The following is a 121,896-nucleotide window of genomic DNA, read 5'->3' as shown; positions in this document are numbered from 1 at the left end:
TTTTAATCATGTATAAGACAGTTTAGAAAGATGATACAAAGCCTACATAGAAAAAAAGATTTAGTAAAGAAAACATAATAGCAGCATAGGTTTAACTGGTCTCAAGCAATGCTATAGAACTCAAGCCAAGAAATAGCTTTGATATGGAGTACAGAACATGGACTAATAATCTTTAATGACTAATTGAAGATAATATATTACCACATCCAGAAATTTATAGATTTAAATACCATAGTTTCCTTAATCCCACTTTTTCTAGTTTTGTTTATTTTTATTTTAGAGAGAGAGAGAGAATGAGGAGGGGAGAGGAGCAAGGGGGGGCGGAGAATCTTAAGCAGGCTCCATGCTTAGCTCAGAGCACCCATGTGGGGCTTGATCCAGCAACCCTGTAATCATAACCTGAGCTGAAATCAAGAGTCAAGAGTTGGACGCTCAAATGACTGAGCCACCCAGGTGCCCCTAGTTTGTTTTAACACAGGAAACTGGCAACAGTTAACTTCCCTCTCCTTAAACTACCACTAGCTGAAAAAGAAATAGTTCAAAGCACAAAAACATTGATGTTAATTCCTTCTGAAACTTCATAAAAACGTAGCAATTTACTCATAGCTTATTATCAAACATGGAAAAATATGGCCTAGATAGACATTTTCAATAGCCCATCATTCAATACACATTTACAGTCTATTTTGTGTCAAGCAGTGTGTTAGGAGGTGGGGCCTGGGGTTTACTGTAAGTGTGGAATTCTCAGTGTGTGCCTGTGGGTGAGTGAGGAGACAGATCACTAACCAGACATATACAGTGACACAGATGCTATGAGAAAGAGAAGACAGGGGGGATTATAGGAGCTCACAAGAAAGAAATATACCTGATGGCGGGGGGAGGTCAGAGGAGACTTTCTGGATAAGATGAGAATATGAAGACTCAGAGAAACAGAGCATCCCAAGTTCATCTGCAATGGAAGATTCAAATATAGGGTCGGTGAGAGATAAACTAAACTGGTAGGCAAGGGCCAAATCTTGAGGGCCTTTAGGTTAGACTAAGAAGTTTGAATTTTTTCAGAAGACAATGGGGACCCACCAGAAGATTTTCAATTATGGGGAGAGATTGGGGAGAATTATGAGTGTAGCGTCAGGTTTACAATTTAGGGAAACCAGTTAGGAAGCAGATAGACAATGGGCTGCAGATGTGGGGCTGAAGTCAGCAAAACTGGTAAGTGGCTATTAGGGTAACGTAACTAATGATAATCCAAAAACCAGTAGTCACACACCATGACGGTCTGTTAAGACAGTGGTAGAGGGGAAAAGGAAAGAAGTGAAGAAATATTTAGAAGTCAGAGTCACTAGGACGTAGAAACTGATAAAAGTGAGGTGTCAGTGAGACAGAGAGATTCCAAGATGCTTCCAGGCTCCTAGCATGCACTGTTAATTGGACAATAGTTCCCAAATAGCTCATCATGACTGAATGGGACAGAATTCTTGTATGTCATAACAGTATCTGATGTTTTGAAAATCAGAAATAAAAATAATCATTATGACTGACAGAAGACACACAATTGGTAGATGTTACTCTGCGATTCTAAAAAAGTAAATATTAAAAAAAAAGTAAATATTTTTAAGATAAAAATTTCCTACCACTGAGCACAACAGTGTGAAGTGGGCATCCTGGCTCCTAAGCGTCATTACAGCAGAAGACAGTGGGCACCTGTGACCTCCAGGGGAGTCTGGGATTCTCCGTACACAGAACAGCATCAAATTCCCTTCCAGGCAGACCTTTCCCCCCTGCAATCAATACTCTAAAATGGGATCCAATCAGATAGGACATTCCCCTTCCAAGGCCTTCAGAAGCACCAGGGGAACCTGATCATATACTAGAGATTAGAACTTTGTGAGGTCTTGACTGGGCTTCTGCATTGCTTACTCTTATCTAGACTCATTACACCCTGAGGATATAGAGGGAGTGTATTATTGCACTAAGAACTGATAACCAGACATACCAGTGATATCTTCAGTGGCTCTCCAAAGCTCTCAACACAAAATCCAAACAGCTTAGCGTGTATACAATGGTCCTCACCCTCAGGTGGAGCTTCTAACCAACTCACAGTTGTTCCCTTTAGCTGAGAACTGGTCTTTTTACCCACAAGGCCATCATAACCATGTTTAAATGGCATGGCCTGAACTTCTGGTAACAATTTGATAGACCAAAGGTGGATCCAAGATGTCAGGAATGTCTATTTTCTCAATTATCTCCCCTCACTCATTCACTGGCATATAGTGGTCTTTAGTAAATACAACCAGTGGAGATGCAAACTATCTGAATAACAGTAAAAAAAAATACACTCCAGAGTTTATGGTTTTATTGCTCTGTAAGACATTAACCAACTTTGTATTGTCTACTCTAGCATTCTTTTTTATAGTAATGATATAAACCAGCCTTTCAAATTCTTTCTTACCATCCTGTTAGTTCCCTAATTAATGAGTTAAGTAAGCCTCTCACCAATGCTCCCTCTATATTTTTAAAATTATACTTTGGCAAGGATAATTTCCCACATCCCGCTTTTCTGTTGAAATACAGGAGGCATAATCCAAATATGTTCACCACTAAAGGACTTTTTCAAAATACTAATATTTCGGAGAAGTGTTTCATCTTCTGGAGTCCAGAGAATCTCCCAGTATTTTTGCAATTTCCAACTAGTGTATTTTCACTGCCTAAGAGGGTCACTTAACTCAGTCCATGACAGGACCAATGCCTTTGAGAAACAGCTCAGCCTACCAACCATAACTTTGTACTGTCTGAAGTTTTAGGAGAAGTCCAAATTGTTCTACCTGGCCTTCAGTCTTGCTCCCAGCTGAACTACTACCCATATCTGCCTGATGAGGCACAAATACTAAAGGACCATCAGCGTGGAATAATAAAATTACTTGGGACTTCAACTCTGGGCTTTGAGTTGAAACATTCTAATCACTTCCAAGTCACAGGTCTTTGGGCATGCCACCTAATTACTCTTTCTTGACCTCAATTTCCACAACAGCAAAATGGGGAAACACCATTTTTCTTGTGTGATTACAGAAAGAATTACAACTACCCTGTCTCACTATATATAGGTAATCCAGGCCTACTTGGATGTTACACCTTGAGCACTATAAATAAAAATTTAAACAGTAAATTTGAAGAGCTAACTGGCTTTATGAAATGATTCATGAATCAGGCATGCTGTTGAGCTGTAGAAAAGGCAGAGAGGGAGCAGAAAGAAGGCAATGATTAGCAAACAATGCATCATTTTAGGCAAGGTCAACCTCCTAATAGGAACAGAAGTCAGCAGTAAATTTCCTACTGTTGATCAGGAAATTCCCTATTGACAGTTACAAAGTAGGAGGGGCAGTGTATGAAACTGCAATCAGGTTAATTTATTAAGTCTTAGTTTGCTGACTCTGGGCCCTTAACATAAGTGACTCCATTCTGGACCTGTGGTTTTCTTTTTAACCCCATTTAAAACAGTGAGTTTTGTTGTCCTCCTGTGACTGGAGGAGCTGACTGCCAAAGGTCCTTTCAATTCTTAAGAATTCTTTCCCAAAGCCGCACCCGGGTGGCACAGTCAGTTAATCGCCTCTTGATTTCGGCTCAGGTCATGATCTCATGATTAGTGGGTTCAAGCCCTGAATAGGGCTCTCTGCTGACAGTGTAGAGCCTGCTTGGGATTCTCATTCTCATTCTCTCTCTCTCTGCCCCTCCTTGCTTGTGTGCTCTCTCTCAAAATAAATAAACATTAAAAAAAAAAATCTTTCCCAAAGAAAATACTTTGTTAAACGCTTCGGCAAAACTAACAACTATCCAGTTACTGATGTGAAAAGATGGGTTTAAAATAGTCAGCAACTTCTGATGCCCAGGTGCTCTACCAGGTCTGTAAACCTTTCATCTTTTGCAGTAAATAAGGCGTGTTGTTTTTTTTTTTTTTAAAACACACCCTCATTATTTTCCTTCCTTAACGCACGGCCCATCCTAGGTAGCTGGGCGGTAGAGGGAAGCGACCACCCCTCCTCGGGCCCTCTAGTAGGTAGCCCAAACTTTGGCAGAGTTCCAGTGTACCCATTACACCTTCGCACCTCCTAACGCACCTCCTGGAGCTCGGACAGCCTGAGTCTCCCGCTCCATTTGTCGGCTTCCCGCCAGCCGTTGCCCCAGCGCCCCAACTCCCCTCTCCCTCCTCCGCCTCCGCCCGCCTCCCCGCATCTCCCCAAGACCCCGCAGAACCTTCGGGCGCTGTACCTCCCCCACTCACTTCCAGCCCCGCCCCGCCTCCCCGCGCGTTGGCCCCGCCCCACACGCCGTCTCGCCCGCTTTGACCTATCGGGTCCCCGCCTCTTCCCCGCCCCGGGCCCGCCCCCGCGCATCGTTCCCCCAGCGCGCGGGCCCCGCCCCCGTCCCTGATTGGTCCTAGCATTCCGTTCACGCCCGTACCCTCGGGGTAGCCATGGCTGGCGCATCTGGGAGAGTCGTCCGGCGCTGGTACCCTCATGTGCTGAGGAGGTAAGTGCTGAGCCAGGGCGTCCAGGGTCGCCCTTGCGACGCCGCCGTCCCGGGGGAGACGCCGCCGTCCCGGGGGAGTCGCCGCCTGTGGGAGGTGCCCTCTCTCTTAACTTGTCCTGAGAGCAACAGGGCTATGCTTTTATGGTTTTTCAGGAACACAGTGCCAGCAAGTATCCTGAAACGCGCGCCCTCTTCCTCAGCTGGGCGCGAAAGAGTCGGGGTGGAAGCCGCGGGGCCTAAGCTGCGACTCTGCTCAGCGCGCGCCTCGGGCCACACTCCCTGCAGGAGTGCGTAGCACTCAAATCTCCGACCTGTACGCCGCCACCCTGGCTGCTTCTGGGTTACAAACGTAGTTTGCTAAAATGAGGTCGAACATCTAAGCACGCTTGGCTTTTCTGCTGAACGCTGTAGAAACGCAAACCCTTATCAACTATTCTCTTCTTGGAGAACACTTGGAGAATAATGTTAAATGGCGGGGTACACAAACTATGTAAAAACTAAAAAAGGAGGGGGGTGCGCCCGCTATGCAGGCGGTAAAGCACGTGACTCTTGACCGCGGGTTGTGGATTTGAGCCCCATCTTGGGGGGAGAGTTTACTTAAAAAAAAATCTTAAATGGCACACAGAAAAAGGACGCTATGCGTAAAAAACCAGAAACGCCGGTAATGTGGTGGTTGCCTTAATGTGATAAGAGTTAACGATTTTCCTGATTCTGTATATTAAATGGTAGTGTTTTGTAATTTTTTTTAACTTTAGCTTAAAATAAATGTGTACTATATTTTGTGAACACTTGCACATTTATTTAGGCCTTCTAATGGACATTTTGTTTTCCTTTCATTTTGTTTGGAACTTGACGGGTGCCAGATTCACGTAGGATGCAGTTTTTTCCCCCATGTTGGAAAGAAACTAATTCAATTATTTAATATAAAAATTGTTGAAGACTTATTGAATTACTAATATTTAAGGGTTTGAACATAGTGTTCATTATACTCTTTGAAAGTTGTGTTATTGCAGAAGAAGTGATACTAGGTTTGGGCTCCATTAATAATTGTGTTTTAATCTTTGATCCCATTAACTTGAACTTTATATGCCACAGTCATCATTGTGAACACCCTTTTTGTTTGTTTGTTTTTTTGCTTGTTGCCTTAATACTGTGCACTGAAATTTTCTCCTCCCCTCTGCCTGCTAAAAACTTACCTGTTTGTGCTTGCTGTTTCTGCTCTGCTTCTAGCTGGCTCCTTAAACTTCCTGGGGTGAGTATTTAGTTACACCTGTTCAGCCCAGTTTCACAGACTAGCATCCACATCAGTTAGATTTCCCCTAGGTGGGTCCCTTACTTCACTAAGAAGTGGCTGGCTCTTTGGATGCCAGCAACAGCTCATTTGTCTTTTTGAACATTTCTTGTATTTTAGCTCATTCTCCCCTCCTTTCATCTGAGACACACATTTTACTGAATAGGAAGAATTGACCTTGTAGTAGTTTATACTTTGTTAATCAGTAAGGGCAGACAGGGTTTCTGGTGCACAGGGTGCAAAAGACCAGGTTCTGTTCACTTGACCTGTTCTGACTCAGTCTCCTGATTACTTTCATTTTGCATGCCTTTCATTTACTTCTTGCCAGTGGCAAAATTTTGTGGCAGTTCAGGTTCTAGCTCTTCTTAACAGTATTTAATTTGAATTGCTACAAATGCATTGCTGTATTGTAGCTTCCTTTTCGTTTACTTGAAGATGACTACAGTTAGTCTCTGTATTGATTTTTAGAAATTACTGTTAGGGAAGAAGAAATTTATTTTGCCCTTCAAGATCTTTCTAGCTGGACCAAGAATCAAATGGACATACGACAGATTCACAGAAAACCAAATTTAGTTTCATACATATGGGGAATACATGACATGAATTTCCAAAAATAGGCAGCATGAGGCTTGTATGACTTATATCTTGAAGCTTCCATTCTGAGCTAAGGAGAAGGGGTATGGGTTTGAGGATACAAAGGGGAAGAAGACCAGTAGCAGGAAGGTGAGAGAATGTTGGCAAAACAAAGGTGGTCCTGTTAGGTAAAGTTTGTTAGATAAAGAGGAATCTCTGTTAGTGGCTTTCTTCCTCCAACCGCTCTTCTTTCCAGTGTAAACTAAGGCAGTTGGTGGGGAGGCAGAGAGATTTTCCTACATCTGCTGGCTTTTGCTTGCTTTTTACTCAAAATATTGTTCATGCCAAAGTGGCCCATCTCAGGGCTGCCTGCCCTTGGCCCCTACACCACTAACCATTTGCAACCAACTTGTATAGGGCAGGTATAGGGAACATGTTTAAGGAGAAATATAGCATTTTGGTATGTAACAGTTGGGAACAATTAGAAATCAGTGTGCCTGTTTGTAGTTTCCTGCAGGTCCCAGCACTTCAGCTGCACGTGAGTAAAACAGCAATGAGAGCCAGTCAGAAGGACTTTGAAAGTGCACTGAGTCAGGTGAAACTCTTGAAGGATCCAGGAAATGAAGTGAAGCTAAAACTCTATGCGCTGTATAAGCAGGTAACTGCCTGAGGTCTCATATCATTTAGAGACGTTTTGAGCAGATGGCTCTCAAATAGATACGCTGTGTGTTTTACTAAAATCTGTTTCTCATGTTTTTGAGGTTGCTGCCTTGCCTCTCAAACCTGTATACATGAGAGTTTTTGTATATTACTGGTCTTTGCAGTACTGTTAAGGCAAAAAGTAACCCCTCAGGATCACTCCAGAGTAAGAGAGACTTAAAAAAGATGACAACCAAAGGTGTTGACCTCATCTGGCTGAGAAAATATCCACGGCGGGGGGTGGGGGGGGGGGGGTTTGAGACTACTGGGGAAATTTGAATATGGATAGAATATTGGGTGATACCTGGGAGTTATTACTAAGGGCATCATGGCTATATAATAAAATGTTGATGTGTTTTAGGAATGCACGCTAAGTATGTAGGAGTGAAGTAGTATGTGTTTGGGAATCACTAAAATGGGCAAAAAAAAAAAGGGAAAGAAAAGGATGGACAAAGCAAGTATGACCAAAAAATGCTAGTTATTGAGTTAGGTTGAGTATTGGGAATTCATTAGAATATTGTACTTTAGTGTATGTTTTATTTTTTTTAATGTTTATTTAGAGAGTGCGTGCATGTGCGCAGGGTGGGGGTGGGGGGCAGACAGAGGAAGACCAAGGATTTGAAGCAGGCTCCACACTGTTGAGTGCAGAGCCTGATGTATGGCTCAAACTCATGACCCTAAGATCATGACCTGAGCCGAAACCAAGAGTCCACTGCCTAACCGGCTGAGCCACCTAGGCGCCCCTGTTTGAAAATTTTTATAACAAAAATTTTAAACTTCAATTTTTAAGTTGTGATGTCTAAAGACTACCTTGAGAAGTCAGCTCATCTGAGCTCCTGGGTGTGATCTATTTTCCTCTTCCTGTGATTGGTATGAGCCTCCCTTACTTTCATATGGGTGTGTATAGTGAAGAATTTGACTTAGCTCAGAAAGAGGTGTAGCCTTTGCCCTTGATTTCTGGGAGGTAATCCCTCAGCCCTTGAGATACCATGCCTGGTACAGAGTATCTTTGCCTGCCTGGAGAGTCTAACAATGTGATTTAGAGTGGGGGCTTCTGGTTACTTAGTCAACCATACCCATGTGATGGAGCCCCAAATGAAAATTTTGAACACTGAGTCTTGAGTGAGCCTCCCTGGTGAGCAGTACTCCACGTGTGTAGTCAGACACGTGTTGTGGGAGAAGTGTTGCTATCCTAACTCCATGGTGGGTATGGGGAAGGAGGCTTGTGAAGTGTGTTGCCTCCAGCTTCTCAGGTATCCACCCCTTGCAGGGTGACTCTAGTCTCTCTGTCTTGGGAAAGTCTCAGACTCTTTTACTGCCTTTGTTTTTCGAAGCCTCTTCTTTCCTCTTTTGGCTAATTATGGAATTTAAAGTTTTTAAATGTGGCTAATTAAGTGGAAAGCAGTTGCTTGGGATATTTTATTCATCTTAAAACACTCCACCTGTTCTCAAGTAAAATTTAGTTGTTTTTATGCTTCCTACTTGCATGCCCTTCAGTTCAGCTTCCAAAGGGCGAGTGGCTCTGACAGCCCCCCATCCCTGCTACCCTAGGCACAACTCTAGTTAGCAAAAATCCACCACTGAATGAGTGGTATGTTTTTGTACCTCTGAGTGGGGTTTCAGAATATGCTGTAGGTTTGGCTAGTCACGTTTGAAGATAATTTGCTTGAATGTTTTGAGTGTGTGTGAAAAATGTGATCATCAGTATAAAACTAATGGACTACTGGAATTTTTAAAAAAGTACTTTCCCAGAACCCTTACCTTGCATTATTTTCACATGCAGGCATTTATAACCTATTTTAGGGGTTAATAGCTCATGGCATATTTTCTCTCTCCAGTATTTTTTCTGTTGTGTATTTTTAGTAATAGCGTCAAAGGGAGGGCAAGGAGAATATTCAGATGAATTTATATACCTTCCGAAAGTATTTGGGAGTGGAAGGCACATTCATGCTAGTTGTGCATTCTATGGATCTTAAATATTTAACACTCCAGTTTGCATGGACATTTGATAATTGCCTCTCTGCTTTTCACAGGCCACTGAAGGACCTTGTAATACACCCAAACCAGGGGTGTTCGACTTGATCAATAAGGCCAAATGGGATGCATGGAATGCCCTTGGCAGTCTGCCCAAGGTAAATTTACTTGCTACTTTGCAATTATTTTATTTGCTATACTCCTGAAGGAAGTTGGGTGCTTCTCATTATTAAGCCATTGCAGATGGAACCTGTGAGATCTTGATGTGTTCTGTTGAGTCAGAACCTCTATTCTTTCTTCATTGGAAGGTGCTGTTTCTTAGCATTATAAGTTTCTCAAAATGCTTACTCATTGACCATGGGCCAAAGTTATTTGTCATCTTCTCTTCAGGAAACTGCGAGGCAGAACTATGTGGATCTGGTGTCTGGTTTGAGTTCTTCTTCTGACTCCTCCAGCCAAGTGAAGCCTGAAGCAGACAGGAAACAACGAGGATATGAAACCCTGGTGGTAACCTCTGAAGACAGCATCACAAAGATCATGATGAACCGGCCAGCCAAAAAGAATGCAATTACAACTCAGGTAACGTGACCTGCCGTGAGAGTTTGTTCTGCTTTTCTGTTCTTCCCCTATTTCACTCAAAAGCTATAGTGTTTCAGCATCATTCCTATTTTTGTGATCTCTCGTTTGATTTGGTGTAGTAAGATGAGTAATGGTGGCTGCTACTTCACACAACCAAGTTGGGCATTCATTATTTAGAACTTGTTGGCTTCGGGTAGGTTCTGCATGTCCAAAAAGCACTGCAACTTTCCTAACGATGGAAGCACAAATAAATTAACATAAATGAAGTATATATTGATATAAGTGAATGTGCATAGAGATTCTCTCTAAGGTCAGGATAGACCATCCCCAGACTTTGTTCCTGTCACTTAGACTTGAGAGGGAGTACTATTCTAGTTGCATGGGGCTTTATTTTGTACAAGTAGAGGGAGAAAGGAAATAAGGCCTTCCTCTTAAATATAGCATAACCCAGCTCTGCTTAAAATGAGCTGCTTTATAAGAGCAACTTTGATCTTTGAATCTTTCATTGAACTAGAATGATAATAAAAATAACCATTTCCACCCCTTCCACTTGAAAAAATTATAGGGAATTAATTAGATGCTTTGTGCTGAACTACAATTAAAATTTGAGAGGACTATCTATAACCTTTATTGGGTTTATCATATGCTTTATAGCAGAAAGAGCACACTAACTTTAAAATAGTCTTAAATAAAAATTCAATGAGGTTGGGTATGTGCCATCCAATTAGTAAAACATTTGATTCTCAAAACTTTATTTCCCTTGCCCTTCACTCAATTCTGTATAATTCTGGTGATGATTATAGCGAATAGCAGGTACTCTTCACAGTGTCAGCACTTTCCACACAGAGGTTTCTTTAGTTCCCATACAGAGCCTACTGCTATTATTACCTAACAATAAAATAATTAGGTTAAGTAGTAATTTGCTCAAATAAGCTGGAAAACCTAAATTGAAAACCTAATAGATCCATCTCATAATCCCAGCTCTTGCCAGTTACCCCATCATGCTATGTCATCATAACTGTAATAATATTGGTATTACTTCTTCATTTCCTCCCTCAATGAATATGATTTCACTTTTACTCATAAATTTTGTAAAGTATCTTTTTTTTCAGTGTCTGCGTGTGCATAAATATCAGCCCTCTTCATCATTTTCTCCCACCCACAGTGATGTCCCATCTGAGGTAGAAATGGCACCAGTGCATTAAAAGCTATAACAACTACACATCTGAGGTTTTCAGAGATGTTGCTGATTTGAAATACTGTCCTGTTGTCTTTGGTTACCATTACAGTGTCCTGAAATCCCAGCCTTTAACACTCATTAACGCTTTTCAGACTGCCTGGGACACTTGGGCTCTTTTTTGAGGTCCTAGCTGAAAAACCGCTTCATGAAACTCTATGGCCACCTCCCCTCCCACCCATGCCAGATGCATCAGTGCTTCCTCTGAGCTTCCAGCTGCATTGTACCCTCCACCCATTGTAGAGCTTCCTGGACCCCTCCCTCCCTCCCCCCCCCCCCCCCACCAGCATTAATTCCAAAAGCTCAAGAAATGTGTCTTGCTTACTTTGGGAAAAAGTGGACAAATCCCCCAGTGTCCACCATAGCACATGGTACCATTATACACACGGAGTAGTTGTAAAAAGAATGAGAATCCTTTCAAGTGTATCCAACTGCCTTTTTGATTATGTAAATACAACCAACATAAACAGAAGGCACTTTGCAGAGAGCAGGCTTGCAGACTGACTTTTAGTCAATCCACCAGGTGGCAGTTATTATTTTCAAAGTTCTTTTCTTTTCCTCGTCTCCCCCTTTCACATAGATGTATAATGAAATCATGCTTGCACTTAAAGCTGCCAGCAAGGATGACTCTGCCATAACTGTTCTAACAGGTAAGACATTCTCTTGGATTCTTGGATTTCTTAATAATTAAATTTCTATTTGGTGGGGGGGGGGGGGGGGGGGGTGGATTTTCTACCAGATAGGAAACTGAGTAAATAGCTCTAAGGTCTTTTCCAGTACTGAGATACTCTAATTCTTTAATATATAAAAAACACAATAGGCACAAGATTGGTATCTTTATCATGTAAAAAGGAGATACAGACTGGTAAGAGAAGTACTAAGATCTCCTAGAGAAATTGGTGAATAGAATGAATAAACAGTTTATATGATAAAGACCAGGTATTAGATACCAAGGAAAAATGCAGCCTCATTAATAATCACAGATACAGATCAAAATGATGAGATACCATTTTGTACTTCCTTAATTAGCAAAATTTTTAGTTATACCCTACTTTGACAAGGTTATGGTAGAATAAATGACTTTAATGTCTTGCTGGCAGCAGTGAAAACGGCTGTAAAAAGTGTAAATAGCAAAGGGAAAGGGCATTTTGGCAATATATAAATTGTTTAGCATGGGAATCCCACTTTGTAGAAGTTTATTTTAAGGAAATTATCCAAGAAAAGGTTAAAGGCTTGAGGCAAGAAAGGTATTTTGCAGCATTTCTTGCAATTGCAAAAATGTTAAAACATTCTAAATATGTTGCCATAATAGAATAATAAAGCAAATTCTAGAATATCCACTGGACTGTTTATTGCATAAGCACTAACAATTATAATTGTAAAGACCAACAATATAGAAAATATTTAAGATACAATTAAAAAACTAACAATTTTTAAACAGTGAAAATTATATCAGTTCTATGATAATCACTGAAAAATATCAGGGATGCCCATGAACCTGGACTGATGAGAACATAGAAAATAGAAGTTGGATTTGGAAGGGACACCACGTGTGTGTAGGGGGCTAAGGCTCAGGACTCAGGTCAACTTACATTTAAATCCTGGCTTCATTCCTCACCTACCTGTGGGTGACCTTTGCTTCTGGAATGGAGAAGACAGTGTTTTACTGACCCCATTGAAGGGTCGTGATGGTGACATGAGATCATGCAGGTAAGGGCATTGCACACAGCAGGAATGTGGTAGATGGTAGCTGTTACTGTTTGTTGGCATTAGCAGAAACAGAAGTGATTCTGCTTTCTTTTATTTTTTGTTAAAGTTTGTAAAATAAATAATATAGAGATATCACACAGCTCTTTGTAAGAAAAGAGGTCAGGAGAGAGAAATCTCATAGCTGATTAGAGGGTCAGAGGAAGGGAAGAGCTGAAGATCGTCCTGGCAGTTCACACATCTACCTAGGTGATTTTGGAGAACGAAGGGAACAAAAACAGTCTAGAAGTGACATTGGTTTGATACAGGAGAAGGATGTTTTATGTATATTTTTTATAATAGTTTAACATAAGCACATGGTTTTTGTTTTGTTTTTAATCTAAAGAATATGAAAACGCAACATAACAAAACTAAATCTCAATTCTTGGAACCCCAGTCCTGCTCCCTAGAAAAATTTGATTTTTCTTCATGCCTTTTAGAAACTATGTATATACGTGTGTGTGTGTGTGTGTGTTTCTCTTCATGTTTTTAAAAACAACCAGAAACACAGTATACACACATACTCTATCCACCTACCTACCTTAACACATCCTGAAAAACTGTTTTGTTAGCAACCTACACATCTCAGTGTTTCCTTTCAGGGCCACAGAGTATTACATTTTTTGGATTCCATAACTTACTTCATTATTTTTCTGTTGATGAACATGTAGATTGTACTTAGTCTTTGGCTACTAAAGTGCTTCAGTGAATGTCTTTAGATGTATGATTTTCAGCTAACGTGCAATCATATCTACAGGCTCTATTCCAAATTGCTAATTTAATAATAATGATAGGTGATACACACACACACACACACACACACACACTTTCTGTTCTCTTTGCCAGGTGCTCTTCTAAACACTTGGATTCTTTCTAAAGCTTTTTTTTATTTTAACTTTTTCTAAGCTTTCTTGGAACAAACCCAGTGAAGTTAGGTCCTGTAATTATTCTTCTTTTATAGCTGGGAAAACTCAAAGGTTAAGTTTTGATAAATAGTGCTTTTGCTATAGTTATCTTTTATATATTCTTCACATTGGGTTTCTGTTTCCTCTTTGATCCAATCATTACATAATAATGATAGTTCCTTAAATTTCCAGAAAGTTTTTTCTTTTGTTTGTTTCATTGGTTGGTTCCCTCCTTTCTTACCCTAGGCTTCAGTGGCACAGCCTGCCCCAAGTTGCTGGCTCTGGTCTCCTTTGTAAGTTCATGCTCTGTGTGGTCATCAAATGGGAGAGTTCCTGAAGGTTTACCTATAGGCAGTCTTTTCTTGCTTCTAGCTCTCTCTGGACCCTGCATCCATGCCCACTCTCCAACAAAAATTTACATGCTGGTGATTCTCCCATTGGTATCTTTACTGAGGACGTTCTACGGGGTTCCCAACTGGTGTACCCACCTGGCACTTGTTCAGAGGTGTCACCTCCCACATCTCTCTGGAGCTCTTTTAGTGTTCCAAATCACAGTAGGTGGCTTCACATCTACCCTTTGTGTAGACCAGAATCCTAACATTCATTATTGATCTTGTCCCTGTCTTACCTCCTATGTCTAGTCCAATCCAATTTTACTTCATCAGTATTTCTGGACTTGTACTTTTTTTTTTTATGTCTCCTCTGACCTAGTCCAAGCTACCGTGGACTCTTGTCTGAACTGAAATCAACCCCATCTGATCTCTCTGATACCCTTTTGGCCACCTCTCTCCCATGCCTTGTCCAATTTTACCACATCCAGTAAAATTCTTTTTCCAAATAAAAATCTTATTCCTCCCCCATTTGAAACTTCTTCAGTGGCACCCAGATAAATCAGTGGAGAAAGACAAATCTTCTGAAAAATGGTGCCAGAGCAACTAGATATCCATATATGGAAGAGTAACTAGATCCATATGTGGAGAAATGAACTTCAACCCCATCTTACACCGTATACAAAAATTTTAAAGTTATTTAAGCATAAAACCCACAAACATAAAGCTTCTAGAAGAAAACTATCTTTGTAACCTTGGGGTAAGCAGAGATTTCTCAGAACACAAAAAGTATTAACCATTAAAGAAACTATTTACAACTTAGACTTCATCAAAATTTAAAATATCTGTTTATCAAAGTCAGTAGTAAGAAAATGAATATACAAGTACCACAAGCTGGAGGGGGAGCATATTTGCATATACAAAGTTATGTATACATAAATCTGATTAGTGATTAATATTCAGAATATATAAAGAACTCGTAGAAATTAACAACAGCCAGATTTATAAACTAGATAGAGGTGCTGGGGTGGCTAAGTCCATTAAGCGTCCAACACTTGATTTCCACTCAGATCATGATCTCACGGTTTGTGAGATCGAGCCCATTATCAGGCTGTGCACTGAGCGGGGAGTCTACTTAAGATTTCTCTGTCTCACTCTTTCTCTGCCCCTCCCCCACTCACACATGAGCTCTTGCTAAATAAATAAATAAACTTAAAAGAATAAAAGAATAAAAACTAGATAAAAGACATGAATACTTCATAAAAGAACATATACAGATTGTCAGTAAACACATGAAAAGGTGCTCAATATCATTAGCCATCAAACAAATGCAAATTAAAATCACAGATATTTCATGTGCTAGAATGGCTAAAATCCAAAGAACAGACAATATGAAAGACTGGTGATGATGTGGAGCAACTGGAACTCTTACACATCTAATATGAGAACTCTGCAGAAAACTGGCAACTTTTATGGAGTTAAAAACATACCAACTCAGTGGCACACCAATCTACTCCTAGACAATTACTCAAGATAAGTAAAGCATATATCCACAGAACAGTTTATAATCCAATTTACAGTAGTCCAAAACACATATCCATTCAGCAGATGAATAAACAAATTGTTGACTAGTCACACAATGGAGTACTACTCAGCATTGTAAAGGAATGAAGAACTGATACAAGAATACAGGTGAATCTTTAAGATGGTTCAGCAAAGAGAACACAGACACAAAATAGTACACATTATGTGATTCCATTTATGAAAGTTCTAAAATAGGCAGAAGCGTTCTGTGGTGATTGAAGTCAGAAAGTGATTGCATTGGGGCAGGGTGGGGTGGAATGAGATGGCTGGAAAGGAGCTTAATGGAACTTTCTAGGATGGTAGAAATGTTCTATATCTGTTTCAAATGGCGATCACAATTATTTACAGTTATCGAAAATCATTTAACCAAGCATTTAAAACTTAAAGCATTTAGCATTAAAAAAAAAGCATTGAAACACACAAGCATTTCTTGTGTGTAAATTATACTTTAAAACAAACACCTTCAATGGCTCTTAGAATAAAAGGCAGAACTTCTTAATGGTTCAGCAAAGCCCTGCATGGTCTTTCCTGCCTGCCCACATCCTACATACACCAACTCCCCCTCTGGATTTTACTGCTCTGGCACAGTGGTGCTTCTTTCAGCTCGTCATGTACACCAGGTTACCCCCTTCACAGAGCCTTTGTACATGGTGTTTGCTCTGCATGAATTCTGCCTTACCCCTCTTTTTCTAGCTAACCTTGCTCCTCCTTCAGATCTCAGTTCAGCTATTCCTTCTTTAGGAATGTCCTCCTGAAACGGGATTAGAACAAATTCTGTTACATACTCTCATGTCATCGTCAAGTACTTCTCTGTATCAGAATTAGGTTACCTACATTTGCTTATGTGTTTTGAAATCAATGTCCAGCTTATTCAACAGTCTGTAAATTAGGACAGGAGCCATAGCTGGTTCACCAGTGCATTTCCACTGCTTGCTAATAGAGCCTTACCTAGTAGATGCTCAGTAATTACGGAATGAATGGTGAATCTGCTGATTTTATTTACAGGAAATGGTGACTATTACTCTAGTGGGAATGATCTGTCTAATTTCACTGATATTCCCCCTGAGGGAATAGAGGAGAAAGCTAAAAGTAGTGCCATTTTACTGAGGTAAGAGTGACATTTGTTGATCCCAAAGGGCACATTCTTATTCATTAAAGTGGTATTTAGTCGAGCAGAAGATAAATACTTCTTTGTGTCAATGTAATAAACTACAGTTGTAAAAAAAAAAAAAAAATTCTCTCGTATTGAAGCAGAGAGATCTAGCAAATTCTCTTTTTGGCCAGAGGATTGCATGGTTTCTATGATTGCGGGTAATGAGATATGTGAAGTAGTCTCAGCCTAGAAGACAGGAAGGCTTCTCTCTTCCCAACTCACTTATCCCTCCTGGGTTTCTCATTCCCACTGAGCTATAAAATTGCAGCATATGCTCAGCCAGCCACCCTAATCTCTAAGTCTGTGGCTGACATACAGCCCTGACCTGGCTGCCCAGAATACATGGTTGAACCAAGGTCAAGCTTATGGGACTCATTTTATGAGCTTCCATCAAGTGCCATTCAGATGGATGTCCAGCCTGGCCAGAGAGTTTATTTCAGGCTCATGCTGTCTTTCCTATACTTCAGTAATGCTGCCTTGGAACATTTAAATGTGCTTTTGTATTTCCATTTCTGTAGGGATTTTGTAGACTGTTTTATAGATTTTCCTAAGCCTCTGATTGCAGCGGTAAATGGTCCAGCTGTGGGAATCTCCGTCACCATTCTTGGGCTATTTGATACTGTGTATGCATCCAGCAGGGTAAGTTAGCCCCCAGAAATTTACAAAGTCTTGAGGGAAAAATGAGGTCCTCTGAACTTTCCTTTATTGTTGCTAGTAGTAAGTAGATTACATGGTTTATGGTAGAATGGACTAAATTAAAATTTTTCCTAACGAATTACCCTAATGTAATTCGACTTGTTTTATTTGTCCTTCATTATTAACTTAGGTTTTCCTAAACACCAGTATTGTTGTGAACATTTGTCCCCACTCTTTCAGTGCTTTAGTCAGATTATGTAACAGTTACTCAACTTCTAATTTTCCAAATAATCTAAGATAGGAGTGGCATTTTTGCATGTTACACAAGTGGATCACTTAATACTTTTTTTTTCCAAATAAATTCTAGAGTTTAGAATTTTAGAATAGAATTTTTGAATAAGAAGGAACTTTCAAGCACTCTGCCCTCACTCCCTTTTTTGCAGGTAAGTAAACTGAAGCTCAGTGAAGTTACTTGCCAAAACAGTTCAGCCTGGTGTTTATCATTGAATTGTACTGATTTTACTTTCTGTTCTTACTACAGTAGTGGTGTATGTCATAGTAGAAAATAAAATTTTGAAAAATCTGGAAAAGCACAAAGAAAAGGGTTCAATTAAAAAGCACTCCTTGTCTTACCTCTCAGAGATAACCAGTCCCTGGGTGCTGGAACTCCAGGTCTTTCATTTTGAACAAAGATGTGATGACCATTTAGCTTAGAACTTTTACCCTAGAACTTGTACTGTAGAACTAATAATCCCTTGTACGGTTACCAGATTCTTATTTTTGCTTCCGCAGTAGTAGGATTTCCTGATCTACACCTCATGGGAAACATTTGGTTTTTATCACTGAAGAGATTTCTAGTTTTGTTTGGAGGTGTTTTCCCTACTGATAGACAAGACCATATTTTAAGATCCTAATCTCTTGGGTTCATTTTTTACCAGATTCAGTTTGATCGGATTGGGCATATTATATTGTCAGACCTAATTGTTACTAATAATTTTTCCATGAAAATAGTAAATGAGATTCTAGGTGCTAGGATGTCTAACCTTTACAGGTGGAAATTTCTGCCCAAAGGCAGAAATCAGTAGCCTTTGGTCACATTGTGTGTTAGAGGACTCATTAATCAGCCAGTCCAGAAGGGGGTGGGTTCAGGAATTCCTGACATGAACTTGGGGGTCTCCTCCTTCAGTACTCAGAGGGAAAATATATCATCCTCTTTGAATATTTTCCTGATTCTCAGAATTCAAAATGACTGTCCTATCCATCATCCTTTTATAGGTTTCTAGGACTTCCATCTTAAACGATACCAATTATAATTGAAATCAAAGAAAACACATGTATGTAATTAAAAATGCTAAAAGATTTGGCTCAAAGTAAAATATTTAAACAAATAGAGACCACTGCTAAGAGTTCACCCAACTGAATCAAACCAAGGTTCAATTTCAAATCAGAGAAAGACACAGAAGAAAGAACCTGTGGAGAGGAATTCGTTTTATAGGATTTATCATTATTGGCTTCATAAACAAATACCATACTAAACGTGGGTTAACATTTACTCATATAATCAAATGATTCTTTGTTATGGGCAGTAGTTAACATTGTCTGTTAGCTTCTTTGTCAACAAATAGTGCATTTCCCCATGAGGTAATAAAAAGGTAGAAATCCTAAAAATCCTATTTGAGTACACCACATACTGGGTGTTCTGTTGATGCACAGTGTACATACATAACACTCACAACAGCCCTGTGAGACAGGTACTCTTGTCTCCATTTTACAGATGGGGAAACTGTGGCACAAAGAGGTTAAGAAGCTCCCAGCATCAGCAAGCAGTCTGATGCCAGAGCCTGACCCTTAGTTACATCTACTGCTCTATTTATGAAAATGGGCTAAATGCTTACTTATAATAATGATTGTAAATAAGTTAAATGGTGCTTTATTGTTGGCTCCACACATACCTGTTCGTGTCCCCTTAGCTATGATTAGCCTTTTCTTTCAATTTCCTGCTTGTAATCCTTAGGCTGTGACTTTGCAGTATATCTTCTTGAATATGTTTTCTTTTGGAGGGAGGGGGATGATAGGTGACATTAGTATTTTATATTTTTATTTTGGTCTATGTGCTGCATACATTATATATTTATGTCCCCTAAAAATATACATTATGAAATAGCACCATATCTGATTAGGGGAAACGAAGTCTAAATGTTCTGTGTACATATTGTCAATTATAAATTAATTTCCTTTCATAAGGGCTTCTCATTCATCAAGAAATACACAAAAATATTTCTTAAATAAATTTAAAAAATTAAAGATGGCTCTGTAGTCTAAATAACCAGTATTAGTCATAGATTCTGATATTTAAAGCCAATTTAAAAACCTCTCTGAGGTAAAATCAAGACAGATGACAGACTGAGGAAACAATTTTTCAACTGACACAATAAAGGCTAATCTTCCTAACATTTTTTAAATACATTTATAAAATGATAGGTCAACAACTTAATGTAAAAATGGGCAACAGAGGAATACATAATCTGCAGAAAATAAAGTATAAATGCCTCTTTAAAAACATAGGAGAAAGACACTATTAAGAAAATTACTTGCAACCAGAATACATAAAGAACTACAATTTGATAATAAAAAGACAACCAATCTAACTTAAAAATCATGGGCAAAGTATTAGAATGATTACTTCATCAAAAAAGATATAAAATGAGCTAATAAGTACATGAAAAGATGCTCAACATCATTAGTCATTAGGTAAATGGAAATTAAAACCACAAGACACTACTACACCTACCAGGATGGTTCAAGATAAAACGACTGATAATAACAAGGTTTAGCGAGGATGTGGAGCAATTGGAACTCCACGTGCTGCTAGTGGGACTGTTAAATGGTACACCATGGTGGAAAATCTTTTGGCAGCTTCTCACAAAGTTTTAAACCACCATTTACCCTACAACCCGGCAATTCCACCCCTAGGTATTTACCCAAGAGAACTGAAAACACGTTCATGCAGAGACCTGCATAAAATTATCATTAACAGTCGTAATCATAATAGCCAAAATGCTGGAAATAACACCGATGGCTTCCGCTGGTAAATGGATACACGAATTACAACATCCATACAATGGAATTCTTCAGTAACGAGAAGGAACAAGCTACTAATACATACTACAGCATGGTGACTCTCAGAAATCTTAGGCTAAGGACCAAAGGCTACAGAACATGCAATTCCATTATATTACATTCTAGAGAAGGCAAACAGAGGGACAGAAAACAGATCGGTGGTTGTTTGGGGGTGACAAGAATGGAGGGCACAAAGGAACCCTTTGGGATGATGGAGATAGTCTACACCTTGACATGGTGGTGACTGCAGAACTGTATACATGTGTTAAAACTTACCAGCTACATACCTAGTAGTGAACTTTCTGTGTATATAATTCCAGCAAAATCCTAATTGTAAAGCAAGTTACTCAATTAAGTATTGTGAGGATGTAGACAATAGTGGTTTTTTTTTTTATCACATACAAAAAATAATTTTATTTTCTTTTTTCTCCAAATAGGCAACATTTCATACTCCTTTTAGTCACCTAGGCCAGAGTCCAGAAGGATGTTCTTCTTACACTTTTCCGAAGATAATGGGCCCAGCCAAGGTAACTTTTGGAAACCTTAAGAATAAATTGTAATAGTGACTTCCGTTCCAAAGGCAACTCTGTACTCTCTCTTTTTATAATATAGACAGGAGAAAAATGAAACATTTGCTGATAATGTTTGAACTCTAAAAGTTTCAAATATAGAGGAGCTGGGCTATGGGAAATGGTCTTTCTGGTATGAGGGAGAATCAGAAACCCTCCATAAGTCCCCAAACTAGGATCTATTCTTGCAGCTAGGTGCCTAGCTCATTCTCTGCTGCTGTGTGGTGTTAAAAGACCAGGGCTTTAAAAGCATTAAAAGACCAGGGCTGTGCCCAGCTCAGGACGCCACCTGGTTTCTGTACAAATGAGTGGCATCCTCTGGAAGCCCTAAGATGACACCTTTACTTGGAGAGTCACAGGAGATACTCTTCCACAACCACTTCCAGTCACAGCAGCCTCTTCGTGGGTGGTTTTAGTTGTGTGTTCAGGTTCCCTGAGTGGTTCAGTGGCTGCTCAGGTCTGTCACTGTGTCTCTGGAAACTTGGTTGCGCAGACTTAGTGTGCATGACTGCAAGGTGATCACAAGACTGGAGCATGGAGAGCAGGGGCTAGGGGATGGCTCGGCCCACACTCTTTGAGGTATGAAAGGGCTGGCGTTGGAGTTGAGCCTGTTTTCACTGACTGCTAGGTTTTTGTTGTAAATACATATTTTTTAAATCTCATTATTCTGTCACAGACCCTGAGTTACTCTACAGATTTTAACTTTGAAAAGCTGGGCAGAACCAACTCTAAGGCTTAGGGCATTTGACTATGAAAATACTATTTTTCCAGAAGAAAAATTGGAAATACAGAGAAGGATATCTGCTTAGGGATCTCAGTTTGATAGAAACAATCTTAGTCCTCACTTTCCTTTAGTCAGGTAGAGCTAAGTACTAGTCTCTGTGCAGGTAAAGAAACCTGTCAGAGCTAGACCACTGGGTAAAATCTCCAGGGAAAGGAAATTAGAGAGTTAGGGTATCTAAAGTTTGGTTGGCATTCACTGTGACCATGATTTTCCTTTTTTTTTTTTAATTCTTTTTTTCTTATATAGTTGTTTGTGGTATATTAAATAAAAAATTATAGCTGTGTGGGTTATCAAGTCAGCATCTGCTTCAAGTCATTTCTGCCCTGGGCTCCCTGCTCTTGCCTCTCCAACATAGATACATCCAGAAGCAAAAACACCTGCAAACCTTCTAGAGAGCCTAAGATGGCTTCAGCACATTTTGCAACAGCATTGCCTATTGAGGTCTTCAGTTTCTCCCTGAACAAGAAATCCTGGCAACCTCAAAAGACCACAAGGGAATCTCCCTATGTCTGCTGTTCTGAGGTTAACTGACCTTTGTTTTATTAAGTTAATGTCTCAATCCTACTTTTCATTTCAGGCAGCCGAGATGCTTATTTTTGGAAAGAAGTTAACCGCTGCAGAGGCATGCGCTCAAGGACTTGTTAGTGAAGTGTTTCCTGATAGCACTTTTCAGAAAGAAGTTTGGACCAGGCTGAAAGCATATTCAAAGTTGCCCCCAAATGTTTGTGTTCTTTTTTTTTCTTTTTTAATAGTAGAAACCATGGAAATAATGTATTTGCCTTAAGAGAATAAGGAATTTAAAAAACAAGACCTATCTTGGTTAGCTTTGAGCATATCTAAATTTGAGATTAAAAATAACAATAATAATGTTAGAAACACTGATTTTTATAAAACTTTTCAAATAGAAATTTCATTTCTCTGATATGTAGGAAGGCAGAGGGGCAGTTCTTTCTGGGGATGACTTTGAGGAGGATGATAGGCATTATTTGCTGAGCACTTTTATTCTTGAATCCAGGTGAGAAACCAGATAGGTTGACCTTGAGGAGATTCTTATCATGCAGCACTTTTGTGGGGGTGGGGGGTTGGTTTTTGTTTTTATTTTAAGTTTATTTATTTATTTTGAGAGGGAGCACAAGCAGGGGAGGGACAGAGAGAGGGAGAGTGAGAGAATCCCAAGAAAGCTCTGTGACGACAGCACAGAGCCAGACATGGGTCTCAAACCCACCAACCTATGAGATCATGACCAAGAGTTACACACTTAACCAAAGAGCCATCCAGGCACCCTGCACTTTCATTTTTATATGCAGCTAACTGGTGACTGATCGCTCTTATAGTCTTTCTGCCCAAAATGTGGTCCTGGAACCAAAAGCTTTAGTATCTATCTGGGGCTTTTTACAAATGTGGAATCCCAGGCCCTCTCCCACACCCATCAAAGTAATTTGTATGTGCATTATAGTTTGAGAAACACTGTCCTATGTTACACCTGTATCTGAACGTGTGACAGGATTAAGTGAACAATGGAGAAACAAAAATCAGAACTATGGGGTACCCTGTTACAATGCCTCTTAACCTTATTGTTGCTTTTGTGTTTTCAGGCCATGAGAATTTCAAAACAGGTCATCAGGAATAGGGAGAAAGAAAAGCTACATGCTATTAATGCCGAAGAAAGCAGAGTCCTCCAGGAAAGATGGCTGTCAGATGAATGCACAAATGCAGTCATGAACTTCTTAACCCGAAAAGCCAAACTGTGATGCCTATCACTGAAACATTAAACATTTCAAAGGAAGGGATGTGCTATCATTTGTGATTTCTAATACTTGAACTGAATAAACCGTGCTGAATTATCACTTAACGATTATCCTATTCACTAAAGCCCTGGTGAAAAACAAATGACATGTAAAACAAGAATCTACAGAGGTTTTTGGTCATAGCGAGTCTTACATCTTTTGACATGAAACGCTGTTGCCAGGAACACTGAAACATTGTGCCTGTGGTCCTGCTTTGAAAAGCATTCACAGCATTACAAGCTGAAGTCAGGTCTTCGAACACCACGATAGCACTTTGCCGTCCACAGAAGGTGACTGACTTAATTGGCCCAAACACTGACAGCCTCTGGACTACTGACTGGAGGTCTTCGGCGGGTTGCATGTTCTTTTTCAACCATCTAGCAAGGGAGCAAATGGAGCAGTAGTACTATTAGAAAATAAGTAAGAATCTTATTTCCATTTTTTCCCCCATAATTTAATAAAAAAGGCATGAAGGGAAAATTGGGGTATTTCATTGGAAATAAAAGCAGTGTTGGATCCGTAATTACATACTTAACTATTACATAGTCTTCATTCTTGTTTAACGTGTTAGGTTATAAAAGGCATACCTACAAGCTACCTTACCTGTCCTTGCAACTTTCTGCTTTGATTGGCACCATATCTATTAGTTGACAAGGATGAGGGTGTCATTCCAGTGGCTACAAAACCATCATGGAATATTTTGCTCTTCTAAATACCTCTTTCCTTTTCAGTCTTTCCTTCAAGCCTCAATATCCAGGTAGCCAGCCCACTGAACCTGTAACTTTTGAGGTCTTCATTTTTTTATTCCAGTATTATAATCCAAAATGTTCAGTCTTACTGAAAATATATGAATAGTAATAGCCATTGTTTTGAGCACTTACTGTTTGTTACAAGTGTTAGATGGCCCATAACCACATTTTATCCTCAAAAAGCAGTGCCACAAGTTGAAAATGATGTGGGTACTGTTGCTTCTACCATTTTACAAGTAGGGATGTAGAGTAAGGAGCTTTTCCAGAGTCAAACTCACAGGAAGTGTTGCAGAGAGTTACAGTTCCACTGTGTTACCATGAGCCTACTACTGCCTACCCTCCCACTAATTTCATCTAAAATCTCTGGGCAAAAGATGTGAAACAATTCCTTGCAGATGCTGAAATTGAAAGCAGATGGATTGTGTTAGGGCATCAAAATACAAAGAAGCAACTGCACAGGGATGAGTTTCTCTGATGGGAAATGAAACAGTTGCTGGGCCCTCCTGAGCATGGGACTTCCACCCAAAGGCAGGCCCCCATTAAACCTTGCAGTGGTGGCCAACAGTACACCTGGCCAAATCGGAGATAAAGGAAAACCTTTTTCTAATCAGAGAAAGGATTCCTTGGGAGGTAGAGAGTAAGCATGAGGACAACCCCCAAGCAGAGAGAGAGACCTGTTCCCCTAACTGAACACACACAAGTCTCAGGTTCATGAGTGGACAAAACACACAGAAGGCTTTGAAGACTGCACTGGGATTTTTTATCATTACCCACACAAGATCAAGATAGAGTGTATAGTCTCTAAGCAGGTTGATTACTTGCTAAAACAAAAACAGCAACATTCTCCAAACGATTGTAGCAGGACCCACAAAAACAACATTCTCCAGACAATGTCAACAGGACCCAGGATCCATGCAATGTGTAATATTTAGTGTCCACGGTACAACGCAAAATGATTTGACATGCAGAAGACCATGAAAATGCAAACAGGTGAAGAAAAAGCACATGTCAATCCTGAGATGACCTAGATGCCATTGTCCTACAAAGTTTTTAAACTAGTTTTTGTGACTGTTCTACAAGGTAAAGCACACTTGAAATGATGAAAACAATGTGGCTTCTCAGCCCAGGAACAAACTACCAAAGGAGATGCAAATACAAACTTTAGAACTGAAAATCTGAAATTTAAGAAAGATGATCTGAAGGGCTTCGCTAGCAGACTCGGTGACGAAGGAGTCAATAAACTTGGAAGGTGGATCTACAGAAATTAAGCAGTGCAAAACACAGAAGAAAATACTGGGAAAAGATGAATAAACAGTGACATCAGCAAGATGGCAAGCTAGGAAGATTTAGGCCTCATTTTCCCATAGAAACATCAAATAACTACAGAAACTGAACACCTAAACAAGTGAATGTCCAACACAAAATCACTTTGAATTTTAAAAGAAATTGTGTGGCATTTTTACTTGCCCTTGCCCCACCACTTCCCTGCATGGTGCAGTTGGAAGGAATTCACCTGATTCTTGGCTCCCTCCCTTGGGATGAAAGGAGCAGAGTGGAACTTGTTTGCAACATTCTGACCTATCTGTGGACTGTCTGAGGAACTGTTTGCTGTCTTGCTGGAGTCAAAGTTCAGAAGGGAAACACTGCCATAATTTGGATGTGAGACAAGAAACCACAAGAGGCAGTGGCAGTCAATGGAACACATGAAAAGTACAAGCTGACTGCAGATGAGAAAGATTACAAAATAGTGGAATACAATAGAATACTTAAGGCCCCAAGAAGAAGGTGGAGATTCTTCAGGACATTAAGACATTTAAAAGCTGAGGGAAATTTTTAAAACATACAGACCTGGACAGGAAGCATGCCCAGAAAAGACCTGAGAAGGCCCAGGCTGCTCTGAAGACTCATGGTCCCACTAATGAGAGAAGGTCTTACCTATCAGTGTACAAGGGGCCTGTTTTTGCAAATGCCCACTTTTCAACAAAAGGTCATAGGCATGCAAAGAAATAGAAAAACATGGAAGCAAAAATTTCAGAAACAAGCAAAAAGGCACCTAGTTATTAGACAAGGATTTTAAAACAAATGTCAGATACCTCAAAAGAGCTAAAGGCTAATATGGACAAAGAACAAAAGGACATCAGGAAAACAGCATGTGAAGATAAAAGTGTATTGACAAAGAGGTGGACTGTTTTTTTAAACTGAACAAATTCTGGGACTGAAAATTACAATAATTGGAAACATTCACTAGGGCAGTTCAGCAGCAGACTTGAACAAATAGAAGAAAAATCAGCAAACTTAAAAAGAGGTCATTTGAAGTGATCAAGCTTGAGGAGCAAAAACAAGAATGTTAAGTGAATTGAGCCTAAAAGACTTAGGGGACAGACTCTATCAGGCTGACTGCTATACACACAATGGGATCCCCAGGTGGAAGAGGAGGAGAGAGGGCAGAGTGATCATTTGAAAACAAGAATGACTAAATTTGAGGAAAGATGTAGATATATAAATCCAAGAAGCTCAGTGAACTAGAAGTAGGATAAACATAAAGACACCTACACTGAGCCACACTATAGAGACACTGGTCAAAGACAAGGAGTGAATCTTAAAAGCAGCAAGAGAAAAGCAACTCATTATAAATTTATTTTTAATGTTTTTTTTTTATTTTTGAGACAGAGACAGAGCATGAGCAGGGGAGGGACAGAGAGAGAGGGAGACACAGAATCCGAAGCAGGCTCCAGGCTCTGAGCTGTCAGCACAGAGCCCAACACAGGGCTCGAACTCACAAACCGTGGGATCATGACCTGAGCTGAAGTCAGATGCTCAACCTACTGAGCCACCCAGGCACCCTGAAAAGCAAATCATTTTAGAAAGTGATCACCAATAAGATAATGAGCAGATTTCTCAGCGGAAACCTTGCAGTCCAAAAGGCAGTAGGATACATTTAAAGCACTGAAAGGAAAAGAAAAAAAAATGTCAACTAATAACTCTACATTTGGCAAAACTGCCCTTCAAAAATGAGGGAGAAATTTAAGACCTTCCAATGCAAAACCTGGGCATTCATTACTTCTAGATCTGCCCTACAAGCAATACTAAACAGCATCCAAGTTGAAATGAAAGGGAGCTAGATAGTAATTCAAAGCCACGTAAAAATATAAAGTTCTCCAGTAAAGGTAAATATATGCACAAATATAAAAATAGTACTCTGATATTTGGGTTTGCAACTCCACTTTTTATTTCCATAGGATTTATTTGCTTTTTTATTCATTTGTTTTTATCTATTTTAGCATGAGCAGGGGAGAGAGGCAGAGAGAGAGAGACAGAATCTCAAGCATGCTCCACGCTCGGTGCAGAGCCTGATGTGGGGCTAGATCTCACAACCCTGGAATCATGACCTGAGCCAAAATCAAGAGTCAGATGCTTAACTGACTGAGCCACCCAGGAGCCCATATTTTCTATAGGATTTAAAAGACAAATGCATAAGATGTAATTATAAATCTATGTTCATGGGTATGCAATATGTAAAGATTTAGTTTGTGACATCAGTAACAGGGGCAGAGCTCTAAAGGAGTTTTCTTATGCAATTGAAGTTGAGTTGGTAACAATTTAAGATAGATTGTCACAACTTTAGGATGTTATATATAATCCCCATGGTAACCACAAAGAAAATATCCATAGAAGATACACAAAAAGAAATGAAAAGAGAATCAAAATGTGTTGGTACAAGAAATCAACCAAACACAAAAGAAAGCAGTTATGGAGAAAATGAGGGAAAATATATAAAACATACAGAAAACAACATGACAAAAGTAAGTGCTTCCCTATTAGTAATTACTTCAAATGCAAATGGGTTAAATGCTCCAAAAAACATGGACTGATAGAATAGGTAATAAAACCAGTCAGGATTCAATTCAATTATATACTGCCTACAAGAGTCTCACTTTAGATCTAGGGACATGCTTGGGTTAGAAATGAAAGGATGAAAAAAATACTCCATGCAAATAGTAAGCAAAAGAGAACAGGGATGGCTATATGCATTTAAAAAAAAAAAAAAGGAGACTAGAAAACTCTTACAATAGATAAAGACATAATGTAATGGTAAAAGGGCCAATGAGGCAAGAAGGTAGAACAATTATAAACATGTATTAACATTTTATAAACACACCAAATATTAGAGCTCCAATATATAATCTTATGATTCCATTATAAACCAATGGAATAGAATAGAAAACTCAGAATAAACTTTTGCATGACTTTATTTTTAATGATGAAATGATTTTTGACAAAGGTGCCAAGACCATTCAATAGGGAAAAGATGATCTTTTCAATAAATGCTGGGTGTTTTGTTTGGATAAAACAAAATGTAGCATATACATACAATGGAATATTATTCGGCCTTCAGAAGCAAGGAACTTCTGACACACAACATGATGAACTTTGAGGACATCATGCTCAGTGAAATAAGCCAGACACAAAAGGACAAATATTGTATGGTTTTACTGAGTTGAGGTATCTAGATTAGGCAAATCCATAGAGACAAAAGTAAAAATAGTGTTTGTCAGGAATTGGAGAGACGAGGAAATAGGAGTTAGTGTTTAATGGGTGCAGAGTTTCAGTCTAGGAAGATGAAAATGTTCTGGAAATATGGATGGTGTGATGGCTGCACAGCAGTGTAGAGGTGCTTAAAGCCACTGAACTGTACACTTTAAAAATGGGGGAAATAGAACATTTTACATACATTCTACCATGATAAAAATATTTTTAAAACAATATAATTCACCATATTAATAGAAAAGATAAATATGATCAAGTCAGTGGATATAGTGAAAGCATTTGACAAAATTCAATATCCATTATGACAAAAACTAAGCAAACCAACAACAGTAGTGAACTTCTTCCAACTGATAAAAGTAACCTGCAAAAACCAATAGCCAACAAAATACTGAATTATTTTTTCCTGACATTAAGAACAATGAAAAGATGCCTGCTTTTACCAGTCTTAGTTTTTAAGAAAAGCAAATAAATGTTTGTAGAAGAAAATATGAATAAATATGTCATTTCTTATGTTCTAACAATCTGGCTATATTTTTCAGAAACCAAACAAACTAGGATGTAAAGTAAAATATATTAGTTCACATCAAGACATTATGGCCTGAAATTGAGGTGTATAAACTGTTGTTATCTTTCTTTATAGGCCTCCAAAGTATGGTCAAATAATCTTAACTTGAGTAATCAGGAATCATCACTTAAAATAGCTTCTATCCTTAATCTGAACACAAGTTTAGTGCCTTGTATTGTTCAAGAAGAAAATACCATCATTCTAATTCTTTTATAACATTTCTTTGCCTTCATTGAAAATGGATTTTTAAATCCAATTGTCAAGTTATGCCACTGAGGACATTGGGGGGAAAAATGTAGACAAGGAAATTCTTTCCAAGTGGGAGCTTCCAGTACAGGTAAAATTCATGAGCTGGAAATCTCTCCCTGTCTGTTACCTTCAAAGCAGAGAGAACTCTGTCTTTATAGAAAATTATATATTCTCCTGTCAGCCTGGCAACAACATTTTTTGAATACCTACTAAGTGCTACATGTAGAAATCACTTATTAGGTATTGTATAGCAATACATGCAGCAATACTGAAGAAACAAATCTGGAAACATCCTCTGTCTGGCATTATCAGGGAAGGAAGTGTACCAACAAAGATAATTTTCCAAGGAAACCAAAGCTTATAACTTTAAGTGCCAGAATCCAACCAATTCTACATCCCCACTGTTACTACCGGTCTGAGACCTACCATCCCTCTCCGCTTCCCCCCTGGTACCCCTAGGGGCCAGGGAGGTTTCAGATGAGATTGTATTGCCCTTATTTCTAAGACCCTGAAACGGCTCCCATTTCTGTCAGCGTAAAACCTGCACACTATACAGATAACGCTAAGGTTCCACTATTTATACTATTGTATCCTAGGCCACTAGTCATGCTAGGGGTGGGCTGGTGCTTCCGGACTCATGCAGCATAAAAGCCCCATAGCTCTGTAGTCGAGTCCCTCACCCAAGAATGCCAGCCCAGCCCGGCTAGATGTCTGCCTACTAACGTGAAATGCAATGGCCCATGGGAGACCCACACACCTCCTATCTCCGTGAGTTCTCTCTCTCTCAGAATTTTGTCTCCATGAGTTTTGTCTCTGAGAAAATGGGGCTTATATGCTTTTATACATAGCAATGCTTGTTTTCATGCTCATCATACATCTCAAAGAGCACATTAAGACATTTTTTGGCTAAGGCATGAAGAGTTTGTGATCACACTAAAAGTAGATGCCTACCTGACAACTATGGTTGACATTGGAGGTTCCTCAAGGCTTTTATTCCACAATTGACATTTCTTCCACCCACGATTTGCATTGTTGATGCATTTTCTTCTCCACAGGGGCATGCTACTTGGATTGGGAGTCAGATTAATCTCTTTTGGAAACTGATGTCTTGCTAAGATCCTTTCTAAGCCAGAGAATTCAGAATTCCGACCTAGTAATAGAATTAACATTCATACGATTCAGTGTTCCTTTCCATCTTTGCATAGCGAGAGTAACATGGCATTAGTTTGAGAAAGAATATTTATACCATTTAATAATTGCTATTGAGCTCTGCCATTCCTTCACTGCAAAAGTATACTTGAGCGGCATTCAGACCTTAGTCTGGTCCTAGACATCTAATAGATGCACAACAAATAAATAAATGAATGAACAAACCAATGTGCTGGTACCACCACAAATATTGAAGTTTGTTTAAGTAATTTGTGTGTGATTCTCAAATTAATGGCAATTTACTGTTCCATTATTTCGATCTTCAGAGAGATTAACCATACCCTGTATTTACATCACATCCACCACTTCACGTTGCCCTTGTTTGGCCCCTAACCAAATCTCTCGTCTGCGGTGGGACAAAGAGCTTGTGCCAGAATATAATTCAGTATACTGCTTCCGTCATCAAAACAGTCCTGCTACCAAAAGAAAGGAAGAGAGGGAAGGAGAGAGGGAGGAGGCAAGGAGGGAGAGAAGAAGGGAGAGAGGGAGGGAAAGAAAGGAAGTCAGTAGAACTGCATGGTGGATTTGGTGACATACCACCATACATACACTGTAGTGTAAGCTTCCCTCTTTGCCAACTGGTAACAAGTTGAGAACCAAAACCAGTTTGCCAGCTACACTGTGAGTGGCTCTGCAATGCAGCTGGGTGTATTAGAAAATAAGAGTGCTGTGATCAACCTAATGCAAGAAGAGAAACTGAGCCCCAGTGATTCAGGGTGACCCTGCATAGAAATTAGTTCCCAACTCAGCCAGCCTCTGTTGTTTCTCGGACTGAATCACTGATGGTCCATCCCAGACAGGGTAATTGGCACAGACTCCAAAGAACCAAGAATTGACTCAAGAGGCCATCTCTTGGCAATCTAAATGATGTAATGATTAATAGATCAATCTTTAGAGGACTGCAAATCATTCCAAGTGAGTAAAAAACAGGAATCTGGGGCTCCTGCCCAGTGGTCTCGGGCCTGGCCCAGACAGCATTCACATACTGCTCCTAGAAGCAGTTTTAGCTCAGGATCCCATGGCGGGCGGGGGCAGGGATGCCGCACTCAGAAGCCCTTACGCTCTAATGATAGGAATAGCATGGTTTGCTTTGGTTATCAGAATTTGGAAGCTAATTTATTTGTTTATATTTTTTTACTGTTTATTTATGTTAAAGAGAGACAGAGAGTGAGCAGGGGAGGGGCAGAGAGAGAAGGAGACACAGAATCCAAAGCAGGCTCTAGACTCTGAGAGCTGTTAGCACAAAGCCTGATGCAGGGCTTGAACCCATGAAGTGTGAGATCATGACCTGAGCCGAAGTCAGAGGCTCAACCAACTGAGCCACCCAGGCACTCCTGGAAGCAAAATGTAGTATTTGACTGAAATAATAAACCCAATTCAGGTATTTGATGACATCCAGCTAAAAATAATTTTTGCCTTAAATGAATTGTTTTTTATTGTCTTGTGTACACATACTTTGGAATTGTAAACTGCCTCAAAAGTAAGTAATCAAGGATGAATTAGAAAGGATAACATTTAACAAATATAACAACTTCTCATATTCTCCAGCATAAAATTTATATTTAGCACTGCACACCAAAATAAGATAAAAACTCAGAACTCACTTTGAATATTTAAGTCTTACTGCCAGCCTTATCTGAAATTATAAGCAAGTTTCCTGGTTTTGAAAGAAAGTACAGAAAGTATAGTTATGCCTCCAGAAATTATTGGAAATAAAATGATATTGATTATAAATTTATAGATGAAAATTAGATATATTGGACTGTGAGCTGCTTTGAATGGTTTTTGATTTCTTATTTTTTTTTTTTTTTGAGAGAGAGAGAGAGAGAGAGAGGCAGGTGGGGCAGAGGGAGAGGGAGAGAATCTCAAACAGGCTCCATGCCCAACACAGAGCCCAATGCAGGGCTCAATCCCACAGCTGTAAGATCATGACCTGAGCTGAAATCAAGAGTCAGATGCTTAACTGACTGAGCCACCCAGATGCCCCAATTTCTTATTTTAATGTGTGGAATGCAGTACATGTTAGATGGGTGGATGGTTTGAAGAATGGATGGATGAGTTTGTAATCACAATACAAATCAGCATAGATAATGTATATAAACCAGTACACAAGCCAATGTGTGTGTGTACCAGACGCAGTAGAAAATAGGTAACTTAAAACTGGAGGCTTTAAAATGACTTGTTGCTTTTACACCTCAGAATTGTCTTTAAGGCACACACAAAAGTCTCCAGCTGGCACATGAACAGGACATACACACACACACACAGACACACACACATGCACGCACGTGTGCCTCTTCTAGAGCCGCCCCGTTCATCTCCTCCCGGAGCCCACTCCTTCTGTGGAATCCACTCTTCCTGCTTTCCCTGCCCCTCACTGCATCCAACTAAGCAACCTCCCAAAGTATCTGTGGGGAAAAGCCATGAATTAACCAAGAGAGGTAGCTTCTTAAGCATTAAAAACAATATAAAAAAGCTTCAAACTTCCTCCCATTTCCTACTTTTTGGTTTGGTACCAGTCATTGAGAAAACTGGTCTGGAGAATGTATTAAACAGAATATGACCAGGAAACCTATGAGATCTGCTTGTAATTTTACCCAAACATGATGGCTGAAGAGCAACAGAATGGTCACAGGGGAAACCATGACAAAAAAGAAAATTATTTTCTACTTATTCTTTGCCAAGTTCAACTCATTTAATAAGCCAGTAACATACATTTTAAATTTCGGCAAAGACTTTCAAATTATCTTCAAAAAAGCCTGAATCAATAGCATTCTAATAATGATTATGAGGGCATTAATTTCCCCACATGTTCACCAGTATTGATCTTTTAAAACTTGACCAGTCTGATGGCCTAAAAAAATATTGCCTTGATTTATCTTTTACTTCCTTGACTACCAGAGTGTTTGAACAGCGTTCATGCTTATTGATAATTTGTATTTCATCTTGTGAATCGTCTGTCTATATTTATCTACTCTAGGAGGTTGCTTTTATTTTCCTTGATTATTTTTATGTAATCTTTAGTGTAATCTGGAAATTGGGATCAATTCACAATACTGTGCATTCAGGGACTTGGGACTAACCAGAATATAAATGGACAAATTTGCCATTAAACCTTCCTCCCCAGGACTGTGTCTTAAGCACTGTGGCAACTGCTATTTTCCTTTCTAAATTCATGGACACAAGTAGCTACCAGCTACCTTTGTCTTTCACTGAAGCAGGAACAAACACTTCAGGAGGCAGGCCCCACCCAATTCTACGAATCAGTCCAGTTATAAACAGCTCTGAGAGAATTCCAGGACTGGGGGCTGCTCCAAACTCCAGAAAGGGAGGGGCATTTATAATCCTTGGTGGCAGGGTGGGGCTGGAGGGAGAGGGAATATCCGGCTTCTCTGTGGGGTGGAACAGTAGGAGGAAGGCACACCAGGAAATAGAGCAAAGGAATAAGCTTCGAAGCCTGAACTTCAACTTGGACATTCCCTTACTCATCTTCAAATCAAATCTGAACCTGTAAATTTAGAGATTATTTCCCACTTAATCCACTTTCCATCATCCCAGAGGTAGACTTTGCCTGAAGAACAGTGACAGACCTCACTTGGTTCATAAAAGACCAGTCCAATAAACGAAAGGGAAGAAGGGAGCTCAGAGAGCATGGACCCCCAGAGCATAATCAGCATGCCAAGGACTGACCACACCTGCCATATAAAGAGTCAGTTCTTAGTCATGGTAAAAGCAGAGGCAGGGGGTGGCTGGGTGGCTCAGTCAGTTATGAGACCAACTCAATTTTGGTTCAGGTCATCATTTCACAGTTTGTGAGTGTGAGCCCCTCATCAGGCTCTGTGCTGATGTGTAGAGCCAATTTGGGATTCCCTCTTTCCCTCTCTCTCTGTGCTCCTCCTCTGCTTGCTCTCTCTCTCAAAATAAATAAAAATATTTAATAAATAAATAAAAGTAGAGGCAGTTTTACACCAAGACGAAGTATATGCTTACTAAACAGAGTTCACGCCCATCCTCTGCCCACATACAATTTTGTTTGTCCTCTTCCCTCTTGTAGAAGCAGAGTGTCTCCATCATATGATTTGGCAGCAGTTTGTGAAGGTTAGACAGGGTCTCAAAGGTGTGACACAGAACCTCAGGTTGGGCATAGTTTTTCTGTGTCTTGGGTTTGTCAAGGAGGGGAAGTTTCAGTACAGTGTGGTTGTTCTTGGCTGTCCCCATGATGACCCACTGAGTTACAGAGAAGAAAAAATAAGGAATCAGAAGGGTAGAGTGCCCCACAGTTGTTCTTTCTCCCCGCTTTCCTCCATCTCGGAGAAGGTATCACAGAATCTATTTTCTGGTCTCAGATCACTTAGCATTCTGAGAGTCACAATGGCCCAGATCTTAGCCTGGAACCCTGAATGCTCATCCTATCTTCAAACCAGAGGAAATCAGCCTGTCAAAAAGATCTTGCCAACTCTTATGGGGATTTCAGGCAGAAACTCATTTCCTGTCTGAACGTGGACAACAGCTGAGGCAAACAGAGTACTTTCCTAAAGGCAAGAGGGGAAGCCAACACATCCAGTGTTGATTTTCCATCTGGCACTTCATGGAGGCCTGTGTGTACATAATTGAGACTCCGCAGACCTAGTAGGCCCCAAGGGAAAGCGATTACCTCCATACAGTCCTCAAGCTGAACTGAGCGAAGAGCTTCATTGTCCACAACTGAGGAAATGTCCAGATTAACACAGGTAGGAGGCCAACCTGCTTCTTATTCTCTTATCCTAACAGAGTCAACCAAATGCTCCATTCTAGCTTTACTGGCAGAAGCCAGTCCTCACTGTGGACCCAGAGCAGAAGTACTAAATGATCTTGACCCACCATAGCTGATAGCATAGCCCTGAGCAAGGTAGAAGGTGTCAAGAACTCCTCCCAGGTTTGAGGCCAAAATGCAAACAGTTAGGGTTGTTCTAGCTACTCCTTAACCTCAGCATGCTTCGCCATCTGAGCCAGGGTCACCACTTTGCTGTATCCCATGAACTGGCTGGTAACCGCACTGCAAAGTGATCAGAAATGAGGAGATCCATGTGAGCCAAGCATGCTACAAGCCAGCTGGTAGTGCTTGCCAGCTTCTTACCAAACTTCAAAGCCCTTGGTCAGGACCACAGTAGCATCATGGTTATATCATGTCATACATTAGTGCCCAGAGCAGAAGATACAAATTTTATTTCTGAACTTTCAAATTAATTTTTAATTTGCAAACTTAAAGAGTAAGGCTTTAAAAAAAAACAAAAGGGTTTACTTTGAATATATTTAAAATATGTTACAGAATCAGAATCACTTGAATATAATGTGATTCTCATGATTTCATGGGTGTTTTTGGAGACAGAAGGGAGCTTGTGGAAGTGAGGGGGGTAGGATATTTTGATAGGTGGAGACTTCTTTCTTCCAAGCAAACTTGAATATGTTACACTAAATATTATTTTATATAAATAGAAAAGAACGAACCATGTTTTAAGCTATTCTACAGGCCAAGGAAGTGATATATTGCATGTAAGTTGATGTATATATATATATATATATATATATATATATATATATATATATATTAGTGTTACAATACCATTGACTATATGTCATATATATATATATATATATATATATATATATTAGTATTACAATACCCTTGACTATATTCCCTTTACGATACCTTTCATCCCCACCATATGTTCTTAATCATTGCTCTAAATAGCAACTGATGGAGTGTTTCCAGTTATTTGGCTTATTTACCTTGGCTGAAATCAGAAGTAGGCCACGGGATTATATTTTATTTTTAAATAAACTCTCTGATGGATGAATGTCTTCTGCAATGGATAAGACTGCTTCAAGGAATCCATCTCATTCACTCTATGTGTGGTGCAGTGGAAAGAATACCATTCAGGACCAGGGTCAGCAGTCGGAGGCTGGTGCCCCACTGCTGTTGACTAGCTGTGTGATCTTGATCTCAGCCAGCCAGGTCTCACCCTACAGAACTAATGTCCTCTGATGAAACATCCTTCTAGTTTGTATCTTGTTTTGAATTTGGCTTATTTCCAATTCTGTTCTTCCATGGCCAAAAAATCTACATTTCCAAAACCACATTTGTAATATATGATTATTTTCTCAAAAGAAAGATGAGAGAGAATGTTCCTAAGCCAGTGCTCTCTTTCTTTCTTATTGTGACAATGAGTTGCTATGAAGGGCCAGCCGTGCCTCTCAGGTAGTAGCACTGTATTATTAACTAAATTGATCCCACAGCACAGCACCTGCAGGACGCTGCGTTGTTTTTCTAGTTAGGCTGATCTCTTCTTCATGACTTTTAGGTAAACGGCAATTCCTTTTTTTGTTCCAAAGAGGGCTGTTGTGTCTCCCGAACACCTTCCCCTTCCCCTCTGCCATGGTGGATGTGACAAGATCAGCTGGCTTCCAGAAGGCAAAATATTCAGTAATGTTCAAAGGGAAAAGATCATCTCCAAGTTTCTTAAAGAAAGCGTTCTAAAGAGAGTGTTCCGTTCAAAGCAAATGAGGTGGGAGGGCTCCGGCTACCAGAATGAGGACCTAAGCGACAACTTTCCTGGCACCAGAAAGTAAGTCCTGCTCCGGGAACTTAAACATTCAAAGTACATTTGGGATACGAGGCTAAGAGCATAGGCATCTGAAGGACAGGAAGCCATAAAGCTATGCAAACTGCAGAAATCTAGTCTTGCAGGAAAATCTAAATATAGGTAGACATATATGACTGAGAATTTATTCAACAGTATGGGCTGCAACATATACAGGTGTAGAATTTGCGAAGGTACGTGCTTAGCTTTTGGAAATATATCCCTATGGATCACTATCACATTTGTTCTAAGAATAAATAGGTCCTAAACAAGCTTTTTTATGTTTTTGCAACAAAATGGTGGTCTCCCACATAAGGGAGCAAAGTGTTCAAGGTTAATTTTTAAAAGAGAAATGCAACTTCTAACCAAAAAAATATTTTTATACATTATTTCCTAAAAAGGAATTAGACAAATCCAAGAAAGTTAGGACATTTAAGGTAAATGCTCACAGAAATGGAGTCCTAAGTTGGGGTGAATATAATTGGCTATGGCTGAAACAGAAAGCAGGAGCTGGGAAAGCAGGAGAAAAGGAGAAGCAAAGGACTAGTTATCTAAATCATACACTAAATACAAATTGCCCAGAATTGAATTGAAATGTTTCCCACTGAATAGCCTCTTATGTACTTGGGAACAAAAATGCATATTACTAATTAGAAAATATGGCCTCGACTTTCTGAAAATATTTACATAATTACACCGAACAAAATTCCACTGCAGTAAATAACCAGCTGTGACATTGACCATACAGTAGGGAAGAATAAAGGGAAGTGGAGGCAAATACATGAGCAATGTAAAAATATGAAAGGTCTTGAAAGAGGTGAATGGAAATAGAAGGGTTTCCCTGAAGAATCATTAGAAGCTAAGCAGTGTTGTCACTGACATCTCTTTACATAACTCTGGACGACAAAAAGGAATGTATGTTAAAGGGCTTTCCAAAATAGTTTTCTGTTGGTCAAAATTGTCACTTTTGTCATAGTAGGAGAAACTGACTTGATCAGCAAGCCATGCTTACCTGCCAAGTGATTGGCCCAAGGCGTTCCTTCTTTCCACCAATTCAGACCACCTCCATTGCAATGAATGTAAGAGCTTGTTAAATGCCATGAGACATAGAACATCTCCCTTACCTTCCTTCACTGGATTAGCTAAAGAAGTGTTAAAGTAAGGCAAGTCTGATGCTGCCACTAAAATCTGAATTCCCGGAGTGGCCTTGGGATGGCCTATAAGGAAAGTGCACTCTGTTGGGCTAAGGAGTGATGTTAGAGCTGCGTCAGAGCTACTATGCAAAACAATCCCCTGTCCAACAAATCCTCTTGCTCTCAAGGCAGGACTAGAGCCAAACCAGACTGAAGGGTTTGGAGAGGGTGTGATTCTCTTAGCTGTTTCCCTTAGATTTCACACTGGCACATCATTTCACACTTTTTCTCTTGTCTCCTCGCCACCTAGACTGGGGCTCCCACATAGATAGTGTCCAGGGACTTTGCTGTCACTATAGTTATAAACCTGTAGTACTAAAAACTATCAATTCAACAAGTGATTGGGGGGGGGGGGCATGATTTTTATGCTAATGTCAAAGCATTAAAAAAATCTCCAGAGAAAGGGGGGAAGAGTCAAATTGATAAGAAGGTTTTTAGGAATCTGTCCTGTCAAGAAAAAAAAAAAAAGAATCTTAGAGGATGTATTTAAGGATGACAAATCTGAGGGAGCTTAAGGGATTGGGAAGCAATTCATGTTCTGAAACAAAAGGAAAACACAGAAACAAACATAAACCAAGGAAGACAGGAGATGTGTGAGCTAGAAAAGTGACGTGCATGCCCACGTGCACATATACACACATCATTTTTGTCTTCTATCCCGACAGCAGAAAAAAAAATTTCCCAGCTAAATATATTTGTAGAAAGTATCATCTGGGAGTATCTGGACTTAAATATTTACCCAATTCACTATTTTTAAAATAATTGTAAGTTGGGAAAACAATATATTTAAGGCTCAGGTTGCCAATTTATAAAATAAGAATAACTATTCCCATCGTGTTATTAAAAGTATTAAATTGGTTAATCTATATAATCTATATAAAATGTTCAGCCTTATGCCTGCCACATGGGAACCCTATCCTAGCAAGTGTTATTTCTAGCAAATGTTATTTGTGGAGTAATTAAATTGATTCAAATATTTATTGCATGCCTACTATATGCCAGGGACCAGGCCAGATAGAATAAGTCCAGGCCTTGTCTTTAAGGCATTGAAAAGATAGTGACTGAGATATGAATGAAATGAAGAATTAGAATGTAACAGTGAGTAGGGAATTGTAAGCAAATCAGAATAACCCAAATGAAGAATCTTGGAAGAGGTAGCAATTTATTCTTCCTGAGGGGCTAAGGAAGATAATTTGTGAACTAGATTTATATGGACAGGACTTAACTAGGCAGGTAAAAGGGGGAGGAGAAAAAAAAGGAGGAACTATTAAAGAAAAAGAAAAATGATGTATGTCCTGGCAGAAAGAGAGTGTTTAAGAAAACTGCAAAATGTCTGAGGTGTTGGACATGCAGGCACCAGGAGTGATAAGCAGATACTTAAAGCCTGGCTACAGAATTTGGACCTCATTCTTTGGGATTAGGAAGGCATTAGAGCAGGTCTATGTTTTATATCAGCAGTATGGAAAACAGTCTGGAGGACATAGCCTAAGAGGGAGACTTCCAAGAAGGCCAATGTGAAATTCATTCTCTTATATTTATTGTCCTTCTACTATGTGCTAGGCACAGTTTTAAAGTGATAGGGTAGATCAGTGAACTAGGCAGTCAAGGCCTCCACCCTCACAGAGCTTTATACTCCAATGGGAAGAGACAGGCAATAGAAAAGCACACAAGATTAACAAGACTGTGAGGCATACAGTGAAAGAATAAAAATAGGGTCTTATGAAAGAGTAAAGTGGGTGGGAAGGCTTCTTGAAAGCCAAGCCAGGAAAGGCCTTTCTGAGAGGAAAATGGACATGCAGAAGAAGGAGACAGACACCTCTGGGCAGGGGGTGGAGGTGGGAGTTCCAAGAGCTGACAAACCCTTGAAATTCTGTTGGACATCTGGTTTATATGTGCATTTTCTGGGAAGACTCTCAAAGGAGCATGACATCTCTTCCCCCCAAATGTTAAGAACCAGTGCATTTAGATGCTTAATGAAACATTTTGGTGTTCGAATCTATAGTTGGATGTTCAACCCAACAGAATGCAATAGTATCATCAGCAAATGATTGCAAAAATGTCTTTCTCAAATGTCAATGCTTTCTTATAAAGAATATTGCTGATTTCTTTAAACATTCTTTACTTATACACATATATCTTTATATATTATTATATGTTACTTATACATATATATCTTTAAATATTCATTTACTCATACACATATATCAGCCATAAATATGTAAATATTCACTTACATATTTACTTGTTATACATGTATATACACAATACTGCACATATAATAATATATCCATATCATATATATGCATACACGCTCCTTCCTCTCCCACCCCACACATTGATTTCATGGAACTGAAGTAAGAGATATACATTTGGAGGGCCAAACTGGTCTCCTATCATCTAAATTTATCCTAGATAGAAAAAAAAAATCAGCTTCTGTTCTTCTGTTGTAAGACCAATGACCGATCTGGAACCACCAGAGGTGGGCTTGCTCTCAGCGGGGATACCTTCCTTCTTCCATTTTAATTAAATTTACATATTATAAGCATGGATAGAACTGTACATATATCCGTGCACATACGTACATTTAGCCAGCCCGACCCCCTGGCTTCATTCGAACAGGTGCCAGGGACCTGCGGAGATCTCTTAGCTCGCGGTCAGGGTCAGGGCCAGGGCCCAGGAAGGCCGGAGAAGTCCCTGCGGCCGTGACCCCCGCCCTTGCGGAGCCTCGGGGCGGCCCCTCCACATGCGATGGCTGAGTTCGCCTGTCCGCCCGCGAGGAGGAGCGGAGGGGCTCAGGGGCCCGGGCTCAAGGCACTGCCCTGGCGGCGCGGCTCGCCCCGAGGGGCTGGAGGCCTGGAGACCCCCAGAAGGCTCCGGGTCCAGGCGGCCCCCGACCGGCCCGCGGCCCCGGAACACCGGTGGCCCGGTGGAACGCGGGGCCGTCGCGAGCGCCCCCGCTCGATGGTAGTTGCCGGGCGACCGGGCCGCTGGGGAGGCCCGCGGAGCCACAGCCCCAGCCCAGGCTGGCCTCGCTGGGCCCGGCCTGGGCCCCTGCGTCCCGCAGGCCGTCCAGCGCCGAGGGGGGCGCGCTCGCGGCCAGCCGCCGTCCGCTGCCCCCCCTGTCCTCCCGCTGCAGGAAGGCCGAGTCCGAGGGGGCGCCCGTCAAGCTGTTCGCCCCGCACGCGGAGGGACCCGGGCCTCGGGGCAGCAGCGCCTTCAGGGACGACACCGACGACGACACGTGGGCCTGCGGCGCCATGGGGTAAGAGGCCGCGGCCCGGGGCGCCCCCGCGAGCCCCACCTGCTGTCACCTGCTCCGTGCCCCGGACCGAGCCACCCCCGGCCCGGGAAGGAAGGGTCAGGAGGGGTAGCTCACTACGGGGCTTTGTGCCTCCCACCTGCACCTCTCTCCCTGCTTTCCTGTCCTGAGGCTTCTTTCGCCGACGCTTTGTCACAAAGGCCTCCTTGTCTCTTGGCCCCTCCTCCAGGTGCGGTAGCCTTTTCCAGGCACCCCAGGCCCTACTCCGTGGCACACACTTGGGGGGTCCCCAGGCTGTGCCACCTATTCAGCAAACTCCTTCCTCCTCCTTCATTGTTCCATCCCAGGGCCTGGCATAGAGCGGGCGGATCGATACCTGAATTGTACTCTTCTATTTCTTCAGGATCTGCCTCTCCTTCTAGGAGACAATAAATTGTAAATGATTAAGAAATATACTGATTACTGCGGTGGCTTTAATTTGTGATTCCACATAGTCATACATTAACCCAGTGATTGTCTTGTCTGTTATCTTCTCTGATACTTCTACCTTATACAGTAGTGGGCTTAGAAACCATGATAGTTGGGCATGGAAAATAGTGTTTGGTCCTTTGGGACTTCTAGTGTCCCCAAAACATGCATAGGGGGCTATAAGGTTCATCCGGCTTTCAAATGGAGCACCTGTTTTGCCTAATGAAAAGCCAAAGAGTTCCTGGCCCTGTTTTATGAGTTCCAGATAATTGATGTATTTTTTCTAATTTGTTTTTTTAAATTTTTTTAATGTTAATTTATTTTTGAAAGAGAGTGACAGAGCAGGAGTGGGGGAGGGGCAGAGAGAGGGAGACCCAGAATCTGAAACAGGCTCTAGGTTCTGAGCTGTCAGCACAGAGCCCAACAGGGCTCACAAACTCACAAACTGTGAGATCATGACCTGAGTCAAAATTGGACACTCAACGGACTGAGCCACCAAAGTGCCCCTCTAATTTGTATTTTTTAAGTGTTTATTTATTTTGAGAGAGAGTGAGAGAGAGAGTGCAAGTGAGAGAGGGGCAGAGAGGAGGCGAGAGAGAATCTCAAGCCGACTCTGAGCTGTCAGCACTGAGCCTGACACTGGGCTCAATCCCACTAACTGTGGGATCACGACCTGAGCTGAAATCAAGAGTCAGATGCTTAACCAACTGAGCCACGCAATTGCGCCTCTAATTTGTATTTTATCTTTCTATCTGATATGTTTCCTTTCTCACTTAAGACCTTAATTTCCTAATCTTCTGTCAGTTAGATTTTAGAATTTGCTTTGTCTGTGCTTTTTTTTTCGTCTGGCTTGCACCTTATTTCTGGTTGATTCCCTATTGTTACCTCTTCCCTGTCGTCATAGTTCCTTTGTCCTCCATTCTAAACATTTTTGTAACCTCCTTTAGATGAGGAGCCAAAGCACAAGCTTTGAAAAAAAAAAAATCACTGTTATACCTTACCCATCTATTGTGCCTGTCCCACAACCTGTGTAGGATTTTAAGGAAACAGAGATGCAAAATGGGAAGAAGAAATGGAGAGAACAATGGCACCACCCCGCGTGCATCCAGCATCTCGAAGGAGGTACGGCCTGTGGCAGTGACCTGAGCGTTAGGCAGCTGCTTTGCTAAGACAGAGCTCCTGCTGAGTCTTCCTGCTGAGACCCCTGCTGCTTTGTCATTGTGAGCGGTTTGTGTGGGATGTTCCTCTTGGGAACTTGCACTAATAGCAAAGGGAAAATTGTTATTTCTCTTAATGAAGGAGAAATTCACCAGCTTCCCTCCAAACCTCAAAATGCTTCCTGTTGCAATTGGACTTCGTGAAAGATGCCACCTTGATCCATCAGGCCGTGCTCACCTTGTAAAATCTTCTCACACATAACTTTGTGAAAAGTGTTGGTAAGGCAGGTGGGATATCAAAGAGCCTAATCGTTCCCAACTTGTAAGGAGTTTGCAATCCCGCTGATGTGCGGAGTTAATAGCTTTCCTTACCAGTTGACAAATTGGGTTATATTAATCTCTTATTTAATAAATTTATTTATTTTTGAGAGAGAGAGAGAGTGCAAGCATGAGCATGGGAGGGACAGAGAAAGAGGGAGACAGAGGATCCAAAGCAGGCTCCACATTGTCAGCCCAGAGCACATCCCAGGGCTCTAACTCACCAGCCCTGAGATCATGACCTGAGCCAAAATCAAGAGTCCCATGCTTAAGCCACTGAGCCACGCAGGTGCTCCTATATTAATAGTATTGGATGACCTCAGCCACAGTTAACAGCTTCCCTTTAAGGTGTCACTGTAAGGATGTTTCTCTTACATGTTCTCTTGTGCATTAGTGGACCAGGATCACAGAGCTGAAAGAAGCCTGATAATCTGTCAGGGAGGTTTTAAAAATACAAATAACTGAGCCTTACCTTCATCCTACTGAGTCAGAACTTGTGGTAATTTTTTTTTTCAAGTATTAGTTTTAAAAAGGTCCCCAGGTGATTCTCAGGAGACTAGACCTAATTACATGTTATCTCAGGGAGCAGGGAATTAACCTCCAGAGAAAGATAATCTGCAGGCTACCTTCCCAATGTTCAACTACCTTTCCTGTCAGGAGATAATTTTCTTGTGGGCCAGTTAAATCCTCAGACTGTATTTAAACTTATTCTCCCTGTTCCTCTTTTAGTTTTGTGATGACACCTAATGTTTTATTTGTGTATTGCTTAGAGTTTAATTTACAAAGGGTTTTCTTATTTTGAGATAGGAAATAACTGAGTTTGCTCCTAAAAAATTACTAAAAAAAATAAAAAAATAAATTCCACCTCCTCATTTTGCCTATTCCAAGATAAATTGTTACAATCCTCTCCTACACACACCCCACATTCCCCGCCCCCCGGCATAGCACAATGTCTGGAACATAAAATATTCAGTACATATTAATATCTTCCCCTATTCATTTCTTGACTTGCTTTTGAATACTTCCTGAGTGTTTTTTCAATATCTGGAGTCTAGAATGATTGGTTGGTTGGTCAGTGTTGAGTACGATGTGAAGATTAGAGAATTTTTTTTGGTCGATGGAAAGATTTTATAGGATATCAGATCCCATGTTCGGATACAGAAAATTTGGCCAATGTGCCATGGTGTACCAGGGACACACAGAACTGGATATTTTATTGTATTTTTAAAATCAGTTTTGAAAACCTGTGTGTCATTATTTTTAACAAAATAGGAATGAAGCCATAAATCATTATAAAAGCCTTTCTATTTCCTAATAGGTGTCATCAAGTTGTTAACAGTTTGATAAGAGAACACTACCTGCTTCTCAAAAATGCTGGTAGTGTCCTTATAGGAGGGACAACGGATCAAGAAACTTTGTGCTTTTTGTCAGACTTTATCTACAGACATGAAAAATTATGTACTTGAGCTTTTATTAAAGTGTTCTTAACATTGTTTTTATCCTAAAACAAATATTGTTTTAGAACTTGTGTCACTGGAATTTGGATTCAGAAATACCTGCTCCTGAAAATAAAAATCTCCCACCTGGAAAGGATAGTGCAACAGGTGGTAAGAAATCCTAGATGTGTGTATTTATACTTATAAACATTAAAAATTTATATTCATACTTGTAATACAAATAGCCACTTATATTAAAGGGGGTTTGTTTTTAATGCAACCAGTTTTATGTAACTATTAATTGTCATTTTTTCCATACACATTCTTTCAGGTTCAATTAACAAGGTAAGGATAAATGTTTGGTTTTAAATAATTCACAAAACATTATTTTAAAATTACATGTATGCTCATTAAAAAATTTCTTTCTTTAAAAATATCAATTTCATTTCCGTAGAGTTCTTCAAACAAGTCAAAGCCTTTTCTGTTCTATAGGGCTGCAAACTGGTCATTAAATTAATATTTTATTATGTATTTTTCAATATAATAATACCATAAATGGAAATTAACATTGCCAAAAGAGAAGTAGTTTCAGCCCTTGAGATTTATTGAAGCAATTGAAATGGTTCATTTCAACAAAGTAGTTGAAGTAGTGAAGAAATTAATCTTTCATTTACTTTTTTTGATCAAGATATAAAACACTTAACTATCAGTAAATCTTAATGATATTCAAGGCTTATTAGTTAACACTGTTTAGCTGGTACTTGCAACAGATTATACCAGTTCCTGCTGAAGTCAGTAAAAACAAATGATTCTTGGTTAGAACAAGAATTATACAGTCTTAGAACAAGAGCAGGGAACAGAGATGTCTTGCGTTTAAAAGTCTTCTGCTGCTTTATAGAACCATTTGGAAATTTCAATAGAGCAACTGATGCTAGAACTTAATTTGTCAGAGCATGCTCACAGGTGGGATTTTATTCATCATACTCCTCAAGTATTTTTTTTAATGCATTCAGTTACTAAAATGTTGTCCATGGTTTTTCTGTTATCAGAATAGTAAGCAAGGGATGTTTCAGTTATGGAGTTATCCTCTTAACGAAGGAAGTACCATGGAGAACAGGTGAGAGAATATTTATTTTTATAAACCCATAAATTAGTGAAATATATTTAAATACAATGAGTTAACTATTCACCTTAGATACTAGGAAGAAAAACAACCTGAAGAAAAAGTATTGCATATAAATACAGGGGAATTATAGAAACCCTAAACTAGGAAGTGGCTGGCTTACACTACAGAGATCATCAGTGTATGGGCAATTAAGAATTTCTGTGCCCTTAAATAAGAGTTTATATGGATAGAGTTTGGGCTTCTCATCGAAGGGAAAATAAACTGTAATAGGAAAATAATAGTCCATGGGGCAAGAATGATTTCCATCCCTTATGTATAAGGTACTGGTGTCAGCATTCCTACTTTACAGATGAGAACACTGAGTCAGGGCGACAAGATATGTAACTTGCCCAAAGTCATACAATGAATGGAATGGTAGAAACAGGATGTAAGAAGAGCTTGGTTCATGCTCATTAGCACTACAGTGTATCACTTCTCAGACTTTACTTATTTTTTGGTTCTTAAACTTAAGCATGCATCAGAACCAGCTAGAATGCTTCTTACAAACACAGGGTACTACTATGTGGAGAAGATTACATTTATTGAACCCTGGGTCACTTTTACACACAGTGTGCTGTTTCATGGAGATCCTGAGTTCTGTTCCTCAGTTTTGTGCCCAGTTTTGACAGTGGGTGTGGCTCACTTGATAGCAGTCTCCCAGAGGACTTTACCTCTGTGAGACTCAGGATGAAACTCCCCTAAACTGAAATTCAAGGTGTGAATCCAAGAAATGCTAAAGGGACCCTAGTGACTAATGCCCTAAGGGAATGTCGGTGCTGAGGGGGATAGAAAGGCTACTTTTACTAGAAGGAACTCAGCTGGGAACAAGGATTTCAAGGTAAGAGGTCAAATGAAATGAATTGAATTGTATCACACTAACACAGAGCAAACATAAACTGAGTCAGTAGAGGGCAGTGGGTAAGATTACAAACATCCGGTCCCACCACTCTGGCTCTACCACTTACCACATGTATGACCTTAACCACTCTGCCTTGGCTTCCTTACCCATAAAAGGTAAACAATAAAAGTGCTTGTCTCCTGGGGACTAAGCAGAACAATGTGTTTGATAGGTATTTGCTATTTATACTGGGAAAGCCTAAGATGTTGCAGAGTTAGAAGCCCAGGATCAATGAAATAGTTTATTACTGAGATTTTTCTCTTCAATATGCCATCAAGAAGAGAATAAAAGTAATATTTTTTATTTAGGGTTTAACATTTTGCAAAGTATGTTTATGTAATTGGCTTCTCAGACCACCTCAAGGTCGGTATTGTCCTTACCATTCTGATCACTGGTGGCAAAGGGATTCAAACCTAGGTCCCCACTCCCAGATTCCATGCTCTTTTCACTAAACAACGTGGATTGTGTCTGTCATCAATTGTAGATTTCAGGAGACTTTCCTGTGGTTTTATAAAGGCAAGTTGGTATAACTAATATTTAGCTAAAGAAATAAATTTTTACTCTTTTCTGTAGAAATAGAAGTATTTTTCAAAATCCTTCAAGAATACTTTGCTGTCTTTAATATAAACTGGCATTAAAAGAAGCAAGAAGATAATGAGACTTTACATGTCAATTAATGCTTCAACTCTTTCAATGTCAGTACTTCTAGTAAGCTTTAAAAAAATGAACTATTTTAAACTCAGTGTTCCATGGCCTGGCTCTTATGCAGTTTTCATTCTAATATAATACTTAGAAGCATTAGTCATAAAATAAAAGAGCACTTCCAGGTGAAAATTACAATGGGATAATTTTTTTTTTTTTTACCTGTATGGTTCCTTTCTTTCTTTCTTTTTTTTTTTTTTAAACTATGGGATAGTTTTTGATGAACATTGTTTTGTTTCCTTTTATATGGGCATAATTTTTTTTAGACCACAATGGCTAATGTAGAAGGCTTTATTGAGTAACCTAATTACATTCTTTGAGCTTCCTTTTATCTAATCCTGGGTCATAAACATGTCAATGCAATTTCAGTTTGAGTTGGATAGCCCCCTTCTCAGACATCATCAGTGCAGATACAATCCATTCATAGGTAAATAGATGTAATTAGCCACTTTCAACCCAGTGGCCATTCATAGACACAGCCATTTGTGGGTATAACGATCTAGTTTCCTGTGAATGCACACAGGGATATCCAGTTAATATTCTAATCTATACGTTTAAAAATGTATATAGTTTTATGTACTTGAGCATATTTGGAAGTTAACATCTGTCAGTTACAGATAGATACACATAGGCCATTGGAAACTAAACATTAACCAGTCTTTGATAATTTTACTTTTTGATTATTTTAATAGCATTTTAATTCCAGTCAACAAACCATTCATTAACTAAATCATTTTTTAAAGGGATTTCAGAAAATCTTCCGTGGAAACTGGCTTTAATGTAACCAATAATCCCATAAGGCTCTTTACTCTGAACCACTCACTTGTAACAAGTGCTTCAGTTGAGAAGCAAGTTGGTTCTTACCCTGGACTGCAGATACCATCGGTTCTCTGCTGGCCCTATGCTGATGGAGACTTTTTGAAGGACAGAAATGAGCCTTATATTAATTTATGTTCGACTATAGAAAACAATAGTGGTGAAACTTTACCTGCTTTAAATTGGAACTTGAAATATGGAAACAGCAGTGTGGAAGAAAACTTAACAGATGAAAGTGATTTATCAGAAAATGAAAAAGCAAATGATAGTTTGCTCAGCTACTTTAAAAGGATGGACCTGAACTTAAAGCCAGAAACAATAGTAAACGTTGAGGAATCTTTCACAGAGGAACCAAGTGAAGTATTTCCATATCCTGATTTTCTCCCTTCTCCTTTCAATACCCTGGACTTGCACAAATTAGCCCTTTCAAAATCTGAAAATTGGAAAGTGACAGTAGAACCTCCAGAAAGCTCTGTTGAACGTCTGATAACTCGTTTACTAGAAATGGAAAGATTGCAACACATGACTATCCAAAAAGAGAGGCCCAGACTACAAACTACTTTCTGTACTCTGGCAGCTACTGAACGACCCTCTTCCTCCAAAGCTATACCCAAAGTGAGACAACCCAAACTTTCAGACCCTTTGAGTCTTCAGACGACTTGTGTAGATAAAAGTCGTGAAAAAAGAAAAAGCAATTCTGGATCTTGCAAGCTTGAACAAAATGCTTCAAAATGGAATTGGAGCAATGCTGGCAAATATAAATGGAATTCTAGACCAACATCTCTAAAAAGTTCATCCACCACCAAACAATTGGTTGCAACTTGTGATGACTTTAGGAATCTCAAAAGCTCCATTTTAAATCCATGCCAAGAACTCGCAACCAAGCCTACTTCTTCCCAAACAACTCAATCATTGGTTAAAATGGTCTCAACAAGATGTCTGCCACCGAAGTCTCCAATACCAGTCTCATCTATACCTCTGTCTTTCCCCAAAAATCAGAGAGAAGAAATTAAGGTACCAAGGACCAAAAAGAAACTTTATCAAAAAAACATAGCACTGAACAGACCATTCTATATTCAGAAGCTAAACTGTTTATCACCTTGCTTTACAGCTAAGGGTAAGTGTTCACCTATTGACCAAAAATAACTTTTCTTTCATACATCTCAGTGTGAGCAAATCTGTTTCCAAGAAGCTTGGCTAAAACGTGGTTCATCATTCCGAGATACAAGTATTACACACATGCATGAGTAACTTGATGTGATGTGGAGTGGAATTTGTAAAAATCATTGCTGAGATGTGTAAATATAAATTCAAGGGCTTCCATACTGACATATTTGGCAATCTTTTGCATGTTATGTTTCAAAGGAATGTTTCACTTAGTAAACTGTTCTTTTCAAAAGAATATTCTCTTTTGTTGTGATGGTTTCCTAGTGTAATTCCATCATCAATGAATGCTATAATCAACTTATTGCTGGTATATTTTGTGTTCTATTATAGTTTGAAGAGTGTAGTTACCTCTTTTTAGTTCTTCCCACTCTGGTTCCTTTTTCCTTTCCTTTACTGCCTCTACAAATCTCCTTTGTCTATCATTTTGACCAATCTTTTGAGTATTTGCTTGCCATTAAAAGCTAAAATACTTGCTATTTTGTTAAGTTAATATGCGAGAGCCCCTGGGTCCTCCTGTGAATCTTAAAAAATGTTCCTTTCCCAGGTCCTTGGTCATATACATGAAAGCAAGATCAGTTCCCTTGGAGACTAACTATAGTTGTAGATATGAAACAACCCTCTTCCACTCAGACTAAGTAGTTTTAAAATGTCAAAGGTAAAATGAGAAAAGGTTGCTGTCCACAAGAGCAGCCAAAATCTGTTAGTGGAACTTTTCCCCAAAGTTCTTTGTTGCTGGAAGTCTTAACCCTGGTTAGTTGAAACTCAAACAGCTGAAGTTTCTTATTTAAAAAAGTGTGTGGGGATTGGAGGCAGGGGGAACTATGTGATGGACACAGCTTACTGCACCTAAGAATCAGGGAAACAAAAAAGCTGAGTCCTGGGTTCTACCGCAGGTGCACAGACACAGAATCTTTTGAGAGTGGGGCCAGGGAACCTGCCTGGTAAACTTCCCAGGTGATTTTAATGCAGGTGGTTCTTGGATCCCAGTTTGAAAAACCTGAAGGAAAAACTTGATGCAAAATGCTCAGGGTTGGTTGGTGGGGATCATATGCTTTGGTTTTCAGTTGATGGTTGGTGAATTCAAATGAGTTTTTCTTAAACATTAAAAAAGTAACACAGGATTAAAACTTTTAGGTTACCCAAAGGAAAATGAGAAATAAAAGGCCTGTTCCCACTCCCAGCCCCCCACCAAGGCAATTGATATTACATTTTTGTGTAGCATCCCCCCGCCCCTTGCCCCCCCCCCCCCCATAAGATGAAATAACATGAGATCCAGACGGCGAGGTGAATTTTCAGGACGATTCAAATACATGCTGAAGACAGCAACTGCAGCTCAGTTTCCTTTGTGCTATTTGTAGTCAAAGAATAAGGCTCAAGGAGTTTGCTTAGAAGCAGAGGTTAAAGAGAGCATGCTTAGTTTTTAGATTAGTTTCCAAGAATTTTCTGGAACTGCATCAACACAGCAATAGAAAATTAACTGTCCAGGATCCCTTGTCATAGAACAGAATTTTGCCTAAATCCCACACAGTTGGTGTCATTATCCAAAGTACTAGAACATGCCTTTGATAGAATACAAAAATGGACTCCAGCTTTCACTCTGTTCCAGCTTGCAACGAATGATCTTTGTGGTTTCCCCTCTCAACCACCCTTACTCTCATTATTTAAAAAAAAATTTTTTTAATCTTTATTTTTGAGAGAGAGACAGAGTGTGAGAAGGGGAGCGGCAGAGAGGGAGACACAGAATCTGAAGCAGGCTCCAGGCTCCAAGCTGTCAGCACAGAACCTGATGCAGGGCTCGAACCCACAAACTGTGAGATCATGACCTGAGCTGAAGTCAGATGCTCAACGGACTGAACTGCCCAGGTGCCCCATCCTTACTCTCATTCTTACAGCTCTGAGTATTGAGCCTTATTTGCCAACCCTTGTACCCATTCTCATTTCTACCTTCTTTACTTGCTTGCATTTTATCCCTTCACCTTTAGGGTTGTAATGATGTAATTTTTATCTGTGAAAGCTTCAGGAAAGGGACATGCCTGTTCTGTTCACCACTGTATCCCGAACAATCATTGGTTGGCATGTAGATACCCTTCACAGTACATAAGGAAAGGACTTTACCCAGCTTTGAGGACTGTTAGGTGACACAGCAGTTACAGGCACTGGCTCCAAGGCCAGACTGAGTCTGAACCCAGGCTCTGCCACTTAACAGCTATACACCTCAGTCAGGTTCCTTAACCTTGGTTCTTCACTTTCCTAATTGGTAAGGTGGATAGAGTTATCTTTTATCTCATATAATCATGTGAGGATTGAGTAAAGTGCCTGGCAAATTACAAAATAGATCAGGGAAAATAGGAATGACACAGGAGAGCACACTGAATGGAATGAGCTGCCTCAGCACTGAATTCACTGTCACTGGAGTAACAACTCAAGATCATTAATGTCCTACATCTTACAAGGCATGTGCCAGGCATCAGGGACACGGTATGAAGTGATGCAGACACTGTCCCTGGTTGTCAAGATCAGGAGTGGGAGTGGGACATGGGCAATGGGGGGGGGGTATTTTAGAGGGAGAGGTAGTAAAAGATCGCGGTCAGCAGTTCCATGAAATAGATTCCCATGAATAGGATTGCTTTGGGAGGTGGGAGGAGACAGATTCTCAGCTTTAATGTCTTAGAGGTAGGGCAAATTTCTTACTGCAAACATAACCAGGCCACTTTATTTAGGATGTCATTAGACCTGAAAACAAACAAACAAACAAAACAAAATAGCTACTGAAACACCAGTTTTCAATTAGTCCCGAATTGCTTTATTTTTTTAAGTTTATTTTGAGAGGGAGAACCGACAGGGGAGGGGCAGAGAGGGGACGGAGGCTCCAAAACAGGCTGTGCTGACAGCAGTGAGCCTAATGCTGGGCTAGAACTCACAAACTGGGAGATCATGACCTGAGCCGAAGTCAGCGGTTTAACTGAGCCACCCAGATGCCCCAGTCCCTAATTGTGTTCAATGTAACTATGTAAAAAACACATTTGCAGCAGTGCAGATTTCAATTATGAGGCAAAGGTACTAATTTTAACACGTCATGATCATTTGTAAAAATAGTTGCCAAAATATTTTGTGTTTGAATGGAGTCCCTAAAATGAGGTTGGAAGAGGCATAATGTACATAGGAAGATGTAGCCATCTTGAGTTCATCTTGTAAAAGGATAGCCAAACATTGCCTATTTTACCCCTACAAGGAAAACTCACCACTGAGGGTGGGGGCACAGTAGTTACCAACAAAGTCAAAAGACATGACTTCCAACGGCCTTGAAAAATTGCCAACTTCTACTACTAATTTTGAAGGAACATCTGGCAGTTTGTAACAGACATGTTTAAATTGGAAGTTAATTCTGTCCAGTAAACTTTAGTTGAATTTGGCTTAATGGCTTGCTCATATATTCCCCATGTTTAGCTCTCTAGTATTGAAGCCTTGTCTTAGCTTTTGGATCTTTCGATTTCCTCAATGAGAGAAAGCACATCTTTCTCTTTAAAGTTTGCAGCAACCTCCTCCCAAGCCCAATACACTCTGATAAAAAACAGGATCTCAAGACTCTCATGTCACTTTAGAGGAATAGCATATGGTCATCAATCGTCTGCTAGCCCAAGCAGAAAACTACTGGGGCCTTTGGGGGGGGAGGGTATCCAGAACCACTGCCATTTGGCTCATTTCTTCCCAAAACCAGGAATCGACCGCTAATGAGAGAAGGGAGCATCAGCTAGGTCAGGTGTATTCACACAGCCACACATTCTGGCTGTCTTCCATTCTCAGTCCTGCTTTGTGTGTTAAAGAGCCACTCAGCCTCACTGCCACTCTTAAGCATTTTACACGTTGTTTGGTTAAGGACATTTCCTTAAACGAAAATGGACAGACTAAAGATAGAGTCCAGTATTTGCCAGCCTTCCCCATCTGCAATGAACCAATTGAATGAAATCATTACAGAAGAGGAAGTTCTCTCCTTACTATGTTTCTATTATTAGGAAAAGCAAATCAGAACTATATGTACCAAGAATAGGAATCCAACACCCTTCGTTTGGTGTGTGTTGTGCACTTAGTCGCTAGGAAGTATTTTGATGTTTGTAAGGAAGATACTAGGCTGTTTCCAAACAGCAGGTTCTGTGAAAGGGCATATTCTGCCAAGTGGTTTGGTAAACTTCTGTCTATACCTTTGCCCTCACTGGGATGCACATCAGATGTCTTCTGAGAACCTGTAAATACCACTCTAACTTAATCCGGCAGTTGCCAATCAGATTTGAGCACAGAATACCTTTCAAGGCAGATCTATGAACACCAGTAAAATAGCATCTAAGAAACTTCAGGTAGGAAATGGTGTTTTAATTTAAAACTAAACACAAAATACCAAACTGGAGCAAAGGAAAAAATCAGGAGACAATCTGGTAACAAGAGGCATATTTTATTAAGGTTTCCCAATAATTGGAAACATTGTTTCTATTTAAAATGCAAGTTACAATTCAAATGATACCATGAGTAATTGGGATACACATTGAGTATTTTCAGAGACCAGCTTCCATATCTTGATCACTAAATGGAAAGATTCTTCAGAAGAACAGTCCCTTACCCTACATACAGAAGGAGAAAAAAACAATTAAAGATGCCATGATGATATCTATCAAATAACTGGAAAACATTTTAAGTCAATTTAGTGTACATTATTGACATGTAAAAAAACACAAATGAATCTGTAGTGAACACTTCCAAAAGGAAGACATTCCATCTAGGAGAATGATAAAACTTGTGTTGCATAATATATGCTTGAACTAGTATACTACAAGGAAAGAAACACTTTATGAAGCCCAATTTCTAATGATATCATCATAACTCATGAAAGGAAATTACTTATTTGAATGTCTACTTCTTTCCTATCTCCACCATTTAAAAAGGGCATTCCTTAACTCCCTGGCCTAAGTTTGAAGATATGTGATTCCTGTGTCATTTCAGAGATTTTATTTCTACCTAGCCAGCTCCAGTAACCAAATGATGATCAAGTACAGGTAAAGCAAAGCAGGATGGATGCAAATATGAAACAAATGTGAGAACATTACATTTCTCTGCTCTACCACATACCATAAAACATACGTTTTTCATATTGTAGAAATGCCCTGAGTATTTGTTTTAGAGAAAAGAGGTGGTTATTATAATGGGGGAAAAAAAAAGTTACAGTATTTTACAAATACAAAACTATTTTGAAGTAGTAGAGTGGAATGAGTTATACACTGGATTTGAATAAACAGGATGCTATTAATAAGCACTTAAGGGTGAAAGTGAATACTGGGAAGGTCTTCAAAGTTTATGACCAGATGCTCCCTTCCTTCAAAACTTGGATATTCCAACCTGAATTCTGAGACCTTTGAGAATAAGGTCCACCTAGAATGGGCTCTCCAATGTATGTGCTTTCTGGATCTCACCTACCCTCTCACTACAGAAAGTAGGACCTTTTTGAGGGTTGTGTCCTAAGACTTAGGAACCCTGAAGTCTGACACATTCATGGTATATTTTGCTGTGAAGTGTAATAAAACAAAAAGCTTTACCAGAGATTAACTTATTTGAAAACTATACAGCTACTGTGAAATATGAATGTAGGTTAAAGGTAATTCAACTAAATGACCATAATCAAACACACAGGTCTTACCAAGCTCTGAATTTCTGCCTCTGCAAAATTACAAATTCTAATCAAATCCTGTGTATGTATATAAAGAATGTTTACAGAGTTCCTTTCAAATAGACAAATCTAGGAATGCTAAATTTGGGAAGATTGACTTCTCTCATGTCCCTTAAGAAGAAAAACTGACAGTGACTCTAAATACTATGTCTATTTTAAGACCATGATTGGCGCACTTGTGAAAACAAAGGGACTAAAAGGAAAGCTGGATTAAAAGAAAAGAGGATTAAGGGAGTCGAATAATAGTGTTCTTCAAATTCCACGACTTGCTATTCTTTTGCATTTGCCAAGGAGATTAGATACCTAAAGCTAAAGACTGCTTTTTTGATGTACGAGGTTTTGGTGGTTTCTAGTTTCCTAATAACCCCTAGGGACCAATTCTGACGGCCACGTGTTTAATGTGGAATCTCGCCATTGAGGAGTCTTTCCTACCAAGCACTCAATGACCACTGTTTTTACTGTAGGGGAGGGAAGAGAGGGGAGAGGCAGGAAGCACAATAAAACAAGCATGTACAGATGAACACAACAGCACTACTACTCTAAGTGCCAAACATTAACGAAACCCAAATGATAAGGCTGAAAACTAAAAAATTAGACAAAAATTAAATGGAGGATTCTTTTTTGTTTGTTTGTTTTAATCTTTTATAGGACAGAAACCTTAGCTCATGTCTTCTGGCTGTCATCATCTTCCACTGAACTGCACCTAAAACACAAAGAACAAGTAACAAGCAACTTTGTTTTTTAAAGAATAGGTAATAGTTTTGAAGGCATAAGATGAACTGTCTCTAGTGGAAGTTAACTTACTTAAATAATTATATAAAACGAAGCCATGAAAAATCACCAGAAGCATCAAAATGTTAACTATTTTGAGTGAAAATAACTACAAAAGACTCGAATATGCAGCATATGATCACCAAAATAAAGTAAATCATGGTGGGAAAATCACTACCCATTTTGTTAAGGTAGAAAAGCTGCACCTGTGAAGCCTTTTGTAAAAGGCTTCCCTCTACCTGAAGATGGAAACCAGCTTGTATTTACTTTAGTAAAGTCTAAACCATGAAGAGACGGGGTGTAGATTCAAAGTTGGCTTATTATATCATCTATCACCTTCCTGGCTGTAGTTCATTTCATGTCTTTAAATGGAGCAAAACCCACCAGAAGAATGCTGCTATTCTGATTTTTCCATTCTTGAATGCACCAAAACGTGCATCTTGTTGTAATTAGGTGCCTGGGTGAATAAAAAAATCCCATTTACAATTTAAAAATATTATTTAAACCCCAAAAATCTGATTATTTTCCACATTGCTCAGGAAGACAAGCATTAATTTTACCACCCAAACAGAAAAGATTCATATGCATTTCTGAAAAAGCTCCCCTACCATGTTTAAAAATACGAATTCCTTTGTGTTGCAAAACCAAGCTGATTTACATGATTTTGTCTTAAATTGTGGCTAAATGTTTATCTACACATGCTGTCAGAAATAACCTTGTTAAGAAGGTGAAGCTGGTGTCTCAGCAAATCAGACCCCTTGGAGAAGGCGTTGAATGGCCTGTGCCCCGTTTTCCTTTTTTCTCTTTCCGCACCATCAGAAGGAAAAGTGAGAAAATAGCAGAAACATTAGTTAAATCCTGAATTATACCCCATAACCTACAGGAATTATCTCACTACACTGAAAGCTGACAATATTTGCAGGATTCTTTTGATGAAATAATTAGGATCCTGATTATTAATAAAATGATAAACTTGTGGCTAGGCTTTACATCTTTAACAAATAATTCTTTTAAAGACTTAAAGGAAGAAATGAAAGGTTGCTTTTAACTAGTTATGGTTTACCTGACTTACCAGCACTGAAGACAAAAACTTTTAAAAATGGCTACAAATGCCTTGTTCACAAAAGACTTTATTATCTAGTGATGCATACTGAGAACATACAGAAATCTGCATGGTCCACTTCACATGCAGTAGAACAATCTTCACTTTACAATAAGTGAGTGTCAACTGTTTTATGCAATAGACAACACTTTAAAGTCACATTCTTAAAGAAAAGCTTCATTTACAAAAGAAATAAAAGGTAAAGAAGCAATTACCGCTTTTAAAAAGCAGCTGCTTTGTTCAAGAGTGGAAGGTTTATGCCTGTATTGAAAGACAACATGATCACAAATAATGAAAACAATGAACAAATGAAAAAACACTTTTACCATAAAGCAGTACACTTTCAAAATGACATACAAATAGTTAAAAATTTCATTATGTTGTCTAACTTTTAAATATGAGGACTCTCAGAATTAGGCCTCAACATTTGTAATTAGTAAATGAAAACTACGCATTGTTTCTATGTCACTACGAACTGTATTTAACAAAATGTATATAAAGTCTATAGCAAGTTGATTTAAAAAAATTAAAGTTAATAAGAAACAGTACACTGAAGGCGCTCTATCCATCAAGCGCACACTCTTCCAATTTTAAATGTGATGAACAGAACAGAAATCGTAACTATGCCACAGTCGCGATGCCAAAAAAGAAAACGAGATCAGTTAGCACACATGCAGGGAATTCCGCCACAAAGCTAATATCCCTCATTTGTCAACTGTTCCAATAAAATAACGTCTTAAAACGCCAGTGATGTTGATGGTTTAGCTTACCTTCAGTGTACTGAATGTTGTACACAACCTGCTTTAAAAGAGGAGGCCGTCCCTGCAGGCAGGCTCAAGAAGGAACAGACCCCCTTCGGCACTGACTACGCCAAGGGCATGCCGCTGTGGCCTGCACACACACACCTAGGAAAATGTGAATATAAACAGCATTTATGCTGGCCATTTTATCTGAAGACCAATATGAAGCCAAGTTTGCTAAAAATAAATCAACCACCCAACATTACTACTCCTTTTATAACAGATGCTTTTGTCTTTTATGTGAACTGCAACCATATACATTTGCACTGTAATTCTGTGCAGTCTTGGCAATTAAAACAGTTCTACAGTGAAATTTCACATAAGACACAAAACAGATTAACTAACATTTCTAAAAGAAATATCACCCTTGGTGTTAATTCAAATATATCATGCTTCCTCAAATTTGCTGGAGAAATATTTATAAGTTTATATACATTAATAAACTGCTGTGAAATTTCTTCAGTCTTTGTATTTAATTACTCAAACCCTTGGAGCTTCTTCATCTCGTTTAAATTTTTTCCTGGATGAAGGCATGCTGTAGGGCCTGATTGATGCTAATTCGTTTAGCTGGGTCCAACATCAGGATCTGGTCCAACAAGTCCTTTAGCTGGTGTACTTTTTTACGCTGGTCTTCAGGAAGTCGCTGGCACCCAATCAAGTCAGCCAACAGGTCCTTGGTTGGATTAATGGTGCTCATGACAGTAACCTTCTCCTAAAAATAATTTTTAAAATGTGTATGTCTAAATGAGTTACTAAGCATATGTAACTTAAATCAGACTGCTTCGTCTATCAAGACTTCTAACATAGATTATCATCTATTCATTGAAAACTTTGACACAGCTTCCTCTAGTCTACATCTTTTTAAGAAGCAACCAAAAAACTTCAATGGGGAAAAAAAAATCAAGCCCAAGTTAGCAATGACAATTTTTAAAAAACACTGTAATTTAATTTTGTAAAAAGAGAGAAAAAGTCAAAAGAAAGAAGTCTGTGAAAACCCTAAAACAGTTTAATAATAATTAACAGTAAACACTTGAGTTTGAACTGTACTTTCCCTATCCTGAAGTGGTAACAGACACGGAAGCAAGTCCATACCAAAAAGTGTTTGTGGTTAAGTGCTCCAATGAAGTTAGGAACAGCCGATATAATGGGGCAAAAATAAAGAAGTCCTTACTTTGACCTGGAGGTTTTAGAAGGGCTCGTGTAGAATGTGTATTTCCCTTGAGGCTTGAAGTTGGACAAATTATTTTTAGGGGATGAGGAAGTACAGGAGGCAGATAAGGTCAGGACAGTCTGTGAACAAAGGCACAGAGGTGTGACACAGCAGGCCCTTTGGCTAACTGCCAAGTGTGGCATGGTGGGGTTTACAGAATACTGCGAGGGGGTGGGAACTGCTGAAGATGGCAGAGTTCATCAGAGAGGAACCCAAAGAAGGGTTTTTAAGCAGGCAGAATAACATGATCAGATTTGTTTTCAAAAAGATCACTCTGGCAAGCAGCACAAAAGCTGGATGGGAGGCCAGAATCCAAAGAACAGAGGAAGAGGGCCATTTAAATATGACCTATAATAAAAATAGACTCATTATACTAAACATTTTTAAATCCCTTCATCTTTTTCATAACCTGATTGTGTTTTATTCAGGAATTGGCCAACAGCAAAAGGAATTATTCTTAGTGTTTTAAATATTCATTGCTCCTAGTACCACCCAGCATTGCTTGTTCACAGTAAGAAAATCATTTAATGTAGCACAGCTAAAAGAGACTTACCCTCTCCGTTACTTTATCAACTTCTATATACATGAAGTTGAGGTTTTGATCAAAATGTTGGTCTTTGAATACGCCTTTCCGAATCATCTGGCAATAAAGCAAAACAAAACTTGGGTTTTGAACTATTATGAAACAGTCTGGCCTACTAACAATTTAATATGAAACAAGTCACAAATAATATTAATTTAGTCTCTCTAGGTTTGTCTCCTTGTTTAGGAATCTTAGAGTCCTTGCTCTGGAGTTTAACCCCTTTGAAAGAGCAAATAGAAATGCTGTGCCTGAAACTACTTAATATCATGAAATTCAGTTTTCCCAGGCAGTGACTTAAACCAATTATAATATCACATTGTGCTTTCATTATTCAAAATTGAGGATCAAACAAAGACAAAATAATTTATGCTTAGAAAGTAAAAGTATCACACATTTGGACCCTTTTCTCTTGGCAGTTTAAGAAACCCAATGACATTTCACAAATTATGTTCCAATGGTCCAAAGAGGATATAGGTGAGACCTCATTAAAACAAATACCAACATGGTTAATTTTTGTGTAACTTCTTCTAACCAAGCCCAACATAATAGAATTTGGACAGTACCTGAAAAATACAATGGCTTCTGACCCATACGTGGAAAAATCTGTAATCTCTCAGAAATTTAGCAAATAAGCTGAAATCATCAAAGTCTAACATATGGCCCTCAGGTTTATAAATGCCTCAAGTTTCTGCTTCATTTCTGAAATAATTGTTGTAGCTGAAGCATTAAGGGTGAACTTTAGGTTATAAAGATGTCAAGTTCAAGGGAGTTTTCTTGGTAACTTCCTTTCCCAAAGAACTTCCAATCTGAATAAACTGAAGGCCATCAAGTTCCTTTTCCAGTAGTCCCCCATCATTCTCTGACAACTGAGCCCTTCTTCACATCTGAACTAACCTGACCTGCATCTTTTTTCATTCCACCTCTCAAGCATGTTTGGTGCTGTTATCAATATACGGTGTGCTCCCAAGGCTGCTTCTCTGCCCATCATTAAAGGACAATAAACAAACAAGGGAAGAACAAAGATATGAAACAGTCATATATATACACATGTATGGTGCTGAACAAATTTATGCTCATCAATCTCTCTTCCTAAATTCCAATTCTACTCCAAACTCTAGGCTCCTACCCTCCTGCTTAAAAGAATAAAGAAAAGCAAAGAGACACATTAGAGGGAAGAGGAAAATGGACTTCTCTTATCTTGACAGCTCTTGGTTGATTAGAACCACTAACTTAAACAGCAGAAATGAAAAAGAACTAAGGAATCACGGTAGCCATATACCTGCCTTTCTGAAACTGTTTTATAGACACTACTGAGGACTAAGTGTCAGCAATCCACTGGTCTACAATAAACTACTGCTAAGACCTCAAAAAACAAAAAGCAGCTCACACTAATGTCCTACCTTATTAGGCATCTTTCCTTTGAGATCCATGGCGAGCTTCAACATATGGTTATTGGTTTTGCCAGGAAACAAAATTTTTCCGGTGTAGAGTTCATATAAGGTACAACCCACAGACCACATGTCTATACCATAGTCATAGCTTTTCCCTATAACTGAAAACAAAATGGGAGTGTTAATACATGATGATAAAAACAATCAACTACAATTTATTTTCATTAATGAGGGATTAATTTAGCTCGGCCTCCATAACTGCAATCTTAATACCTCACTTTGGCATTGGCTTTATGTTTTTCCCCCCACTAATTCTTAGTAGACTCTTAAACTTAAAAACCTTAAAAAATGAGAAAATGCAGAAGGGACTGAAGGGGGGTGTGGAAGAAAGTGTGTATTTCTTTTTTCATTTCACCTTTGGTGGAGGTGCTAACCAGCCTCAACCAAGGCAACAGGAAGAGAAAAAACAAAGGTCCCATATAATCCATAAATTTGATAATCAGACCTTGAGTAATCAAGAGCAGTCTTCTAAAGCCGAGGATTTTCCAGAACTGTTTTGCTACTCTTGCCAGACATGATCAAGACTCCTGTCACAACTACCACCATTCCACCTGAGGAGGATGAACTTGCTACGGTTCCCTTCCTCATGAATGACCTCGAGCAGCTGCTGAAGTGCGATGGAAAACAGTACTTAGACATTAAATATGCTGTTTCCACTGCATATGATGGCCCAGGTCAAAGAACAGCTGAAGAGACTTACTGATTTCAGGAGCACGATAAAATCTACTGACAAGATAAGGTGTTATGTCATTATCCGCAACATGTGAAGCCGACCCAAAATCGCAGAGCTTTAAAATAGTTTTTGATTCATTAACCTGCAAAACATTTTATCATGGAAGTTTAATTCATGCCAGAAAGAATTAAGACAAATAATCAGATAAAAAACAATGGGTTTTGAGAAGTTATTTCCAATACTGAAAACAAAGTTACCCATTTAAAAATTCCTTTTCTAATTATCTTAGAACTCAATTTCCTAATTATAAAAAATTAAGAGCTATCAAGTATTTGATTATAATTAGTTAAAAGAACTTTTTTCAGTGAGGAAATATGGAATGCCAAGTACAATTTTAACTTATGCTACTTTGAAAAGGGAGGGGTAATAGAAAAATCTCATTGAAGCAAAGCATCTTCTAAAAATCCCCAGAATACCTGAATAAAGTCAAGTTACTAATTTAAAGGAATATGAACACGTTTATTAAGAAGGGATCACATTTAGATTCTAACTTTCAATTGACTGAGGTTAACTTTCAGTTGCCAGAAAATTATGATAGCAATGAAAGCAGAGGACGATTCAGATTAAATCTGGACAAAATCAGAGCAAAAACATTCTTCACCGGAAGCTGCTAGACCATCCCAAATTTAGCAATCACTTCAAGTCTAAAAAATACTAAATCCCTTAAATATAAAAAAGGTATTAGTCAAGAAAATGTTAAATATATTTGGCACAATATTTGATAAATATGAACTCTATATTAGTCATTTGTTTCTTTTTTCCTTTGTAAATACTTCAACATACACAGTAACAGTGACATCTGCTGAGAAAGGCTGGAGCTGCTCCCATGGCTGCTGCCACTCATGAGTCAGAAGCATGTTCAGGATTAACAAGTGAAGATAATTCATATTCCAGAGTCCCTTCCCCCCTTCAAAAGAGACACACACAAATTCCGAGTTGGGACTTGAACTTGGCCTATAGTTCCCACCCCAAAGAAACATAACACTTTAACATAAACACTTTCTACTGGGATATCCAAGTCTGGTCAGTGTTACAGATTGGCCCATTACAGTTGATATCCACAGAATTAAGCTAATAATGGAAATGATTATTTTTAACTGCCATATCCGTAACCATTCTCTTCATCTGGGGTCTCAGGAAGATAGGGATCTTCAAATGGAAAAGTACTTGTGAAGCTTTTTAAAAAGTATAAACTGCATTCAGCTACTTAATTAACGAAGCAGTTTAAAACCCAGAGAAACCTCAGGACAATTTTAAAATTAGAATCTACCAGTTCCACTGACAGGAGCTCCACTCTTGGGCTGGCTAACATGCCTTAAATGATAGCAGGGGAGCCACACTTATGTGCATTTCAGTTTGGCTACATAATTTCTATCCTCTCACAAGGAATGTGGTACTCCTACCACACTGATGGTTGAAATCCTGGGCTAGAAGTTTTGGATTTTCATTCACAAGCAGCTCCCTGTGATCTCTGAGGTCTATTTCCTCCTTTCTTGGGAAGGAGAGACAACATTCAGTGTCTGAAGTCCATGTGAAAACCTTATGAGAGTAGCATTAACTCAAAGAAAATGAAGTTTTAAAAATAAGAGCTCCTGACTGAATACTGGCAAAGGTCTTATTCTTTAACTTCTATGGTGGTTAAACAGATTTTCAATGCAGTTACCTTTAGGTTTTATAGATCTTACACATTCTTTGATGAATGGTATATTTCACAATTTAAAGAAAACTGAGGTAAAAACTAACTATGAAGTTGACTAGGCAAGTCTACAATTCATTGATTTCACTGTAATTACTCAGCTCTTCTAACCCCAAATTATACTGGATACGCAATACATTGTAAAGTCAGACAAAACATGCTAAGATGGAATGTCTCATTATTTATGTGCTAGTCTGGAAGAAAATATTTTAAGATATTAAAAAAGCAAAAGAAGAATCTGAACTAACAGGTAAGTTACTGACAAGGGATCCTTAAACTTTAATGGGATCGTAATCTTTTAAAAGTATAGAACATGTTACTAGCAGACAAGTTAGGAATTCCTCAAGTTGTGAACATACCCGCAACTCTGAACATCTCAGAACAGGGGTGAAGAAATGGGGCCAGGGAGGGAAGAGGTATGTGTGCATTCATCACTCCCCTATAAGGATATATTACTTTTAAATTTCAAAAACATGTACTCTGTGAAAGCTGCATCTTATACCAGAAGTCCTTAGGAGATAAAGTCTGAAAGGGACACCTTTCAGTGTAATCACAACTGAGTTACTGTGTTTGGACCCCCTCCTGGGCACCTACAGACAAACTGTAGATTTAAGAGATAATTCTCCTTAAGTGTCTCTAACCCTGTCAGACCACAGAGAACAAAGAGTTGTGAACATTCCTAATTTCAAACAACACATATGCATCTTTTATTTCTTTTTTTTTTTAGATACCAGAAGAAACCCACCATTACTCCATTAAAGCACTCCTGAGATTTATGTGTACTCTAAATCCATCAATCAAAAGGAAAAAATTGGGGACAATAGCCTATTTCCTTTCTTTACACTTTACTATGAAATTTCATGGACCAACTTCCATAAAAGTAAACCCTGGTTAAGTCCTTTGTAATGGGTAATTAATATACTGAGTTGTTCTTCTAAGACATCGTTTCTAGAATAATACAGTGGTAATCACATCATTGGTAAGAAACTTTACGGATGTACAAAGCAACCTGACTGATGGACTTACCAGGATATTGTCTGGCTTGATATCTGCATGTAGGATATTGCATCTTTTAAGGAGTTTTAATGCCAAGAACAGCTGCTGACTATAGGATCTCACGGCTTTAATATGAAGACCAACATCTTTACCATATTTTTTTAACACCTCTCGTAAATTCATACTTTTAGGAGAGAAAAGCAACAACACAAAATTAGGGGTTACAATGCAAAATGGAAATAAAAAAGACAAAATCATGTCCAAGCATAAAGTAAAATCAAATCTGCAATCTGGATTATAATGAAAGTACCTGTTCAAGAACCTCCTCAGATGTTTAATAAATTACTCTACATTGAAATTAGAGCACATGAATCTGTGTGTATATAACACAACTTTCCAGTAAAACTCAATTTTCAAAAATAGAAGGGAAGACATACAATGGTAAAATTCCTATTGATTTCAGAATGGTTTACATCTGAAAGCCCAAAACTAAAGCCATACTTTTGACAATCAAAATTGTATTTTCCTACTCCACTATTTCCATTTCTTTTTATCATGGTGTAAAAGTATTGAACTTTCGGAGAACCTCTGTTGTGCTGATGGCTACAGGAGATTAGAGTTTGGCACACGGTATGCAGTCAATTAGTGTTTATACATTAACTATTGTCAAGAAACTAGTTCTTAACCAAAAGTAAAAGACAAACCCAGAGCTAACTGGAAAAATAAAACACACAGAAAATTTGTCATCGCATTTATCTAAGTGTTTAGTAATGTACAGATTTGACAGCTTACCTCAGAGGCTCAAATACGAGACAGAGATGCTGCTTGTGATAAAAGTGTCTGAAGAGTCGCAAACAATGAAATTTGTCATCAGGATCAGCATCATTAAGTTTTTTCAAGAATTCTAGTTCTTTTAAGCCAGTTTTTTGCCTGAAAAGTAAAAGAAAATCAAAACTGAACACAATACAGATTAAAAAAAAAAAAAATCAAACAATATTAAACTAGTTCCAGTCTGATGTATTACAGGTGATAAGCAGTTTGGAATTTGTTTTAAATACTAATAAATCTATTGAGGACTGACAAGTCTGTATATCATTAATGCAATAATTTATACTGAGCCAAATATTGTTCTCATGCAGTTAATTTCCACAATTAACAGAAACACTAAGAAACAAACCCACATTGCTTGAAGGGAATTCAATCTTGCACATATTTTATCTCAAAAACATCTTGATGTAAATGTTATTTTAACAAAAACAGAACCACCCTGTACAAGTTCTGGTGTAAGAGTCTAATAATGGATGTCTTACCAAGTATTAAATATTTGGTTTTCCTCTAAAATTCTAGTTACAATTTAATGGACTATTACTCGACAATCAAAAAGAATGAAATCTTGCCATCTGCAACAACATGGATGGAACGAGAGTGCATTATGCTAAGCAAAATTAGCCAGAGAAAGACAAATAGCATGATTTCACTCATATGTAGAATTTAAAATACACAACAGATAAAACATAAGGAAAGGGAAACAAAAATAATGGGGGCGCCTGGGTGGCTCAGTTGGTTAAGCGGCCGAATTCGGCTAAGGTCATGATCTCGCGGTCTGTAAGTTCGAGCCCCGCTTCGGGCTCTGTGCTGATAGCTCAGAGCCTGGAGCCTGTTTCAGATTCTGTGTCTCCCTCTCTCTGACCCTCCCCCGTTCATGCTCTCTCTGTCTCAAAAATAAATAAATGTTAAAAAAAAATAATGTAAAAATAGGGAGGGGGACAAAACTTAGAAGATCTAAATAGAGAGAACAAACTGAGGGTTGCTGGAAGGGTTGTGGGTGGGGGGAGGGGCTAAATGGGTGATGGGCATTAAGAAGGACAGACACCTGTTGGGATAGCACTGGGTGTTGTATATAGGGGATGAAATCACTAGATTTTACTCCTGAAATCATTATTGCACTATATGCTAACTAACTTGGATGTAAATTAAAAAATAAAAATAATGGCAAGTTGACTTTAACATCAACTCAGTGTGTGGTTATGGATTGTACTTATTAGAACATATGGATATGGCAATTACCTCTACTGTATAAAAGAAAAAGGGCATCAGATTCAATACCATCATTCTGTCATTTTAGAACTGCAATACTTTTATAGACTGTTACACTTTTAAAAATCTTCATGTGTGAATACCTGTGTTTTTAGGTTTCATTACATATGTCTTCTGAACTTACATGAGCTCATTGTTTCTGATGATTTTTACAGCAACTTCTTGGTTTGCTCTTGCATTATCTCTGGCTCGTACAACATTACTGAATACACCCTGGCCAGTGTAGCCATACACATTGTAACGCTTATCTAGGACTTCACCTATGTTCACGCCTAGAAAAGTAAATTAAGAAATGGGAATTTTGAAAACAATAAATACTTAAGAAAACTCTGAGATACACATAATAAAAAGAAACACAGTGCAGTCACTTAAAAAAATGTGTCAAATCTCTACTGTGTGTTTGGTGTCCTAGGCACCAGGGAGAATCAAAGCCAAGCCTCCATCATTCGTCACTCTTTCATAATGTGGTTCAAGCTGCATGCCCACTTCCTATCCACTGCTGAAGATTTCAACATTGAGTAGGGAAGAAATGTGCTCACTGAAGTGTTTCCAACTGTAGTCCTGCAGGACAAATACTGCATGACTGGCATCCCAAGCTCCTTGTATGTCGTTTTTCTTGGTTTTCAGATCAAGACGAGCAAGTGACGTTCCCCTTTCCTCCTGGAGGCTTATCTCATGGCTGAAAACAACTTTGAATAGATTTAAGTTGCACATCAAGTTTTTACCTCACCTCTATTCATGAAGCTCGTGGGCTGCTTACTAGATTACAACATGGGTTCATGCAGCTATCTGATGTGCCATACTTTGTAAGTGCTGGCACTGTGATGGGACTCTCAACAGTTCTCCAACGTGTGACTGCATCAAGCAACAGAATTCTATAAAATATTTTAGAACTCTAAAATTAATCAGAACCGTGAACTTACGGTAATAGCCTTCTGCATCTGTCCAGTTATCCCTGAGGTTGGGATTCTCTTTGAAATCTTTCCCAATACCAGCAGCCCGAAGACGAGCACTCTGAAATGAAATGAAGGAGGCAACAAGAGAGCCATTTACCTACTAATCGGGCAGACATTTAAAACACTTCCTTTAAAACAAAAATGGGCAAAACAAGCTATAATTCAATAAAAACATCTTATGCCAAATTAAGTAAACTCTTACCATCACCTGGAAACATGAGTAACAAAGTCTCTTGTATCACAATAACGCTCAGGAAAAATGTTAAAGTATCTTCAAGAAATCTTAGGAATATGACTAGGGCATTATAAATGAAAAAGACTCAAAACCAGGTCTGGTTTTTGATAGCTATTAATAGACAAAGGGGGACAAAAATTACAGATGGGCACTCAGTTAACAATAGGTATCCAACATTCTCTTCTACCAATTCCACATTTCTTATACTGCTTTGTCCACTTGCCACCCCTTGACTCCTCTTCCCACATATGCATGAAAGGTCACTGGCTGTACTAACAGTTTGTGTAGGAAATTAAGAATATTACAAACCACTGTCCATGATACCCAGAAGGCCCCTGTCACCCAAGCAAATGATGGGCACTGATACTTTCACTGGCTCAATCATCATTTCATCATTCCTTAACCTAGCATTATTTAGTATTTCTGTTTAAAATACAGACATAGGGGCGCCTGGGTGGCGCAGTCGGTTAAGCGTCCGACTTCAGCCAGGTCACGATCTCGCGGTCCGGGAGTTCGAGCCCCGCGTCAGGCTCTGGGCTGATGGCTCAGAGCCTGGAGCCTGTTTCCGATTCTGTGTCTCCCTCTCTCTCTGCCCCTCCCCCGTTCATGCTCTATCTCTCTCTGTCCCAAAAATAAGTAAAAAAAAAATAAAATAAAATACAGACATAGACACATGGGCCATGATCAAGGTCTTCCGGGTCCTAGACACAGACTGCTTAATCCTACTCCATTTTTAATTTCCCCTTTTTATGTTTATCCCCCTACTTCCTCTTCTTGCCAAAGCCTCCTTATTTCTCATATTCTCTTGAATTTATAATGAAAAAATCCCATACTTTTGAGTATGTTTTTAAGATTTTTTCAAGAAAAGAAACTGGAAACATGGCTAAAAAGCCAAAATTTCTTAATCCCCTGCCTTAGAATAACACTCAGAACTCTTTAATGACTTTATTAGGACGCAAATCCTAACTTTTCAATCACCAATAATATCGAAGCCCAAAGTGGACTCTGCTCTAATACCAGCTTGGAAATTATTGGTATCATCTTGTCTCAGCTAACTATGCCCTACACACACACACACACACACACACACACAAACACTTTTAAATCCAAGAAAATGTTGCTTGAGAAAAATAACTACACATTTAAGTCATTTGGTGTTTAACTTTTCTGAACCTCCCAAACTGTTCTGCTATACTTGTTTTTAAAATATTGACCTAATTTCAGACTTCGAGAAATGTTGCAACATTAGTACAGAGAGTTTCCAGATAACCTTCACTCAGACTGTCCAAATGTTAGCATATATTTATCTATTATTCTCTCTATATACATATACAACGCTTATATATTTCATTTAAAGTTACATAAGTAAAATTACTTACATCAAAATAGGCAGCAAACATATCATCAGATTCGGTAAACATATCAGGTGCCAACAGCTTCTTCTGAGACGAACCTAAATGGAAATGAACAGTAATATTTGAAAAATAAAGGGATACAAATTAAAACACAAATCAGTCATCAATGTAAAATCACTAACAATTCAAACTTTCTTTCCTCTTGCACGAGTTTTTCATTAATACCTGTCCAAAAGTTACTTTAACACTTAACATATATAAGGCCATCCATTCTTTACTAAAAACATTCATTTCAGAAAGTTGAAACACCTAATTATCAGTACTTTCTCCAATGTTAGTTACATTAATATGCTAATAGGTAAATAATGATTATTTATTAAAATCAAAGTTCCTCTTCAAAAAATTCTATTTCTAGGAGTGCCTGGGTGGCACAGTCACTTAAGCTTCCAACTTCAGTTCAGGTTATGACCTCACGGTTTGTGAGTTCTAGCTCTGTATTGGTATCTGTCAGCTGGCTTCAGATCCTTGGTCTCACTCTCTCTCTGCCCCTCCCCTGCTTGTACTTTCCCCTCTCCCAAAAATAAACTTTAAAAAAAATAAATAAATTCTAGGGGCAGCTGGGTAGCTCAGTCAGTTGAGCAATCGACTCTTGATTTCAGCTCAGGTCACGATCTCACAGTTTCAAGTGTTTGAGTCCTGTGTCTTGCTCTGCGCTGCTGGTGTGGAGCCTGCTTGGAATTATCTGTCTCGCCAATGTTACCCTCCCACCCCCACTCATGCACATGCTCTCTCAAAAAAAAAAAACAAAAAACAAAAAACAAAAAACCCAACAAGAACCCCCACAAAAACAAGCCCTGATAAACAAGAACTCAGACAATACTTGGGAGAGGCAAAACTGTGTAAGCCTTACAGCATAAAATTTGGAAACACAGCACAACCGTACTCTTTAGACCCAGCAACTTCACTTGTACAAAATCATCTCAAAGACAGAGTGGTACACATTAAAAAAATGACAATGCACAATCGCATTATAATTAATGGTCCAATAAATACTCAACAACTGGAGATAACCCAAACATCTACCATTAGAAGACAATGAATAAACTTTTGCACATTCATTACACTGGAATAGTACACAGCTATAAAAAGGAATGAAGATTTTTTCACATCAAGGAGTGTATATATCTTTGTGTGTACTTGTATACATAGGATACAAATACACACACATATGAAGGACCATTTTAATAATAAAACAAAATTCCTAAAAATCACAAGCAAAAGAAAAAAAATAAACCTAAATCTATTAAATGAGTGGTATACCCACACAAAGAAGTATTTCAAATGATTTTACACTTTGGAATGTATCCCAAGGATAAAAAGAATATTGATCATACTGATAACTATGTAAATAAAAGCTTCAAAATAACCCAAATAATGTTATTAGGAGTCAAGTTTTTCACTAAAATACAAATATAAAATCAAAGAACTTAATAAAAACCTTATAGAAGTACGAATTTGAATTGGCACTTTTTTAGTATGAACCTCCCCCTTCCAAAAAGGTATGTATGTCCTAGCTTTGTCCACTGAAAAGTCCCATGAATAACGGGCACCCCTACATGCCCTGTGACCTCTGAATGGAATTTCCTATTAAATGGCACCAGCGTTCCTTAGATCAACAGCTGTTTCTGTTCTGGGACAAGATACCCATAAGGTGAGCCTGTGAAATCTCACACTGTGGTAAAACTAATTTTGCAAACTACAGTGAAGCAAATTTGGCCCCTTATTTTCATATGGTCCATTTTTATGTTTTCAGAGATTTTGGGGAAAAACATGAGAATATTTTGTGACGTTTGAAAATTATTGAAAATTTAAATTTTGGTGTCCATACAGGTTTTTTTGGGGGGAACACAGCTGCTTCTGCTCTACAACAGCAGAGTCCAGTAGTTGGAACAGAGAAAAAAAGTCTAAATTATGAAAACCTAAAATATTCTCTGACCTTTTACAGTTTGCCAACCCCTGTCCTAGAAAGAATAATATTAATAAGTATATATTACCAATCAATCCTGTAGGGTGTGGGTCAAAAAGACATTAGAAACCAACTTAAAAAGGCTCCTCCCCACCTCAGTTGGAAAGAGAATTTAAGTATACAATGATACGAAATCATGAAAACATGACAAAAACTACCAAAATTTCACTGGTTATCTCTGGAGGTTGCTAATGTACCAAACTTTATCTATGCTAAAAATTAGTCAATAAAAGAAAATAATGAAGAATTTATCCCAACTCTCCTGTACAAACTATGTTTCACGGTAACCAAAGAATGGAAACCTTTTCTTTTATGGAATTACAGGTAGTAATTCAAAAGGAATTATAATTTAAGAATCACCACTTTGGAGTGTGTCCACATCCCCCACCCCTGCCCCTCATGAAAGAATGGATCTGAGTAATGATCACCAATGGCTACTGAAACTGCGAGGTGAACAGCTGAAGGTAAACTTCATATTGGACAGCTATGGATCTTCCTATCTGAACACACAATCTCAAGGTCAATAAAAACAGGACAAGCACACACTACACACCACCTGATGTGATGCAAGTGCACACCACTACTTATGAAGTAGTCTTGCCAAAAAAGTTAACTTAAATCTATTCAAGTCTCCAACATGTAGTGTTCAAGAAACACTGAAGATAGAGGAAATAGGATAAATTGGCACAAGAATGTGGTAAAATCAGAGTGCAAAGAAAAGTTTATAGGACACATGGCCCCAGTATCTTCACAAGTAAATGGAAAAGGGGGAGGAGGAAAGCATGAGAATATTAAAGACTCTGAGACATTGAGAGAGATATAGGCATCTTATGTGGATTCTGATTCAAACCAGCCAACTGTAATTAGATATTAGATATTTAAAAGCAATCAATTTTTTAAGTAATGTTTTTTTAAAAAAAGTTCTATCGGGGCGCCTGGGTGGCTTGGTCGGTTAAGCGTCCAACTTCGGCTCGGGTCATGATCTCATGGTCCGTGAGTTCAAGCCCCACGTCGGGCTCTGTGCTGACAGCTAAGAGCCTGGAGCCTGTTTCGGATTCTGTGTCTCCCTCTCTCTCTGCCCCTCCCCTGTTCATGCTCTGTCTCTGTCTCAAAAATAAATAAACGTTAAAAAAAAAAAAAAGTTCTTATCTAGCAGAGATACAAAACGAAGTATTTATAGACAAAATGAAATCATGGCTGGGATCTGCTTTAGAATACTCTAGCAAGCAAAACAGAAGCTAATGACTTTTTAAATATATGTATGTATGTACGTATTTATCTTAAGTAAGCTCTGTGCCCAACATGGGGCTTGAACACATGACCTCGAGATCAAGGGTTGCATGCTCTACTGACTAAGCCAGCCAGGCGCCCCAAACAGAAGGTAACAAACAATGTGGGATTCCGTATACTGTTTTAGGTTATGTGAACTAATAAAAAATATTTATAAAGAACATTCACTGGGACACATTTAATACTATATTACCATAAGATTTAACAGGGGTTAACAGGGGCAACATTTCTAATCCCTTTCACTTTTCCCCATTCCAAAACAATCTCTTTCATTATTTACAGAGCTAAAAATTGAGAGAAAAGCATGATCAAAACAAAAATCTAACTTACCATTATTCTGTTCAACTGTCATTAGATTATGCTTGGCTTTTACTGAAGCCTCAAATGTATCAACATTTTCCCGTTCATACTCTTTAACATCAGCAGCTACCCTTTCTAGAATGTCATCTGGAGAAGGTGACCGCGTACAGGTACTGCTCTGGGGGCTGCTGGGTTCAGATGGCACAGACATATTGCTATCTTCAGCGAGATATTTATATTTCTGTAACAACAATACAACATATTATTTTCATAAAATCCAATGCATAGTTGCTAAAGAGGTATTGCACTGAAAAGAGTGTTAAATAATGTTAAAAATTTTTTAAAGAGTATTGATGCCTTCACTGAATCAGATCCACAATCCCTTACATATAATTCCAAAATCCACACAACTCTGAAAGAGATTTTCTATGTTCGGTGCACATTCATTAGGTGACAAAACCTGACATGAACAGATGTGATGCTATTTGTAGTCTTATTTTTATCTCCCCCAGTGTGAACAGAATATGCCTCACTGCAGAAATACTACTGTGTTTGATAACGGGGTGCTGCTCCTAGAGCCCACTGATGGGGCTAAATAATATACATAGATGCACCATATTACCTTTCTAAAATTCAAATAGTTCTGAGTTCTGAAGCACATCTGGCCCCAAGGGCTGGAGATAAGGGATTGTGGACCTGGGCAAGAACAAAAAAAGATTCAACCAAGTCTTTAGGGATATCAGTTTAATAACAACAATTTCATCAGTGCCCCAGAAAAGGTTCTCTGGAATTCCAGTTTTGCCCTACATCTTCTGATGATTCAAGTTCTTTCCTTTGCTCTGACATAACAGTACATGGTTTATGATTTGCTACGTATGTGTAAGTGAGCTGGTATGACTGTCCTTTGCTTTTGTCTAATGTCCTTATAGCACCTCAACATTTTTTACTTCTTCCAGAATGCATTCTCAACTTCATTGCTCACCTTCCATTAGGGGAAAACTTTACACTTTACAGGGACTGCCATCCACAAAGCATCTAGTGGCCATGGCTTTAAGTCAGGATGGCCGAGGCATAACTGACAATCTTCCAAGGCAGGTAACCAAATCATTAAATGAGAATATAAAGACCTATGTATAACACCCTTTCCCCACCCCCACTGTCTTAATCACCTAGCTCTAAACAACTCAAACTTATTTTTGAGATGTTCCATGTAAACAATCACATTTGCATTAGAAATTTACCATTTTTTTTCAGACCTTAAAATAGTTCTCCGCCCTCACATAGAGAAATTCTTCCAATTTATTCTATACTCACTTATGAGGGTTTTCTTAAAAACAAACAAAAAAGAAGGGCGCCTGGGTGGCTCAGGTGGTTAAGCGTCTGACTCTTGATTTTGGCTCAAGTCATGATCTCAGTTTTTGAGTTTGAGCCCTATGTTGTGATTCTCTCTCTCTCTGCCCCCCCCCCCCTCATGCTCTCTCTCTCAAAACAAGTATGTAAACGTTATTTATTTAAAAAAAAATTTTTTTTTTAACGTTTATTTATTTTTGAGACAGAGAGAGACAGAGCATGAATGGGGGAGGGTCAGAGAGAGAGGGAGACACAGAATCTGAAACAGGCTCCAGGCTCTGAGCAGTCAGCCCAGAGCCCGACGCGGGGCTCGAACTCACGGACTGCGAGATCATGACCTGAGCCGAAGTCGGACGCTCAACCGACTGAGCCACCTAGGCGCCCCAAGTATGTAAACTTTAAATTTTTTTTTAAAAAAAGCAAATTTCAAATTTTATGTCTTATAAAAGGTTTTTGTCAGAATCCTCTCTATAACAAAACAAGGCAACCATTTCAATTTTATTAAGAAATTATCTTTTCAAATCTCACAAAGATAATTTTACACATACACTTCTTAAAGATTTACTCAATTGCTGTTACCATCACTTCTTTATAAATAAAAACTGTTTTTACTAAAAGAGTAATTATTTCAGAAGGGGTGCTCAAAATTTCACTAATATCACACACCTGAACAATTGCCTGCCTCTGTATTCTTCTCTGTTCTATTAGGGCTTCTTCATCTTCTTCCTCTACATCAAAGTCTTCAAGGCTTAAAAAAAAATGTACACATATATACACATAATTAACTTCAAAAATCCTTAGAGACTCACAAATAGTAACTGCTATATAAATTAAAAGTAAGAGCTGGAAAACGTAAGTGATCAGCTAATTGCACCAAAGTCTTAACCCATCCTACTCTATTCTGTTTCTAAACTCTCTTAGTTGCCTGGTTTGGAAACCTAGCAAGTAATTTAACCTTCTGTGTCTCATTTTTCTCCTCACTTGTTTCATGGCACCAAACTAGGGAACAAATGAAAGATCCGTAAGTTCAAAAAAGTCACTCCCGGCTCTTCCATGACCTTGGTATTACTAAAGTCATTTCATTTACCTAGCCTGTTTTAACCTTTATAGAACAAGAGGGTGAGACACATAAGCAAACTAATACCTTTTCTGGGTCACAGAAAGCTGCAGATCCTTGGAAAGCTATGGATCTTTTCCCTATCAAAAATGCACATGTAAATATCCACATACAGTCTGAAGGGGAATGTGGCTCTCCCCCCAGACACTGCCCTGACTGTTCCCAATTTCCTCCCAAAAAACTCCACAATCTTTGCAATCCCTCCTAGTATAGGTGTTTCTATGATCTGCTGAATGTTCACTGCAGACAAGTAAGCAAAATGCATTCTCAAGGTTATCAGGATGTTCACTTAACCTTCATTTAACTTTCATATCACCTAAGCTCTTTCTTGACGTCAGCACTACTGAGATTTTAACAATTCTTCATTATGGAAGAGGGCATTGTCCTATGCACTGGCAGATATTGAACAGTATCTCTGGTCTCTAGCCACAAGATGACAATCAAAATACGTTTAGATATTGCCAAAATGTCCCCGGAGAAGCAGATTACCCCCAGCTAAGAACTATTGCTCTAGATTAGTCTCATTTTTTGAGATGTTCCATCTACACAACTAAATTCGCATTAAAAAAAAAAATTCTCTGTTAGACAATGAAATGTTTTTGCATTTTCCACATAGTAACAGGCATATCTACCACCAGATAGCCTCAACTGCAAAGTAGGTATCATTTTACACAAAGTGAAAAGTTTAAATATTAGTATACACCCGCACACCCACACCACTGCAAAACTGGTAATCAAGATTGGTAGAACTATCTATCTGTTGTCTCTAATAAAAATGAAGGGAAGGCTCATGATAAATTGATAGCCCAATGTTCATTCCAGCAAAAACTGAAGCCTCTAAATTCAGAAAACCATGACCTCTGCCACATAACTTATAAAATATGCACAAAAGATTAACTTTTCAATTCAGGACCTAATGAATGGATTCGCTTGCTATATCCAGGTGGAAAAGTAAAGATTTCCAGGTCAAATAGTACTTGTCTAAATTGAAAAAAGGAAATTATGGGAAATTCCATTCTTACTTATCATCAGATGAAGATTCTTGTTCAACTTTCATTCCTTCAGAAAGACTTCCTTTAAATTTATCTTCTTTTACTTTGCTTCTGCTCCTACGTCTACGACCACCCCGTGATCGAGACCGCCTTCTCAAGCGTGACCTGCTCCTTCGACCTCTGTCCCTATTTGGTTGGGTTAGGGGGAAAATAAATAAATAAATACACACACACACACACACACACACACACACGCACGCACGCGCACTTTAAAGGTCAATTAAAGGTGGGAAAGCTGTGGGTGTGTTGGGCACGAGTATACAGGAACTTTCTGTACTTTTCAAAAGCTTAATTTTGCTGTGAACCTAAAACTGTTCTAAAAATAAAATCTTTTAAAAAGGGGTTAATTAAAAATTTAAGGTGAAATAACACACCAGAAAGATTGGGGTAATCAGCTTAATTGAAAACAACTAAAACACAGTTACTGTTCTTATTGGACTGCAAAAGGACACAAAAAGAACTTTGGGGGCGATGGAAATATTCTTGATTATGGTGATTATGTGACTATGTGTTTGTCAAAACTCACATAACTTTACACCAACAAGGGTGAATTTACTTTATGTAAATATGTTTCAATAAATGAGATTAAAAAAAATATCACCGTTAATAAGGCACAGAAAATACAAACATGACAAAAATTCTAAGTCTAATTAATAGGGCCCTCAGACAGCTTTATAAGTGCCTGAAGGTCTTGCCTCATGTTAAACAAAAACCGGTTCAAGCATTAAAGGTAAAGTTTATGTTAGAAAGATGCTGTAGAATTCCAAACAGAAAAGGCTGCTAAGTCTACAGAGAATTGGCAAACTGCCTGTTAATGTCACATCTGACTACCAGGCTTATGTCATATTTCTTAAGAAATCTTACTAAAAATGACATGAAGCGAACAACTAAAGAGTGTGAAGAGCTATTAGGACAATAGAGATGTCAACAAAATCTTGATGTGCACACTGGACAAAAAGAGTAGTAACAGATCAAATCTAAACATAAGTCTAACAGGAACAGACAAGATATATAAGAAACAGGTAAATCCATGCCACAAAACTCCAGAAAGCCTCAAGCATTGGAGACACCATATCCTGTAGGTAAAAGCTAAATAAAAACTGGTTGAAAGCCTTTAGGAATAGCTGGCTTCTGTGTATTCTGCCTCCTTCCTGACTCAGCAGAAAATGCCAACCATTCCCCTTCACATTCTGGCAAAATACTTAAATTTATAGAGGTGTTGGTTGTTATCAAAACTGACCCAAGGTAGCGGGGAGGCACAGTACTGAAAATGGAAGGATTAGGGGAAGTCTACATTATGAAGAATCAGAACTCTACTGGCAGCCATGTCTACATTCTCCAGCAGATGAGAGGATTCTGGAAAACTGCTAACCCAAAAGAACTATAGTCAAGGATATGCTAAAGAGATCACAATGAAGCCACAAATTCTACATTCTCAGAATGGAAGAAAGCTTCCATTCAGCTTTCTCAGTGGCTAAGTTTTAAATGAGAATAGGATCCAGCTGTTTGAATAAAGTCCTCAAATGATAAAGGTAAATGAGCAGCAAAAGGATTCTGGGAAGAAAGAAAGTAAGAAAAGAAAATCATTAAGAACAAAACTCCACAAAGCAAACTCATTATAATCTTTGATGTACGAGATGCTATTTCTATAAAACAAGTTAAAATGGCAGAAAAAAATTAAGCAGCCAACAAATCTTTGGAAATAAAAATACATATATATGAGCACAGGAAAAAATATAGAAAGGTAAGAAGGCAGAACAAGAAAATTTACACTAAAAGCAGAACAAAAGGACAAACATAAAAGATGAGTGTGCATAGAGGGGGAATGAGTGGAACAATACAGAAGATCCAATGCAGAGATGAAGAAAACAATGGGCAAAAAAGCAAACAAAGAAAATTTCCCAGAATAGGTAGCCATAATCTTCCTGCTTTAAAGCCTATTTAGGGAGCACCTGGGTGCCTCAGTGGTGGGTTAAGTGTCAGACTTCAGCTCAAGTCATGATCTGTTTGGTCAGAGCCCCCATCAGGTTCCATACAGCGTAGAACCTTTCTTTGCCCTTGCACGTTCTCTCAAAAAGTAAACTTAAGTAAGTAAATTTAAATAAAGGGCCTATTTAATGACCAGAAAACTACTGGAAACTAGAAGTTAGTGGAATAACAATTTCAAAATTCTTAAGGGAAAAAATGATTTCAACTTGGAATTCTATTCCTTAACAAATCAGCAGTGAAGACAAAAGCCTTTTCTTTTTTTAAAGAGACAAAGGTCCCCCCAAATGTCCTTTTCATGTACTTTTCGCAGGAAACTATTGTAAAGGCATTAACAAAGCAAGGAAATAAAATATGAAGATGCTGGATACAGGAAAGAGAATCACAAAATAAGAGAGACTGCCAAGACGACAGAAAAGGGAAAACAATTCCTACAATAACTGTTTAAGCAGGCCTATTCGTCAGTTTGGAGCTCAAAGGCTAGAAGCATTAGAAGGAAGGTCTTTTCTTGCCCCTTCTCCCGTCTGCTCAGCAATGAGCAATATGCACATGATCATAATGATTATAACTGGAAGCACGGGGAAATATGGTACAATTAGGTAGAAAAGTGTGTGTGTGTGTGGGGGGGGGGATTAAAAAACAGTAATTGTCCAGAATAAGAAATCAATAGATAACATGGTAATAACTTCTAAAAATTTTAACATACACAACCTTGGACAAAGCACTTCAAGGAATCTAGTATACAAAAATACTCAGATAATGTAAAGATCTATCCACTGGTTGCAATATAAGCCTTTGGTATGTTATCTTTTAAAAACATTAAAAATTGGCAAATGGAAGTCTACTTATGTTTGAGTTAAAATATTTAATGCATATATTTTAAAAATGATTTGTGCTTTATAAACCAACATTTTGATTAACCAACTCACTACATGTGCATCACATAAAATGGTTAATTAAACAAGTGTTTGCCGAGATTGTCTTTCACATCTACTGAGGTTATCATCTTGAAGTCACGTTCTAAGGGGACCAAATACAAATTAATAGAAAAACAGAGAAATGAAATTATATGACCAGAAACTCGGCTACTTTTTTATTACCTTATGATCTATCCTGTTCAAGAAAACAAAACAAAACAAAAAAGCAGTAAGCACAGCTCATGTAGTATTTATCTTAAGTAGGGGAAAAAAATTTTTCCCTTTTAAAAGAATGAGTTTTTAATGAACACTGATTTATTTAAATTTGAAAAAAAGCTATATTAAAGAAAAATCAGTGTATGTGAAACATCACATGTTGGGAAAAAGGAAACTATATGGGATCACAGCTACAATTTTTCAGAGAAAAACGGTCTCTAAGAAAACCTACCAACTGAGCTAATATGAGGCTTCAGAAGCATACAGTTTAATGAATCAAAAGAACAACATATGTAACACTATTTTACCTTCTCCGAGGAGACCTGCTTCTTCTCCTGGGTGACCTACTTCGTCTGAGTGGGGAACGAGACCGCCTTCTAATGGGAGATCTACTTGCTCTTCTTCGGGTTGGGGACCACCTATTGATGGGGCTGGCATCTTTTGATCTTTCACGTCTACTGAGGATATCATCTCGAGGTCGTGTTCTTAAGGGGACCAAATCCAAGTTATAGAAAAACACATCAAATTAATGAATTTGTTTTGCACATAAAGAACATCTTAAGAAAGGGTGCACTAAACATGAAGACAGTAAACAAATATTAACAGGTTTTTTAACAAAACTTAAATTCAGAAAATCACAATGACATTTTGGTGTTGTTGTGGTAGGCACACAGTAAAAATGGTATACTTCCTGTCATCTCACAATCTGAAGAATTATGATGGCTATTCACATTATTAAAGTCACTGATTCTAATTCCAGATACACAACTCAAATAAAACTTGCCTAAGTGAGTAATAGTATTCCACTTCCTTAGTTTGAAGACTGTTTCTAAATTTTGACATTTTCCCAATATAGAGTCTTCTTTTTAATATATTACATATAATAGCATCTTACAATCAATGTTAACCTTTAAACAGAGGGAATATAAGTAAGGATTTAGAGAAAAGGACAGCCTATCTAGTCATGGAAATACATATTGGTGTAACTTTCCCGGAAAGACATTTGGCAGTAACTTTCTAAAATGTAAATGTACATTACCTTAGACTTTGCAATTCCATTTCTATGAATCTATTCTACAAAGAACCTTCACATGTAAACAACGGACATAGTAGCATACGATCATGAAAAACTGACACCAACTAAAATTTTCATCTGAAAAAGGGGGATGATTAGAGGTGACCCTTGAACATGGGTTTGAACTGCACAGGTCCACTTACACGTAGATTTTTTACAGTACTGTAAATATATTTACTCATCCTTATGATTTTACCTCTAACTTAAAGAATACAATATACAATACATACAACAAAGAAAATATGCCAACTAAGTTTTATTGATAAGGCTTCCAGTTAGCAGTAGGCTACTAGTAATAAATTTTGGGAGAGTCAAGTGTTATATGCACATTTCTGACTATGTGGGGGACTGGCCCCCCCAACCTCTGTGTTGTTCCAGGGTCAACTGCGTTATGATATATCTATACTGTGAAATATGGTGCTGTTATATAAACACTTAAAAGATCTTTATTGTCACAAAAATGTTTCATGAAAAAAATCACTGTTCACGTGAATAGGAAGACTCCATTTTTGTAAGAAAGAACATTCATAGAATTCGATGTGCATAAAAAAAAAAGGGCTAGAAGGCCATTCTTGTGACTGGTACTGCAGAAGGGATGGAAAGGGAGAGAATTTACAGGCTTCTGCCTTATCTGAATTTCTCTTTGAGTTAGTATCTTTTCTGTAATTAAAACAAAATTTTGTTTCAAATATTCAACTCTAGTCCTTAATAAACTGCTCAGAATTTCCTTTTCAAATGGAAAGAAAATTGAAAGAGACAAGAATCATTTGGAAACACTTTAGAAGACATAATCAGCAACACTAACAACCATCTCAATTTAGAAAGCTAAAGAAAGAAGGGGGCCATTTAATTACAATGTCATTTAGAAAAATCAAGAGTATTTCCTAATATACAGCATTTTGAAAACAGCATTCTTAAAATTTTTCAGAGAACCATTTACACTTCAAGGTCAGCTTGTATGTATACTCACACAGAGTAAATGGCTAGGAATTTATATCTTCACATTGTATAAGCCAACATTCTTTTAAGCTAAACTCTGCTGATAATTTCATCTGCTTATTAAATATAAAGATACTAAAAATGTTTCTGAAGTAGTTTAGACTAAACAACCCCCACCCCCTCTTCCAAAATCTTTCATGTGCCTAAATTACCTATTAGGTCTATGATCCTGGGTAAGTTAGATAATCTTGCAATCTTTCTTCTCATTTACAAATGGAGTGTAAGAGTTACTCCACTTTATAAGGAGAGAGAATCATGAGTATTTGAGAAAAAATATGATGGGCCAAGAGTATTACGCAAAAATGAATTACTTTCATTATTATTAAGAAAATAAAATCATTTCTTACACTATTCTTAAAATTAAAAGGTACTATTATTTAAACATTGAGATTATAAGTATATGAATTAGTAACAAAAAAAATGTCCACTTTGAATTTAATTTTGGGGGCCAAAAAATTTGGTAGTTCCAATTTATATTGTCAGAACTCAAAATTATGCCAACTCAAGAGAATGGATACATCACAAGCCTTAAATTGATACCTCTTTTTTTAAAGTTAAAATCTTAAGCCTATACTGTCCAATAAAGTCATAATCCTTGCTGTAGAAATTCCCATGAATGGGTACACATAGATTTATCAGCCAAATTATTTGGATTTAAAGGAGTGATTCTGCAAATTAGGTACTAAATTAACTTGAAAAAAACCTGACTGTCAACATTTCAATTCAATATTTTTAATATATCTCAATTCAACAGTTCAGTATTTCAATTCAATATTTTTAATATATAATTCAACAGTTCGATATTTTTAAATCCCATAGTCAAGATATTTGCTGACAAAAGTACAAATGTTAATATAGTTAGTGGGCAGAATCTATGTTAAAAGTATATTAACACCACCACTTTTTTTATTGTTCACAAATTCTAGTTTCTCCTTTTAAAATCTGATGTATTGGCAGAAAGCATTAATATTTTGAAAACAAAAGTTACCTTGGAGAAGAAAGTCGTCTCCTTTCTGGTTCTCTTCGTTTTCTTTCCAAGGATCGGCTCTTGGCTCTTCTACCAGGAGACAGAGTTCGAGAAGGTGATTTGCTCTGCTTAGACCTCCTATCATTTACTAGTGGAGATCTACTTCTCCTTGATTTATCACGCTGTTTTGGAGACAAACTTCTTCTTTTAGGACTTCGACCAGGTCTTCTACTGGGTGACCTGTTTTCTTTCCCAGAAGAAGCATCTTTAGAGGGAGATTTAATTGGCTTCTTTTCTTTATCTGTTTCAGACCGTTTTGATTTTCTCTCTTTGGATCGTGATCTTCTGTCTTTGGATTTACCTCTTAAATCAACTGGGGATCTGGATTTTTTGCCTCGATCACGACTTCTACTTTCATTTATAATTGGGGATTTTTTCCTATCTTTTGACCTACTTTTATCTTCGGTTTTAACCTTGTCATCAGTAGGAGATCTGGCCTTTCCAATTTTCTCTTGAGATCGCCTTCTAAGGGTAGGGGATTTTGATTTCCTTGCTTGATCTTGAGACTTACTTCTTTTGGATGGACTTTTGGACTTTTTCCTCTCCTTTGATTTGCTCCTAGTTGTCTTTTCTTTAACTATTTCAACACCTCCCTTACTTTTCTTTTTATCAGACCTATGTCTAGTCCGTTCTTTGGATCTGCTTTTACTTCGCTTTTTTGTACTATTTTTATTGTCCATAAGTTCGAGTTTCCCCTTTGTACTTGAAGATCTGGTACTAGACCTATTTCCATTTCTTGCCTTTTCATGAATCTCCCCCTCTTCTTCAGAGCCAGACTCATAACCTTGCAATATGAGCCCCATCCCAGATTGGACCTTTCCTTCCATTAACTCATTATCAAGTTCAGCTTTAATCAAGGCTCTCTGTTTTTCCAAGTCTTCCAGCAAAGCTAAATCATCAAGTTTAGTTCTTTTTGCTGGAGACATACCTTCTTTGTCAGAGGCATCAATGACCTCTTTTCTTTTGTGTTTCTTATGTTTATGCTTATGTTTATGTTTTTTATCCTTATCTTCTTCTGAGGAATGTTTATGTTTCTTATGTTTACTTCTGTGTTTATGCTTCTTTTTTTTGTGACGACTGTGCTTATTTTGAGATTGGTCTTCTGATACTTCCCCATTTTCTTCATTTACACTCTTCTCGGAATTATCAGCATCTTCTATCCTATAAATGTATCAAACACATTTCAAAATCCTATCATTTATCAAGATTTGATCACAACAAAATAATGTTAAATACATCTCAATGTAATACATGAAGTTAGTCACTGAAATATTTTCACAACAGCTTCAGACATTTCAAAATACCTGGCAAAACTGACTTAAATAGTGGTTTAGCTTTATTTCTAATGGTTGCACTAAAATACATAGAAGAAATACACAATGACGGAAGATAAATAATTACACTGAATAGAAAAAGAAAATCCAAAACAGGTACAGTAAAACGTTAATATTGATTTAAACACTCAGTAACTTGTTTTTAAACCAGAATTTTTCACACAGATTTAACACCAAAGGCATCCCCCTCCCAATTTTTTTTTCCATAAAACACTGACATACATTGGGAGACTAATCTCTTTCTCCACTTTAAATTGAGAACTATACTTTCAGTCTGTGGTACCCAATGAGCAACCATGTGGTATTAGACTGAAAGACATCAAAGGTTCTTCTGCAGGTGAACAACAGTCCAATATGAGCAATAGCCTATGGTTCAACCAATGTCAGTTCACTGGGCTGTTTAATTTCTTTAAATTTCAAATGAAAGATTAGTTTCCCAAAATATGCTCATATTGATAGGTACCATGCAAAAAAACATTCAAATACATCAAGGGGGTAGCTTTTGTGTTTAAATGCCTGGGCTATGCTTAGTTTATGATGCTAAATTATTTTGCTAAATCTCTGCTATTGTTAATCCCAGGTTAAACACAGGCTACAATGGCATTAATTACCTTTCCCCTTTAAAATCACTCCATAGTAAAACATCACGCCCCAGAATATGAGACAAACGTCAAAACACTAAGTCATCTGGATTCAGAACAAAACACTATTTTTGTAGGAAGATACGGATTATTTTGTCCAAATCCTTCAAATTATGTACTGCTGTACTTTCAGAAAAATTATCATGCCAAAAAATGAAGGAATTCAATTTTTTTAAAAATCACTACACAATGTAGGCATTAGAAAAGGTAGCAGGAAAACAAAGATGTACAAGACCATATCTCCCACTCTCAAGGAAATAACAGTCCAATGGAAAAGAAAGTCACATGAAACACTGCAAGAAGGCAATGATAAAAACATAAATAAGGGCATTATGGGAACACCGAGGGATCACCTAAAACCACTTTGAAAATGGTCAAGGAGATCAAAGAAAAACCCAAGCTGTGTTAAGCAAGGACTTTGAAAGGAGAAGGAATGTTTACTGAGAAGGTACATGGATTATAAAATAAAAGTTGAGTAACATAGTCCTAAATAATAATAAATTAACAACAAGGGAAAAGAGTATTTTCGATAGAAAAAAAGGTGACAAAAGGCACAGTTATAAATAGCAAACCAGAAGCAGATCAGTGTTGCCAGGGCATCAAAACTCATGAAGTAACTGGTCTAGTGGTTAAGATCTCCATGGACCAATTCCAGGAGATAAAGATACTGCACAAGATTCTGGGAACGAGTGGCTGAGATAGTTAGAGGCTAATTGGGGTCAGAGGCCCAGGAACTGCAAGATTAGGTTACTGGATAGGTGGTCTGTAAGGACACTGCTATTACAGAGGAGTTGGGAGGCAAGTCTGGTCCTCCAGCTAGGTATCAGTCTTCAGTAAACTTGAAAAGGCTAGAGGAGGGAGGGGACACACCGGAGTAGGCTTGGAAAGTTACTACATTGACAACAATGAAGGGATGTGGAGAACATGAAGAACATATAACTACCGCATGGCAAGAACTTTAAATTTTTGTCAGATTGCCAATGTCCATTTTGGTACTGTGGAATGTGAGAAAGGAGAAAGTGCTGAAGAGAGCTGCAGAAAAAGCTGTACCTTCCAGTTGAGAGGTTTTAGTTTGGTCTGACTTCTCTCTAATGGGGTATGAGAAAAAAGAATAAATATAGCAGCGTTCTCTGGATCATCAAATTTTCTCAAAGACTTGGAAAAAAAGTGTAACATCTTTATGTTAAAAACAACATGGTTCTATTATGGGTAAGGGGAAATCACGAACTTAAGTAGAAGATACAAAGAATTTCAACTTTGTTTGTTATACAGACTATACCCTCATACAGGTAACCACATCCCTTCCCCTGAAATCTCCCATTGCACAACCTAGGAAGTGGGAGCATAGGTCTTTTTTCCGGAAACTTGACTTCTAGGGGGCAAATAGGAGGAAAACTGAATTAGGCTAATTCATGATATGGAGACAGGTATGGAGAACCTGTTTAAAGGTTGTGAATGATTTTTAGGTATATAAAATCTCAGTGCCCAAAGTACAAAATTCTAGTCAACAAGCTAAAACTCAAAACTATCTAAAGATCCTCTAATGTGTCTTAGGAAGCCAGTCTCCAAAGCCAGACTGAGTTCAAATCCTGGTCCGAATGCTTACTAGTTGTGCATTAGGCAAATTTTAAGTTCTCTCTAGTCTGCAGGCACCTCATCTACAAAACGGAGAAAATATTCCCTACCTCAAAGTAAGCTGAGGATTGCATGGATTAACAGATGTTATCAAGGCTCATAATAGTGCCTAGAACAAACCTAGGGCCCCCAAAGTAAGAGATTATTATTCTTTAGAGACTGGATAAATCTACTTACTCACTAGGGCACTGTGGAGCTGTCAGAGCTGATGCTAAGAATGTTGAGTTTGTATGTAAAAGGCTACCACACAAAGCACTGAAGAAATACTGTCTCAGTCTCCACGACTGAGATTTTAAGTTTCAAGGAAGTTCAATGGTCTTGCCTTCAGTCACACATACATCAAGCTAGTGAGAAGGCTAGTATTACATTCCAAGAGAGTCAAGAGCTCTTCCAATTGACTGAAGATGGATTTTAAAATGTCAGATCCTATCCCTACTCTGTGTGAAACTTGATTATTGCTTCATATTTTATTCAGAGTAAAAACCAAAATTGTTTACAAAGCCCTACATTATCTGCCCAACCTTCCCAACACTTTGATCCTACTTTTGTCCCACACTCACCATGCTTCAGTCATTCAGCCACACCGCTCACCTTGAACAACAGGTACACCCCTACCTCAGGGCCCTGGTACTTGTACTTGCTGTTTCTCCACCTGGAATGCTTTCCCCAGATGCATACATTGCTGGTTCCTTTGCCTAACTCAGGCCTTTGCTCAAAGTACTTTCTCAGTCAAGTTTTCCTCACCAATTCATTTAAATCACAACCCTCACTATACCACACACTTATTCCCTTCCTATTTTTTTCTCTAGAGTAACTGCAACCAAGTTTTTGTCTTTGCCTATCGTAACACAAGTCTTATGAGAGCAGATTTTTAATCTGTGTAGTTCACTGCACTAAGACCTAGTAAATTGTCTAACCTATAGTAAGCAGGTATTCAGTAAGTAATTTGTTGTGTCAATGAAATAATTTGTATAGAATAACACATAAAAACTGTATTCATGAGATTACAGTTGGGTTTATAGTTGCTATACTATACTCTTACCTCTTAACAGGAAACAATTTGGTTTTGCTCAGTCAGATCTCCAGTGCCTCACACAGTGCACACACCTATCTGGCGAATGCAGTAACTCAAAATAATTTAAAATTTAATCAGCTCCCTACCCAGGAAAAATATACCCTTTGAACACTTTTCTAATGCTTTCTTCTACAAGTTACAAGTCTCCAAGGAGTTTCAAATCAAAATTCTTAAGAGTTTACCCACAAAGGAAGTAATTTCCTTCAAAAGAAAACCTAGCTCCTAAAGCTTCTGAGAATCAGAAGCTACACTGTGATGCCCAATGTCACTTAAGAGTTACTCCCATGAGTGATCCTTGTTTCTAATGTATCTTAGTGACTGTTAACCTCAAGAAATAATGACTACCTTACTGATAAAAATGCTACAAGCACCTTAGGGCCTACTAAGTCAATTCAACCTTAATTCTAGAGTTCTCCTACATTAGGGTTAGCAGACATTTACGCCCTCCTCAGTTGGCTCTCTCAATGCAAATTCCATAGAATATACCAATTGAAGTCTGATTAGGTACATCAGGAAAACCTGAACTCAATGAAACAAAGGCATATTGCATATAACAAGCTTGTGCTAAGGCAGCTAATTTAGGTCCATTATCAACAACTTTTTTCTAAAACTTTAGGGAAAGGTACCTTGATAAATCTCATAGTCTTTTTGCATAGTTTATATCTATAATAAATACAGGCATATAACTCCCACAAATGTAAATTTACATTTTGCAACTTAACACTACACATTTAGCAGGTGTATGTTTAAACCAACATGATCTACAATTATTTGTCATACTCATTGAGAACTGAGAAACATCCTTCAAATTACATTATTTGGAAACAAAGCTGAATTTGAAGTGAAGACTATAGGGGTGTTTAACAGTATTTATTCATTTATTTTGTTAAATGCAATGTACAAGTTTCATCCTTCAAACAAGGGTCTCTAGGCATCTGACACAAAGAAAACAGCAATGAAACAACTTTAAAATAAAGTTTAAAATAAAGACTAATTACAACCACCAGTGTTATTTTAATTTCTTCTTTCAAATTTTTTCATAAGAATGCTTCTAATGACATCTTATTTGGGAGGCATTCAATTAATGTTTTGGAAACAGAGAATGGAGAGCAAAGTGAACGCCATTACTTCTTTACAAAGAAAGTAATTTAAGCCTGCTTCTCTGATAAGTTAAACTACTTTAACACAGTATTCACATAGACATAAAAAATAAGAATGATTCAAAAGACCAAGTAGTCTTAAAATGAACTCCTCCGCCCCTCCTTTTCCAAATCAGGTGTGAAAAATTAAGCTTCAAAGAATTAGAACTGTCACATTAAAAAAATGGAACTTTTGGGGACAATGGAAGTAAATAAAAATGATTTCAAACCCTAAAGGATATTTTAAAAAGGAACCACAACGTATAGTGGGTGACCAGATAGTACAACAGTTAGGAGCAGGTCTCTAGAATCAGACTTCCTGGGTTTAAATCTTGGGTCTATCACTTAGTGTGACCCTTGTGGCTAAATACCCTTAATTTCTCTGTGCTTTAGTTTCATCATCTGTAAAATATAGGAAACAACTGTATCCACTTCCAAAGGGTCATTAGAACGATAAGATAGCCGTTCAGTGCTTTGAATAGTACCTAGTACTTGGTAAGTGCAAATAAGTGAATGCAGATAAAAACTTAAATGTTTAAAACCACCAAAGAGGCAGAGCTAAAGAGATGGACAAACGTAAAAGTCATTAAAAAGCCTTCAGGGAACTTAAAAGCTGTTTTTCATATTTATTTCTTCTCAAACGTTCCACTTTGAATAGAGTCCATACAACTGTAAACTACTCAGTGTCCTCTAAAGAACTGTGTAGATATTACATCCCAGCATTCACTATGAGCAGCACACACAGTGCTTGCTTTCATACTAAATTTATTTTCTTTGTCAAACATTTTAAAATAAGTGGGACACTTACAGAACAAATACTCCAGTTATACCAAGAGTTCTGTGCGAAGGGGATGTGGAATCAAGGTTTATTTCAGTGGCATTCATATTGCAGGGGCCTAAATAAATATTAAGACGAGTATTTGAATATGCATAGAAAATATGGCTCAAGCACTCGTCAAAATGAATCTGAATGGTCCCTCAAATCAAACAAATGGACATAATACTAAAGAACGTTAAAGAGATTGCTAGAAAAAACAGCTGTATAACATTTTTACTATGACATAAATACTGTAACTGTGCCACACTGTGAACTCAATGAGAAACAAAGAGGCAAAGTCTAGGTAAAACTTACAACCCAATTGCTCTAAGTCAAAATTGTAAAGATAATAAAGCTTTCAAAAGCCCTTAATGAAAAACTCAGTGTAATTCTGAGTAAAGCAAATGACTGAGGAGTCCAAAACTGGATGCACAGCAATGACGTGTTGGGCTGCCTGGTAGTAAAAATTTCTCCTCTCGGTCTCTAGTTGCTGGGAGACTAGATCTACCTCTCTCCTAAGATGGGTTAAAAAAAAAAAAAAAAAAAAAAGGCAAGCTAATGCTGATGCACAAAACGGTCGCTATATGAACACTCTTTTAAAATCCATTTTCTTTTAGGTTCTTGTTTGAGTTTTCCAAACACGAAGAGGGGAACAAAATGCTGCTTTTAAGCAAAGATCAGACTTTGCAGCACATACAAGTTATATTTTCACTCGGCCGCATCGATTCTTACATTACCTTAATTACAGACATAAAGCACTTGGGTTTGGAAGGAGCTACTATTTCTTCCACTCATACTCCCAAGAAGCCCTATAAACTCAGGCCAAAAACGTCAGGCCTCAAAACCAAGGACTTGATCTTACTTTGCCTCAAGTTTGCAAGTTGGCAAATAAGCTGCCACTAGGCAGAGGGGGAAAAATATATCAAGTGATGCTGGATTAAGAGCACCGGGGTGAGGAAACGAAGCACCCCGCTATTATATAGGTCTGGGATATTCAAAGAGGTGGTCCTAGCATCCCCTCCTCCCTACTTTCAGGTCCTAAAATTGACACCAGCAGCAGGACAACGGCAGGTTACTGCATGCAGAAGAAAAGTATTATCGCTTGCCTCCCTGCCGCCACTGCTCCTCGGGTGCCAACACCGATGCCGCTCAGTGCTGCAGCCAAGGGGCTCCGCTCGGTCCCTGCGGGAGGAATACGAAGGCGCGACCGCACGGTCGCGGCAGCCGCCTCGCGCACGGGACCTGTAGAGGCCGCTCGCGCGTACGCCTCCCAGGGCAACGACGCGCGGCAGGCCGCGGCCGCCTCCGACCCAACAGCCGTGGCCTCCGGGAAAGCGAAGCTCGAAGGCCGCCCGCCCGCCCCCCAAGCCTCCCGCCCAACAACGTATCGCGCGGGGAAAGGCAAAGTTTGGCTCTCGCCGTTAGGCCTGAACTTTCCCGCCAGCCCGTGCAGGTCTCCGCCGTTTCCCACTCGGCAGTCTCCTGGGCTCCGGCCTTCCGCACAGCTCACAGAGACTACTCACTCGGGCTGTTCCCGCAGCGACAGAGTCTCGGCGGCGGCCATCTTGAACTTCCTGACTCCTCGGCGGCGGTGGCGGCGGCTTCCCGGACGGTGGAAGCTAGTGGAAGTGGTGGAAGAGGGAGCAGAAGCGTCGCGCATGTGCTAACCGCGTAGGGAACCGTGGAGCTCTGAGTCCGCTCTAAGAATCCGGATATAAAAGTGCATCCGGGGACAGAGCGCACGAGCGCCATGACGCAAGTTCCGGGACGGGGGTTGGGCGTGTGGAAGTATAGGCGGCACCTGCCAAGGGTTTAGTGACCAGTGACTGGGGCTTGCCCGGTAGTTAGTATTAGCACCGAACGTTTGGCTCTGGAAACTTGCTAGAGAAGGGACCAGAGTGAGTGGGATATCGGTATTTTGTGTGCGGTTCCGAGAACTGGTTTCACGGTGGGGCCCACAAGTTGAGTCAATTCTCCAACTAGGGCAAACAATATGATTTGGCTGCGGGGCTGCGTTGGAGGCATAATACCCAATCTCAAGTGGCATTGAAGGAGAGTTGGTGAAAGACATTTTGAGAATACTGGGAAGTTAGGGCTGTTTTAGAATGTAAATGTCTTTTAATATGGAATTATTAATTGTTAGATTTATTTGAAACGTTTGAATTTCTTTCAGCTTTTACTGTTCAAGAGTAACGATTCAGGAGCCTTTAGGTTTGCTGGTTCAGTAACATTTTTGGTTCAAATCACTTAATGCGATTTTGTTTTTCTGTAATAATGAATTCTACAGTAATGGGATTAAATGAAATGTTTTATGAGAAAATATGTACTGGCTCTTGGAGAGCTTTTAACACCATGTAGGTTTTTACGTTCTCTCAAAAATATCTTTATACTATGATACCTGAAATCAGGTGACCATCACTTTCATTCTTACTGAGTTTGGTTTAACCGTAGAAATTGGAGCTCATACTACCTGGCTTGTTATATATCTTGGTTTTCGGAGGGGAAGATTTACAAACATTCGTACAAAATGAGTCTTTCGTTGGTTGACTCCTAACCTGTTTAAAATGTTCAGCGTTTTACCTTTGTGGACTCTCTTAATATGGAACACTAATCCTTGCGTAATTACTGATTTTTGTGGATTCCCTTTCCTCCCCAACTCCATTGTAGCATTTCTTTATGTGGTCCTTAATTACATCGTTTTCTTTGTGAAGGATTTTTCTTGTTCTTAACAATGAGATTCAGGTTTAATAACTTGGAAGACTTTTTTTCAGAGGAAAAAGGTTCCAGAAATATGTTAAGGATGGTTTCTATCTTAAACCATATATTTATCTACCTATGGGATTTCAGAGCTCTAATTGCTTCCTGCCTCTAGATTCAAATCCCTGTATACCTTTTCAAATAGTATGAATTCAGCCTTATATTTATGGTTTATTATATTCTCTGTCCCACTCCAAGTGAAGGCAAGGCCACGTGTCCTTGTAGCCAGATTGGCTCAAATGTATTAAAATAACAAAATTTTAAAAATAAAATTTTAAGTTAAAAGAGATGAACATAGTGTATGTATGTGTAAACCTATTAGATTTCTTCTTGGAAATAAGTGCAAACCTGTAAGATCTCATCTTGGATATAAAGTAGAATATACTTTAAGGCAAAAGAAGCCTAGCACACTGGCACTTGGAGGTAAGGGAACTTGCTTATGATGACTCAGTTCCTAAGTGCCAAGACAGGGTATGAAATGAAATCTAACATGCAAGTCTGTGCTCTTTCCCTCTTACTCTGCTCCTTCCCACAGAAATGTCATTTGTTTAGCATCTATTTATTAAGTACCCACCAACACAGCTCTTTGATATTCAAATGTGTTTTGAGTTAAAGGTAATGGCGAAAAAAATAAGGGGGAGATCCCTTTAAAAAATAAAAAAATAAAGGTAATGGAAAGAACACTTTATTACCATCCAGATACACCTTATTTTCTCTGGGTCCAGAGGCTGTAGTCTCTTCCTTGTTGCTGAGTAGCAGAGAGCTCACAGGTCAATTCCAATTTCCTCAATCATATTATTATCTCCCTGGTCCCCTCTGCTTTATGATTCTAAAAAATTTCTTAATTGAATTATAGTTGACATGCAATGTTACATTAGTTTCTAATGTAAAACATAGTAATTTGACAATTTAATATGCGTTACCTGTGCTAGCCATGCTATATGAGTTGTGGGTAAAAATGGGCAGAACAGACGCTAAATTATTCAGGTTTGAAGCCACATTATGACTGGCTCAAGTTTAGACTTGGACAAACCCTTCACTTTTTTTTGTTTGTTTTATTTTATAAAGCATAGAAAAAGAAGGAACTCTTCACAAAATGATACTGGCAAATTTCCATTAAGATTTTCTCACCAATTCGCTTGCACGGTTACTACCAGTTCAGACCGCACTAGGAGGGATTTGTCAAGGATTCCCCCAAAGTTGTGTTGCAGTTTTGGAAGAATAGGATTTAGGGAAGGCAGAGTTAAAATTAAAGCAAACATCAGTTATTAGTTTAATAATTCCGCAAACGTTTAGTAAGAGAAACTTAAACCCAACTTTTCACTCTTGCTGCTTTTCCTCCCAGAATTCGAGAACCTCTGCACCTTAGAGCCGCAGGCATTCCTACACCTAGCAGGCGCGGAAGGGACAGCATAGCCGCAGAACGCGCCGGCCGGAAGTCCCTGACACGACGGCGCCTCCGCGAGCACGCGCTTCCCTGTCTGTGGGCGCTCCGCCCGCGCGCCCAGGGTAGCGTGTGCGTGCGTGCATATGTGCGTGCGTCAGGGGCAAGGGGTGGGCGTGCCTGAGGCTGCCGCGGCCCGCCTTACCAGGCAGAGCCCGCCCTGTAGCGGCGGATGCAGGGTAAGAGCTGATTATTTCTAGTCGGTACCTTCGCGCCGCGCCTGGCCGACCCGCCCAGCTACTGTGTCTCCTCCTTCCGGTCTTGAGCCTGCGCTCTTTGGTCCCTGTCAGGCGCGCCGCTCTTGCCGGTTTTACCGACAAGGCGGTTTCCCGGAGTCGCCCGGCCGGTCCGACTGGTACTGAGTAGGTCCTACCTAGAAGCCGCGGCCTGGGGGCCTGGCGTCGCGGGCTCCCGCGTCCCTGAGACACCTTGTTGACCCCCGTGAAGACCGAATTCAAAAAAGCAGAGGTCGACTTTGTTTTGCCAACAGAGAGCGTAAAACCCATAACGCTTGGCGCCCTACTACCAAAAAAGTTTACTGGCCCCGAGACAAGGTTTTGAGAACAAGCCTGCGGTTTTGACTTTTTTTTTTTTTAACCACCTTTCATTCCTTTTAAGTATTACTACTTTCGTGCAAGATACACACTCCAGAGGTAGTTTGGAAATGCTTTTGAGTTACGTTCTTTCTGTGGAAAGAGATAATTAGGTTTGGACCATCTAAGCTACACGGGCATCAATCCCGATAAGCTCTTAATAGGCCCATTTTAACGTAGGCTACAAAGAGAGTATCATAAGATCCTTTGAAGAAAACTGGTCCATGGAAAGTCCCCAGATGTCAATCATAAGACTGTAGATCACCTTTTAAATAAGTTTTACCTAGTTTAGATCCAGACTTGAAATCTATAGCTGGGAAGACACTGGAGGCTGAGTTTTTCTTTTACAAACAAAACTTTTTGTTCCATGTAATTTAGGGTTTTCTTTTTGTTGTTGTTGTTTTAAAAGCAGTTCTGACGCATTCACGAAAATCTGGAAAATACAAATACAAAAGAAAACAAAACCGCCCAAGTTCTATTGCCCAAACTGGACCAACATTAATGTATTGGCTTATTTTGACCTATTTCCATATGAAATATTAAATTTTTTGTACTCCTGAGTAGAATGTGATAGTTGGCTTTTTCATGTAACATACCCATATATTCTACATAATTCTAGTTTCAGTAAGCATTTTTACATGATGTCCTTTTTTTTCACTGTTACTGGATGTCTATGTCATTTTAGTTTTGCACTATTGTATATGCCTATGATGAAGCCGAATTTACCATAGTATTTAGAACACGACCATTCAAGGCAATGGGCTTCACCACTCTGCCACTTCCAGCAACTTATTTAACCTTTCTGAGCCTCATTTTACACATCAGTAACATGAGGATAACAGTTCTCATCACAAAGTGTTATTATGAGAATTAATTGAAATAATGCACGAAAGTGCCTGGATCATATATATTGGTAAATACTACCATTTCTACATGTAAAATTTTTTTGAATTTTTGATTTTTAAAATTTCTCTTGTTCTATTTTTTTTAAATTAGTGACATGCATGGTTTATTTCCAGATTTTGTATATAGTTAAATACTATCACCACATTGGGTCTAAGAGGTTTTATACGCAGCTTTTTATATATTTTACTACATAAGTTATTCATCAAAACATAAGTTAGAAATACTTCTTTGCAATAAAAAACTATATTTGGCTATAATTTACCCATATATAATTATTATTCACATTTTATAGTAGGTCCTATTCTTTCTCGCTTTTTATACATACACATTAAGAATTACATTATAAACAAGGGGTTCAGTGCAAAGAGAGTGCAGTAAGTAGGGAAAAAGCTGAAAAAGAAGGTAGTAGAATTTAGATTTCATTTCAGATTTACAGAGTAAGTTCAGGGTTGAGGAACAATCTGATTTAATTAATTTTAGGAGGTTCACTTGGCTGCTGTATGAGGCTACACAGCAGGGCACCAGAGAACAAAAGGTGGAATCCAGTTAGGAGTGTAATTCAGTATTCCTGGTGAGTGATGATGGTGTTTCAACCAGGGTGGAAATGGAAAAAGTGGCTGGATTCTGGATACAATTTGAAAGGACAAGCTATAGAATTCATTGATTCATTGGATGTGGGGTGCAAGGGACAGTGAGTTAACAGTTTGTGGCTCAAGCAATTGGATGGCAGTTGCTGCTTACAGAGATAGAGACTGAAGGAAGACCAAATTTTAAGTGGGGGAAATGAAGGTTCTGTTTTAGTCATATCATGCTTCAGACTGTCTTAGATGTCTAATTGAAAGTGGGGTCTTAATGACTTCAATTATTATTCAGTTGTTTGTTTTTCCTTTCATTTCTGTTATTTGGTGCATTAATGTTTATAAACATTTTCCGTTTGGGTTGACACTTTTATCATTCCAAATGTCCCTCTTTTGAAAAATTTTTAGTTTATTTTGTCTTGTATTAGTACAGCAATTCAGCTTTCCACTGGTTGTTGCTTACATGATATACCATTGTTGTGTGTCTCCTATAAACAGCACATAGTTGGATCTTATTTTTTTTAGTCTTGTCTAAAGATCTCAGCCTTTTGATTAGAATGTTTCATTCATTTGCATTCAATGTATTGGTACAGTTGGATTTATGTCTGCCATTTTACTTTGTTTCCTATGTGTCTAATGTGGTTTTCGTTCCTCTGTCTCTTTTTCACTACTTTATTTTGCATCAGGTGAATATTTCCTAATGGAGCAGTTTACTTTCTTTAGTAATTTTCTTTCACTTTTTTCCTACTTTTTAAAAAATTGATACATAATTAACACACAGTGTTACATTTGTTTCAAGTGTACAATATAATGAATCAGCAATTCTGTACATTACTCTGGCTCATCACAGTGTACTCTTAATCCCCTTGATCTATCTCACCCATCCACCCACCTCCCTTCTGGCAATCACTAATTTGTTCTCTGTGTCTAAGAGTCTGTTTTTGTTGTTGTTGTTGTTTCATTCTAAAATTTTCATCTGTGAATGAAATCATATGGTATTCGTGTTTGTATGTCTGACTTATTTCACTTAGCATTGTACCCTTTAGGTCCATTCATGTTGTTGCAAATGACAACATCTTATCCTTTTATATGGCTGAATAATATTTCATTGTATATATGTACCACACCATCTTTATCCATTCATCTCTGGATGGACACTTGGGTTGCTTCCAAATCTTGGCTATTGTAATAATGGTGCAATAAACATAGGGTTGCATATATCTTTTTCAATTAGTGTTTTAAGTTTCTTTGGGTAAATATTCAGTAGTGGAATTACTGGATCATTCTATTTGTAATTTTTAATCTTTTGAGGAACCTCCATAATGTTTTCTACAGTGGCTGGACCGACTTATATTATTCACTAGCAGTGTACAAGGATTTCTTTTTTTCCACATCTTTGCAACACTTGTTATTTCTTGTCTTTTTGATTCTAGCCATTCTAACAGGTGTAAAATGATATCTCATGTGGTTTTGATTTGCATTTTTCTGTTGATTTGTGATGTTGAGTATCTTTTCATGTGCTTATTGGCCATCTGTATGTCTTTTTTGGAAAAATGTGTATTCAGGTGCTCTGCCCATTTTTAATCAGGTTATTCTTGTTTTTGTTTGTTTTTGTTTTTGTTTTTTGGTGTTAGGTTGTATGGTTTCTTTATATACTTTGGATATTAACTCCTTATCAGACATATAATTTACAAATATATTCTCCCATTCATTAGGTTGCCTTGTCATTTTGTTAATGGTTTCCTTTGCTGTGCAAAAGCTGTTTCTTTTGTGTCTCAGTAGTCTAATTTTGCTTTACTTCCTGTTGCCTGAAGAGACATACCTAGAAAAATTGTGTGATGGCTGATGTCAAAGAAATTACTGCCTATGTTTTCTTCTGGGAGTTATATGGTTTTAGGTCTCACATTTAGGTCTTTAATTTATTTTGAGTTTATTTTTGTGCATCATGTAATATAGAGTTCCAGTTTCATTCTTTTGCATATAGCTGACCAGTTTTCCCAACACTATTTGTTAAACAGACTGTCTTTTCCCCACTGTGTTTTCTTACCTCTTTTGTCATAGATTAATTTACCATATAAGTGTGGGGTTTTTTTCTGGGCTATTTTGTTCTATTGATCTATGTGTCTACTTTTGATTACTGCAGCTTTGTAGTATAACTTGAAATCTGGAGTTATGATGCCCTCAGCTTTGTTGTTTCTCAAGGTTGCTCTGGCTATTTGAGATTGTGTGTCCACACAGTTTTAGTATTATTTGTTCTAGTTCTGTGAAAAATGCTGTTGGTTTTTTGATAGGGATTGCATTATATCTGTAGATTGCTTTGGGTATATGGACACTTTAACAGTATTCATTCTTCTAATCCATGAGCATGGAATACCTTTCTATTTGTGTTGTCTTTAATTTCTTTCATCAACGTTTCATAGTTTTCAGAGTACAAGTCTTTCACCTCCTTGGTTAACTTTATTCCTAGGTATTTTTTCCACACTTTTTTTGAGTTTGTTGTTTTTTATTTCTTGTTTTTTTTTTAGTGGTTCCCTTCCACATCGACAATAGATTATTTTTAAAATTTTATGCCTGTAGGAAAGATTGAACATTAGTCCTTTTGTATGTCAAGTGTATCTCAATAAAACTGGGAGAACAAAAAGGATTTAACAGCAGTCTTTTAAAATGCCTTTTCATACATTCTTTTCTGGGTTTTTTTTTCCTATTTGTAGATCTGCATTGTTAAATTAATGAATTAAAAATAAATTCTAGTACATTTCATGTAATCCTGACATTTATCAGAGGAAAGCATAATGCCCAATCCTTCTTATTTCCTAGGGGAAGGCTTGGAAGCTCAAACTGCAACTGTTAGAAATACTTTATTTAGACCCATAGGTGTGAGCTTTACCAGATTTCCATTTTCTTAGGTCTTTAAAAATTTTTCTGACCAGTATTTTATAATTTCCAGTATACAAGTGTTACACACACTTTGTTAAATTTATCCTTACATGTTTCACATTTACTGGTGCCATAGTATTTGTTAAATATTATTTGTAATTGTTTACTGCTACATGTAGAATATAAATGATATTTGCGTGTTGACTGTATACTTTGCAACTTTGTTAAACTCATTATTTCTAGTAGTTTTACTTTAGAACTCTTAGGATTTTCTATATATAATCATCTTGTTTTCCAAATAAAAACTTTTACTTCTTCCGTTCCAAGTCATACGATTTTTTTTTTTAATTTTTTTCCAACGTTTATTTATTTTTGGGACAGAGAGAGATAGAGCATGAACGGGGGAGGGGCAGAGAGAGAGGGAGACACAGAATCGGAAACAGGCTCCAGGCTCTGAGCCATCAGCCCAGAGCCCGACGCGGGGCTCGAACTCACGGACTGCGAGATAGTGACCTGGCTGAAGTCGGACGCTTAACCGACTGTGCCACCCAGGCGCCCCAGTCATAGATTTTTAAGGTAATAGATGTTATTGCTTATGAAAGTTTTAAAAATACAGGAAAATTAAGCAGACAGTACAAAGTGTTCCTATATTCTTTCCCCACCTGTACAATTTCTGCTATTAACATCTTGCATCTATGTGGTACACCTGTTACAATTAATGAATCAATATTGATACATTATTATTAACTGAAGTACATAGTTTACATTAAGGTCAACTCTTTGTAGTTACAGTTCTATGCATTTTGACCCATGTTTAATGTATCCACTATTGTTCAAGGTATCCACTATTGTAATATACAGAGTAGTTTGATTGCCCTAAAAATCTGTTGTGTTCCTCCCATTGATCCCTTCTTTTCTTCCACTGAACCCTTGGCAACCATTGATCTCCATAGTTTTGTATTTTCTAGAATATCATATACTTAGAATCATAAAATATATAGTCTTTGCAGATTTGCTTTTATTCAGCAATAAAAGTTTTAAGTTTTCTTACATGTCTTTTTGTATGTGTGTGGGAGGCTTGATAGTTCATTCTATTTATTGCTAAATAATATTTCTTTGGGTGTACCACAATTTATCCATTCATCTGTTGAGTTTTCCATTTTTAGCAATTCTGAATAAAGGTGCTGTAAAATATCAATGCGCAGGTTTTTGTATGGTCACAACTTTTCAACTCAATTGGGTAAACATGTAGAAAACAATTACTGGATCATGCAGTGTCTTAATATACTCAGCAGCCACAGCAAAATATTACAGACTGGGTGACTTAAAAAGCAGATTTCTTTATATATATATATATATATATATATATATATATATATATATATATATATAAATATATATAATTTATTGTCAAATTGGCTTCCACACATACACCCAGTGCTATCCCAAAGGTGCCTCCTTAATGCCCATCGCTCACTTTCCCCTCTCCCCCACCCCCCCCAACCTTCAGTTTGTTCTCAGTATTTAAGAGTCTCTTATGGTTTGCCTCCTTCCCTTTCTGTAACTTCTTTTTTTCCCCCTTCCCCTCCCCCCTGGTCTTCTGTTGAGTTTCTCAGGATCCACATAAAAGTGAAAACATATGGTATCTGTCTTTCTCTGTATGACTTATTTCACTTAGCATAACACTCTCCAGTCCCATCCACGTTACTACAAAAGGCCATATTTCATTCTTTCTCATTGCCAAGTAGTATTCCATTGTGTATATAAACCACAACTTCTTTATCCATTCATCAGTTGATAGACATTTACGTTTTCTCCACAATTTGGCTATTGTTGAAAGTGCTGCTATAAACATTGGGGTACAAGTGCCCCATGCATCAGCACTCCTGTATCCCTTGGGTAAGTTCCCAGCAGTGCTATTACTGGATCATAGGGTAGATCTATTTTTAATTTTTTGAGGAACCTTCATGCTGTTTTCCAGAGTGGCTGCACCAGTTTGCATTCCCACCAACATTGCAAGAGCGTTCCCATTTCTCCACATCCTCTCCAGCATCTATAGTCTCCTGATTTGTTCATTTTAGCCACTCTGACTGGCATGAGGTGGTATCTTAGTGTGGTTTTGATTTGTATTTCCCTGATGAGGAGTGATGTTGAGCATCTTTTCATGTGCCTGTTGGCCATCTGGATGTCTTCTGTAGAGAAGTGTCTGTTCATGTCTTCTGCCCATTTCTTCACTGGATTATTTGCTTTTCGGGTGTGGGGTTTGGTGAGTTCTTTATAGATTTTGGATACTAGCCCTTTATCCGATATGTCATTTGCAAATATCTTCTCCCATTCCATTGGTTGCCTTTTAGTTTTGTTGATTGTTTCCTTTGCTGTGCAGAAGCTTTTTATCTTCATGAGGTCCCAATAGTTCATTTTTGCTTTTAATTCCCTTGCCTTTGGAGATGTGTCAAGTAAGAAATTTCTGTGGCTGAGGTCAGAGAGGTTTTTTCCTGCTTTCTCCTCTAGGGTTTTGATGGTTTCCTGTCTCACATTCAAGTCCTTCATCCCTTTTGAGTTTGTTTTTGTGAATGGTGTGAGAAAGTGGTCTAGTGTCAACCTTGTGCATGTTGCTGTCCAGTTCTCCCAGCACCATTTGTTAAAGAGACTGTCTTTTTTCCATTGGATGTTCTTTCCTGCTTTGTCAAAGATTAGTTGGCCATACATTTTGTGGGTCCACTTCTGGAGTCTCTATTCTACTCCATTGGCCTATGTGTCTGTTTTTGTACCAATACCATGCTGTCTTGATTATAACAGCTTTGTAGTAGAGGCTAAAGTCTGGGATTGTGATGCCTCCCACTTTGATCTTGTTCAAAATTACTTTGGCTATTCAGGGTCTCTTGTGGTTCCATACAAATTTTAGGATTGCTTGTTCTAGCTTCGGGAAGAATGCTGGTGCAATTTTGATTGGGATTGCATTGAATGTGTAGATTGCTTTGGGTAGTATTGACATTTTAACAATATTTATTCTTCCAATTCATGAGCATGGAATGTTTTTCCATTTCTTTTTATCTTCTTCAATTTCCTTCATAAGCTTTCTATGGTTTTCCACATACAGATCTTTTACATCTTTGGTTAGGTTTATTCCTAAGTATTTTATGGTTCTTGGTGCAATTGTGAATGGGATCAGTTTCTTTATTGGTCTTTCTGTTGCTTTATTATTGGTGTAAAAAATGCAACTGATTTCTGTACATTAATTTTGTATCCTGCGACTTTGCTGAATTCATGTATTAGTTCTAACAGACTTTTAATGGAGTCTGTCAGGTTTTCCATGTATAGTATCATGTCATCTGCAAAAAAACAGCAGAAATTTTTTGTCTTCTCAGATTTTGGGGAGACCATAAGTCCAAGATCAAGGTGTGGGAAAATTTCATTTTTGGTGAGGCCTTTCCTTCTGGTTTGATTTGCTTTTCTGATGTGTCCTCACTTGTTCCCGAGAGACAGACATCTCTGGTGTCTCTTCCTTTGCTTATAAAGACAATACTATCAGAATAAGGCCATACCTTTCTGACCTCAATTAAACTTTACCCCTTAAGGCCTTATTTCCAAATGCAGTCATACTGGGGATAAGGCTTCAACATAAGAATTTTTGGAGGACACATTTCAGTCTATAACATACCACAAGATTTTGTTGGGGTGGGGGGTAGGAGGTGGAGAAAATGGGTGAAGGTGGCCAATGTGTAAAGACTTTCAGTTACAAGAGGAATAAGTTTGGGAGACATAATGTACAGCATGGTGAGTAAAGTTAACAATACTGTATTGTACATTTGAAGTTGCTAATAGAGTAGATTTTAAAACTTCTCACTACACACACAAAAAATTATAACTATGTGAGGTAATGGCTGCATTGACTAACTTTATTGTGGTAGTCATTTTTGAATATACATCAAATCATTACGTTGTACTCCTTTAACTTACATATTAATGCTATATGTCATTTATATCTCAATAAAGCTGGGGGAAAAATAACAACTATGTTTAGCTTTGTAAGAAACTGCCAAATTTTCAAAGAGCCTGTTCCATTTTGCATTTCCACTAGAAATGAATGAGAGTGCCTGTTGCTCCATATCATCACCAGATTTAGGTATTGTTAGTTTTTGGATATTAGCCATTTTAATAGATGTGTAGTAGTATCTCATTGTTGTTTCAATTTGCAATTATGACATGATAGCATCTTTTTGTGTGATTATTTGCCACCTGTGTGTCTTCTTTCATGAGGTGACTGTTCAGATCTTTTGATCAGTTTTTGATGTGAATTTTTTTTTTTTAGCTTGTTGATGTGATGGATTATATTAACTTATTTCATTAAATGTTGAACCAGCTTTGTAGTCCTGGCATAAATTCTACGTGGTCATGGTTTGCAATTCTTTCTGTACATTATTAGGTTAGATTTCCTAATATTTTGTTTTGGAATTTTATATCTATGTTCATAAGTAATATTGATCTGTAATTTTACCTTCTTTGTAATGTGTATAACCACTTTTGGTATAAAAGTAGTGTATAACTGTATGAGTTGGGGATTATTTCCCTCTGATACTGTTTTCTAGAAGAGATGATTAAGAATTGGTATCATTTCTTCGTTAAATATCTGGTAGAATTCAACAGTGAATCCCTCTGAAACTAGAGCTTTATTTTTGGAAGGTTATTAATTACCAATTCAATTTTTAAAAAATGTTTATTTATTTTTGAGAGAGAGAGAGAGAGAGAGCGAGCAGAGGAGGGGCAGCGTGAGAGGGAGACACAGAATCTGAAGCAGGCTCCAGGCTCTAAGCTGTCAGCACAGAGCCCGATGTGGAGCTCAAATTCATGAACCATGAGATCATGACCTGAGCCTAAGTCAGATGCTTAACCAACTGAGCCACCCAGGTGCACCTGATTCAATTTCTTTAGTCAATATAGGCATATTCATATATTCATCCTTGTGTGAAATGTAGTTTGTGTCTTTTAAGAAATTGGCCCATTTCATCTAAGTTATCATATTTGTGGGCATGGAGTTATTCACAATATTCCTTTATTATTTGTTTAATGTCCATGGGATCAATGGAAATGGCCCTTTTTTCATTTCTGATGTTGGTGTTTATGGCTTCTCCTTTTTTTCTTAGTCTGACTAGAGGTATATCAATTTATTGATTTATTGATCTTCTCAAAGAACCAGACTTTGATTTCTTTGATATTTCTCTCTTGATGTCCTGTTTTTAATTTCATTAATTCTACTCCAATTTTTATTGTTCATTTTAATTTGGCTGCCTTATATTTCTCTTTTCTCTCTAGTTTCATAATGTGGAACTAGATTATTAACTTTAGATTCTTCTTTTCTAATTTATGCATTCAATGCTGTACATTTACCTTTAAGCACTGCTTTTGCTGTATCCCACAATTTTGATAAATTGTATTTTCATTTCCATTTAAAGTATTTTAAAATTTCTCTTGAGACTTATTTGACCCATAAATAGTTTAATCTCCAAATGTGTTCAGATTTCCTAGCTGTCTTTCTGTTAATGATTTCTAGTTTTATTTTATTGTGGTCTAAGAGCATATTTTCTGTGATTTCTACTTTCTTACGTTTTTCAAGGTGTGTTTTGTGGTTCAAAATGTGGTCTCTCTTGGTGAATGGTGTATATGACCTTGAGAAAAATATGTATTTTTTGTTGTTGTTGAATAAATATTATATAAATACTAGAGTATAAACTGTAGTTTGTCAGTTTGATCCTGTTGATTAATGATGCTGTTTAATTCAACTATATCCTTACTGATGTTCTGCCTGCTGGATTTGCCAATTACTGATAGAAGTTTGTTGAAGTCTCCAACTGAAATAGTGGGTTCATCTATTTCTCTTTGCAGTTCTATCAGTTTTTGCCTTATGTATCATAACGCTCTGTTGTTAGGTGCATACACATTAAGGATTATTATGCTGTGTTGGAGAATTTTATTTATCATGATGTAATGACACTCTACCTTTTATAAGTTTCCTTGTTCTTAAGTCAACTTTGTCTGAAATTAATATATATGTTCCAGCTTTCTTTTGATTAACATTAACATCCCTTTCCTTTTAGTCTGGGTCATTATATTTCATGTGGGTTTCTTTAGACAACGTATAGTTGGATCTTGTTTTTGATTCCCTCTGTGTTTTAATGGAAGTATTTGGACCATGCATATTTAAATTATTGATATGATTGGATTGATATGTATAATGTTTTTAATTATATTCTATTTATTGTACTTTCTTTCTGTTTTTTTCCCCTCTTTTCTGCTTTGTCTGCTTTTAGTTGAGTAATTTATGATTCTGTTTTCTATTCAAAATCTTCAATTATACTTAAAAATTTTGAATGGCTTCTTTACATTTGCAATATACATTTACAACTAATCTAAGTCCACTTTTAAGGAACACTATAGGACATGGATTAAAATGTAGTCTTCCCAATTTCTTGCTCTTGTCTCCATTGCTGTCATTCATTTCACTTATTTTTCATATCCTGTAATCACCCAATACATTTTTGCCATTGTTACTTTTAACAGACATTTATTTTATGTTAAGAATGATAAAAGCGAAAGGTTTTGTTTTACTTTCATTTATTCTTCCTCTCCAGGACTCTGCCTGGCAACTTCCAGCTGCTTCAGACTCTCAGAACACCAACTGCTGATAACTTAATTTAGCAGGACCACTACATTGTATGGGGGATCCCCTCCTTTTCTGCAATATGCAGGCCAAAAGCTGTGGCAGCTTTAGGGCTTCCTTAATTTGATTTTCTTTTCTTAATGCCTATAGTTCTGTGCTTCCTCTTGTCCAATATATGAAAACAGTTGGTTTTTTATTTTGTCGAGTTTTTTGTTAAGGCAGGAGGATAAATCTAGTTCTCATTCAATATATAAAGAACTAAAAGTTATGTAATGAATTTTCAACATAGTTAATAGCATAAGCTTGGATTCTAAAAATTTATTGCATAGATCCTGAAATGTATCCATTTTGTTGTATGAATTCTGTGTAGTTGCAGACTATGTGTTTGTTTTACTTTCTTATGTATGTCACAAGTAAATTATCAACTTCATATGCCAGATAGTTGAATGTAATATTAAACATCATTTATTAACTTTAACATCTTGTCTTTTTAGGAATCTAACATTTATTAATCACTGATTCCTTAGCATCTATGTTAGTTAGTCAAGTCTTCTTAAAGTTTACTGTATGTAAAAATAATCTGGAAAATCTTATTAAAATATAGATTCTTATTTAGTAGGTATGGGCTGAGGCTTGACTTTCTGCAATGCTAAAAAGCATCTATGGGATCCATAGACCCCACATAGAGAAGCAAGGAGTTCATTTCCCCAGTATTATGGAGGAAACATATGTTTAGAGTATGTCAAAACAAGGGTACCAGTTTATAGGGTGAACAGAAGATTTTCTTACTTGATATTTTTAAAAGATCATTGTAATAGGGTGCCTGGGTGGCTCAGTTGGTTAAGCATCTGGCTTCGGCTCAGGTCATGATCTTGCAGTCCGTGAGTTTGAGCCCCGTGTCGGGCTCTGTGCTGACAGCTCAGAGCCTGGAGCCTGTTTCAGATTCTGTGTCTCCGTCTTTCTCTCTCCTCCCCCACTCATGCTCTGTCTCTCTCTTCTCAAAAATAAATAAACATTAAAAAAAATTAAAAAGATAATTTTAATAATGGGTGAGACTATCTTCAACATTCTGTATTCTTGGAGTCTTTCTCAAAGATTAGTTGACTGTTATGCATGTTTTATTTCTGGGATATGGATGTCTTTCTGAATGGCTTTTATTTATTTTTCTTGCCTAATTGCTTTGGCTAAGACTTCCAGTACTATGTGGAATACAGGTGGTAAGAGTGGGAACCCCTGTTTTGTTCCTTATCTTAGAGGAAAAGGTTTCAGCTTTCACCATCAACAGATGAATGGATAAGGAAAACCTGGTGTGTGTGTTGGGGGGGGGGATTGCATATTATTTAGCCATAAAAAGAGGGAAGTCTTGTCATTTGTGATGACATGGATGAGCCTAGAAGATATTATGCTAAGTGAAATAAACCAAACACAGAAAGACAAATACTATATGAGATCACTTACATGTGGAATCTAAAAGAGTCACATTCATAGAACCGGGAGTACAGTAGTGTTTGCCAAGGGCTAAGGTCCAGGGATGCAAACTTTCAGTTAAGGGATGAATAAGTTCTGGGGACCTAATGTGTAGTGTGGTGATTGTTGTTAATTAACTGTATTGTATACTCAACATTTGTTTGCTAAGACAGTAGATCTTAATTTTTTTTTACCATCAAAAAAAAGCTAACTGTAAGGTGATGGATGTGTTAATTAACATGATTATAATAATTATCTCACAGTGTATGCATATATTAACTCATTATGTTGTATATTTTTTAAAAAGTCACATGTATAACTGAAATATATAACATTTTATTTACCAATCATACCTCAAAATAAATCTGAGGAAAAAAAGAAATATAAGAAAACCTCAGAAATTTGTTTCACTGCCTTACATTCATTCTATGTATTAATATTATTTTATTTTGAATATATGGTAGGGGAATGACCATTAGCCTTTAGGATTTTAGGGCTGCTAATGTTCCTAATCCATATTATCCCAGATTTGATCCTTTCTCTGTATAATCATACTAAATCAGGCATTTATACCCATAAAACAATTCTTCTAATCTTTCCTGTTTTTAGTTTCTTCCTGAACCTATGACAGTGGATCTCAAACATTTTGTTCTTTGGAACACTTTATATCCTTAAAAATTAATGGAAAACTTTTAATTATGTGGGTTATACCTATCGATATTTGCTGTAATAGATATTAAAATAGAGAAATTTAAAAATGCTTATTGATCAAGTAATTTAAAATATCAATAATAAGCCCATTGTACATTAATATAATTTGTAGTTTTTAATGAAAATGACTATTTCTCACTGGGCACTTTTGCATTCTGAAAATACATGGTTGACTGATGTATTTAGGAAATGTTTTCTGAATAAAAGCATACGAATTTTTAAAAATTAGAAATATAAAATTTATGTGGTTTTTACTAACAATATTTATATACTTACTAACTTCACTTTTAGTAAAATTTGCCTTGGAAACATGTTTATCTCTAATTAAGTGATATCTCAGTAAATCAACTATCACAGAATTTGTTTGATAAAAATTAGCCCTCAGTTATCCCTTGGTATAGGAAAGATTGGAAAGAATCTAGGACTCCTTGGCACAGTACTGGCTGTAATTGTGGATAAAGAGTCAGTGGCTTAGTTTCATGTTTAGAGGTCATATACAGGCTAGACATGGGCCCCAGGAAATGCTAGGTGTACTCATCAGGAGAGGAAGTGAGCTGTCGAGTGTGATCTCAGGGAAGCAAGAAGGAGGAGTGCAGTATGAAGGTTTGTTTAGTGGAGTCCTCATGACCAGATGAAAGATAAAGACTCCAATAACGGATTCAGAATTCTAGAATACTGTCTTTTATCTAATGCAGTCTGTCATTAGTATTACATTTTCTGAACCATGAATAACAGTAATCTCCTATTCTTATCAGAAAATTATTGTATATTTTATTTACTTCACACATTTTTGGAGTGCCTACTGTGTCTTAAGCATTGTTTAGGCATTGGGAAAACGATAGTGAACTTAAGATACATAAGATCCTTGCTCTCATGTAGCTTATATTCTAGTTGGTAGGAAACATACAATAGTAAGTGCTGTGAAAAGATGAAGCAGAATGATGTGGTAGGAGAGAGCTATTTGAGAGGATGGCTCTCAGACGCTTCTCTGAGGAAATGACATTGGAACTGAGCCTTGAATAATACAAAGTGAGGAGCCATTAGGGAGAAGAATGTTCCAAACATGAGCAAGTATAAAACACCTGAGAAGGGGGTACATTTGATGTGTTCAAAAGACAGGAAGAAGACTTGTGTTCCCACTAAATACAGTTGATTCCATTTTGTGAGATCACTAAAACATTCCAGTTTTGTGCATTTAATTCTTGTACAGGATTTCTATAAGAAATTGGTCAAATGGACTAACCTGCTATTCATGTGTTCATTTAACAGCTCTAATTACTGAATACAAATTTATGTGGCATAATACTCTCCTGACTTTCCTCCTGTATGGGTCTCTGGGGCTCCTACTCCTTAAGTTACCTTTCTAGCTTAGCCTTGAGTCTCACATATTCTCTGTGATCTCTAAGTGATCTCATCCATTGCCATTGTTTGTCATTTATGTACTAGCTAATTGACACATTTACTTGGATACATGACAGAAATCTGAACATGAACATGCTTCAAACTGAATTATCATTCCCCCTTCCCAATTTAGACTCCTTTTGTCTCAGTATATGAGATATCTCTGTTCTTGAGTTGCTCAAACCAGTTAATATCTAGTCCATCATCATGTTCTATTAATTTTACCTTTATTTAAGAAATGTTTATTTATTTACTTTGAGAAAGACAAAGAGAGAGAGTGAGCATGAGCAGGGGAGGGGCAGAGAGAGAGGAAGAGAGAGAATCCCAAGCAGGCTCCACACTGTCAGCTCAGAGCCTGATTCGGGGCTCCATCTCACGAACCACGAGATCATGACCTGAGCTGAAATCAAGAGTTGGACGCTTAACTAACTGAGCCACGCAGGCACCACTAACTTTAAAATGTATATTAGGGGCTCCTGGGTGGTGCAGTTGGTTAAGCGTCCGACTTCAGCCAGGTCACGATCTCGCGGTCCGTGGGTTCGAGCCCTGCGTCGGGCTCTGGGCTGATGGCTCAGAGCCTGGAGCCTGTTTCTGATTCTGTGTCTCCCCCTCTCTCTGCCCCTCCCCCGTTCATGCTCTTTCTCTCTCTGTCCCAAAAATAAATAAAAAACGTTGAAAAAAAATTAAAAAAAAAATAAAATGTATATTAAATTCAGTGATTTCTTTTCTATTCCCTTGTTACTACCTTAACCCAGGCCTCTGTCTTGTTGGAATGCCTGCAGTTGCCTCTTTTATGATTTCTCTACTTCCGCCTTTGCTTTGCTTCAAACCATTCTCTACCCAGAAACTGAAGTAAGCTTTTAAAAGTATGAATTAGTTCATGTCACTTTACTGCTTAAACCCATGTAATGGTACCCTGAAATTTTGAAATCAAACTTCATAACATGGCATGCAAAACCCTGATGATTTAGGCTCTATTGTTTAGTCTCCTCTTTCAGCCATGCTGACCTTATTTTCATCCTGAAACATGCCATACTTTTTCTTATCTTAAGGCCTGAGGTTTTTGCTGTTTATTCTGCCTGGATTTCTCTTTTCTCTCTCTTTACCTTGATTACTACAACCTATTCTTCAGATGTTGTACACAAAGGGGCCTTTCTTTGAATGATAGCCTTCCTTCTGGTCTGAATATCAATATAATATCAATATAATATCAATATAACAGGAACTATCTTTCTTTTGACTCTTAAAACTTCCTGTAATTTTCCCTGTCAAACTGTCAGCATATTTATTTTATTAAAAAATTTTTTTTAATGTTTATTTTGAGAGAGAGAGATAGAGAGAGAGAGAGAGCGCACAAGATGGGGAGGGACAGAGAGAGAGAGAGGGAGATGCAGAATCTATAGCAGGCTCCAGGCTCTGAGCTGTCAGTACAGAGCCTGATGCAGGGCCTGAACTCGTGAACCATGAGATCATGACCTGAGTGGAAGTTGGGCACTCAGCTGACGGAGTCAACCAGAAGCCCCATCAAACTGTCAGTATATTTATTTGTATGTTTATTTGCTTGGTGTCTGTTTTTCCTTTCTAGGTTATAAGTTACATGACAGCAGACCATGTATCTTTTGTTTGTCTTTCATTGTGTACCTAGCTCCTAACACAATACTTGTACATCGTACTCAAGAAGTATAGTATTTGATGAATAGATATAAGAAGATAAGAGCCTGTACTAGAATGATACCATTGACAACGGGAAGGAAAGTGTGAGTAATAAAGCTCTTGATGAACTCACAGTGGGTAGTTATGATACAGCTACCAGACGGATTCAAGAAATATTTTTGGTGAGTACACTAAGCAGTTGTTGTTGTTGTTGTTGGTGGTGGTGGTGGTGGTGGTGTGTGTGTGTGTGGTAGCTACCTAACACAGAGGAATGATATTTATGGTGTCTGCCCAATATGTAGGAATGATCTATACATCACACATCTCAGTGATGTGTGTAACCTTTCCCAGTACTTGTGATGGCTAAAGTCAGGTGAGGTTCAATTCTAAGGATTGAAACATTCCATTCCAATGGAAAGCCTGGAGAAGTTCCACTGTAGGAGATAATCCATGACTTTGGAAGTCCACTCATCTATGAATTAGTGAAACAATTACAAAAATCCCTCACTGTTTTGAAGTCATATGATTATGGGCTTTCATGTTTAGTGTCATCATTAAGAGTTTGAGGAAGTAGCTAGGGAGATAACTGTTTACCTACATTAAGACTTCAAGCAATGCTGTTCTTCATAGATTTTGTTGAGGATTGATCAGCCCTGCCTATTGCAGTGTTCAAAGCTCTTGGTTTCTTCTGAGATAGATTGTGGTCACAACCAACAGAGACTAAACAAAGAGCAGGAAATGAAAAGAAACTTGTTCAACTACTCACTTTGACTATTTGAGCTTTAAAAAGATGTAGAAGTACTTGAAACAAGTGACTGAACTGAAAATTTTTGATTATGATCTTTATTTATTTTGTAAATATTAGGATTTTATTATTGTGCATAAACTTGGTACATGATGCAATTCTATAATTTTAAATAAGCATGATATATGCCAATCCATGTACCCCAAAGATTAAATTGGAAGGTATTTAGTCATTTAACTAAGTAATTTATTATAGGATTCCTGTGAAATCAAGGTCCTACATATCAGAGACTCAGTGGATGAAGTTTCAGTTCAATTCTACAAACATTCATTGAGTACCTTTTATGTACTGGTTGCTTTGTTCTAGAAGCTGAATGATATCACTTAAACTAGGTATATGTGAACTAGTTATGACAAAGTGAGACTAGTTATTGGCAAGGATTTGTGTATCTCTGTACATCTCCCATAAGAGGGCAGCAAAGGACCAGCATAATTTTGTTATCATGCAATCTTGCACCAGAGATTGGTTCACTTAGAAAACCTAAATAACGGAAATCTTGCAAGAGAAAGGGAAAACAGAGGGCATAGTTACAGTTTTGCTTAGTTTCCAGGTTATCTTTTGTCTGGTATAATATGGTTTTTGTACCACATAGCAGATTATCTCACAAGGATTGTGGTATCAGTGATAGTTTAATGATTGAATGTTGGCCATGGGGTCAGTTGTTGGGGTTTGAATGCCTGCAGCATGACTTACCAGCTGCATAAGCTGGAAAGACTACTTAACCTTTCTAAACCTCAGTTGAAATGCTATGTTGTACACCTGAAATAAATACAATATTGTATGTCAACCATACCTCAATTAAAAATAAAATAATAAATTAAAAAAACTTGGACTATCTCAAATAGCGTATCTTAATTTGGTTACTCCCAATTGTTTTCTAAGCAAAAAAATAAGTGAGCTTGTTTCATCCTGATTTAATTCTCACAAATTTATTGTGATAACTTTGTGTCTTCTTATTTATGACATTTTTCATGTTGTTCTTTTTTAAAACATTCTTGATTATTTTTTCCCCTTTGCCTGTGAAACTTCATTAAGTATGGTTCTCTTTTGATCTCTTGTACTTAAATTTTTACTAGCCATATTTGACACATATCTTTTTACCAATGGTGGGAATTATTGAGTATCTTAACTTCTGACTCTCAGATAAGACAGTTAGATTGATTTTTCTTTTTTTGTAAGTAGGTTCCATGCCTAGCACAGAGTCCAATGCAGGGCTGAAGCTCACAACCATGGGATCAAGACCTGAGCAGAGATCAAGAGTCAGAGGCTCAACTGACAGAGCTACTCAGGTCCCCCTGATTTCTTTTTTTAGATCTCCCTTTGTGACATGCTTATTATATTTTGATAAATAATTTAAAATTTTAGTCTGAGATTATTGTTACGTTTTGTTTGTTTGTTTGTGTGTGTCTTTTTAAGATGCACCTCAAGTGGCACACAGAAATAGATCACTAATATCTGGTTCTTGACATTTTCACTGTTGGTCCATGCAAAGCCTGCATTTGTTTTTTACTTTGTTTAATACTGATTAAGCATCCATGAAGTTGCTATCCAATTCAACCCCAGAATCTTGATATTATGTCTGTCTCTTCTCATTCCTTGCCTACCTGAATTTGGGACCTCGGTTATTCCTTTATTTTCTGCTCATTTCCCCCTTGCTTTACATGGCTTTATTTTATCTCTATGCTTCTTAAAATTTTATTTTAAATACTTACTTCTAATTTTACTTTAAAAAAGAATTATGGGCCACCTGTGTCATAGTTTTAACCCATAGATATTGTATATCTTTTATTAGATTATTTGTAGGTACTTGGTATTCTCTGATACTATTGAAAATGATATCTTCCTTTTTCAAAAATATTTTCCAGGTATTTGTTATTAGTGTAAAGAAATACAGTTGACTTTTGTACAACAACCTTATATCCACTCACTTTGTTAAACTCTCGCTATTTCTAGTAAATCATCTGCAGATTTTTTTCTACAGAAAATGATCATATCATCTGCCAATAGATAGTTTTATGTACTTCTTTGCAAACATTTTAAAGTCAGTTTATTTTTATTATTTTATGTCCTATTAAGGGCTTCAACTTAGTGTTATTTTTTGATTTGTTAAAGGAATGCTTTTAAGGGCTTTTACTGCAGATTATTTAGAGATATTCTCTATGGAAATTCATTGTATCTTTTCCTTCTAAGGCCTTTTGTTATGAATTTAATGTTAAATTTTATCGAATGCTTTTCTGCATCGATGGGAATAATCATGATTTTTCTCTTTTCATCTATTACGATGAATCGAATTTGTAGATTTTTCTAATATTCAACCAGTTTTGTATTCATTGGATAAATCCAACTTAGTCATTTTTTTTAATTCCTCTTAGCGGAATTAATCTGTTAAGTAGATAGCTTTCAAAGTGAAGTTTGACAGTGATGAAAAGTAGTGATACTGTTGTAGAAACTAGGCTTTATTTTATAAAAAGAATATAACTTGTAAAAGTAAGAAAACTGGAATTTTAATCACTGCCTTCATGTCTATTACTTGTTCTTCTCTAGCCAAATAAAGTTATGTCACAGATCAGAAACAGTGTTCACATTTTTATGGGAAGATTTTTTTGATAACAGCTTTATAGGGATATAACTCATATATTCTATCTATAATCCACTCATTTAAACTGTACAATTCAGTGGGTTTTAGCCTATTCAGAGTTGTGTAACCACCATCACAACCAATTTTAGCACATTTTTTATCACTCCAAAAAGAAATTTTGGACTCCTTAGCTATCACCCTCTATTTGTCCCCCATTTCTCGTCCCTACCATGCAGTCAGTAATCTACTTTCTGCCTATATATTTGTCTTTTCTAGGCATTTCATATAAATGGAATCATTAAATATGTGATCCTTTGTGACTGGCTTCTTTCAATTAGCATGATATTTTCTTTTTTTTTAATTTTTTTCTTTTTCTTTTTTTACTTTTTTTTATATGTGATTTATTGTCAAATTGGTTTACATACAACACCTAGTGCTCATCCCAACAGGTGCCACCCTCAGTGCTCATCACCCACTTTCCCCTCTCCCCTATCCCCAATCAATGCTCAGTTTGTTCCCAGTATTTAAGAGTCTCTTAATGGTTTGCTGCCTTCTCTCTCTGTAACTTTTTTTCCCCCACTTCCTCTCCCCCCTGGTCTTCTGTTAAGTTTCTAAGGATCCACATAAGAGTGAAAACATATGGTATCTGTCTTTCTCTTCCTGACTTATTTCACTTAGCATAACACTCTCCAATTCCATCCACGTTGCTACAAATAGCCAGATTTCATTCTTTCTCATTGTCAAGTAGTATTCCATTATATATATAAACCACATCTTCTTTATCCATTCGTCAGTTGATGGACATTTAGGCTCTTTCCATAATTTGGCTATTGTTGAAAGTGCTGCTGTAAACATTGGCATGATATTTTCTTTCTTTTTTTTTTTCAGTAATCTTTTTTCTTTTTTGTGCTTTGGTTTAACTTTATTTTTTATTTTTTTAAATTTACATCCAAATTAGTATATAGTGAAGCAATGATTTTAGTAGATTCCTTAATGCCCTTACCCATTTAGCCCACCCCCCTGCCCACAACCCCTCCAGCAGTCCTCAGTTTGTTCTCCATAGTTATGAGTCTCTTCTGTTTTGTCCCCCTCCCTGTTTTCACCTTATTTTTGTTTCCCTTCCCTTATGTTCATCTGTTTTGTCTCTTAAAGTCCTCATATGAGTGAAGTCATATGATTTTTGTCTTTCTCTGACTAATTTCACTTAGCATAATGCCCTCCAGTTCCATCCGCATAGTTGCAAATGGTAAGATTTCATTCTTTTTGATTGCTGAATAATACCCCATTGTATATATATACCACATCTTCTTTATCCATTCATCCATCGATGGACATTTGGGCTCTTTCCATACTTGGGCTATTGTTGATAGTGCTGCTATAAACATGAGGGTGCATGTGTCCCTTCGAAACAGCACACCTGTATCCCTTGGATAAATACCTAGTAGTGCAATTGCTGGGTAGTTATATTTTTCGTTTTTTGAGAAACCTCCATACTGTTTTCCAGAGTGGCTGCACCAGCTTGCATTGCCACCAACAATGCAAAAGAGATCCTCTTTCTCCACATCATCGCCAACATCTGTTGTTGCCTGAGTTGTTAATGTTAGCCATTCTGACAGGTGTGAGGTGGTATCTCATTGTGGTTTTGATTTGTATTTCCCTGATGATGAGTGATGTTGAGCATTTTCTCATGTGTCAGTTGGCCATCTGGATGTCTTCTTTGGAGAAGTGTCTATTCCTGTCTTTTGCCCATTTCTTCATTGGATTATTTGTTTTTTGGCTGTTGACTTTGATAAGTTCTTTGTAGATTTTGGATACTAACCCCTTATCTGATATGTCATTTGCAAATATCTTCTCCCATTCTGTCGGTTGCCTTTTAGTTTTGCTGATTGTTTCCTTCACTGTGCAGAAGCTTTTTATTTTGATGAGGTCCCAGTAGTTCATTTTTGCTTTTGTTTCCCTTGCCTCTGGAGATGTGTTGAGTAAGAAATTGCTGTGGGCAAGATCAAAGAGGTTTTTGCCTGCTGTCTCCTCAAGGATTTTGATGGCTTCCTGTCTTACATTGAGGTCTCTCATCCATTTGAGTTTATTTTTGTGTATGGTGTAAGAAGGGGGTCCAGGTTCATTCTTCTGCATGTCGCTGTCCAGTTTTTCCAGCACCACTTGCTGAAGAGACTGTCTTCATTCCATTGGATATTCTTTCCTGCTTTGTCAAAGATTAGTTGGCTCTACGTTTGTGGGTCCATTTCTGGGTTCTCTATTCTATTCCATTGATCTGAGTGTCTGTTCTTGTGCCAGTACCATACTGTCTTGATGATTACAGCTTTGTAGTATAGCTTGAAGTCTGGGATTGTGATGCCTCCTGCTTTGGCTTCCCTTTTCAAAATTGCTTTGGCTATTTGGCTTTTCTGGCTCCATACAAATTTTAGGATTATTTGTTCTAGCTCTGTGAAGAATGCTGGTGTTACTTTGATAGGGATTGAGTTGAATATGTAGATTGCTTTGGGTAGTATCAACATTTTAACAATATTTGTTCTTCCTATCCAGGAACATGGAATCTTTTTCCATTTCTTTGCATCTTCTTCAATTTCTTTCATAAGCTTTCTATAGTTTCCAGTGTATAGATTTTTCTCCTCTTTGGTTAGATTTATTCCTAGGTATTTTATGGTTTTTGGTGCAACTGTAAATGGGATTGATTCTTTGATTACTCTTTCTGTCGCTTCATTGTTGGTGTATAGGAATGCAACCGATTTCTGTGCATTGATTTTATATCCTGCAACTTTGCTGAATTCATGAATCAATTCTGGAAGTTTTTTGGTGGAATCTTTCGGGTTTTCCATATAGAGTGTCATGTCATCTTTGAAGAGTGAAAGTTTGACCTCCTCCTGGCCAATTTGGATGCCTTTTATTTCTTTGTGTTGTCTGATTGCAGAGGCTAAGACTTCCAATACTATGTTGAATAACAGGGCGAGAGTGGGTATCCCTGTCTTGTTCCTGGCCTTAGGGGGAAAGCTCTCAGTTTTTCCCCATTCAGCATGATATTAGTGTTGGGTAATAAAAGATGGCTTTTATCATCTTGAGGTATGATCCTTCTATCCCTACTTTCTTGAGGGTTTTTATCAAGAAAGGATGCTGTATTTTGTCAAATGCTTTCTCTGCATCTATTGAGAGGATCATATGGTTCTTGTCCTTTCTTTTATTGATGTGATGAATCACCTTAATTGTTTTGTGGATATTGAGCCAGCCCTGCATCCCAGGTATAATTCCCACATGGTTGTGGTGAATAATTTTTTTAATGTATTGTTAGATCTGGTTGGCTAATATCTTGTTGAGGATTTTTGTATCCATGTTCATCAGGGAAATTGGTCTGTAGTTCTCCTTTTTAGTGGGGTCTCTGTCTGGTTTGGAATCAGGGTGATGCTGGCTTCATAGAAAGTTTGGAAGTTTTCCTTCCATTTCTATTTTTTGGAACAGTTTCAAGAGAATAGGTGTTAACTCTTCCTTAAATGTTTGGTAGAATTCCCCTGGAAAGCCATCTGGCCCTGGACTCTTATTTTTTGGCAGATTTTTGATTACTAATTCGATTTCCTTACTGGTTATGGGTCTGTTCAAATTTTCTATTTCTTCCTGTTTCAGTTTTGGTAGTGTATATGTTTCTAGGAATTTGTCCATTTCTCCCAGATTGCCCACTTTATTGGCATATACTTGATCATAATATTCTCTTATTATTGTTTGTATTTCTGCTGTGTTGGTTGTGATCTCTCCTCTCTCATTCTTGATTTTATTTTTTGGGTCCTTTCCTTTTTCTTCTTGATCAAACTGGCTAGTGGTTTATCAATTTTTTTTAATTCTTTCAAAGAACCAGCTTCTGATTTCATTGATCTGTTCTATTGGTTTTTTGGTTTTGATAGCATTAATTTCTGCTTTAATCTTTATTATTTCATGTCTTCTGCTGTTTTTGGATTTTATTTGCTGTTCTTTTTCCAGCTCCTTAAGGCGTAAGGTTAGGTTGTGTATCTGAGATCTTTCTTCCTTCTTTAGGAAGGCCTGGATTGCTATATACTTTCTGCTTATGACCACCTTTGCTGCATCCCAGAGGTTTTGGGTTGTGGTGCTATCAATTTCATTGAGTTCCATATACTTTTTAATTTCCTCTTTAACTGCTTGGTTATCCCATTCATTCTTTATTAGGATGTTCCTCAGTCTCCAAGTATTTGTTATCTTTCCAGATTTTTTCTTGTGGTTGATTTCAACTTTCATAGTGTTGTGGTCTGAAAATATGCATGGTATGATCTCCATCTTTTTGTACTTACTTAGGGTGGATTTGTGTCCCAGTATATGGTCTATTCTGGAGAATGTTCCATGTGCACTGGAGAAGAATGTATATTCTGCTGCTTTAGGATGAAATGTTCTGAATATATCTGTTAAGTCCATCTGGTCCAATGTGTCATTCAAAGTCTTTGTTTCCTTGTTGATTTTTTGATTAGATGATCTGTCCATTGTTGTGAGCAGGGTGTTGAAGTCCCCTACTATTATGGTATTATTATTGATGAGTTTCTTTATGTTTGTGATTAATTGATTTATATATTTGGGTTCTCCTACATTTGGCACATAAATGTTTACAATTGTTAGGTCTTTTTGGTCTATAGACCCCTTGATTACGATATAATGCCCTTCTTTATCTCTTGATACAGTCTTTAGTTTAAAGTCTAGATTGTCTGATATAAGTATGGCTACTCTGGCTTTCTTTTGTTGACCATTAGCATGATAGGTGTCTTTAGGTCTAAAGTGGGTCTCTTGTAAACAGCATATAGATGGGTCTTGTTTTCTCATCCATTCTGTTACCCTATGTCTTTTGATTGGAGCATTGAGTCCATTGGCGTTTAGAGTGAGTACTGAAAGATATGAATTTATTGCTATTATGATGCTTGTAGAGTTGAAGTTTCTGGTGGTGTTCTCTGGTCCTTTCTAATCTTTGTTGCTTTTGATATATATATATATATTTTTTTTTTTTTCATCTTTTGTTCCCTCAGAGTGTCCCCCTTAATATTTCTTGCAGGGCTGGTTTAGTGGTCACAAACTCCTTTAATTTTTGTTTGTCTGGGAAACTTTTTATCTCTCCTTCTATTTTGAATGACAGCCTTGCTGGGTAGAGAATTCTTGGCTGCATATATTTTGATTCAGCACGTTGAATATATCCTGCCACTCCTTTCTGGCCTGCCAGGTTTCTGTGGATAGGTCTGCTGCAAACCTGATCTGTCTTCCTTTGTAGGTTAAGGACTTTTTTTCCCTTGCTGCTTTCATGATTCTCTCCTTGTCTGAGTATTTTGTGAATTTGACTATGATATGCCTTGCTGATGGTCGGTTTTTGTTGAATCTTATGGGAATCCTCTGCTTCCTGGGTTTTGATGTCTGTGTCTTTCCATAGGTTAGGAAAGTTTTCCACTATGATTTGCTCACATAACCCTTCTACCCCTATTTCTCTCTCTTCCTCATCTGGCACCCCTATGATTCTGATATTGTTCCTTTTTAATGAGTCACTGATTTCTCTAATTCTTAAATGATGCTCTTTTGCCTTAATCTCCCTCTTTTTCTCTGCTTCATTATTCTCTATAAGTTTGTCCTCTATATCACTGATTCTCTGTTCTGCCTCATCCATCCTTGCTGCCAGTGCATCCATCCGTGATTGCAGCTCAGTTATAGTATTTTTAATTTCATTCCAGCTAGTTTTGACTTCTTTTATCTCTGCAGAAAGGGATTCTAATCTATTTTTGACTCCAGCTAGTATTCTTATTATCGTGATTCTAAATTCTGGTTCAGACATCTTGCTTGTACCTGTGTTGGTTAAATCCCTGGCTGTCGTTTCTTTGTGCTCTTTCTTTTGGGGTGAATTCCTTCGTTTTGTCATTTTGAAGGGAGAAAAGGAATTAATGAAGTAGAAAAATGGAAATTAAAAAAATTAAAATTAAAAAAATATTAAAATTAAAAATTAAAAACACACCCACACAAAAATCAAATAGATGATGCTAGATCTTAGGTGTGTTTTGGTCTGGGTGTAGAAAGTGGTTTGACAGATTATAGAAACAAACAGAAAAAGAAGGGGGGTAGAGAAAAAAAGGAAATCGTTTTAGAATTTGAAAAAATTAAGATACTAAAGTGGACTAAAATACACAAAAATAGAGACTATAGTAGAAAAAGTTATAGAAAAATATTTTTAATAAAAATTAAAAAGAAATATGAATTTTTTTGTTTTCTGTATTTAAGAAAAAAGAAAAGAAATGAAAAAGAAAAAAGATAAAAAAGAAAAAAGGAAAAGAAAAAAGATCATTTGAAAATTTGAAAAAGTGAACACACTGTATTAGACTGAAATAAAATGATGGGAGTAAGATAGAATTTGAAAAAATTTACTTAAAATCAAAAAATATAGTGATAAAAATTAAATAAAAATATTTTAAAAGAAATTGAAAGTAAAAATGAAGTTTTTCTCTTTCTGCATTCAAGAAAAAGAAAAGAAATGAAAAAGAGAAAGAAAGAAAAAGAAAAAGAAAGGAAAAGAAAGGAAATTGTTTGGAAATTTGAAAAGGTGAGTACACTAAAGTAGACTAAAATAAAATGATGGAAGTAAAGTAGAATTTGAAAAAAATTTACACAAAAGTAAAAAATATAGTAATAAAAATTAAAGACAGATATTTTTAATAAAAATTGAAAATAAAAATGAGTTTTTTCTCTTTCTGTATTCAAGAAAAGAGAATTGTAAAAGAGAAAAAGGAGAAAGAGAGAAAAAATAGATGAACCTGCTAACAGATTGAAGTAGGACTGAAATTGCTTTGTTTTCCCCTAGAGGTCAGTCCATGTAGCTCTTTATAGTCCCTAGCTTAATCCGGTGGTGAGGTTTGTGTTCTTGAAGAGCGAAGTTGGCCCAGTTGGGCAGGGCTCAGTGTAACAGCTCCACTCTCCCCTAGATGGCGCTGCTAGCCTACTGGGGTGGATTGTTGAGGTGCTCGTAGGTGCGCATGTGCATGCGCGGGAGCAGTGAAAAATGGCACCACCCAGCCACCCAGTCTGTTCTCCCCGATCAGCAGTTGCGCACCAGTCCTCCGTCTTCAGTTCTTGTCCACTCCCTGCTTTTCCACTCTCCATGACCAGGCCCAGGGCAGTACCTCTCTCCCAAGTTTTTTCTCAGATGTGGCTGTTTTCCCCGGCCCCTTACTTCCAAAGGACTGGGGTTTTGACCTGCTCCACCCCTCTGTGGGAGGGTCTCACCAAGCAATGGCCGAATGTAGCTGCACCCAGGAACGCCCGCTGGATCCTGCTGTTGCCGGCGCCCCCTCCCCCCCCCCCCCCCCAAAATCGCGAGACAATGTAGTCTCAGCATTTCAGGGACCATGGAAAATCGCAACATACATCTGACACCAGGCTTCACCCTCAACAACCTTGCTCCAGCACTGGTGAATGTGGCTGCCTTCCAGGGTCTGCTGGGACTAGGTGGCTTGAACAGTCTCTACCAAATGTCCTTCCAGAAGTGGAACCGCTTTTCCCCATGTGGCCTGAGAACCTCCTGGACCCCACTCTGTTCCTGGGGATTCACTTTTCCCACCACAGCACCGCCAGGTATCAAGCTTCGGAGTTGCAGCCTTTGTGCTCCCTTTGTTTACAGTCTTAATGGAATTTAAACCCTGTCCTTTCTCCGTTCTCCCTTTTTAGTTTAGTCCCTGCGGCTGTTTCCAATTTTCCACTTTCTCTCCAGCTGCTTTTGGGGAGGGGTGTT

At 38.0% G+C, this 121,896-nt stretch overlaps 4 protein-coding genes across 24 annotated transcripts; 2 read left to right on the top strand and 2 right to left on the bottom strand.

The window, feature by feature from the left end:
- The first annotated feature begins 4,399 nt into the window (after window positions 1-4,399).
- ECI2 (enoyl-CoA delta isomerase 2) lies at window positions 4,400-23,550 on the top strand. 4 transcript variants are annotated; one of them, XM_015073581.3, is made up of 10 exons: window positions 4,400-4,524; window positions 6,896-7,046; window positions 9,121-9,219; window positions 9,452-9,640; window positions 11,458-11,527; window positions 16,447-16,549; window positions 17,113-17,233; window positions 20,788-20,877; window positions 22,281-22,424; window positions 23,299-23,550. In XM_015073581.3, exons 1-10 carry the CDS (start codon window positions 4,469-4,471, stop codon window positions 23,452-23,454), a joined length of 1,179 nt encoding a protein of 392 aa, XP_014929067.2. In that variant the 5' UTR covers window positions 4,400-4,468; the 3' UTR covers window positions 23,455-23,550. The 4 variants fall into 4 exon arrangements, with proteins under 4 accessions (XP_014929067.2, XP_053079059.1, XP_053079061.1 ...); XM_053223084.1 differs by lacking the exon at window positions 4,400-4,524 and adding an exon at window positions 5,005-5,185; XM_053223086.1 differs by lacking the exon at window positions 4,400-4,524 and adding an exon at window positions 5,755-5,776.
- Window positions 9,640-35,154, bottom strand: LOC106976171 (testis expressed protein 56). 2 transcript variants are annotated; one of them, XM_053223088.1, is made up of 5 exons: window positions 34,836-35,154; window positions 30,553-30,751; window positions 23,645-23,867; window positions 19,183-19,281; window positions 9,640-9,869 (listed from the first exon to the last, which is right to left on the bottom strand). In XM_053223088.1, exons 1-4 carry the CDS (start codon window positions 35,026-35,028, stop codon window positions 19,207-19,209), a joined length of 690 nt encoding a protein of 229 aa, XP_053079063.1. In that variant the 5' UTR covers window positions 35,029-35,154; the 3' UTR covers window positions 9,640-9,869; window positions 19,183-19,206. The 2 variants fall into 2 exon arrangements, with proteins under 2 accessions (XP_053079063.1, XP_053079062.1); XM_053223087.1 differs by lacking the exons at window positions 9,640-9,869; window positions 19,183-19,281 and having other exon boundaries at window positions 23,564-23,867.
- Window positions 35,155-35,195: 41 nt separating this feature from the next.
- FAM217A (family with sequence similarity 217 member A) lies at window positions 35,196-65,941 on the top strand. 3 transcript variants are annotated; one of them, XM_027040208.2, is made up of 9 exons: window positions 35,196-35,540; window positions 37,183-37,415; window positions 41,760-41,885; window positions 43,385-43,472; window positions 45,348-45,429; window positions 45,593-45,606; window positions 46,311-46,378; window positions 48,770-49,959; window positions 64,796-65,941. In XM_027040208.2, the coding sequence occupies exons 1-9, from the start codon at window positions 35,523-35,525 to the stop codon at window positions 64,825-64,827; spliced, it is 1,851 nt and encodes a 616-aa protein (XP_026896009.1). In that variant the 5' UTR covers window positions 35,196-35,522; the 3' UTR covers window positions 64,828-65,941. The 3 variants fall into 3 exon arrangements, with proteins under 3 accessions (XP_026896009.1, XP_053079058.1, XP_053079056.1); XM_053223083.1 differs by having other exon boundaries at window positions 37,152-37,415; XM_053223081.1 differs by lacking the exon at window positions 64,796-65,941 and having other exon boundaries at window positions 35,197-35,540; window positions 48,770-50,237.
- Window positions 54,438-91,426, bottom strand: PRPF4B (pre-mRNA processing factor 4B). Of its 15 annotated transcripts, XR_008298695.1 has the most exons (18): window positions 91,227-91,426; window positions 83,024-84,223; window positions 80,270-80,446; window positions 76,813-76,968; window positions 75,340-75,421; window positions 73,354-73,564; window positions 69,732-69,805; window positions 68,085-68,175; window positions 67,286-67,433; window positions 65,857-65,994; window positions 65,095-65,248; window positions 62,340-62,454; window positions 61,589-61,740; window positions 60,159-60,245; window positions 57,209-59,107; window positions 56,878-56,950; window positions 56,380-56,425; window positions 54,438-54,622 (listed from the first exon to the last, which is right to left on the bottom strand). XR_008298695.1 is itself a non-coding variant. In XM_053223079.1 (15 exons), exons 1-15 carry the CDS (start codon window positions 91,361-91,363, stop codon window positions 58,904-58,906), a joined length of 3,126 nt encoding a protein of 1,041 aa, XP_053079054.1. In that variant the 5' UTR covers window positions 91,364-91,426; the 3' UTR covers window positions 54,438-58,903. The 15 variants fall into 15 exon arrangements, 2 of the variants coding, with proteins under 2 accessions (XP_053079054.1, XP_053079055.1); XR_008298690.1 differs by having other exon boundaries at window positions 56,878-59,107; XR_008298691.1 differs by having other exon boundaries at window positions 54,438-56,425.
- Window positions 91,427-121,896: the final 30,470 nt, after the last annotated feature.

The sequence above is a fragment of the Acinonyx jubatus genome, chromosome B2 (assembly GCF_027475565.1).
Source record: "Acinonyx jubatus isolate Ajub_Pintada_27869175 chromosome B2, VMU_Ajub_asm_v1.0, whole genome shotgun sequence".
Lineage (NCBI taxonomy): Eukaryota > Metazoa > Chordata > Mammalia > Carnivora > Felidae > Acinonyx > Acinonyx jubatus.
The sequence above is the reverse complement of the archived record's forward strand: the minus strand, read 5'-3'. Positions and strand labels throughout refer to the sequence as shown.

Excerpts from the sequence above, each read along its gene's own strand:
- ECI2 (XM_015073581.3), top strand. The coding sequence starts at position 4,469 with ATGGCTGGCGCATCTGGGAGAGTCGTCCGGCGCTGGTACCCTCATGTG. Across the intron at positions 4,525-6,895 it reads TACCCTCATGTGCTGAGGAG|TTTCCTGCAGGTCCCAGCAC; the intron begins GTAAGTGCTGAG and ends GCCTGTTTGTAG. Across the intron at positions 7,047-9,120 it reads TCTATGCGCTGTATAAGCAG|GCCACTGAAGGACCTTGTAA; the intron begins GTAACTGCCTGA and ends TGCTTTTCACAG.
- LOC106976171 (XM_053223087.1), bottom strand. The coding sequence starts at position 35,028 with ATGGGGACAGCCAAGAACAACCACACTGTACTGAAACTTCCCCTCCTT. Across the intron at positions 30,752-34,835 it reads GGAAGAGGACAAACAAAATT|GTCGGAATTCTGAATTCTCT; the intron begins GTATGTGGGCAG and ends TTCTATTACTAG. Across the intron at positions 23,868-30,552 it reads ATGTCAACCATAGTTGTCAG|ATGGTTGAAAAAGAACATGC; the intron begins GTAGGCATCTAC and ends CTCCCTTGCTAG.
- FAM217A (XM_027040208.2), top strand. Across the intron at positions 37,416-41,759 it reads AACTTTCCTGGCACCAGAAA|GAAGGCCGAGTCCGAGGGGG; the intron begins GTAAGTCCTGCT and ends CTCCCGCTGCAG. Across the intron at positions 46,379-48,769 it reads GGAAGTACCATGGAGAACAG|GGATTTCAGAAAATCTTCCG; the intron begins GTGAGAGAATAT and ends CATTTTTTAAAG.
- PRPF4B (XM_053223079.1), bottom strand. The coding sequence starts at position 91,363 with ATGCGCGACGCTTCTGCTCCCTCTTCCACCACTTCCACTAGCTTCCAC. Across the intron at positions 76,969-80,269 it reads AGCAGGTCTCCTCGGAGAAG|GGACAGAGGTCGAAGGAGCA; the intron begins GTAAAATAGTGT and ends CCAACCAAATAG. Across the intron at positions 75,422-76,812 it reads GAATCTTCATCTGATGATAA|CCTTGAAGACTTTGATGTAG; the intron begins GTAAGAATGGAA and ends TTTTTTTTTAAG.